The sequence below is a fragment of the Anoplolepis gracilipes genome, chromosome 4 (assembly GCF_047496725.1).
Source record: "Anoplolepis gracilipes chromosome 4, ASM4749672v1, whole genome shotgun sequence".
Taxonomy (NCBI): domain Eukaryota; kingdom Metazoa; phylum Arthropoda; class Insecta; order Hymenoptera; family Formicidae; genus Anoplolepis; species Anoplolepis gracilipes.
The window spans coordinates 5026067-5140496 of NC_132973.1; the positions used below are offsets into that span (position 1 = coordinate 5026067).

The following is a 114430-nucleotide window of genomic DNA, read 5'->3' on the forward strand; positions in this document are numbered from 1 at the left end:
AAGGAAAGATATGGAAGTGTCCCCCTCCGATTTTAATGTGCTTTGAATATGTTGGTGTCTAGATCCAAATAGGAGACATGTATTTTTTTTATACGTGCCCATACGGCTGTTAAGGGAGTGAAACACCCTCGTGAGAAAAATCGGTTTTTATATTTTTTAACAAATACCGTCGAAACGTTAAGGGATATAAAAAAGAAGTTTTCCATAAAAGTTTCATGATTTTTAGTGTACGTTAAAGTTGCATAATCAAATTTTTTAAAAAATAAAGGGCGGAGAGAGGATTTAAAAAAATATGACATTTTAGAAAAATCTGATTATGCAGTTTTAAATTACATAAAAAATTTTGACTTAGACTACAACATATTCAAAGCGCATTAAAATTGAAGGGGGACACTTTCAATACCTTTGCTTGTTAGATGCACTTTTCACGAACATTAAAATGTTTCTTTCGTCTCGAAATTAATTGGTTGACGTCAGTACTTTTCAAGTACGTCATATTATATATTACCTGTTGCAAGGCAATACAAATAGCAGTGATTAACAAGTTAGACTTTCATTCCTTCCATCGATTGTCGATGCCGAAGTAACTAATCATTATCGTTTCATGCTGGCTGCGCTTAATCATTCCTCGGCTTCGCGATCTCTCAGAGCCCTTATTTATGGGACAAAAGCATTTTTTATACATGTCGACCGACATTGCAATAAATAATTTGCTTCTGTTTAGAAAAGTACGCGTAAAAGTCGAGATGTAAATTGCATAATGAGCCTTTTCAGACTGGTGTTTTTTTTAGTGACAGCATGATTGTGACATTAACGAACTGACAAGTTTCCGAGACGACGAGGAGAGAAAGCACTGTACAGGCCAAGGGAAAGGGTGATGAGAAAAGGGGTGGCTCCGCGGGAATCGCGTACGATTTTGCATGCGATTATTATCTCCGAGGGTTTTTCATTCTTCGTCTCTCTTTCTTTCTTTTTTTTTTTTCCAGACCAGCCTGTTGCGAACGGAATTACCCAGGAATTCTATCGACAAATCCCGCGACCCTATCTCCTGTTGGCGGACATTATCATCGCGTTAGCCGTACTACACACGCGGAGGAAGAAGGAGAAAGAGAGGAGAAGCTGGTCCAGCCTGGTCCCAGACAATCCAGCGACGGTTCCTGTCCTACTGACGCTGCTTTCGGAGTGATGAAGAGAAAGAGAGAGAAAGAAGGAGGAGAAAGATAGAGATGGAGACTCGATCAGTACAAAGACCCACCAGACGGTAGTACTCGTTTCTTTCTGCTATGTGTTTATATGTGTGCGTATATATGTGTGTTGCCTTTTATCCTTCCCGGCACTTCCTTCCCACCGTCTTCTCTCCTCTGCATCATCTTCCCCTTTTTCTTCTCTTCGTCTCCTCCTCTTCTTCCTCCCTTTCATTGGCACTTCCATCACTCGAATCAAAATTTCGTTTGCGATTATCAGCTTATTCATGAAATCAAGAAAGCGGTTCCAGGTAAATGAGAGAGGGAGCAGATAAAATCGAAATAGAAAAACTTGGGATGTAATGATTTTAGCTCTTAAACTCTTGTAAGTAAAATCTAAAATCAAATCTAAAGACTTAATAAAAAATGTCTAAAGTTTGCGGCCATTCTTCTTCCAAAGTCTTGACGATCCTGACATTTACATAAGAAATTTCTTGTTTTATGTCTCTGAATACATATACTTATTTAAATACCAGCAGATATCTAACATAAGCAATAAATATTTATATCCTATATCGAGATGCGCACTAGAAAGTATTATTTATATCATTGATGCTATCCTGGGAAACATCTCGAGGGAACACGATCATGATGACGATGACAACGTCATTCAAGGACATGGGGAACGAAATCCCTCGAAGAATATCACCTCGACGAGTATGTCCGCGGTTAATTGGACGGGGGCCCGATCCGCGCGTATCATAAGACCTCAACATCGGCGAGGCGGTCCTCGCCTCATCAATCTGGGCGCTGACTAGCTAATTTCGACATGGACGGCAGACGGGGGGGATCCCAGACGTAAATCGCTATCGGGAGAGGATAAAGTCGATGGAATCGCGCGGATTAACAGCCGGCAGAATCGGCCGTCCTTGCATCGTCTAACAGATAGGCACTACGATTTCGTGACCAAGCGATTTTTTTACTTTCGAGAACTTGGATATGCAACAGCAATTATAAGATAGAATTAAAAAGTTTTTAAAATATATGTGCATAAATTGCAATAATCTATAATTATGTTAAAAGTAATATTTATTTAATATTTTTTAATATTTATTTTTTTATTTAAGTGATATTTAACTTTTTTTATTTCATTATTTATTTAATATATAATTATCTTAAAAATAATTTAATTAATTATTTATTTTTTTTTTTTTGTTATCACGATAACCAAATAATACTTCTAATTCTTATCAATGTTAAACTTTCTCTGTTAAGGGGATACCCGAAGTACCGAGCGAGTCCTAATCTAACAAAACAATATATTTACTTAGTATAAAAGTTGCAGTTTATATACATAAAATAAAATAACTTTTCCCCTCTCAGAATTGCATGAAAGAATATTTGTGAACTTTTAGAAAAAAAGTATTCCCCTGAAAACAAATGTTTTGCTGCTCGGTACTTGGGTATCCCCTTAAGAAAAAAAAAATGACAAATTCAGTAATTCTTTTTTCTCCCTTGGAATCAACCCTTATTCTTCCGTGTGTCAATGCAATCATCTTCCACGACATAAATTTGCCATGGTGGCTGTGCGGCAGAAACGACTTATCGTAGAAATCCCCACTGATTGACGCTTCTGCGAAAGTCGGAGGGGTTCGCGGCGTCGTCGGCTTTACCGAAGGACCTCACGCGTATTGTTATAATACATGCGTGCACGCACGCACGTTCGCTCGCGAGCGCGCGCATGCTGTTGCGGCATAAACGTTGGTGTACAATACGAATCGAGTTCCATTGAGACAATTGGCAATTTTCGACGCCGAATATCCGTCGGAAGCGGCGGTAGCGCCCACGGCCACTCACTTGGCAAATTGAAGTCCAGACAATAAATTGCAAACTGTCGTATGTGCTACGGTACCACACGTACGACGTTTCGTGCGTACGCGTGCGTACCTTCCTTCTCTCTCTTACTTCTCTTACCTTTGCCTTCTCTCTCCTTCTCTATGTCGACCTTTCGTTCTCCGTCTCCCTCTTGACCCCTTATCTCGCTCTTCCTCCTCTCTTTCTCTGTTGTCGACATAAGGACCGCACGCAGTAACATTACCATTCGGTCGCAGACGAATTCATTGGCTATGCCAGAGCGTCTTCCGTTCACAGGCAGAACGGTTGTCAGTCCGGTTTGACCCGACTTAGATTGTACGTGAGGAGCTGTTACGGTCGGCACTCATCAAACGATCCGCACGAATCGCGCACACCAAGCGCTTTCATGTTTTACCCCAGCAGAGAAGAGTGCAGCAATTGCACTATCACTGTCAAAAATTGCCTAAGAATTCAGACACATTTTTGTCTGATCTAAGTGTCTGAACGTAATTTGTCAGACAATCTGTCTTAATCATCAGAGTTTTTTAAGTTTTGAAGAATGTTTAAATTTTCAGACACTCCTCTGAAGATTCTGTCTGAAAATTCGGGCACAATTTTATCTGTTATTTTTTTAATTTCTTGCCAAAATGTCTGAATAATTTCAAACAATCTGTCTTAATCATCAGAGTTTTGGCAAGTTTAAAAGAATGCCTAAATTTTCAGACATTCCTCTGAAGATTTTGTTTGAAAATTCGGATAATTTTATCTGCAGTTATTTTTTTAATTTCTTGCCAAAATGTCTGAATTTTCCTCATTGACAGAATTTTCAAAAATGTCTGAATTTTTAGACATTCTTCTAAACATTCACAAATATGATTAAGACAGATTATGTGAAATTCCTCTAAATATCTAGATCTGAAAATTCAGAGAAAAATGTGACTTCTTAGACAAGTGTGTACGTACATGTATATATACAAGGTGTCCCATTTTAATTCCTCCAGTGAAATATCTCAAAAAATATGGAAAATTCGAAAAAATGTTTCAGACAAAAGTTGTATGGTTTCTAGGGGGACATAAAATGGTGCCATTAGTTTGACCTTGAAGAGTCACATGAAGGTTACGTGAAGGTCATTTTGAATTTCTTAAATGGAACACCCTATATATTTTTGCATATTTTTGTAGCTTATCTCGAGAGCTTTCCAAAACACTATGATAAAATGTTGTTTCATTAAACACTTTTCGAGTTATAAGGCTTCAAAGTTGCAATATTTTGACATAAAATACAAGATATCTCGTAAAATATATATATATATATATATATATATATATATATATACATATACATACACACACACACATTTACATATAAATCAATATTTTTAGAAAACAAAACAATAATTAAGTTGTGATTAAAATTTCGTTGTCTCATTATTTATAATTAAAATGTCATTAAAAGGATAGTAGTATTTTAAAGTATGTAATTTTCTAGCAACGTAAGGAATATATTTACAATTTTTTTTTTTTTTCGTGTCGAGTCCCTGCACTTTAAACCGATAAGATAACGTAATTAGCGCGTATCGACTGTGGACATTAATGTGCAGCGATCGACGGTGAAAACAACATCTGGCCAACATCTATTCTCGCGATTGACTCATCGATGCTTTATCAGCAATTCGAATTCCCATACTACCTGTATACTACGCGCGCGCATCATTACAGCGAGTGAAAAAAAAAAGAAAAATATTCTCACCGGCGGCCCATTAAAAATATAGGGGCGGGCATGCGATGCACATCTGCCTACCTCCATACGCAATTACGAGCGAAACTGGCATTGTATGCCGATGCGATGCATCGACTCGTCCCATGAAGAGAGATTCTGCGTGTGTCGCCTTGATTCTCCCTTTCTTTCTTCCCTTCCCCTCCCCCTCCTCTCTCTCTCTCTCTCTCTCTCTCTCTCTCTCTCTCTCTCTCTCTCTCTCTATTTATCTCTACCCTTCATGAAGTTTTATTCATCATGGCATTTAATCGCGCCGGTATGTTCCTGTAAGAGGTTCGCACGCGACATCCAAGCCATGACTACATATGCTTCGGAGTAGACTTCCGACCCTCATGTCAATGCGGTTCGCATATTTAGCGATTACATCGTCTGTGTTAGCGCATATACTTTGTAATGTTAAAAATTGAATTTTACGATGGGGTTGACAAAAGGAATGCATGGAAAGATGATTCGAATGAAATCTTCTATCTTTAGAAGGCACAAGTGGCACTTTGTTTACAGGAAAGAGGAAAGAATTCGAAAATGTTGAACCTTAAGCAACCGGTGGGAAATAGCTAGGTTAATCGTATGTCACACGTGTTTCTTTCGAAAAAAACAGCTCCGAAAGGCGTCGTAATCTCCCTTCTGAAAATTAAATATTGTTACAATATTTACGAGTAGCGGACACAAGTGCCGTGAGCTTTTAGCCTGTCGTATCGCGTAACGACTTCGTTAAAAGCGATGCGCGAGTGCTCTCATCTTGTTGAAGGAGGTCCTGACAAGACAATTTCGAAAGCGCTTTACCAAGAAAGGGTCCTCTGGTAACGCGCGGCCGGGATATTGACGTATTATACGAGATAATTCGGTGGCAGTAATACGTCACTTCCGGCAGGCAGTAATAAAGTCTGCCTTCTTCTGCTCAGGGTTGCGCTTTTCGAGCAACCTGGGCGCACTCTTTAATCGAATATTTAGATAAAGATTCGCGCTATAGGAGTGCCACATCCGGTGTAATAAACCGTATCATTATATGCAAATTATGGCATAAAAATTCATTCGACTCATGCCGACACAAATGCGACGTTTGAAATTGCAACCAAGGAATGTTTGCATCTATCAAATCAATATTACGAATTAATTCTACGTTGTAGTAAAATATGAATAAAAAATTATTACAGTTGCAATACATTACAAAGTTTTTAATTTCAATATTATATAGTATTTTTAATCATATTTAATTTCATTATATGTTATTTTAATAGTTTTTAATTATAATTATTATAATTATACGCCTAAATAAATTAAATAAATCTTTTAATTCAATTGAAAATCTTCATTTCAGACGTTCGATCTGAGTTGGCTCTTAGTTGTCTATTTTATTATTATTTATTATTTTATATAGAGCCTTGTTTTATTATTCAGAAGAATGTCAATGAAATTGATTAAAACTTTAGAAGATAATTTATGTGATGCTGAATAAAAGTCATAATGGGTGGGATTTCTAATCATTAACCGTTTAATTCTACAAATGTTCAAAAATCAAAATAAAGACATTATTTCAGTACTATTGACTAAAAGTCAAGATCACATAAATTGTCTATTTTCAAAGTTTCAGTCATTTTCATCAAAAACCAATTGCCATAAGAATCCTGCAGGGGTCTTTTAACACTCTTCTAAAAATTCGGACAGTATATGTTTGTAAAAAAAAAAAAAAACTTCAAACATTTTATCTGCAGTTATTTTTTTACAGTATAACTTGGTTTGAAGACAAAATTCTGATTCAATAAAAAAAATTAATATTAGAATTTTTATTGTCAGATCAAAATTTACTGTATTGATTGTTTATCTTCAATTATTATTTACGATCAAAAGTGTGAGACTTGATTAAAAAGGATGTTCGTGCATTCGCGAAAAAACTTTCGGGGAGAACCGAAGAGTCGCGATAAAAAGTTTTCCCACGTACTTCACGGTCTTCCTGTGCGATGATGTCGATGAACATCGAGTCACCAGGTGACACCCGGGTAACGAAAACTGTTTATAGTCGATGGGCCCGAGGAAGGTGAATCTCCGTATACTATGACCTACTTGCGCGGAGAGAGGGCAAGTAGAAAAAAAAAAAATCACTGGCAGTGAACAGATAGGTACTCTCCTTGCCGAACCGTGGGAGAGTCCTTCGGGACCATCAGGCATTGAACTTTCTTCTTCCGGCCTTTTATCTCTCTGAAGCCACAAATTCTGCGATCGCGCGCGCGTCACAAAAAAAGCGCCAGGGGAGAGATTCTTGTCCTTTATTACAACGCCTCCTTCAGAATCCAACGCAACGGTTTATACGTATATACGATAACTTTGTGTCACGAATAATGAATTTGATTCCCCTTTTAATGTCGGAAGTCGGCCAGTCGGGTATCTTATCCGGCCTCGTATGTCGTCGGAAAACTAACGCACGAATATCAGCTTACATCCCTGAATAGCCGCGAAAAAAAGTTATTCGGTGTTCGATACAAGGAATACACTTCATTCACCAAATACGTCCATTATCGAACATCCTATGTAAATGTCGCGTTATTGCGTGTGATTTGTCAGAATTGCAAAAGCAGTACAGATCTTGCGAATGTTATGTTCGCTTAATTGACGAGCAGTTTTATAGCGTTTTCAAGTTTGATAACTTTAAGAGCGATGTGACATCATAAACTCTGTCTTGAGTTACTAGGAATACTTGGATTATTAAATTAATCGATAAAATACTTTGAATAATTAATTGATTAATCAGGGCGAAATAGCATCAAATAAGATATACTTTATATTGGTTATATTATTAATATATTTTATTTATATTAAATATAATCAGATTTAAAATCCATTCTCGGACATGTTTATAGCAAATTAGATCAATTATCAGAGCAATAAACCTGCCTCAAAGCTACTCGAAAACATTATTAGGGTTAAGCAAACATGGCTCCCTCCTCGCACTCCTGCGAGTAATTTATAACAGAATATCAGAATTCCACAAAAGCTACCTAAAACTCATATTGGTCGATGCACCAATAAATACATTCTGTTAAAAGCGATATATCATGTGTCATTCAGGTAAAAAGAGACTTTCGTTTTTTCTTACATCGACATAAATTTTTTTTACTTAAAGTATGTATGTATCACTTAAAGGTTTTAAATTTTGACAGAAATACAATGATTTTTTCAAAAAGAAAAAAAGCTCTACATTCTGCCTCAGCACGTCTGGCTAGAGCTAGAAAGACGTTTCCGAGAATTTTGTTGTTTCTACGATAAATAAATAGAAACGGGCGGATACTGTCATAAAACGATTCTAGTTCCATGGATGATGTTGTACTGTTACAAGGATTCGAAGTCCTGGGGCAAAATAAAAAAAGGTTTAAGAAAGCTATTTTTATGATATAAAAATAAAATCCCCTGAAAAGTTAAAAAGGACGACTGAAATGCATAAGAAAAATGTCAGTTCCTTTAAAATATATTTATTATAGCAATGTAAGAGAGAAGGAGAAAGAGAAGAAAAGAATTTGCACTATTTTTATGCAAAAATTTTAAAATTCTTTATTGTAAATTTTTGCAGTTACAATAAAGAATAATTAATTAATAAGAGAATTGAAAGTATAATTTGATTTAACATTAATTTTATAAATAAAAAAAATATAATATAAAATTTTATATACTTAATAAAGATATATAAGATATACGTATACTTTTATATTCTTGCTTTAATTTTTTATTAAATTCATAAAGTTTCCAAATCTTGAAGTTATAATTTCAAGTCGTGCACTTTTAATTATGAGGAGAGAAAATAATTTGATGCAACAAGTAATAATGATAATACATTGTTTTATTTTTTAATTTGTGCATTTGCAATTTTCATGAATCATTAATTTTAATTTTAATTTTCTTTTTCTCTATTTAGGTACACCTCAAATGATCGAGCAATTAAAACGATCTTAAATTGTTGATGTAGTATTTTGAGCCTATGGTACGTTCGCTGTGTCTAACTTAACAATTGTTGACTCGTATTTTCTATTTATTATTCATGCTAATTCAAATGAATGGCTCATCGTCACGTGCCAAAATATGTTTTCCGTAATAACAATTATGCCAAGCGCATCCTCGCGAAGAAAGCGAAATGTTCCCCTTTCCTTCGATCCTTATCGTTTCTCGTGTGCGCGTAGTTAAGCACTGTATGACCATCTTTTTGTTCCGCCAAGGAAATGGCGAATAGGGGAAAGACGGCGAGGTCATTTATTACATTACCTGCGGAAGTCTGGGCTATTGCGTTGAAGCCTCTTGTCTTTTTAGAGAGAAGGGAATATTAGAGCGAAAGGGGGAAGCAGCGTATCCAGAAATGACAGCTCGTAAGTTATTAAATTGTCATTCGATGAGCAAGATCAAAATTCTTGCGTGAATTAAGAGTAATTTAGTATTGATTCGACATCTTCTCATTTTTAATATTTATGTGAGCTTAAAGCACAAAAGAAAGAAAAAAGAAAATAAATCCTATACAAAATAATTATTTTGTAAACAAAAATATGTTTAAGGTTATTAAAAATATATTTATGATAAAAAAGGTGGAAGAAATTTTTCACATCTACGATTATTAAAGAATATCTATAAATTGAAAGACCTTCTCTCTTATTAAAGAGACTGTTACATGATAACGAAATGATGAGACCATTATATTGGGAAGTTATCTGCACAGGCGGAAGTATGTTTCGTGGACATGTTGTTTAGTTTCCTTCTCGTAATCTACTAATACGGATGTATTTTCGGTCGAAGAAGGGGTCACACAAGACTGCCCCTGTGTCTTGGATTTGATCTCTGACGACTTCCTCGCCTCCACCCTGCGGTTATCGTACTCATGACCCGATACACCACTAATTTCATGATTATCCTTGCAGGAAACTCGATGACACCGGAAGCACATGTTGCGACGTCAGTTGGTTTAAAGAGAAACGAAGAAACGTGCGGTTCTTATTGTATATAGGCCTTTTGTTATCTCTTATATATCGCTTACTGACTGGAAAAATACGCGGAAGTAATCAAATGTATGACGAAATTTATTTTAAAACATCATTAACAATAATGACAAATATCATGGACAACAATTTAAAAAATATCTATTTTTTTTTTTTGAGAATTTAGAGGAAGAATTTTTATATATAACTTTGAGAATAATGTATGTATCAAGTTTGTTAAAAAATTTGTTGGAACATAATATGTAAAAAAAACTTGTAATATAAATTAAAAATCTTCCAAGACAGCAGTCGAGTCTAGCTAATAATAACTTATTATGCGCATATACCAGAGAGAGATGCGGAGTCCTTTTTGAGTCAAGTCTGCAAACTAACGATTCACGTTGCATTTTGCACGTTGTAGCATTTTCCCTGATAGTTATGCAAGCGGTGAACAACGTTTGCAATCGCCTAGTCAGAAGTGGAATCGTTCAAAGTTATGCTTGTGGACTTCCTGCGCCATGTGCCTGTGTCTACCACGGCGCTCGTTTAACACGCGTATATTTTATTTGCAGAGGAAGTGAAGATTTCTGTGAATACATCTGTTTGCCATGCAGGAGCATATCCTAGGCTTGGCATTTCTTTTCTTATTCTTCTGTTCGCGGGTCGATGACGCTTGCTCGATGCAAGTTGCAACATTCTTTCTTGTAAAAATTTTCACTTTCTTCTCGATACATAATGCAGTCGAGGAAGTTTAAATGAATGTCAATTTAGACTAGCCTCGTATATTCAATAATTCAAGTCCTCGAAACACGTAAAGAAAGTCGGAGTAAATATTCGAAAGATTTGGCAGTTGATAATTTGATTAAAATAATTGTGCTATTTATATATCCTTGAAAAAGAGAGGGATCATGGATTTATAACTCAAATGTTTATTAATATTGTATTTTGATAAAAGTTACGAAAATGTGTGATATAAAGAAAGTTCAATGTAACAATATTTATAATACATTTTTTTAAGAATTTGAAAACATTAATTCAAATTTAATTTTTTTTTCTCTTGCAGCTTCAAGATTAATTTTTCCAGTTCTTAATTTAAAGAATTAAAAGTTGAACTACTTTCCCAGACAGTATACGATATTATATATTATATTATATCATTAAAATATAGATTAAATATTTTATATAATATTACGACAAATGAAAAATAAATATTTGGAATAATATTTTATAAGTATTTCTCAAATATATTTGAAATATATAAAATATATAAATCTTTATGATCTGTTCAGTCTAATGATTACAAAAATATTTATAAAATACTCAAATAATTATTATAAATATTTTGTATATGTTATAAATATATTGTGTACTGTATCTAGGTTTGAATCTAACAAGGAGAAATGAGCGTAACAGTCTGTCTATCAGAAATTAATTCGCTTGTACTTAATCAAAGTAAATTATAAAAATATCTAATAACACTATAAATTTGTTATAGAGATAGAGTATCACAAAATATCTGGCAAGTGGCCAGATACCTTCAATAACGGACAAGAGGAGCTTTACAATGGCTTTATGACTCGCTCGCGTAATATTCGGCTCAGAAACTTGGAGAAGGACATAATACTGATTATATGCGCCAGGGCGTAAAGCGTAAGTTACAATTTAACGAGCAATAAAGTTTTGTGGTGCACCACATCCTGCTCACCGGGGATCACTGTACGCCAGCATTCAAACGGCTCCGCAAGATTTTAAATTGCAGCGAATGCTTATAATAGACAGCAGTATTCGGCTCGCACGCGGATGGTAACGCCTCTTGAGATGTAAAATTTTACCTTTTCATCAATGACTGCACTTGTGCTATCGCAATCATTAATCAAGAAACTAATTATGTCTCCATTAGAACCCTTTATCGGGCGAATTATTTTTATTATGATTAAAAAAGTAATGTTTTACCCTTATCATAAAAATACACACACACACACACACACACGCACACATATATATATACAGGGTGTCCCATTTTAATTCCTCCAGTCAAATATCTCGGAAACCAAGCCTGGGAGAGAAAAATGTTTCAGGCAAAAGTTGTATGGTTTCGAGGGGGCCATAAGGTGGTACCATTGGTCTGACCTTGAAGAGTCAATTGAAGGTCACGTGAAAGTCACCTCAATTTTTTTTAATTGCACCCTCTATTTTTTGTTACATATTCTTGTAGCTGACTTCGAGAGCTTTCCAAAACACTGTGATAAAATGTTTTTTCATTAAACACTTTTCGAGTTATAAGGTTTTAAAGTTGCAATATTTTGATATAAAATACAAGATATATAATCGTAAAATATTCATTTCTCGATTATCTTACCCTAGTACTTTTATGCGCAGAATAATGAAACGAATCAATTGGTGTAAAGAAAACACATAGTTATCTTTAAGAAAAAGTCTGAATTTGCAACTAGCAGTTAAACATTTTTACTTTAACACAATTACGTGTTTTAATTACGCCAATTGATTTGTCCTGTTATTCTGTGCATAAAAGTATTAGGGTAAGATAATAAAAAAATGAATATTTTACGAGATATCTTGTATTTTATGTCAAAATATTGCAACTTTGAAGCCTTATAACTCGAAAAGTGTTTAATGAAAAAACATTTTATCATAGTGTCTTGGAAAGCTCTCGAGATAAGCTACAACGATATGCAAAAAAAAAAATGGGTGTTCCACTTAAGAAATTTAAAATGACCTTCACGTGACCTTCGTGTGACTCTTCAAGGTCAAACTATTGGCACCATCTTATGTCCCCCTAGAAACCATACAACTTTTGTCTGAAATATTTTTTCGAATTTTCCATATTATTCGAGATATTTCACTGAAGGAATTGAAATGGGACATCCTGTATATATATATATATATATATATATATATATATGACAACAATAAAATGGTTTTAATGTAATTAGACTCTTGAGTGTTGTCAACTAAATTTTATAGCTTGTATTTTGTTTTCCTGTTTTTAAAAGAATTAAATAGTTTATTTTATGTAAAATTATTAATTCTTTTAATTTCATAAATTTATTAAATAAGATAGGTATATCAGATGTGAAGGAAAATGTAATTATTGTTTTTTGTCAATTTTAATCGAGATCAGTCAGAATTAATTTCTGTATTTTTTATTTAATAAAATTTCTTTAATCACGTTTATTACGTGATATGTTTTTATATACCCAAACATTATCTTCAGGCAATAACGTTGATATTGACTCGTGGCTATCGTCTCGTGTGCACGAACTCTCTCAATTATGCGTTTCTGATGTTATTTAATTGCGAAGTAATATTAATTTTATCATTAGAAAACGTGAGACTACCCAGGCTTATTAAATTATCTGTTAAAGGGTGCCATAATCAGGTCTGCATTGAAACTGCCGCGCTTTATTAAAGCCTGAGATCAGCATTAATTCCCCCGGAGAATATTAATGATACGTTGCTCGTAAAATCGTGGATATAACTGTAAACTCTTGAATTGTATAAAATTTAAATTAAATCGCCGTTTATAGGCTAAAAATACAACTGAATTACTCAAACGCTGATTTAGAACTGTTGTCGTGAAAACAGCAGTTAATCAATCGTTCACACTGATATCATCATCGATTCGATGGATATTTCGATAATCGATGAATGTAATGCACGACGGGAAGGGAAGAAAACAATTTAGGTCAGACGCTTTAGCTTTTAGCGATAACTATTTTAAATTGAAACGTCATTTGTCGACATGGGCGACATATGAAAACCATTATGAAGTAAGAAGTGGCTGTTTCCCTGAGTACGCTTACAGTGCTCGCGTCGATACAATGCCACATGTCGAGTTGCGATACGAGCGATCGTTGAAGCAAATTTACTCTAACAATAAGTGATAACTCTGCCCTGCTTTTTCAGTCAATGACGAGTTTCAATAATCATCGAAATAAGACGTCATTTTATCGCGCATTTCTCGTGGCCTTGCAGAAATACTTTCTTCTGCGTTGCAAATAGAGTTTTATGAAATGTCAAGATATTACAAGTTATAATTATTCTATCTAATTATTTGTTTATATTAATATAGACATAGTTATACATTTATAACAAATAGACAAATTATTTTGTTTTACATATCATAAATGATTATAAAAATTTTATTATATACACAAATAAAAAAAAAATAAAAAGAATTTATATAATATAAACTCTTATATACTAAACCTTATATAATAAATTAAAAATTAAATTCTCCCTCCCCCTCTCTCTCTCTAATTTAATTTAATCTAAAATTTCTTTGGAAAATAACAAAAAAAGAAAAACATTTTATAGTATATATGTATAAAAACTTTTTAATATAATTATAATACCATTTCTCATAGTATTGGTAATATTTAATGTATATATCTTGCATTTCATTGAAGAAACTTTCATGTATATAAATTAATAAATAAATGGTAATAATATAATTAATATAATTAATAAACTAAATTAATAAAATAATAATACAATTAATAAAAAAATAATAACGGTAATTTGAAAATATATCAACTGTCGAAGATACCAACTGTTGAAAAATATTTGAAGTTATTAAAACCTTTCATTATTAATAATTAGCAGTTTTAATAAACAGTAAGATTTCTCGCAATGCGTAGGGATTTAACACGATTAAATTTGTTTATACACTCCTAAAATTTGTTATTTGTTCAATTCCTAATGAGCATAAAATTATACTTGGTTAATCGATCGCGGTCGCTTAATTACACGTCGCCGATCAAGCAGAAAGTGTAAAAAAAAAGGAAAAAAAAACAAATTGTCGAGGACGGTTGCGGGTTGTTGAACCGGTGTTGGCACGCAAGTCAGGTGTATCTCGATACATACATACGCGACCAGACAACATTCTTTCGAAAACGAGCGCATAAGTAAAAGGGCCTCGGATCGGAAAAGAAGGGACGATCCGGAATGCAATTCTGGATTGTCTGCAAATCAAAAGCGTAAGGAATCGTTCCGCTTCGTTAATCACTGCCGCGAAAATGTTTCAAATGAGTTCAGGGAGAACTGTCGCGTTCTTCTCTTTTTTGCACCACGTTAAATATAATCAATCATATAATTGTAAATTTTATTGTAATATTATAAATACATATTATATATTAAATGTTATATAAAATAAATAAATATATATATATATATCTTCAGAATTTCTGTAATACTTTTTCATAATTTTTTTACTGGTAAAAATTTATTATATAAATTATTATGTAATTAAAAATTTTTTCTCTGTTTAAATGTTTTAAAATTAATAACAAAACTCATAAAACTACATTTTTAAACTTCCAAAACCTATATTACTCGATATTTAAAAAATTGAAAGGCTCTTTAAAAAAAGAAAAACATTCAAGTAATTAAAAGCCCAATGCGGATAGTAGTACATAAGTTTGAAGAAGAATTCTTTTTCTTTAAAATTAAATAATTGTGCACAGGGCACAAATTCTACTTAGTGTGATATGAAGTGTTTAGATGTAATTTCTTGTTTGAAATTTATTTTAAATATTCCTCGAACCCTCTTCAAGAATCGTAAGACTAGAAAAAAAATATGGGGGCGAAATCGCTGAATCGCGAATCGAACCCGTGTCTTTTGCTTGTCTCCCCCTCCTTCCTATCCCGAAACTACTCTTACAGATAAGCTACTCACATCCCACATAAATATCTATAAATTGGCTGTCTAATCAATTTTTCCTGTTTCCTTATTTTACCTTTCCGTATTCTTAAACTTTCTCCGACTGTTGTTCTTACACATCTCGCTTTCTTCCTTCCCTCCCATGTTCTCCATGTATCTTTCCAGTCTTTCTCTTTTATCTCTCATCTTCCTTTCGCTCCTCTTTCCCGCTTTCGTATCCTACCCTCCTCCTCTGTTTCCTCGTCTCACTCCCTCTCGCGACTCTCCATCTCTCTTCCGTCATTCCACTGTCCTTCCTTGTTCCTCCATTCTCTCCTTTGTCTTTCTCGCCGCCTCTCTTTCTGCCTCTCTCACTCTCCGACCCCTCTCTCCCTTCGTCATCTTCTCATTTCATTGAGAACGTCTGGTATGCGGGGGCTTTTTATACAGGAATGGAGTCTCCGCCGCCGCTGCTCGGCCTAATGGCCGGCAAGGAGCAACCCGGGCGGCTACCCGTAAGGACTTTCGTGAGCGCAAGGGGCCATGTCGGGATGTGTGCGTATGGCCTTCAACTTGCAACCAAGAGACTCGAGCGCATGCACAATCCCCGGGTCCGCTATCGAGAAGGAAACGAGTAAAACGTTCCCACAGAGATGTTGTCAAACTTCATCTTTTTGATTCATCGATATCGGAATCTCTGTTAACTTGACACCCCCACGAGAAATGAAATTTGGATGTGTGACATAATTAAGTGTTATTTTATTCCTAATTTGTTTTTTTTTATATATATAATCTGCACAAACTATTTCTTAAAAAATTAAAAGTCTCAGATATTTTTGTTATTTAATTTTTTGAGAATTTTATCAGCATACTTAATAATTTGTTTCGATTTTTGGAATATCTTATCTATAGAACAATTTATAAGAATAAAGAAGGTAGAACATTTATAATTATTGCATTATTACAAATTTTTATATCTTGTGTATCTATAAAATATAATCCAATCTAATATTGAAATTAAAATATAAAAAAAAAATTGTAATTTAACATTTATTCATATTAAACGATGCAGCAACAGTGGAGTTGTAGAACACAAATTGATTTGTAAAATATTTTAGCTAAATGTCAAAGTAATCTTGGAATTTAAAAAAAATTATTAGATGCAATTGAATTGTTTTTTATTCACTCTTTTAAATGTTTAATAAAGGGAATTACAGAATTTAAAAAAAATCTAATAATTAGTGCGCACGCGATCTTAATTAACCGTGTTTTGCTAGTGAGTGTTGTACGAATTAAAAAAACCAACAAAGAGTAAACGAAAGAAAAAGAAAAAGTTTAGGTAGATAATGACAGAGTAATCATGGGGGAGAACAATTTCTAATTTTATTAATTTATTATTTAAAATTATCATTGCTTATCGTAATTTATTTACGTCATTATATAAGATAATGTATGTAAACTATTTTTTTAGATTTTATTTTAAAATATTACGCATTATACTTCTGAAATATTTAATGAAATATTTATAATCAATAATTATATATATAATAATTCTATAATTATATATATAATAATAGCTTTGTTTATGTAAGATTTATAATTATTCTTTAGATTACTCATACTGACATTCTTCTACAAAAGAATTCTGAAATATAGTTTTAGTATTGTTTGATACTGTGTAGAAGTTATAGAATAAGTGACAGAATAGTTCTGACAGAAAAAATTCCTAAAAAAAGCTTTTTCTCCCGACTCGCAACTGCGGGTACCTCTTTAAAAAAGCATTTTGTAGGTATAAAATGTTGTAGTTTAGAACTTGAGTTAAATTTTTTGAGAGAAATTTTTTTATCGAGCTGCAGAGTGTCAAAAATACAAAAATTATTAGGTACCTTATGTGTTTATATATTTCTAAGAAAAAATGACTTACAATTAGTTTTTACTTCAATAATTTCTAAATTAATTTATTAATAAATAAAGCTGTTAACAAATTTTATTGCACTCATTTTTATCTATGTATTAAAAGACAAAAAAATATAAGAGTGCCTAATAATTTTTGTACTTTGACATTCTTCAGGTCGATAAAAAAATTTCTCTTGAAAAATTGAAGTCAAGTGCGATTTAAGTAAACTATAATTTTATCTACAAAATGGTTTTTTAAACTTTTCGATGATTTTTTGGTCGAATTACATAACTTTAAAGCTAAACCTGTATTTTTCAAAAAAGTTTTCAATATTCGGAGCAAAATTATCGTACAAAAGTTAAAAAAAGCATTTTGAAGCTTGAAATTTCATTCCTTTTATAATATACTATCAATAGTTTTTCAATTTCTTTTTTATTTTTTAAAAATATTTTTTAGTATTTACATACTAAAAAATAAGAAAAAATTAAGAGTACCTAATAATAAATAATAATTTTGGCCATGGTTGTATGTAGAGGTATATAGAGGGTTTTTCTCTGTTCCTTGAATTTCAAATTAATACGATTAAATGTATCTCTCTTTTCTTTACTTTAAAGCAAATCGTCAATCGTGCTTTATTAGGCGAGGGCCATTTAATCATGCATCTAATAATTTCCAAGTATTCGTAATGTTAGTGTCAAAATAGTTTGACACTAAAGTTCACAAAAGTTCGTCCAAGAATACCGAATTAAACAAAAATCCTAGCACAATTTCAGTAATTGAGTATTAAAGAGTAGAGTTTTAGCTTTAAAATCTTTTTTTAACGTTCTACGATTTATTTTCGCCGAGATATTCATTATTAAAGCAAAATCGAACTATTAACTTTGAACGTTTATAACTAGTGAAAAAAATGACAGTATAATAATCATTAAAAAAACAATTTAAAGAGAAAAGTTAGTACTTTAAAATGCTCCTACCATTTTTTCTATCATTATTCATTTTTAAAGCGTAATTGTTACTTAAAAATCAAGTAAAAATTGCATTTTTATCTTTCTTTTATTTAAATCAATGAAATTAAATTAACGAAAAAACGTTAAAATTTTCATAAACTCTACAACATTTATAAGTAAAAAGTATTCCAGTTACTCGTACAAAAGGCCGAAGTGTTAAGTTTTTTTCTGTATATTTCAAAAACTTAAATTAATGATTATTGTACAATCTTTTTAGGATCGTGTTAGGATTTTTTTTATTCTTAGGCAAACTTTTGACAAATTTGTTCAATCAACGGATATTGCTTTCTTACAATGTATTATAATTTTGTAACAAATAGAAAGAATTGAAATTCATTTAAAGATTCTAAAACTAGAAACTTCAAGCTTTGAAACGCTTTTTTATTGATCTTATTCCGATGATTTTTAATAAAGTTACAACTACTTGAAAATTGAGCTTTTTTTATATGAAAGAAAGTGGCCCTTTATTTTTCGCGTAGTGTGTATATATATATATATATATGTATAATCAGACTTTCACTATAAATTTTGCAATAAATTTATAGTGAAAGTCTGATAGTGTGCACGCGATCGTAATAAATTTTTGCGAGTATCGTAATAGTATCGTAAGAGTCCATAAAGGATTATCAGAAAACAAATAAGAGAGGAGGAAAGACGGCTTGGAAAGATGATTGCAAAGTATTCGTAAGGTGAGCAATTTATAAATTTAATTTATTTAATTTATTATTTAAAATTAATTATTCGCTTATCATTATTGTAATGATTTACTTTGCATCATTATGTAATATGATGATCATTATATAATATTGCATAAACTATTGTACGTGATTATGCATATAAACTATTCTATTAATCTTATTGCTTAAAATATTTAATATGGAAAATTTATATAATAATTTTATATAGATATAAAATACATATTTCAACAATGTTAAAAAGATTATAATTGAGATTTATAATTCTTTTGATTAAGTATAAATTTCGATTTATCATATTTTCTTCTCTAAAAGTATTTAATATTTTTTAGTTTACTTAGCAATATTTGAAATATATACAAGTTAACTAATTAGAAAATATGTTTAAACAATTACACAATTATTGTTCGGTATATTTAAATTGATCAATTGTTAGAACAAATAGTATAAAGATTAATAGCAATTAATTGACAATAAAAATATTAATAATTGATTATTGATAATAAACATATTGTAATGAAAAATGAGAGACATTTGTTTTAAGTACTTTCTTCCAAAATATATTAAAAATGGACTAATTTGATACATATTTTGTCGAATTAATTATAAGATCGTATGATTTAAAAGATGGTACTATTAATTATGGATACGTCAATAAAATCAAATTAAATGTTTAAGAATTCATTAAAAATCTTTGATTTGACAACAGCTTAGATTTTGAACAAATTATTAATTTTATTGTCGAGTTAATAAAATATGTCGCTGTTTCTATATACATAACAAAAAAGAATATTTAACATTTTATATAATTATCAAATAAAAAATTGAACGATTCAATTATTTCAACAATTGAATTGTTGCATTAAATTCTTCAATTTAACTGTGATATATAGTTAATTAAAATTATTCCTGAGGAGCTCACAGAAGTCACTCACTCACGCTTTGCTTCTTGGCAATTTACGCATTATCGATCTCTCGCGAGCGAATACTAAAAAGTAAACGACACGGAGAAAGATGCCGATGCGCCGTGCGCAGGATTTTCGCACGAGGATTCCGCGACGCGGCACGTAATGCCGATTGCACGTGCATCGCGGTTGCAAATCATGGTCCATGGTGTAAAATGCACCGCGCTGCGCGGTGCGTTTCTAATTGCGGCAGACACTTTTCACGATTTCTCACAATGAAGGCGAACAAGGAATAATAATAAAAGAGACAATTTTCTCATGGAAGACCGATTATTTTTAAGGAAGTTACAACTACTTGAAAATTGGCCTTTTTTAATATGGAAGAAAGTGGCCCTAAAATTTTTTCGCTTATTGTACAAGTATATACAGCCATTGACAAAATTATTAGGAACCCTTAAATTTTTCCTATTTCTTATTTTGTTAATAGTATATAAATACTGAAAAGATTAAAAAAATTTTAAAAACTATCGATAGCACTTTAAAGCTGAAATTTCAATTTCAATTTATAAAATGTTTCTTTAATTTTTCGTTTGCGATAATTTTTCGCCTAAGTATCGACAACATGTCTGAAAAATACAGATTTACTTTCAAAATTATGTAACTGGGTAAAAAAAATTATAGGAAAATTTAAAAGAAAGCATTTTGTAGGCAAAATGTTGTAGTTTATGGAACTTGACTTAAATTTTTCGAGAGAAATTCTTTTACCGAGTTGCAAAGTGTCAAAAATACAATAAAATTACCAATAGCAACTTTAATGCATTATCAGTATATTAAAAAATTTTTGTATTTTCCTTGTTCTGTGCTTTAAAAAAGAACATTGTTTTGTTTCTTAAAATTTTATTGTATCTTTGATACTCTGCAGCTCGGTAAAAAAATTTCTCTCGAAAAATTTAAGTCAAGTTCCATAAACTACAACATTTTGCCTACAAAATGCTTTTTTTTAAACTTTCCTACAATTTTTTTGACCGAGATACATAATTTTCAAACTAAATCTGTATTTTTCAGACATGCTGCCGATACTAGACGAAGAATTATCGTAAACGAAAAATTAAAAAAACATTTTATAGCTTGAAATTTCAGCTCGATTTGTAAAATTTTTTAATCTTTTTAGTATTTATATACTATTAACAAAATAAGAAATAGGAAAAATTTAAGGGTGCCTAATAATTTTGACCATAGCTATATATATTTATATTTTATAATATGTATTTTAAACTCGTAATTCATTTGGCTTGTCGATTGTTTACATATGAAAATAAAATTATTAAAGAAATAATTTGAAAAAATTCCTTGAATTTTAATAAAATTCAGGAGAATTTTTTAATTTGTCAAATACAAAAGAAATCTTTGAGAATTCCATATTTTTCAGAGAGTAAACTATGATTATTGCATGACTGTAACCTTTTCGAATAAAAAGACAGAAATCTTTTCAACTATTATTTCGTATCAAAAAAATAAAAAATTGTAATTTCCAAATTTTATCGCGATCTTCTTCTATATCTATTTTATACACATCTAATTTAAAATCGAAAGAGGGGGATGGAAGAGAAATTAAATGCCGATTTAAATCTCCCCTATCTTCTACGATCTCGAGATCTCTATAAGTCTCGTAAAGATGAAGTCTTGGTTGCAAATAAGGTTTGCACTTGTAACAAAGACGGCCATTGAGCCAGCGCGGGAAGCTATTAATTGCGATTGCTAAGCAAATCGCGCACCCGAGATGGTATTCGCGAAACTGTGCACGGTCATTCCTCTCCCTCTCTTTCCCTCTTTCGATTTCCGTCTGTCTTCTCATGTCCTTCGTAACGGACTGTTCTATCCTTCGCCGGCGATTCCTTTACGAGCTTCGCCAAAACATCCTGCCTGCACCGGCTAACGCCTTTTTCACGTATAAAAGGCCTGGACGACGCCGGCCTCTGTAGTACAGGGTCTATACTCGCGTTCGCACCACACAAAGCCCTGGCACCACACCATCGCACCGTCGCCGGCCGCCGGCTCACATGTAAATCACGTGTGCCACACACGAGGCGCGTGGTATTAACCGGTGGAGAAAGAGAAAGAGAGAGAGAGAGAAAGAGAGAACAAACCGACATCGGATCCGGTAGATGCGAGAAGCTCACATTCCTCGAGGGATGCGAGAGATGCGGTGTTATATAATGGCAACGAATGACATATTAATTTGCTAGCTTCACCCCAAATGTGGTGAAAATTGCAAAATAACGAAATTTAAAAATTTATTATAGCGAAGAATGTTAAGAAAAATTGTATGTATGCCACACAATTTATAAATCTGGTTTTAACAGACTAAAATTTTTATCTCTCGTATTATGAATTTTTTTTTTTTTGATTATTGAAAATAGTAATTATTTTAATTTTTCAATTTTACTATCGTTATTTTTTGTTGAATTATACTTTTTGATTGTGTAATAAATGCATGTGTAAAGTCGTTTTTAATACGATTAGTCGAAAAGCAATGTATACTAAAACTAGATAATTTAGGACTTGAAATATTAAAGATAATGGTTCGTAAAATAACATTCGCAAGAAATACAAGAAATATGAGCAATTCCACTGATTGACACATTGCATGTTAAAGGTTAATTGCATAAGTAGCATGTAAATATCATTCATATATATGTCTATAGATTTTTATTCACTGAAAAAAATTTGAAAAAAATCGCAATGCTTTTTCTAATCGATAAAAATAAAAAGAAATGTTGCAAAGTAAATAATATAAAAAAAAAAATATATATATATATATAATATATATATATAATTGCAAGAACTCCTGTAATGCTAATGATAAGTCCTCTAACTTTCGGCGGGATTCTCATAGCTCAAAAATGTGAACGAAGAAGAAGAAGAAAGAAAGAAACAAATGTTGTCACCAGTGTGATACTAGCGTGCCAGACAGATTGCGCGAAGCAGAATGCATACCAATTACGAAGATGCGTCTGCTGTAAATTGATGAGGAAGAACAACGGTTGCGACAGTGCGTACATGAATCCGCGATTGTCTAATGCGAGTCTATGGAAATCCATAAAAAAATAACATGGAACAAATTTTTTTACGTCAAAATAATTTTTTTTAATTCTTAAAATTAATCCACAATAATTTTTGCAATATTAACGACAAGCAGGAAAAATTCTAAAAACGGCAACTGTAATTTTTACTTCTTATTTTATAATAATTTTTACAAAAACGCTATTTTGTTTAATAATGCAAGGCGTTTAAATAGAAAAGTGTAATAATAAATTTATTTTGATGCAATGGATTGACGGTAGAGCAATATAAATTTTGACTAAAGAATAAACTGTATATAAATATATGTCGCATTGATAACCTTCGTGCCAAATATGCGTGGGCGTGGGAAACGGCCTGATAAGTGCACGACTTTTCGTGTGATTATCTTGGACCGCGAGTGTACCGTTCGAGGTTGTCTGGTCGGCGTAGGCGTGCAGTACCGTTTATGGCATCCTCTCTTCGTTGTAACAACCATTTGTTACTTCATTTCATCATGTCGATATTGTTCCTTTATTCATAACAAAAGGAACACCTTATATATTTTTGCATATTCTTGTAGCTTATCTCGAGAGCTTTCCAAAACACTATGATAAAATGTTTTTTCATTAAACACTTTTCGAGTTATAAGGCTTCAAAGTTGCAATATTTTGACATAAAATACAAAATATCTCGTAAAATATTCATTTTTTTATTATCTTACCCTAATACTTTTATGCACAGAATAACAGGACAAATCAATTGGCGTAATTAAAACACATAATTGTGTTAAAGTAAAAATGTCTAACTGCTAGTTGCAAATTCAGATTTTTTCTTAAAGATAACTATGTGTTTTCTTTACACCAATTGATTCGTTTCATTATTCTGCGCATAAAAGTACTAGGGTAAGATAATCGAGAAATGAATATTTTACGATTATATATCTTGTATTTTATATCAAAATATTGCAACTTTAAAACCTTATAACTCGAAAAGTGTTTAATGAAAAAACATTTTATCACAGTGTTTTGGAAAGCTCTCGAAGTCAGCTACAAGAATATGTAACAAAAAATAGAGGGTGCAATTTAAAAAAATTGAGGTGACTTTCACGTGACCTTCAATTGACTCTTCAAGGTCAGACCAATGGTACCATCTTATGGCCCCCTCGAAACCATACAACTTTTACCTGAAACATTTTTCTCTCCCAGGCTTGGTTTTCGAGATATTTGACTGGAGGAAATAAAATGGGACACCCTGTATATGTTGTTGCAATTGTATTTCGTGCCTCAATCTGATTATCAAGCAGCGATATATATTATCAAAGGCAAGAATAATTTATCCTTAACAGTATTTTAAAATATTGATAGCTCTTCAATTGAAAAAAAGATTTTTTTTCGCAAATTTAAATTGAAGAATAAAAATACAGAATCTTAAAAATTCAAGGATATAACAAGAATAATAAAAATTTATTTTTTAATTCGGAAGAAAAAGATTGAATAAATCTTTACCTTAAAATAAAGTTTTAATAATCAAAGTACTTTCATCTTCGCTTATATTAATTTTCAGAGACACGTATCTATATTTCCAATTTATACTAAAAATATACTTTAGCATAAGCGTCTATTACTTGCAAAAATATAAATTTGCATCTCGCCAGTTCAGAAAACAGAAAGTTCCATCACACGAGAGGCGATTCTTCAGCAAAAGAGAAAAATCTTGCAACATTCATTCATTCATACATCCTCGCAATTTTATTCACGAAAGTCACTATGTATCCAACACTCGATCGAATGTTCACAAACATTCGCTGTTCGCAGGCAAGCACGAACACGTGTGTTTGTTGATCGAGAAAGAATACAGAGTTCTCGGTGCGCGGGCGCAAAAGATACGGCACGTGTGTTCGATTAGCCAGCTCCTTTGTCGTATCCTGTGCAGTAATCATGCACCATCACCACCACGCACTACCACCATCCTAAGCTGTCATTCACAAGTCGAGAGAGATCAGACCACGCTGATCTCCGTTGCAAAGTATTCCAGACAGAGTCACGTCGTCATCCGGTTATGCTGTGTGCGATACACTCGCGGCGCGTGAGAGTATCATGTTTTATTTATAGCCGGCGACATGCCATCTTAACAATATTTCTTTCGGACCAATTCCAGAAAAGATAAGGTGAACAATGTCCGTTTTTTTAGTCGAAATTTTCCTAATAATACACCGCTTGTAGATGGATAAATAGCCGATGAATTGTAAAATCCCAGACAGCACAAAATATTTATAATAATTATTTAAATATTTTATAAATATATTTTTAAGATTGAATAGATTATAAATATTTACCATAAATATTCTAGTAAATATTTTAGAAATATTTACAAAATAATTACTGTAAATATTTATTTTTTACTTATCATAAATATTATAGAAAATATTTCATCTATATTTTAAAAATATATCGAAAAAAGGTTTTTATAAAATATGTATAAGATATTTCAAAAAAATATATTTTTATAAATATTTATAAGTATCATAAATATTATGTGCTGTCTAGGATATTGTTAGAAAACTCTCGTTTTCTCTCTCTCTTTTTCTCTATCTATCTTTCTCTATAACTCTAAATTACTCTTATGGATTTCCAAATTTAAATAAAAGAAACAAATAACAATAGCGTGTCTAGTCAAAAATCTTGTAAAAAGTTTCCCTGATTTTCACATTTTTTTGCTCAAAATTCCAGGTAAAAAGAATTTTTTGGAAAATTATTTTGGTGCAACTTTCTAAAATTATAAATTTATATATAAATTTTTTTATTGTACTTATTTTCTAACGCTTTGTACTCATAAAAAAAATATATAGAGCCTCTTAAATTTTAAATGCTAGATTTACAAATGTACTGAAAAAACTGAATAGCTTTTTAATTTCTTCATCAATAAAAAAAAAATATATATGCATATTTAATATTTCATTAAGATTGAATATATAAACTTAAAGATAATACATTTATAATATATTTTAAACGTATACTTTATAATTTGACAGAGTTTGCCGATTGTTTACCATATAACAGCTTGAGAAACTTGTTTTAAATTTCTTAAGTATAATAAAATTCTATTCCTGATTTCTCCAAATAGCAAAAAATCCATTTCCCATGTTTTCTAGGCACTCTGAATAAATCTTTTTAACAAATAAATTTTAATTTCTTCAAAAGAGAATGACAGCGATGGACTGCATTCTGTGAAAAGACATCATGTCTGGGACGTCAGCTTTACGACGAGAGAGCCAAGGTCGAGGCGAGCCATTCTCTCTCGGCGTTTTTATCACTATATATAATACGTGGCGTAAGGGCGCGAAATTATCATTCTGCCCTGGAGCGTTGCACGATAGGTTTGGTTCGAAATTCCGCTTGTTAAAATTTCACGTTTCGCGCATCTCTCACGCATATTTACGATTCGACATCGCTAAACACTCCCCTCGTCTATTTTTTAAAGTCGTTTCTATACACACATATATAACATACCGTCGCCAATCGCAAGTATCTCGACTTACACGAAGGGTCTTGCACGTGTATCAAAGTGTGTACTTCGCGAAGTGAAAGTATGTACTAGCCCTGACAGTCTTCTTTCTTATTTGTTGCTTGACGACAGATTTCGATTATCGATCTCTTTCGCAGATTTTTTTATCTGTCATTTATCCCTCTCTAAAAAAGGTATGTTATTATTGACATTGTCATCGCTTTTCCGCGATGCTAATTGGTTGTCTCGAGGTCTCGTTGTCAAGTGCGTTATTGCGACTTGCTTCGCGCGTGTCGTCTGCAGCTGTCAAATTTTGAAAGTTTGTAGAAAAATTATATTAAAAAAAGTTAAAAAAAAGGTTAAAGAAACCAAAAAAGAGAAAAAGAGAGACAAAAGAAAGGTACATATATTATATATGCATGTATTGTATATTGTGTGTAATTATGTGTAATTAATAGAAAAAAGAAGAGATGGAAGAAAGAAGGAGAAGGGATATAATATTAAATAAAGAGAAAGAGAGAGAAGAAAAGAAAAAGAAAGAAGGATGCTTTCTTAAAGCCAACTGTAAATATTAAAATTAAATATTTAACAATCAATTAGCATCGCGGAAAAAAACTTTAACGCTTAACTTTTAACATACACAATATAATCATACAACATAATATTAGCATAAACAAAATAAATGCCGCGCGCTTAAACTGTTTTAGTAAATATAAAAAAGTTGTTCTTAATAATCGCAAATCAATATTATTGTATGAGATTGAAATAAAGTTCGAAATCAAGATCTTTTTTCAGAAATATATTACGAATATTTATACGTTATGATCTTAATGTAGCAGAAAAATTTTTTAAATTTATCGATTATAACTAAATAAATTATAAATAAAATTACTTTAACTTTATTATAATTGTTATAAATAAACTTTGAGCTATATTTTACACGTAAGATGTCCACTCAAAACAAATTATATGTTAATTAATTTTATTAAAATCTCTGTAAAACATTATAACAATGATATAATATTATCAAGTACACTCACATTTCATCAATCAGACATTTTTTCTGTAATAACACTCTTTAACGCAAGATGAACTAAAAATATTTTCAGTTCTATTTATACAAGAGATGATTATTTTTTTATTTTTTAAACTTAACATCTATTGCAAAATAAATTTCAGTTAAAGTAAGTTACAAATTAATTTTAATTAAATTAATTTAAACACAGTGTCTTTAATATTTTCTAAATCAAAAATGACAAATTAAAATGATTATAACAATATCATTAATAGTTTTACAATAAAATGGAAGCAACAAGAAATATTTATATTCTATAATAATTACAAGGTACTAAATAATAAGTACATATTTTTTAAAATACTGTATTATTATCATAAGGTAATTATTTGTCATTTACATGTCAATTAATGGCAAAATGTTCATAATAAATAAAAAGCAAAGACCTAACAGAGATTATAGAAAAAAAATTATATTAGCTAAAATAAAAATCTCAAAAATTCAAACATAGAAGAAAAATACACATAATATATTAAAACTAAATAAAGGTATAGATATAGAAAAGCAATAGAAATGCGACCAGGAAAAGTAACAGTCCCACACGCACAATATACATATACGCTATAGCAATATTTCGTAATTAAAATTAAGCCAGAAGCGACCCAATGAATTTCTTAACTTTTCGGATTAATATAAAAATGACTCGGATCAGCAAAATAATATAATGTTTTTGCCGGACTAAAGTATCCTAAGATTTCTATGGCATCTTTTTCAGTTTTATGAAAAGAATACATTCCATTTGCATTGTGATGAGTTAAAAAGTGACTAGTAAACTAAAATATGTAAAGCTCATATAAAAAAGTCATATCAATTTTAAAGCTTAAATATTCATGTTACCATTGAATGTCCTCCTGGCATCTGGAGATCTTCTGTGATGGTGTTGTTAAATGTACTAATCACTGGGTCAGGAACATTTACCATACAATAATCATTTAGTGCATTAGACTCATTCTCGAATGAATTATGGCTGATTCTATATTTCAACACTGCATTGCGTGTTATGTGCACACCCAAAGCTATGAAAACAAATACTTATATGTAGTTTATTTATTTAAAATGATAAAGTTATGTTTAGTAATATTGTTGAAACTAATATACTTAGTTATCTTATTTACATTTATTTACTTTAATCAGAAAATATACAAAAGTGTTCTTGTGTGTGCATAATTTTAATGAAATTCATAAAAAATTTGTAAATAAGCAAATAATATATTTTTATATTTACTTTTCTACTCATCTAAATAATCTCTGAAAGGTAACTTGATACAGTTTGATGTTACATGATTATTTTTCATATTTATTTGTATGCTAAAAATATTATTGTATTATATTTATTGACTCTATGCATTACGATTTCTATTTCAGTTCTCTGCGTTTGTACCGAATTATGTTTCCTGTCAAAAAGATTTAGGATATTTGAAAATTGTAATATTGTCAATTAAAAGTAAACTTGTTAAAAGAACTATATTATCTGTACCTTGTCAAAGTTTTAAAGTTTTAATAAAAGTAATAATTAGCATTAATGTGCATATAAAAGAAATACATTTTTGAAAAATCTACGTATAACGCAATAAAGTGTACTAAATACGTACAATACTAATACGTAATAATACTAATTGTTGCCTAAACATTTTCTTACGGATTATAATTACGTCAAATTTGTTTAAAATTTGTTTGGATTAGAGAAGTATTGTTTTAATCATTAAAAGTGTGGAAAAGAACGAGATATTTTTAAAGCAACGCATATTTGCATTTTTTACTGTTTTACAGCAAGTATACCCAAGTATTATAAAATAATTAAAGAAAAGAAGAACATTCCTGTATTTTTCTTTTCTAATAAATATACAATAATTGCACTGTATATTATTTTTTACCGACAAGATTTGCAGACCCAAATGCTCGTAGAAGGGCTTGACGCATTGAAATTATGAATGAAATATTTTCTGTCAATAAATAATAAACAATAAGTAATAAATGTATGTCATTTGAGGTTAAAAGAAAGTCCTTAGACATTAATGACGTGCGTTTAGTACCTGGCTTAGCTCCATCGGGACATATTCCCTTAGCATACACTTCTAAACAGGCGTAGTTGAACCTTCGCAAACAAAGAAAGTTCCCACATTGCATCTAACTTCGCCAGTAACCTTTTCCACATTACATTTGTGTTCTGTTAAGTCCATAGATAAAATGTGATTTTGATCTAGGACCTTTTTGACTTGTACACTGCCGATTGATAAAGATGACTCGTTCATAACAAACTGTTCATCAATAGAAAGTAAAATAAAATAATAAATATTAATAATAAATAATTTTCAAAAAAGCAAAAGTACGATTAATTTATCAATTTAATTTATATTGAAAGAAAATAACAGCAAAATTAAAATAAGATAAATGTTTTAACGACATATTATTATTTTACATCATTATATTTTATTTCATACAAATCAATGATACATACTTCGCCTAATTTCCCATTTGACGTGTAGAAATACCACTGCCGAAAATAAAATAACTACTACGACCGAGGCCATTTAAAATGTTCCTCATGCTATATATTTTGTCTATTCTCGCAACTGGAGACGCACGACCTAGCTCTATTATTCCTGTTTCGCCACCTATTCCTGATAATATTATCGCTTTTTAAGCAAGAAATTAAAAGTGTTAGTAGTAATAAAGAGATCTCTGACCTGGTGCGACAAGATGGAACGGTTCCTTGGACAAATCAGGACAATCGACCAATTTTACTTTAGCATGGTGAAAATTATTTTTCAATCCATTTTCTAAAACTATTTATTACTTATTCGCGTTAAACATATTATGCTTGTTTTTAAAATAAATTTACGAGTATATTTGTTATAGATTTAACAGTAATCAGTGTGTCCGGATTAGGATAATGCAACTTTAGTATTTTAACCTTTGTTATATTGTCTGGAATATTGAAACCTATAAACAGTCGATAGCATAATGCACAACTTGTATTTACAAATCACATGATTATATTACAATATGATATTCTAAACGCACCGCATATATTACAAAGCAGAAGAAATGCAAAATTATTGTAGCGAAACATTCATAATAATAACAATAATAATGTTGTAACATAATGATATTTTAAATTTTCATGAGCCATAACAAATGGATGTACACTTGTTTAATATTAAGTAATAATTTCAAATTAATTTAAAAATTATTAATTTATATTTGTTATGTTATAAAATAAATCGTCATTGTTGATGATATTATTATGTATTTTTTTTTCTTTTAACTATTTGATTGTTTTATTTCATTTAAATAACGATAGAAAAGGTTACACGTGTTTAACAATAATAATAAATGTATAAATTGTAATTTGAAAAGCTGGCAGGACTTTGCCAAAAATTTGTGTTTAAAAAATGTTGATGTTTCATAAAAAACAAGCCTCTTTCTTTTTGCATATTTATTTTTCTGTAACTATAGTCATCTATTTTTTAAAGAGCTTTTACTTATTTATAGTTTAAGATATTATATACATATTAAACATTAATAATATGTGTTTTATCTTATAATGAAAGGTATTAATTTTGTTTATCTATTGAAGAAGATAGGAATTATTTGATATTTACTTTTAGCTTATAAAAGTATATCGCCGTATTAATGCGGAAGGAAAAAGTATATAACATACCTAAACAGATAAAATGCTACACATCGATGTGTATAATGCAAATTACACTTACTTACTGCAGAAATACGTTACAAAGTAAATGGTAATAAACACAACTGGAAATGTAGTCCTTGTTTGTTTGACTGTACGAATGTCAATAACGAAATATACTGTTAAGGACGTTCTTTATATAGCGGCAAGAACAATAAATATAAAAAAGGTTGTTGTTTTTAATCGCAAATCAATATTATTGTGTGAAATTGAAATAAAGTTTGAAATCAAGATCCTTTCTCAGAAATATATTACGAATATTCGTACGTTATGATCTTAATGTAAGTGAAAAATTTTCAAAATTTATGAATTTTAATTAATATAAATAAAATAACTTTAATTTTTTTATAATTGTTATAAATACATTAAGTAATATTTCCACAAGGTACCGACTCAAAACCATTTATATATTAAGTAATTAATTTAATTTTCTTAATTTTTATAAACTCTCCCTAGAATATTACTCGTTGTTAAGTGCATTATTGCGACTTGCTTCGCGCGTGTCGTCTGCAGCTGTCAGATTTTGACAATTTGTGTGAGCATATAAATTAAAGTAAAGTTAAAGAAAACAAAGAAGAGAAAAAGAGAGACGAAAGAAAGGTACATATATATTATATATGCATGTATTGTATATGATAAACCTATGTAAAATTTTCCCATGATATTATATGTATATTAATTATGTAATTTATATTAATTTGTAATTAATAGATTGTAATTAATAGAAAAGAGAAGAGACGGAAGAAAAAAAGGAGAAGGGATATAATATTAAATAAAGAAAAAGAAAGAAGGATGCTTTTTAAAGCCGACCGTAATAATATTAAAATTAAATATTTAACAATCAATTAACATTGCGGGAAAAAAAACTCTTAACGCTTAGCTTTAACATACACAATATAAACATAGACAAAATAAATAGCGCGCGCTTGAACTGTTTTAGTTAGATAAAAAAGCTCTCTAGTGTAAAGCAATAATAAAAAAAATAAAGACCTAAGCATAAAAGTATGTAATTATAATAATTATAGAGAAAACTCTACATCGTCGATTTTAAGATACACATCATGTTGTTATATACAACTAAATTGACATGAATTTGATACTCGTGAAGCAACGGGTTGTGGGTTGAAAATTACAAGGAAGTATCGGCACGACGGACATCAGAATGCTCGCGTTTGCGCTCGTACAGATAATGCCGCTTTTTCGCGCGGCTTTTTGCCAAAAGGATGCCTCGCCCGGTCGGGGATCAATCTTGTCCGCGGCGAGCTCAATAATCCCTTTCGGACGCTGCTACAATGTTAGCGATTTAATGGGGGTTCATTGTACCCGAATACCCGTGCCTCCCATAGTGATCGTTAATCAACAACCGGAGGGGTGAAGAACTGGAGAATTTTGGAGCACAACGTTCAGGTGTTATGGATATTAACCATTATTTAATTTAATAAAGATTATAATAATTTATAAACAAAATAATGTTGAAGGTATGTATTACGTGAAATCTTTAATATTTATCTCTTATTTTTAAATATTTTTATTTATATTATATCTCTCTCTTTAAAAGCTTAATTCAATAAAATTCTCCAATTCTTTTTAAATTACTTAAATAATTTAGAAATTTGTTTTAATGTTTTTTTTAGATTTACTTTTATAAATGTGATTTATGGTTTCTAAAATTTCATTTAAACAAAAATGATGTATAATTACACTAAATATATTTTAAAAATATTGAAATTGTATGTTAAACGCTTATTATCGATAATTAATCATTAATTACTGATAATAATCATTTCGATTCTTTGATACGTCTTTTTAGTGAATTTATTCTGAATCTTCAGTATGATTTCGAAGCAGGCATATCGTGCCCCGGCATATTTGATAATTATTCGATCCTTCGTCGGAGCTTATGAGCGGACCAGAGTGGAAACTGGACCCGTTGCGTTTAAAGAGCACGGGACACCAAAAGGATCAATTTAGAAATCAGTCGCGGCCAGTCTGGTTAAACCGGTCGCTCCTGTCCCGGTCGCAAATCCTGAATCGCTAGAAAAAAATTCGTCGCAAAAGCCACTAAACTAACCGCTTGACGCGCTACTACTAACGATAACATGATTCTCGAGTCATCCGTAATCGCAGAAGAGCGATTAGGACGAACGTGTGTTGATCTCTTCTGCAAGCACATCTTTATCCCACGTGTTTCTCACAAACTTGCTGCCCGTTAATCCTTTTTCGCTGCTTTTTGTCAGATTCTTATCAAGGAATCGAGATGATTATTAAACTTATTATCAGTAATCAGTAATTAATGACATACAATTTCAAATATTTTAAAAATATATTTTGCATAATTATATTATTTTTGTTTAAATAAAATATCAGAAACCTTAAATCATATTTACGAAAGTAAATTTTAAAAAAATAATACTATTATCGTGCATTTTGCGTGCAATCAAATTTCAATGGTCTCTATTAAAAAAGTCATTACAAATTTCACGATATTATAATAGAACATTTGAATCGATAATGCATCGAAATTGTTTTATTTTTAATTTAATTTAATTTATTTAATCTATTTGGCACGAGAAGAAACGCTCTAGTACAGACTCTGTTAATATAAGAATTAACATCGCAATCAATATACAATCAGTCGGAATACAGATAATTAATAGAAAGTAAAATTACAGCTTAAATATTTAATATAAATCATGTATTTTATTATCATATTTGACTTTAATTTCACTTAAGTTGTAATTTTATGTTAATTATCTTATCCGATTGATTTATTTTATTTTGGTATCTATTCTACTAATCAATCTATATCTAGAGGATTCTTTTCTTCTAAATAGATTAAATAAATAAAAAAATATATGATATTTGATGTACTCTAAATGTAATATTCTTTAAACTAAATTTACCATAAATGCGACTTTAAAAAAAAACATGAAAAAATGCTTGCTAAAGAAAAATGAAAAAAAAATTACTTGAAATTTGTTTGAAAACCAATATCAATACCAAAAGAAGAAGGTACCTCGCGTATTTTCGTAAAGGTGATATATTCTCGAAAACTCGATAGCACCGCAATATCGATACTTTGCTTTCGGCATTAAATATATTTTCGAGCGGACGAAGCGCGATATCGGGCATCCGACACCGAGTGAGTAATGGTATCGATAAGTGGCGCGAACGTGGCGAGGGGTTCTCCTGCGGGTTATCGATCGGTACGTCGCAAGGTCGCCGCGTCGACAATTAATTTAATTGCGAAATCGCCCCCCCCCCTCCTTACCTCCCCTCGTCGGGATGTGCCCCGAATCGGCAACGGCCGATTGTTGTTTCGGTGCGGCCGCGATACATCCGACGCATCTGCAGGAATTCAACGACGTGGGGGGGCGCGCGAACGCTTCGGAATCCTGAGCAGTGTGAACGAGCCCGAAGGGCGTCGAAGACCCGCGGATCCCGAGGAAAAAGGGATCGCCATGAAAAATCCCGTCCCATTTTCAGCGCGAGCGGAAAGCGGGTTCGGAGGATTTAAAACTTCGAGAAGAATAACCGGCATCTTTTTTTCTTTTTTTTGCGACGTATAATATAAATATTCTCTCCTAAGAAATATTTTATAAATTCGTAAACATAAATGTGTATAAAGAGATGTATTTATATTTAAAATAAGTATAATAATATATATAATCTAATAACTTTATCATTATATTGTACAATATTGATTATTATTATATTTTAAATTTATCTTTAGATAAATAAAATTTAATAATCTTATTTTTTTTTAGAATAATACTCGAAATATTTTATTTTAGAATAGTTATTTTTTTATTTTTAATGTTTCATTTTGTGAAGTATTTTTAAAATAAATATTCAGTATAAATTGGATTTTTTTATTGCCAAATATTTTCTATTTATTAATTCGATTTAGCAATATAATAAATGATTGGTATAGGAATATATTCAACAATTTTTTATGCATAATTTCTAATACCTCTTTTTTGTAAATTTGAAACTCGTAGAATCATCCGATAAGAGATACCAAATGCGGCCATATTTTTTTCGTTATTTCTCTTTATTCTTTGCTGCGGTATTTCTCGGACTTCTTTCGATCGCATGTCTAACGTCTCGACGAGCCCATTTGTGCCAAGTTCAGTCCGCAGTGGTTCGTATTCATTCATTTTGCCGATATTTTGATGTTTTGGGGTGAAGAACGCGAAGGCGGAGAGCAGAAAATGGAGAGGAATCCGATAATCTCTTTAACAGGGTGTCACGTAGGTTCTGCAGTTACGCGGCAAGTTTTTTCGTTTATCACGTACGAATCGGAGGTTTTCTTCCTTCCAGTCCGACCGTGGGATCAAACAGGATTTCACAGACCAAGTGCGGTAACCGAATACACTTCGTTCCGAAATCTTCAAACGCCTGGAGAGAGTTATTTTTTTTTTTTTTTTCTTTGGACCCGAGAGTGGTATTTTTCCCAATCGATTTGTGAGAATCCATTTTGGCTCGACAGACTAAGCTAAAACTATTGCTAATCGTATATTGTTCAAATATCTGCATTTTCGAATGAGATGTTCGAATTTCTTTTAATTCACTTCATATTGTTTCATAAAATGGATTAGATTTCATTTTTTTTTATTAAAAAAAATTTTTAAGAATTTCTTTTTAATTTGCAATTTTTCTTCCAATTAAGAAATAAAATTCTCAGCACATAATATTTATAAAATATATATGAAATATTTATAATAATTATTTAAACAGTTTATACATTTTTTTGTAATCTTCGTTTGAACAAATTACAAACTATTATAAATATCCTAGCAGATATTTGAGAAATATTTACAAAATATTATTACAAATATATTTATTTTTATATTTTTGCCTTAAATATTATATAAAATATTTAATCTATATTTTAATAATGTCTTGAATACAGTTTTTATAATTTTTTCTTTAATGACCAAAATATTTATATAATATTTTTAAAAAATTAACAAAAAAATTTATAAATATCGTATTCAAAATTATGTACAAAAAGTTGTTGAATATATTTTCTATCAATCATCTATGATATATTGTTGAATCAAAGCTAATAGAAGATAAAATCTTTGCAACAAAGAGATCCAAACGTGCAATTTATACTAAAATTTTAAATAATTCATAAAATAAAATATTCTAAAATAAAATATTTATTCTAAAAAAATAAAAAAAAAATTTTAAATATAATAATGCTGTCTTGCTTATTACATCTTGGACAGCTAAAATAGAGAGCGAGAAAGAGTATTTCTAACTTTTCTCTTAACTTTACCTAGTTGTTAGAATAGAGCCATGCTGTCACGGCATGAATGATTTCTCACGCTCGACGGTGTTTCATAGCGGCCTGTTTCCTCTTCGCTGGTTGCGTATGACAAATAACGCTATCGCTCCTCGTACTCGGGAACGTAAGAACTACATACGGTGTTACTACTACGCAACGGGTGATTGTCACCTGGTCGCTCGAGGCGTCTTATCGCGCGCACGACGCGTTTCCTTTATCGCCCAAGCAGGCAGGTAAGACTGAGTGCGCGTATCTTATATTACGACCGTGCAAACTGATGTTTGTATCATAGCGATGACCAATAATCATAAATCAGCGATAGCGCGTATGCACAACGGAAAGCAGAAGAAAGGGAAATAGGTCGCGTATACAATTACGATCAGATATGTTTAGGCCTTTAAAAACGTGCTGGGTTTTTAAAATGATAGTGACAATTTAATAAGTCAATTGATATTTTTTTTAACGATAAAAAAAGGAGATAAATAGATATATGCATTATTACGTAATTTATGAAATTTTTAAAGATTCCGCAAAAAGAATTTTGAGAAGGATTTCTAATTAATATAAAAATAGTTATTATTATCGTTGCCGCATATTTAAAAGATATAGAACCGGTCTGTAAATTTCTTTTTGATTATGCCACCAAATGCAAATTATTTTTTACACGTGAATAATATTCAAAGGAATAATATCGTTAAATATCAATTTCAAATTTTTTTGAACTTCTTTATGAGAGATTTTTAAAAATTCTATAAATTATTATTATGAAATATTATTAAATTTTGTAGAGCCATAATATTTTCACATAATCTTATTTTATTTTCCTTTTCACATTCATTAAAAGATTCAATACTTTTCATTGATCCCAAATCAATTAATTGAGTTAATAATACGACGTGCTTAATGAAAATGATTAATTATCGCGGTGAATAATGAGAGCCACTTGCTCGAGGAAGAATATTTTTACACGGTGCACGACGCCTTTTAATCCAGACACACCGTGAAGTATGTAAAGACGGCAATACATTCCTTGAAAACCTTGAATATGTTTACTCATGGACCAGGTCACTGTCTCAATACTATGCCCGCCATTCAACTAGAAATTCTCAACCTTCCTGGGAATCTTCAGGTAGATACGAAAGAAACCTGACTGAAGTGCAACGTGTGTGTCTCCATGATTTTCTTTAAGAATATACGGATTTTCGAGCGATACTTGCCGACAATACCCTCAAAGTGCTTAAAAGGCTCGAGAGACGAACAAATGGTTTAACAATAAGCTCTAACGGTTTCTGAGAAATTTGGTGCAACCAAATGCAAAATAAATCTAGTAATAGAAATCGAGTGATTAAATCAATTCTGGGAATTTTTATTAATTTTTTAATAGACTGAAAAATATCTAGCTATTTAAAAAAGAAGATTACATCCAAATATGAAGAAAAGTATGTCATAGATGAACATTGAGTGTTGGATTGTGTTAATAACCACAATCACAGAAACTAATGTTCCACTTATCCCGCATTTATACAAATAAACTTAATTAATGACTTTCTTTCGTAATTATAGTACAAAACCGTTTTCTTTTTTTTTTTTTCAATAATCATTTTGTATCATACTTAATGTACTGCTCACGTAACTTTCTCTCGTACTTGGTGATGTAATCTTATTTTCTATTACACAGCCAGATGTTCTTTTTATATCAATCAGTCTATTAAACAATTAATTAAAAATCTCAGGATTAATATAATCACGTACGTAATATAAAATATTAATATATAATATAAAAATAAAATATAAATATGTAATATAAAAATTCGCACCATGTGTTCACGGATAAGGAATGGCAATAAAAATGGAGGATAGTAAAGAGGAGGGAGAGAGGGCCACCGCGAAATGGCGGCAATCTCCGATGTCACAGAGAGGGTCGCCCTCTTGAAGAAGAAAAGAGCTCTGGCCACAGCTCGTGTTTCAGTTTTCGGTTTTCTGAGAAATATTTTCATGCCTTCTCCTCTCGCACCCGCGGAGGATTTCTTTATTCCTCGCTCGCTTCTTTCATATTTTCATTCTTTCTCTAGTCTTTCCTGCCCTATCGACGTAGATTCGGTCCGCATTTACAGGGGTGAATGCAATGTATACCACCATCGTTTGTGAGACCGGAAAGGAAAGCTATCCAATGACTGAGAATCTTCAATACGATAGGTTTGACTGGAGAAAAATACTTTCATGCTTATCGACTATGAATTACAAGTGTTTTTAAGCCATGTGTGTGTGTGTGTGTGTGTGTATGTACTTTTAAAAGCACACTCTTGGATTTATTGCCGTGAAATCATGTTAGAAGAGGGGATCTAAAAATGAGAAAACGTTCTCATTCGAGGAGACTCGAGAGGAAAATAAAGTTTGTAGCAAAGAAACTCTTGTGCGCTTAGGGAATATATTTTCTTGAGGATTTCTAATAAAAGTGTTATTGTAATAGTCAATCTTAATCCTTGCAGTGTAATATGTAAAACAAACATATGTGGCATTTTTATTCATATAAACATGAGTATGTCTTGTGTGTTCAATCTTAAAGTGGTAAAAATATTTCTAAAAGTTTATGAACATACTTATTTTCCAGTTTCTAGAATAAATATCTGTACTTCATTAAAAAAAATAAATAAGATGTAATAATTTAATTACCGAAGATTAATCAAAAATTGAGTAATTGAGTTTGATTTTAAAAATTGTAACTTTATAATAAATGCATATAAAAAATAATTCTAAGATTTTCTAGTATAAATAATATAATGTAATCTAGTATAAATAATATAAAAAAATGAAGCAACTCCAAAGCTTTAAAAAAGTACAGCAACTCCAAATTCTTCAAAAAATGTAATTATTCGAGCACATAAAAATGAGTGATTTTCAATAAGAAGCAAATATTACAAAATCAACTCAGGTAAAACATAAAATCACGATAATATTAAAATAATATCAAAGTGACAATAATATATGATTATAACTAAAAATTCACTTTTTAATCATTTTCCGGAGAAAATCGCAAAAAATATATATTTTGATTTTGATGCAAAAATAATGTAGTTATGAAAAAGGTCCAATAAAATAATATCGCACACAATGCGAATCGACGCCTGAATTCTGAAGAGAATTACTTATTTTAGAAAAAATTCGAGAGCAAAATGCAAGCATCGAATTACATTATATGTGATATTATTTTATTGAAACTTTTTCACGAATATACATTATTTTTGTACTAACATAAAAATGTATTTTTTTGCGAAAATTGATGTCTGAATGTGTATCTGTTTTTATTTAAAATTATTACAATAAAATATAATATATATTTATAATATATTATAATATACATACATTTAAGTATTAATTTAGAATAAAATAATAATATTCGTATTTACAATGATTTATATGAAAATTTATATTATATTAAAATTTTCACTTTTCATAAAATAAAGGCTATTGATGATATGTCATTATAGCATCACAGAAATGAACTTATTGTTAATGCTGTTCACAAAAAAAAAAAAAAAAAAAAAGTGGTCTCGGTCGTTTTACCGTACAAAAGATTTCCACAATCATTTTTTAGAATGGAATAAAGAATATCCTGTAAAGTTTTGAAGAATTCCAGGAATGAATAGAACTTCGGACACGAAATACTTATGTTTGTATTGTTAAGGAAAGGGTTAAACATCCTTTCTCTCTTTTATTTTATATTGAAGTCAAGCAAATTACAATCGCTTGACTTTCAAACTTTTGATTCATTTCGACCTTATTTAGTAGTATTTTTTATGACCTAAAGAACATGTCAAAGAGAAAATTATCTATCTAATAACTTTTTTAATATACAAAAATACACCGATTCTTTCTTTTACATGAATCGTGAACTTGATTACAATTTTTGTTAAAATTTCGTCAAGGAAAGTGTGATTAATTAAAAACATCCTTTGGAGGCAACTCGAGATGTTTTCGGACACAATATCTCGCCAAAATATATAAAATTCTTACTTGTCAGTTCTTAATCTTTGCACCTCGTTAAATAATAAGCTTGCCTGTACAGACGATGCCGAATTGAATTCCGTTCCGCGAAGGGCACCGAGATGCTTTTCATGATCGTTTCTTTTATCGTTTCGGGGAGAGGGTGGAAGAGTCTCACACATACGTACATATAAATATAGCCACATTATATCCGCGGGATATTAAATCTATGTTAGAGAGCGGCGTAAAAAACCAAAGAGGCGAGAGGAGAAATAACGCGGGAAACATCCGGAGAGGTCTTTTTGGAGGAAACTTTGAGTGATCTCTCGTGAATTTTTCAAATCGTACATATTGATCTCACGGCACTTATCATCATTAATGACCGGCAATTAGCGATAATTGTTGGCGTTGCAAAGATGTATGTACAGGAAAGATAAAATATCGAAAAGTATTCAATTTCTGTTCGTTTATACATGTTCAAAACGAGGGAGAAATGATAGAAAGGAAATTATAACTCTTTTCGCTCTTTTTTTCTTATTTTATCTATTTTTTAATTGTATGATTGTTTTAAAATGCGAGATGTTGGTTTCTTTTTAGAAAAATATAAAATTGTGATTGCACACACCTTGCATTAACAATAAGTAAATATTTCTATCATTATTCATTTAAAATATTATTAATTTATTTATAATATAAATATATTAATATTATAAATATTATATATATATATATATATATATAATCATAAAAAATTCTACATATTCTAACATATAATTAAATATATAAAAATAAATATATACAAATTATATATATTTATATACAATATATATATATATATATATATATATATATATATATATATATATATATATATATATATATATTGTATATATATAATTTGTATACATTTATATATATTTATTTTTATATATTTAATTTAGGTGAAAAAGTGTATCTATTACACTACAAAATAAGTTTAAATGAGCAAAAGAAAAAAAATGAAATAAAGTTACACTTGCGTTAAAAACCGCGAAATGATTGACGGAAATAATGCACGTGTCACATTACGAAATGTCGCTTCAATTAAATGTCAAAGTGGCGACATCTCCAGATGATTCTACAAAACTTGAAGCAACTTGTCCTAGAATGCGTTCGGAAATTTTGCTCATAGAAGTAGAGTAGCATTTAATTGACCAATCAGAATAAAGAAATCTTTGCTTCTGATTGGTCAATTAAACGCTACTTTATTCTACGTATTAGGATTTTTGAACAGACACGCTGAAAACATAAACTCTCGCGCGTCGTACGTTTTATGGTGCTAACATAACCTAGGTTCTCGAATTTGTGTGATTTTTGCTGTACAAATTAATTTAAGAAATTGCATAGATTTTACAATTTAATTATCGTATATATAACATACGAATTAAAGCCACAAAATGTCGGAGCGTAAAGTTTTAAATGTAAGTATAAAATTTAAGACGGATAATATTTATGATGTATCTCTATATTTATTTTTATTATTTGAATCAATCTATATCTTTCCTGTATTTTAGAAATACTACCCGCCAGATTTTGATCCGTCGAAAATCCCGCGTATGAAATTGGCGAGAAATCGCCAATACACTGTGCGATTAATGGCACCGTTTAATATGCGCTGCAAAACATGTGGTGAATATATCTACAAGGGCAAGAAATTTAATGCGCGTAAAGAGGACGTCGAAGGTGACGATTATTTGGGCATACGCATCTACAGGTTCTATATTAAGTGCACTCGCTGTCTGCAAGAGATATCTTTCAAAACAGATCCTAAGAACACAGACTATGAAATCGAAGCAGGTGCCACGAGAAATTTCATGGCACTGAAACTGGCTGAGGAACAAGCGCAAAGAGAAGAGGACGAGGAAAAGGAAGAAGAAGCGACCAATCCAATGAAGCTTTTGGAAAAGAGAACGCTCCAGTCTAAACAGGAACTAGAGCTGTTAGAATCTTTAGAAGAATTGAAGGATTTAAACCGTAGGCAACAGACCATAGATTACGACCAAATGTTGGAACAATATGATATGGAAAAAGCTGCTAGACAGAGGACAGAAAAAGAGCAAGAAGAATTGGACGAACAGTATATCAAGTCTATATTTGGTAAAAGAACTGGGACTGTTGTGGAAGAGAAAATTGAAGAAGTAAAGGAAGAAGAAAATATTGAACCTGTTAGAAAAATGCTTAAAACAGAAGAAACAGATGACAAGGAAAGAGTGAGTTTTATTCTATTTAATAAAATTTATTTACTTTTATTTTCAGGAAGAGAATTAATGAAGAAAAAATTGTATATATTAAAACTGATGATTGTAATAATTTGTTGTTTACAGGAAAACTCTGAACATTTTTCAAAATCTACAAAAGTATCATTGTGGTCGGAAAATATGGCAACATTGTCTAACAAAAAGAATTTAATCAAGAAAAGTAATATTGGTATAAAGATAAACGTAAAGGCAACACAAAATAAAACGTCCGGAAACACTATTCTCGCTGATTCGCAATTGGACGAAATACCTAACAAGATGAGTACCTCAAATACAACAGATATAGTCTCTAAATCAACTAATAGTAATAGTTTATCATTATTAGGTGCATATTCAGGTAGTAGTGATAGTGATTAAAAAAGAATATAGAGCAATGTATAAAATATATATTTTTTACATGTTTATTTTTTTTTATTTCACAAAAATGTTGATATCTAAAATAAACGGTATCTACAAACAGCGCATTTATGAATACGTTTAAACATCTCGAAATATATGAATTACTATAAAATATATATGTAATTAGATAAAATTTTTAATTTATATATAATATTTCAAATATGTTCTTATATGTCCATTAGACATGTATATATGCACATGTAAATAATTTGTTAAATCTAATGTGACTTGCAGGTTGATATTGATGTGTTGATGATTACAGAGTTTCTTATAGGATGCCAAAGGTTCTAGTCCTAAAACATAAAGGATTAAATTATCAGAAATAAAAAAGGCTTGAAAGTTGGTCTGTTTAACAAGGCTAGGCACTCTGTAAGAAACTCTGTTGTCAAGTTATATGAACATATGTAATGTAGCAGGGAGTACCTAGCCTACTAAAACAGACCATATTAACACACTCGAGATGAAGAAAAGTTGCAAGAATTTTTAAAACTGTTTATATAAAATAATTAACAGAAATCTATCTTGAGTGTATTAATGTGTGATGTCTACTAATAAGTATTTCTATGACACAACGAATAATTTATTAAAAATAATGGAGAATAAAGTTTTGATATTAGCATAATTTATTAGATTACTAAATCAAGAATCATTTGTCAAAATGCAAATAAATAATAAAAATAAAATAAATTAATTTATTAACAAAATTTTCAAGAATTCAAAAAAAATTACTAATGTATATTATTATTATTTCAATCGTTATAATTATTATGTAATCCGAGGAACACTTTTTAATTCAAAATAATTATTGTTTAGGACTATATATAATTATTGTGTGGACTGTTTAAATGACCTTCTATTAAAAAATTTAGACTGTAATACATGAGTTGATAAATTATAACATTATGTCATGCGAATAATTGGATTATAACATTGGTGAGATGTGTTATGAAAAAATTGTTTTGAGAAACGACTATAGCGACGACGACGTAACTTCCTGCTACCATCCTCTTCATTATCACAATTTACAAGAGAATCAACGATTCTGTAAAAAGCAATCTGTATTTTTCTCGAATGAGTTATGCCTATGAAACCTATTTAAACCAATAGTAGGCTCGCCGAAGGCTTCTAGGACTGAAGAATCCATCAGCCAACTATAGAGAGACTCCCGAATGGGAACTTGATCATCTTTAACGTGATGGATTACATCATGTTTAAATTTGTCATTAGTTTCACGTTGACATTGCTCGCAAACGAAAGCTTCTTCCTTGTCAGAGAAAACTTGCCAATCGTCGAGATAAAATTCGTGCGGCGGAAGAAACCGATTTTTTATAGGTGAAGTGTAATGACACCGATGATGCGATGATTCTGATCTTTTGCATGAACACGAATCGATAAGACGGAACGATGGCATGGATGCTTTGAGTAACGCTCGCTTCGACTCGCAAGAAAAAGCACGTGGCAGTTTGTCGTCGATGATATCTGGCCGAGGTTTACCATCCGAATATTTTCTAATGACATACCGATTGCTATTGTTCTTCTCTCGCAAGCTCACTTCCAGCTGAGCGATACGATGCTCCAGCCGCGTGCGTTGTGCCTGTGCTCGATCCTGCTGATCCTCCAGCAGCTTAACCAGCTTCTCCAGTCGCATTACTTGCATCTGCTTGCCCTCCAACGTAGTGTACAGTTCTTGGATCGCTTCAGTCTTCGCCGCGATCTGCTTATTGATCTAGAAGAAAAGTTATCAGTGCAATTAAACTGCAAGAAATATAATTCATAAGAAAACTAATGCGTCAAATCAGGAAACGTCATGAAATCAAATAATCAGAAAGACCAAGAAAATACAAATCATAAGAAATATATGTATATGGATTAAATGTGGATTAAAAGAGAATTTATTCTAAAAAAAATTGATAGAATGACAAGTGAATGTGACTCATGTTACTTGATCAATATCTTCATAGTTTTCATTAGCAAGATTATCCGCATTCGCCTGCTTTCCCTTCAGGAGGCTCAACAGCTCGTCTCTGGCTTTGAGGAATTTGCTTTGCTCTCGCATTACCCGATCGCGTTGCTCCAGTTCCAGCTGCTTCTGAGTCAGAGTGGTTTCCAGTTCCTGGTTCTGCTGCATAGCCTCCGCCAGACTATTCCGCAAATCACTGATCTGCTGCTGAAGTTCGATCGTATCAAATCCCGTTTTGCCATCCTCTTTCGACTTTGCATACAGATGACGCTGAATTTCGGCTAACTGATTTTCCAACACTTCGTTCCTTTCTTGCCTGCATATTCATATAACAGAGATTAAGAATCTCACTTGCAAACTCAAAAAACATTGAGTTGTAAATACATTTTTTAATTTAAAAATAAGGCGACAAGTTATCACCTGTCATAAGACCAATCTAACTGCATTATATCGTATAAAATACGAAACAAATAATTATTTTGACGTTATATATATTCTATAATTTATATATTTTAAACGAAGGTATTTTAATCATGCACTCCGTTGTTCTAATGCTAGCTTACGTGAATCTGGCGATCTTTTGCAGCTGTGCATGCTCCAACATCAGATTTTGGAGATCATTGGTCTTGGCTATAAGTTCGGCGGCCAGTTTATCCTTCGTCTCATCTTCGCTATCGCTCTGTGAATGAATAAAAAGAACAAATAATTAAAACTAATTTCGAGGACTAAGATTTAGCAGAGAATAAGTAAAATAAAGGCGGTCTAAGGAATCGAATCGAACGGTTCTCAGTTCTTATATGAGCAGAGGTCCCGAAAGTAGTGCAAACTAACGGCCGCCTGATGCAACACAGTGATAATCTCCTGCTTCTCCCTCTCGAGTTGCTCGATCTTTTCCCTTTGCTGTTCCAATTCGGCTCGGGCGGCTGTTAAATCGTTATACAGGCAAATTTCGTTCTCCGTGTGATTGTTATCTAAAATATAATAGAAATATTATTTGAACCTAAAAAGCAAAAGTCGCGAAATTTTGTCGATATTTGGAAATTGTTAAATTTATTCACCTGTCACAGCTATATTATTGCTTTTTTCACTCGCAAGATCGCAAAGCAACTGACTTTTCTCTTCGAGATGTTTGCAACGTTCTTCGATCTCTGTTAAAGCGTTTTCAGCTTGTAATCTACAATGAATATAATTAAAGTTAATTTTAATATTTTTTAAATAAAATGTATCGTGTTGAAAAAGGGAAAGAAAGGGAGTATATAAAATTTTATATATAATTTGTAAATATAATGTTATTTTATTCTATTAAAGTAATATTAATTATATAATTCTTACAGTTGTTTGAAAATAATATTGAGTGATATGAAAAAACTAGTAACTAATGTTAAAGGCGGAACTTTAATTACTCACCTTTTCTTTCTTTCTTCGTTCATTTCCTCATCGATTGCTCTGCACTTTTCTGATAATTCCTTAATGATAGCGTTTGCTTCAGCTTCCTTGTGAACCATTCTTTGTTTGAGTTCCAGCATTCTAAAGTAGGTAAAAACAAATATAGATTAGAAAGAATTGATTGCGCTCTTATTATATATAAAGCAATTTTATATTATCTCAAAATATGTATGATTTTAAAGATATGAGTTATGTATAATTTTAATTGTCCTTAAGTATATACATAATTATGTATTAAATATATACACATATTATGTATATATAAATATAGAATATAATAAAATAATTTTTTATTTGTTTAATTTTTTTCGGCTCTTAAATTTCTTAAAGATAAGAATAGAATTGATTAAAACGACTAAATGATTTAACCGTGACTCGAAGGTGTCGCGTTGCTTCTCCATCTTCGCTATGAAATCTTCGCTGCTCTTCATCGTTTTGTTCATATCCTTCATTCTTAGTTCTATTGTCTGATCCTTCTGCTTTAATTGAGCCTCCAAGGACTTGACGCTGCTCTGCAATTGCTGCGACTTTGACTCCTCGTTAGTCACATGCGCTTCCAGTTCGCGATTCTTCGTACGTACTTTTTGCATCTGCAATTCTATCATTCGCATTCTTTCCTTGCCTTGGCTCGTCCTGTCACGTTCCGCCTTCAGCTCCTGCAAAGCGACGCTCAGCTGCTCCTGCAGATCCTTGAGATTGACATTCGGTTGCTCCTTCTTCACACGTCCGATATAATTGTCGTATTCCACGCGCAAACTCGAAGCTGTCGCCGCGAATTCGGTGATAAAGTCCTTCTGAGCCGTTCTCAGCTCGTCCAGTTGCGTCTTCAGCTCCTCGTTGCTTCGTGCGAGGATCGTTTGTTGCATCTCCGCCTGCGAGTAATCCACTAAAATCGACTCGTCCTTGCCTATCTCGCCCTGCTCTCGAGGCGATTCTGTCAGCCAGGACTTAACGACGGACGCGAATGACAAGCTCCTGTCTAAGGCACGTTGACAGAGCTCTTGAGAGCGGTGACAGAGATCCTGCAGCTGATTTTGCAGTAGCGACACGCCGATCACCATCGACTCATCTATGCAAATCTGCTCCCATTGTCCGTAATCAGGCAAGTTTGTTTCGATTGGTATAGGTAGACTTTGCTTAGGACATTCTACTTGAGATGACTTTGGCTCCTCGACTTTGCCGGGATCCTTACCACCGGCTGAGATTATCTTCTCCCGTAGATTCGATATCTCGTCGTACAGATCTTGCGTGATTTTCTGGAAACGGAGCGGAAAAGAATTTAATTTTGTTCTTCTTTATTACAATCTTCACTTTGCCCAGAGCTTCAAGTCTGATATATTGAAAAAAATTATCCAAGAATTCACAATAAATCTATAACAATACACTATGCAAAAAAATTAAAGAGCCTCTTTCTTACACATAAAAAAGGCCAATTTTCAAGTAGTTACAACTTCCTTAAAAATAATCGGAATAAGATCAATAAAAAAGCGTTTCAAAACTTCAAGTTTCTAGTTTTAGAATCTTTAAATAAATTTCACTTCTTTCTATATACCACTTTATGGATCACCTGTATTTTAACAGTATTATCATGAACAGACTGTAGCATGCACGTAAATATTGAAATAAAAACACTATCCGCATATAAGGCATAAATTAATAGGTCCGTAAACAACTTTCCCCAAATTAATAAAAATTGAAAAAGAAAAAAGTTATTTATTACGCTCTTTCGAAGTAAAAAAAAAATATTTGGAAATAAGAGATATGATTCCCAAATGTTTTAACTTTCTAAAATTTAGCTTTTAAGAATAAAAATTATTCTATAAAAAAGAGAGAAGAGGGAAATATAGAGAATGCAACTACGAAATAATATACACTACGCAAAAAATTAAAGGGCCACTTTCTTCTATATAAAAAAATGCATTACTTTTCAAGTAATTGCAACTTCCTTAAAAATAATTGGAATAAGATCAATAAAAAAGCGCGTTTCAAAGCTTCAAGTTTCTAGTTTTTAGAATCTAGTTAAATGAATTTCAATTCTTTCTATTCGTTACAAAATTACATTGTAAGAAAGCAACGTTCGTCGATTGAACAAATTTTTCAAAAGTTTGTCCAAGAATACCGAATTAAAAAAAAAATCCCAACACGATTTCATTAATTGTATGTTAAAGAGCAGAGTTTTAGCTTTAATTTCTTTTTTTAACGAATGTTCTATGATTTTTTTTGCCGAGATATTTATTATTAAAGCAAAATCGAGCTATTGACTTTGAACGTTTATAACTAGTGAAAAAATGATCGTACAATAATCATTAAAAAAACAATTTAAAAAGAAAAGTTAGCACCTTAAAATGCTCCTACCATTTTTTCAATCATTATTCATTTTTAAAGCTTAATTGTTACTTAGAAATCAGGTAAAAATTGCACTTTTATCTTTTTTTATTTAAATTACTAAAAGTTAATGAAAAAACGCTAAAATTTTCATAAACTCTACAACATTTGCAAGTAAAAAGCATTCCAGTTACTCGTACAAAAGACTGAATAAATGTTAAGTTTTTTTCTGTACATTTCAAAAACTTAAATTATTCTTGGACAAACTTTTGAAAAATGTATTCAATTGAACGGACGTCGCTTTCTTACAATGTAATTTTGTAACAAATAGAAAGAATTGAAATTTATTTAAAGAGTCTAAAACTAGAAACTGCAAGCTTTGAAACGCTTTTTTATTGATCTTAGTCCGATTATTTTTAAGGAAGTTGCAATTACTTCAAAATTAGCATTTTTTTTATATAGAAGAAAGTGGCCCTTTAATTTTTTGCGTAGGTTAAAAAATATTTATATTGCGAAATTTTATTAAAAACGAGATATTCGTTAATTTTAGAAAATTTTAGTTTAATATTAAGATTCTAATAAACTGACACTTTAGCCGCAGATAATGTATTATCTAATGTGTAATTTTCTGTTTGAAACATGTTAAACAATATTTCATCCGTTTTACTCGCGTGTAATACGTTTACGCATGATCACGTCAAAAGATTTTTGTTAGAGGATAAAAAAGAACGTTCTGATAAACGAAATAAGCAGCTGATTTTTTTTGATTTGGTATTCTTGGACAAATTTTTAAAAAATTTGTTCAATCGACGGACGTCGCTTTCTTACAATGTAATTTTGTGACGAATAGAAAGAATGGAAATTCATTCAAAGATTCTAAAACTAGAAACTTCAAACTTTGAAACGCTTTTTCATTTATCTTATTCCGATTATTTTTAATTGGAAATTGCAACTACTTGAAAATTGGCCTTTTTTATATGAGAGAAAGTGGCCCTTTAATTTTTTGGCATAAACGAAAATATATCGGTTTACCTGCTTCTCGGCGAGTGTTTTTTTTAAGTTTGTGTATCGTATCTTTTTTGAGCTATATTGAATTTCCATCTGTCGTTTTTCCACGGTAATTGTATTCGTTGGTTTTCTATTAGATGACAGCATATTCAGAGTCATGCTTGGTCGACGAGCGGAGTTATTATTAGAGTTAATCCCGCTAGATTCTTCACACATTGGTGAATCGCCCTGCAAAATAATAATGAGTTTGACGCGTATTGTAAAATAAAACATAAAATAAAATATTGGAAAGATATTACAAATTATTATAAATAATTAACAAATTAATTATTATTGAATATTAATATTAATGATTACAATCGATTTAAACGGTGCGCTGAGAGTAGCAAATATATATAGTCTTCCTTCATTAAGCGTAAAATAATTTAGCAACTATTTGGTAAGGTATTGTAATATTAACGTACTTGCATAGCATTTCGCCCAACCTGGGTTGTTGGAATTCTACTCTTATAAATTTTATTTCCAGTATTTAATGTTGCAGACTTTCTTGAACTATTAGATGATGGGGGCCGATCTTCTTTTTCTATAAAATATAATATAAATATATACACTTTTTTTTTACTAAAAATACATTACATAATTTTACAATGAAGAAGTTGTAAGTTTGCTTATCTTAGCATTCTACATTTTTTGTTCTCTTTTCTTTTCTTTTTCAAATCGTAGAAGTATTAGCTTATCCTTTTAAATATAAGCAGTATAAAAATATATATAAACTTAAAAAGAAAATATATCTATAAATGCAATGTGAAGGATGCACCCTGAATGAATCTATAATAGCATTATTTCTTTGATCTAACCTTCATGAATAATATAATTATTTATAAAATAATATTGTTTCCAATTAATACTAATGTTTTAATGTTTCTATGTTTTAATAGATTGTTCAGTTAAAATAATTTTTGTATTATTCCAGAAGATAATAAAATATTTTAAAATTTCTTTTTTAATAGGTATATAAAGAGCAATGTTAATTTATGTAATAAAATATATGTAATTTATACAAACAAACAAAAATAAATTTAAATTCGCACTAGCATTTCTGTTGGTGTTCTAAGGTTAAATAATATGATGTTTCCATTTTATACCGCTAGTAGAAATAGATAATATAAAAAAATTTCAAATCTCTATGTTATCAGTTTAGATGCAACATATAACCTGAAGGATTTATTGTGACCGCTTCGCTCAGCATTTTCTGGCTATTTTTCACGATAATGTGGCGCGATCAGTGACAGCTGGATTTACGAATAGATCTGTGCGACTTTCGAGAGAGCAAAAATAGTTTCAATTTCGTAGTTTTGTTGATTAGGTAGAGCGAAACGAGCGAGCGTTGACGTTGATTCGTGTGAGACAGTCGACGATTTATAGCTGTTTCGAATTTGAGATGAATTTTATGTTAAATGTATTTACACTATGTCTTTTTCAAAGTTAAAATACGAGACTGCAATAAAATTAATTAAAAATTCTTTAACAAACATGCGTCAGTTTCAAGAGTAGCGTTTGAAACTTTATACATACTGTTTTTTTTATATTTTATATTTTTATTTTAATTTGTATTTATATTTTACCTTATATTTTATATATATTTTTATTTTATTTTAAATTTTATTAAATAAATTATATTTTATATTATTTCAGAATTAATCAAAATTATTAAATTATTTTTAATTTGATTTAATGCGTAAAATAAAAGTTCTTGCAACAATTTGATATGGTATTTTACGCATTAAATCAAATTAAACATAATTTAATAATTTCGATTAATTCTTAAATAAAATAAAATATAAAATATTTAATAAAATTTAAAATAAAATTTTTACAGAAAAGAATAATTATCAATAAATATAATTTTTAATTTGGGTAAAAATTTAGCCAATTTCTTTTAGACAAATAGAATTTGAAAAAGTTTGTACAACAAACAGAAATGTAAAGAAAAAACTTACTTCTTTCTTTATAAAGTAACTTAAAAAACAAATGTAAGAAAAAAGCAGTATTTATTCTGGCTTTATTTAGCAAACATTGTATAATCTTTGCAGAAAGATAAATTAGTATTTTTAACGCTGCAAAAAAATACTTCCGACGAAGGAAACGGGCTTTTCCATGACGCACGTGCGCTTTCATTAAGCATTCGTTAGAGCTTCCTGGAAAATGCATGTCTGTGGAGCTGGTTGTATTATGATGGACAAGCGGCGCCACACTAATTGCCAAAAACTGCGCGAAGAGTTTCATCGCATTCGAACAAATAAACCAATTCAACAAAGTGAACAAGGTCAAGTTAATTAGTCAGTTTAATTCAGTTTTTTTATAGATCGCAATAATATAGACCAGCTGTTGATGTATTTTGTAGAAATATCATGAGCTTACGATTCATTTCATAATATCACGCAATTAGCAGTTTTATACATTTGAGAATAATAAAGCGAAAGAGTGCTTATCAAACATGTTGAAAAGATTATTGAAAAAAAACCGAGTCTTTTTAGATAAAGATTAAAAAGTAATAATTAGATTTTTATACTCAAAATATAAGCTAGAGTTTTTGCTTTAATTTTTTAGATGCATCAAAGTTCAAATGAAAAATAATTTTTAATAGGGATTATCATATTCCGTCAATTGTAAATAAATCCATATATTGCAATCTATTGTATAAAATTTTATTTTTTATTTTTTTTATAAACAATTCTGCATATCAGGATAAGTGATCACAGAAATCGTGACAGACCTTTTTTTCTTTTTTTGTGTTATAAGATTTACTTATGTTTTTGTAAGTTGTTTATATATTATATTAGAGAGTGAGAGAGAGAGAGAGAGAGAGAGAGAGAGAGAGAGGAGAGAAAGAGAGAGAGAAATATTAATAAATATATCTTTCCAAAATCTTTTTAATATCATTTTAATAAGAGAAGATATACGAAAGTGTCCGTCTTCAATTATTTATTTCCTAACAGCTGTTAAAAGGATAACACTTTTTTGAAAAAAAAATTGATTTTTATATTTCTAAGCAAATACTGTCGAATCGGTAGAAGATGTAAAAAAGTTTCAAATAAAAGTTTTAGTAAATATGCATAAAAGCGAATAGCCATCAGAATAAACATGATCGTACAGGAATCCTTCAAATAATAATGTAAATAAAAATTTTTTCTATGTCAAATAGATCAGTAAGACTTAACAAAGTTCACTGTTCGTATAAAACTTAGGAACAGCATTAAAATTATGAAACTGCAATTTGTTATATCTCCTAAACCAATGTCGTCCCCCATTTACTTCTTGCGAGAAATTACTCAGATCACCTCCCCCTACAATATATTTAACAATAAGTAGAAATAAAATCGGTGATGTGTAACCTTTTATGTATATTTACTAAAGCTTTTAATGTGTTTTATGATAGTGCAATTAGATTTTTTTGAAAATGTCATTTTTCGAAATTTTCCTTTCTTCGAATTTTCGAAAAATCTAATTATATTGTCATAAAGTATATTCATTAAAAATCGTGAAATTTTCATTTGAACCTTTTTTTTTATATCTTCTAGCGTTTCGATATTCAGAAATATAAAAACTGATGTTTTTTCTTTTAAGAGAATATTTCATTCTTTTAACAATCGTTAAGAAATAAATAAAAAAATATGTGTGTCTTTTATTTTGACTTAGAGTGCAATGCTCAACAAGTACACGGACACTTTTATACCTTCCCTTGTAATTTACATTGTTCCGATTTTGACATTTGAATATTCTTGAGATGCTTGCAATCGTCTCACACGCACGATTACCGCGGGCGAAACTCTTTTGGAGTACGCGCTGCGCATGCCCATATAGTGGCGTTGATATTAACGCGCTTGCAAGAGTTAGAATTGTCAGTCAGCCGGAGGTCGGCGGCGGTGACGGAACGTGTTTTGTATATGTGCGTGTGCATGTTTCTCTGTCACGTCGCAGAGCGCACGTGACTCATACGGATCGGAAAAAAAAGTGTACCCGAGCGCGTATCCCAAGTGCGAGCAACGTTGCGGTAAGTATATTATTTGTTTATTTTGTATCTATTCTTGATACAATAATCAAAAATTCACAGCCCCCTAGTGCTCACAACCGTGCATCAAGACCGATTTTTTTGTATTTAAAATAAATAATGTTTAATTATCAGATATCGGATACATATATAGGATAACAGAATATAACACTTCTATTTACATTAAATAGAATTTATATTGTATTTCTCGAAATGTCATTTTTATAAGATAATTTACATTACAGATAAAATTAATATTAAAGTAAGTTGCTTAAAAAATACAAATAATAAATAAAAGAAGGGAAAAGAATAAAAAAATGAAAGCAAAATTTTAGTGAATGATAAAATACATATCTTGCGTAATATGCGCGAATATATTATTGTACTGAAATTATTGTGACGTACTTAATTTAATGAAGGGTGATAATAAATGTAGTTGCACGTATTCTGATTGAAATATTTGTTGGCGTTTCTATTCGATCGGCTTATCGACTAGTCGAGCGTGCTGAATGCTTCTCTCATGCACGACTAGGCATCTTATTCGAACGTATTGTCAAATCGTTCGTAGGGACAGATAAGGATAGCGGAAAGCAGAAAAAGAGACGAGGCTGCGTCCGCAATGCAACATGGATAGGTTGGATGAAAAACGATCGAACAGCAGTGATTCCTGTGCCAGCAAGCGGCTGCAGAAGTACATTTTCGCTTCTTATGTGGATGCTGTCGGAGAATACGTGTCGTGCCGGATCTTTTTTGCGAATCAGCGAGCTGAGAATCTGCTATTCCGGCAAATTGTGAATTAACGTTTGTGTTTCGGCGTCGCTTTTAACGATGGCTTTTAACATAAAATTATTATATTAATCTTATGTTAAATTATTATAATAATTTTATGTTAAATTATTGTAATAATTTTATGTTAAAAGCCATCGTTAAAAGCGACGCCAAAACACGACTGTTAATCCATCGCAATTTGCCGGAATAGAGCAGATTTTCGACTCACTGATTCGCAAATGTAATTTAACGTATATAGAGAACATTCTCATTTTGTCGTCCTTTTACTCGAATTATTAATAATTATGAATAATTATTATGAGTAGCTGTCAGAGTTAAATAGTTGAATGATTATCAAATCATCGTAATATCGAATCAAATTGTTAGTCTATTATACATTAACAATTAATTATTTCATGATTATGTTAATTCGAATTATATAATATATTTTAAATTATATTTTTTAATCAATTCAAGACAAAGCGTTGATTGCGCAGGCTTAAATTCCAGATTGCATTAATTTCGAAAAGAGATGAAAATGCATAAAAATACTTTGATCTCTTTTCGAAATTAATGCAATCTGGAATTTAAGCCTTCGCAATCAACGCTTTGTCTTGAATTGATTAAAAAATATAATTTAAAATATATTATATAATTCGAATTAACATAATCATGAAATAATTAATTGTTAATGTATAATAGACTAACAATTTGATTCGATATTACGGTGATTTGATAATCATTCATATAAGTATTATATATATTCAAAATGTTAAATTTTAACATAAAGATATAATTAATCAACGCTTGAAATAATCATGACATAATCATGAAATAATCAATAATCATATATTAAAAAATATATTAATATATATCATTAAAAAATATACATTATGAAAATGTTGCAAATTTTATTTTTATATTTTGTAATTTATATCATGTTGCATTTAAAATATGCAAATTTTATTAGGATTTTTTATTAAAATTTAAATTAAATGTAATTTTTTGTTATCATTCAGAATTGTTTATATTATATATTATTATGTAAAATTATCTTTATGCGAAAAGAGATAATGTAATATATTTGAAGATACATTAAAAGGTAATTTAATACTTTTTTATATATTCTAATTTTATTTTATTTTCATTATTCAAGATTTATGAAAGGTTATATAAATGTTAATTTATCAAAATAAAATTATGTCAAGATATAATAAAAATTTTTGAAGAATTATTATTATATATATGTCGCGACATAATTTTAATTTAGTAGATGAGTTTTAATTCTACAATACTATCAATAATTAGTAATGGCATTTCACTTTTTAATAGCACTTTAATATCATAAAATAAAAAATCACTAGCTGCTGAATTAAAATTGCGTAGCGACATGATAATAATTCTCGATGAATTAAAATTGTCTAGACATGAAAATAATTCTAAATTTTTATTCTGTCTCAACATAATTTTAATCTATTAATAAAAATCGCATTTTTCTTAAGACAATTATTTTTTGAAACTTTTATATTAAATGGAATATTTTTTATATTATTAAAAAAGTAAAACAACGTGTTATACATTAATATAACGAGTATTAATGAATTAATAATTTGATTCGTTTTTACGAGAATTTAATAATTATTTAACTGTTTAATTCTGACCACTATTTATAATAAATGATAATTATTAATTAAGCAAGGAAGATGTGTGCGTTCTCTAAAAATTTTTGAATTATATTTGCTTAACCAAAAATTTCGCGCATTGAATCGGTCAATTATTGATGCATCAACGAACATTTTGATGTGAAATAACGTCAATGACGGCATTTATTCAGCGCGACTACTATTTCAAATGAAACATATCAATACTTTATTCGGAAGCTCCCATCGAATAGATATTTCAAATTTTTTTATAGAATACTTACACACTGGTCGGTGTGATGTATGATTCACAAAAAAAGTCAGCTTTTATGTATATGTTTGGAGAGAACAGCTTTTATATTCTTTTGTATGAAAAAAACAATAATTCGTCTCAATTGGGAGTATTAATAAAAGTGATATGTATGAAATACATGCGTTTGATATATGTGCGTGTGTTTGTATTAGTTGTTTGAAGAATAACATATGATTATGTATATATTGTATATATATGTATATATATATATATATATATATATATATATAATTAGTTAATAATTATGTATATAATTTATTTATTAATTTTTGTCTTATTTAATATCAATATTAAAAATATAATACATATAATATAATATAATTAATAATATAATATAAAAATTTAAAAAGATATAATCAATTTATTCAAAGTATTTTAAGTTTCATCAGATGTGCATCTGCATTCATTTGTACAGTTTTAAATATGTTAAAATGATGGATTTTTTACACCATCATAGAGGCGCGTTAGGTTTCCCATAGTAGACCTTCGCCTCTGGCTCTACTACTTTTCATGTTATACTGTATCTGTATAGTATAACGTTTCATTTTATTCGTCATCAGAATCTGTAGAAGCTTCGACATAAAATATATTATTTAATTATCAAGAATAGGTATCAAATCCAAATATTAAGCATAGGCAAAAAACCAGAAGGCCGTTAATACATGTGAACAAAAGCATTTTGTTTATATTAACATATAAACAAAATATTTAATTGATGATTTAAATAATATATTTTATGTTATTTTACCCAAAAATTCATTTTACCCTCCTTTACTGTGACGTTTAACAAACATATATCGTAGAAAAAAGTATTTTGTCAAGTCATAACTTGATTGGAATGTAATTTTCTTCGGAAAGTATTTAGTAGAGTGAAATTTGTTTTACACTTACACGCAAAAAAATTAAAAGGCCTACCTACTTTCTTCCATATAAAAAAAAACCAATTTTTGTAGTTGGAACTTTCTTAAAAATAATTGGAATAAGATCGACAAAAAAGCGTTTCAAAGCTTGAAGTTTCTAGTCTTGAAGTTTTAGAGTCTTTAAATGAATTTCAATTCTTTCTATTTGTTACATAATTACATTGTAAGAAAGCGACCGTCGATTGAACAAATTTTTGAAAAGTTTGTCCAAGAATACCAAATTTATAAAAATCTTAGCACGATTACACTAATTCGATGTTAAAGAGCAGAGCTTTAGCTTCAATTTCTTTTTTTAACGAATGTTCTATAATTTTTTTTTCGCCGAGATATTTATTATTAAAGCAAAATCGAGCTATTAACTTGGAACGCTTATATAACTACTGAAAAAAATGATTGTATAATAATCATTAATTTAAGTTTTTGAAATGTACAAAAAAAACTTAACACTTCGACCTTTTGTATAAGTAAGTGGAATGCTTTTTACTTGTAAATGTTGTAGATTTCATGAAAATTTTAGCGTTTTTTCGTTAACTTTCATTGATTTAAATAAAAAAAGATAAAAATGCAATTTTTACTTAATTTTTAAGTAATAATTACTATTTAAAAATGAATAATAATTGAAAAAAGATAGGAACATTTTAAAGTGCTAACTTTTCTCTTTAAATTGCTTTTTTAATGATTATTGTACGACCATTTTTTCACTAGTTATAGGCGTTCAAAATCAATAACTCGATTTTCCTGTAATAATGAATATCTCGGCGAAGACAAATTATAGAACATTTGTTAAAAAAATAAATTAAAACTAAAACTTTGCTCTTTAACATCCAATTAATGAAATTGTGTTAGGATTTTTTTTTAATTTGGTATTCTTGGACAAACTTTTGGAAAATTTGTTCAATAGACGGACATTGTTTTCTTATAATGTAATTTTTTTGAGAATAGAAATAATTAAAATTTAAAGATTCTAAAACTAGAAACTTGAAGCTTTCAAATGTTTTTCTATTATTCTTATTCTGATTGTTTTTAAGGAAATTGCAACTACTCGAAAATTGGCCTTTTTTATGGAAGAAAGTGGTCCTTTAATTTTTTTTCGTAACGTAGGGGAACGTGGGGTAGAACGGCCAACGTAAGCATTGAGCAAGTTTTCAACATATTAAAAAAAAATAAATCGATCTTTTTTTTACTAAAAATATTCTTTGGAAAATCCACTATAAGAAAAAACACAAGTTTATTATAAAATAATAGTTTAAATAGACGAGATTATTGATTTAGTAAAAGCCTAGATTTTCGTAATATGCTTTTCATGCGGGATATAATGAACTACCTTCAAAACTTGTCTATTTCATTAACATTGATGTCTAAAATTTCTTAAAAGTTGTATATTATAATATTATATATAGAACATAAGAATATAGATTTGTATTTTTAAATGATAACTATAAATTAATAAATAAAAACAATTCTTTTGTTTTAGTAAATATTTTTCTCTTTAAAACATGGAAAAATATCCTTTAATGTAATAATTTTTGGTATTAATTTTGAAAGACAGAATCTATGTATACTCTCTTTCTTTCTCTAGTATAAAAATAAAAAGTACAACATTTCGTGGGCTAATATTTCATTAAGCCTCAAAACGTATTTATTTACTTTTGATCATATAAAAAATTATAATTAATCAATATTTACATAGATACAGTATGAAATTAATAAGAAAAGATCATTTTAAAACATAAATGTATTTACGGTAATAAAAAATAGAATTTTATCATTGTTTACCTTATGTAAATATATCGAAGGATTACAACTCAGTCGCGGAGAGCACAGCAAGTACATTAAATAATTTATAACAACTTTCAACTAAAAATATTGCGACCACTGATAACAGCACGCAGAAAGAGACACCTAATAGCAATAATTACAACATATTTCATGACATGGTAGCATCTCTGTAAAAAGATATCGACTCTGCACCATTGTACTCCGCGGTGCCGTTCTACCCCACGTTCCCCTATATAAAATCTCCGGATTGCGATTGTCTGTAAAGATACATTTAGGGAAATAGGAAAAACTATTTCAAGAGAGACTGGATAGAGGGTGGATATAATATATGCGGAGATATATCTTTCGCCGAAATTATTAGGGATTACAGTACCTGGCTGCCGTTAAAGATTAAATCGTCTATTTGACGAAAGCATGAATACGTCTTTTCGTTTCGTAAGCGCTCCATCTCGCGATGTCGACCCTCGTAATATCGCCAAGACGGTCCTTGCCATTCATCGCGCTCGTCGCTTTTTCTTCCAAAGTTCCAAACCGACATATTGACGTCACTCCCTGGCAATCCGTCGTTCCTCGGAGTTGCGCTTTCCTCGATGTAAATCCCACCCCTAGTTCGATCACTCTTCGTCCCGTCATTCCTCTTACGTTACGCCGTTTATTCATTCAACAACCTCATTTAACTCGATAATGATCAGCTTTGATAGGAAACCGAATACAAACGTACTGTGTAAATTTAGATGAACTTGTCTCTTTCTCTTTGTTCATACACACATTAATTAATTCATTAGTTAATTTGCAAGTGTGCGAAACATGTAATAAATGGCTCTGTAGAATCATGCATTTTATTACAGTATCTAAATACGCTTTTTATCGAAGAGTTCGAAATATATTGTAATTACAATACACCACTTAAACCGATTATTTTTCTAAATTGATATAAAAATATCGTATATATGAATTGGTATAAAATATAGGGATAGCACACGAAATAATAAACATTAAATTAAAAACAATAAAAAAATATTTTATTATTAAGATTTTATTTGCTTTTGCTGAAACAAAGTTCTAACGGCGAAGTATATACTACTCATAGATAAAAATTTAATAATGTGCATTTAGGAAATTTATGTAAACGGGTAATAAATAATTTTAATAATTATAAAATAAAACTGAATTGCACGGCGCAAATATTGATCAATTTGCAAGAACCTAATTGATGATTGTATGTCCACATTAATACGATGAATAAACACAGATTTTAATAAATAGATTCATTATTCCATTTGATTAGTTTTTCAATGATTGACAATATAAATCCCTTAATGCAGAGACAGAAATTGAGGCATTTTGTAAATTAAATACGATATTTACATGTGTGCATATACGCGTATATGTATATGTTAATAAATCTTATAAAGTCATTTAAATGTATTTATTTAATAATTCAGAACATTATTAAATTAATAATTAAATTTATTGTTACCTTATATAAATATATATAAATAATTTAAAACGTTACTTATATTGATTAATGCTTTTGAAAAAAAATGAGAAAAAGAGAGAAAAGGAAATAATATAACGTTAATTAATCATAATTTTATTTCATATTTTTAATTCTGTTTTATGTCCAATGTAATTCAAAATTTTCTTGCGAATAAATTAGAAATGTAATATGTAATAACATAATTTCAACGATAGTGTCATTCAAGAAATTCGTAATCACAGATCAGTTCTCTCTTGATAGATATTGTTTGAGTTTTTGTTGGTACACGGTAAGCGAGGATACAACGAACAGGCAGAACGCCAAGTAGAGTGAAATGCCATGCCCTATATACACCAGCTTGGCGCAATATATTTAGGCACTTGGGATTTATGGTTAACCAGCTTATTAAAGACCAATGATGCTCATGGATCGATGTGTCGCATGGTGTACAAGCATCGTGTTTCTTGTCTCGCGCATCGTTACGTGCTTGTCTACTCTGGTACGTGTACGTAAATTTGTGTACTGGTTATCTATTGTAAAGAAGATATGATTAAATAAAAAGTTAGTAATAATAATTTTTTTTTATCAAATTATTGTAATTGCAAGACTTTATGAAATTGAAATTATCGTTCGTTTCAATTATTCTGGGCGTAATGCAATGCATAATTAGGTATTTCGCCAAGTCTCATTTTCATATATTTCATATATTTATTAATATTTTTTAATCATTAACACATATATGCGTATTTATTTAATAATTAATAATTTTGATGAGAGATGTAAGTATTTCTGATGTTTTACGGTAATTATTTTATTTTAGAAGAAAAAAGATTAGTCGATTTTTATATTAATTATTATTTTTTTAATAATATTAGTAAATTATTATTTTTAAAACAATTTTATTCTAATATATAACATCATTTGCATAATAATTATTTGATTTAATTATTTTTTATTTAATATTTTAACTTTCCTCAATTTTTCACTTTAATAGTAAATATTTTATCGGAGATAATAAGAAAAATCGATTATTTAAAAAATACAATTTTTTAAACTACTTATTTACTTCAGAGACATCCTGTGTTTTATCTTTACCACTATTTTGGATGCACGATCGTTCAATGAACCGAGAATAATTTTACACATTTGTTTTGGCACCAGATCTTACCCCAGGGTCGGTGAATGACTCAGTTGGTGCATTTTCTGCAGCGTGTTGTATCGAGTACGTGATTACCAGGGCGACAATGATGTTTTTTTACATTTTTCGTCAAGAGTCCTCGATTTTTTCGATTAAATTTTTTTAGATAACTGTGTCTTTCCACATAAATCATCAAAAAATTAAAGAAATTTTTTGCTTTATCAAGTGTAAAATGAAAAAATTATCTTTTATATGATTAAGTTAAAGATTAAATCACTTCACGCGTCGGAACGAAATGATATTTCACAGGATCAGATCGAATCGAAAATTGGGACGATCGGTTTCCAATTCTACGTTTCTTCGTCCTTTCATCCGATGACTTCGACTTCGGCGAGTTTCCAATTAACTCTCTCCGAGTGACTTCCTTTCAAGACATGTTAAATTTAAGAAATTAATTTTTTTTCAGATGTAAAATAAAAAATCAGTTTAGTTTTTACATTTTTGTGTATCGTCTATCACGTATTCCGTTATTCTAGAATATCGAGAATTACAATATTTTTCAACTAATCACATAATTATGCAACGTTTGCAATGAGTTTTCAAATAATCACCCGTCGTTCTTTCAATCATCTTGACAGGAATACGTTAAATTCGTGCGTCAGGATATTTTTCGCTTTGCTTAAATTTTAATTAAAATGCATAATATGGGAAATAAACGACGAACGTGAAGATGTGCAATAGACTTTTAAACGTGAAGAAGATCACGAATTGTTGGTTGTTATACCCGAAATTAATTTGCATTTTAATTAAATGTTTAAATGCTTTAAACGTTTTTAGTCATTTCACGTTTCTTCAGTTTTCGATTGAAATTTAATTTTTTGTCCATTTTGTCCATTTAACGCCAATAATTATTTAGCCCATAAATCATAATGGATATAAAAGACGAAACAATAGTAGTCCGTCAATTTAAACTCTTTGACAGTCTTAAATAAAAATATTTAAATATAAAATAAAAATATCCTTTCAATTATATTTATTGATTTGCAAGTATTAGGGGTGATTTAAAATAAAAATATTTGTTTTTACTATGTATAGTTATATTGTTGTTTATATTAATATACACGAGGATTTTTAGAAATTTAAAACTCTTATCGTAATAAGTTCGTAATAGTTTTATGCAATATTTTTTGTTTACAGAAGATGCATAATATTGGGATCGCATACTACGCTGCTTTGTTACTGCTTGTTGCAGTAACAAGCACGAATTCGACAAAATGCCCCCGAATCATAGAGGGTACTACTATGTCACGCTCCAACGCCGAAGGCAAATATCACTTTTTCATGACGCTCTTCAACAGGACCGAAGTTGTTTACGCCTATATGCCAAATACCCGGTATAGTGGTAAGTACATACACATAGTTGTGAACAATTATGAATAGAACTGCGAAATTTCGGTATAACTTTAATGAATCTGTAATTGTTTTTATTTGAAAAATGGAAAAATATATTTGACGTGGTATTTAATTGCGATTGTCTTGCAGAGAAAATATCAATTGTCGTAAATTATATATTTATATATTATACTATTTGGATGTATGAATTGCGGAAATGCCCGACTGAGAAGTTATCAAAGTTGCATCGAAATCAAGCACAACTTTAATCGTTAATTTCGCATTAATGTTCTTCGCTGTTTACGTGATACTTGAATGTTACCGAACTTTGAATAAGTTTTGCACAACGTGAGAAATGTAGTACAATATAAATCTCTTACTGCTTGATACATAAATCATACTCATATATTTTAGATACAATTACTGATTATATCTGCTAAAATTTTTTATTTAAAATAAAATTGTAATTTGGAAAAGGCATAAGTAATTAATAATTATATTTAGAAGAATAATTATATAAAACTATTACTTATAACTGTAAATACGAGAATTTCCAAAGTATGACATTTCTTGTTTCTACATATTTTTTTGTACGTAACCCGCATACATTATTCGGATTCTCAAATATCCAAGAACTTAACCTGGATAAGATATTCTGTATTATATAGAAGTCACTACTGTAGTGTTTCCATTGAAATATTCGATACTGGCAGAATTTTTATGATACACGAATGCTTGCTGATAAATTCTGAAACTCTAAATATGTCAGATATTAATCAATCATACTTTTTGAAAGAGATTTTGAAAGAGATTTTACGATGTTAAAGTAGAAAAGAATATGTGTGATTTTATCAATGTGTAAAAGATAAATCAATATGTATATGAATTTTGATACGATAATTGAAAAGTAGATTCATTTGAAATATAAAAAAATTTTTAAATATAAAGAAAACTAAAAAAAAACTTTTAAATTAAAGAAAAATATTAAAAATTTTTTTGAAAATAATAAAAAATTCAAATCTGACTCGGATAATAAAGTAAAAAAAGAGTGTGATTTTTATCAATGCAAAAGAAATAAATATATATGAATTTTAATAGAATAATAGAAAAGTAGATTTATTCAAAATTATAATATAAAAAATTATTAATAGTTATAAAAATTAATTTAAATATTTCTTTAATATTAAGTTCTCCAAGTTGAAGGATAAAATAGATTTCGCGATCATGCATTCACATTAACATCGAGGAATTGAAGCGTCATCGGCGTCTCAATTACCATTTAGATAATCGCGCATCAGCTTTGAAATTCGATGCACGAGCACGCTGATTTCCTCGAGCAGCTCTATTCCTTTAACGGTAATTATGGTAATTAACAAAGAAGAGAGAGAGAGAGAGAGAGAGACCATAGATCTTTAAATGTCGTGGAGAGACGGGTTTCTGCGCGTCTTCCGACCAGCAGAAACCGCGCTACGGATTGAAAGACCGGGCGAAGATTCGGGAAACGAGGCTGGAAAGATCGAAAAGGTCATTTTCGCCTCGAAAGTCGAGATAAATGCCACGTGCACGACCCAGCCAAGTAATAGTGAACTTTGACCGATTAGCTTTGTGACAGTTTTACACGGCTGCGGTTTGATAATCGTCTCCTTCGTCTCCTTCGAAAACTGCGCAGGTTATTACACGAGATCTGTCACTATAGAATTTTGTTGACGACAGATTCTGAGGAATTTCAAGAGGTTTCTTTTCCTTTCATCGAAAATATTTGATTAATATTTTTCAAAATATCTTAGCAATTTTATCTATTTTTCTATTACCTCTTTAGAGTCTATAATTTATTATATTTTCTTTTATAAATTATATTCAATATGAGTTAAATTTATGTAAAATTTTGAAAGTTCTTTGAAATCTTTTAACTTTAAATATTTTATTATAACTAATTACTATCAATTATGATAATATTTACTATATACGTGTGTCTAAAAAATATACAAACATATATAGAAAGCACTCTGTACATATGACAAAGTATATATTTATTCTTACCTAAAATCATCATTTTTTATTTTGTTACGTTATTTTGAGATGCCGGCACATTTTTCAAGCTCGACTGCACAGCTATTCTTACAGCTTTTTCGCATCTTTTATATCAAGTATCATTAACTCGGGTGACATAATATCGTTAGATGGATCGATTACCGTAGTCTCAGGTCTCTCCTATCTCGACAGATTGAAGTAGATACCCCCCGCCCCTTGATATGACCTCTTGTACTTTAGCGAGAAATCTTTCCAAATAAAACCGTCCAATTAGAACTTTACGATGGAATATAGCAGAGATTTATGTACGTCGCATCGATATACCCGATGGTTTAAAGAGGAAACTTATAAGAGACCTATAAAGTATAATTGCTCAATGTATAAGATTAATTAACTATTTAATTTTCCCGTAAAACTCAGTTTTCGTTATTTACAGATATTATTCTAATATAAACTCTTTTTTTATTAATTAGAGTATGAAATTTAACAATATTTTTATGTATTTTATTTATATTAATTGCTCTCACTTTGCCACCCTCTCCCTCTCTCTCTCTCTCTCTCTCTCTCTCTTTTTCTTTAATATTTATAAAATAATAATATAAAATATATAATAATATATATAATAATACATATATAATAATAAAAATATATATATTGTAATAATATAATAATATATTTACTAAAGTAAAACTATTCCTTATTTCTAGCAATTATATATTTTTATTAAAATTTCCTTATTAAGAATTTTTATTTATTTAAATATTTTTTTGTTTATCATAAAACACACGTTACATACGAAGTTGGCCCCTTATTATAAAAAAATTTAAAAAAATGATTAGAGTTCTGATTGCCTTAAGAGTTCTACAATTCTCTATTGATTTTAGAAATAATTCCGTCGTTTAAAGCATCGAAAGTAGCACTTGAAGATAAGGGGATGGACGGGGGGCAACTTCGCGATATAATTTTTTTATTATTAACTTTAGAACTTTAGTTATTAAGGATAATTGTTAGAACTCTTTGAGGAGCCACCAGAACTCTCAATAGAATTATCGATTTCCGACAAAAATGTTCAGCCCTATAAGACTTTGAATATTCGTCTTATCAAAGTGAAACATTTTTTTCTATTGCTAAATAGCTCTTATGTTATTTTCGGCATATAAAACGTATAAGACACAAAATATATTAGAATTAAATCAATCCTGTGTCAATATAGTATCCGCTACGAAAACGTCTGCATTTATCTGATCGACGACCCAAGCGTAGTAAAGTTTCGCTCTCTCTTTTCTCATTCTCTCGCTCGATCTTTTCGCGAAACTTAACGCTTCGTGCGGCTCCACTAACGCATGCAAATCTCGCGGGCCCGGTGAATTAATGCGTTACGTAACGCTGGCGGGATGCCAGGTGTGAGAGACCGCCGTTGCAGATCGTGCTGCAGATTTAACGCAAACGCGCGGACTCAATGGCCGGCCTGATAAAATTCTATTAAATCGTGTCGACCGGAGGAGACGCCGGCCTCGCTCGCCCCAGGGGTTAAATTCTGAAGAAGAGGCGGCCGTCTGGGAAAATTATCGCGCCGTTACCGTAACGGAGAGTGTCACGAAACAATGTGGTGAGAGATAGTTAAGATAGCTGGTATAATCTACGTATACATTAACGTTAATTATAAATCTCTTGTCCTTTGTTCTTTGCCTATAAAGTGGTTAAAGCTGGATGCTTTACCCTTTATGTGTGTAGATTATTATCATTCAGTTTTAAAAATTTTTCCTCAATAAAGATATCGAGAGGTATTCGATTGTTGAATAATTGATTTTTATGGAAAACTTGTATGATTATTCAATATATGTATAAGTTCGAAATGAAAAATTGTAACTGTCACAATATTAGTTAACGCTAATTGTAATTTTCAAAGTGTATTTTTCCATCTCGCGTAGTTGGTTGTTAGGAAAGATCAATGAATCACTAAGCGCAAGAATAAATGGAAGCTGTCGGTGCAACTGACGCTGAAAATTGCTTGTAACATTAATTAAATTTAAACAGTTAAATTTTCATATTTTTATACTGAATCCTTAACAACACGATTTAAATAACGTTGACTAGTTTAGTTAGGAGTACTTAATTATATACGATCGACAACTAATAATAAAAATCTCTTATACTGATGTTTTATCGATTCCTTTTTTATTCCATTTTCTTATTTTATTACGTATTTATTTATTACTGTAATGTGAAAAATACATTTTATATATAAGTAAAATAAAAATAAATTTCAATTTTTCTAATAATACATATAACAAGACAGTATGATATTTATAAATATATGTAAAATATTTATAATAATTATTTGAATATTTTATAAATATTTATTAAAATATTTTATATATATTTTTGTAATCTTAAATGGAACAGATCACACACATAAAGATTTTTCATAATATCCCAGTTTAAGAAATATTTACAAAAATATGACTTATACAAACATTTATTTTCTTACTTATACAATTATAAAAATTATGTAAAATATTTAATCTAAGTTTTAATAATATATTGAATATAGTGTTTATAATTTGAAATATTGTTTTATTCATAACAATATTTCAAAAAAATAAATAGTAAAAATATTTATAAATATTAATCATAAATTTCGTCTGCGAAGGCCTTATTATCCGTATATTTGAGGATTTTTCTTCCTAAAGCCAACCGACGATCCATATAAGTAGATAAGTAGATAACGCAGTCTGGTCAGACACATTTCCGTAGAAACGACCGCACTTTATTAAGCTCTTTTCCCACTACTTTATCCGAACAAATGAGCCCAAAAATGAATGTAGCGAAATCGCCGGAATACGTTTGCAAAATTTTCATCCATGAGTTAGGCCAGGAGTTATAATTTTGAACTCGATCAGCTGACGCGGTCATTTTACCTTGTCATCTCAGCCACTCTGCCTTGTCAAACTCATCGCCAACCCATTGTCGCCGGAAGCTAACGCCGGAAATTAGTCGTCGTCTCGCCTCGCGATTATTCGCGTGGAATTTCAGCCACGCAGCCACGGAGAGAGATGGCGATGGTTTTACGCACGCGCCCGTTCATGTTATTATTTGAGATTGATTAATAATTCATCCCCTGTTGCCGTTGTGTTGTATTATCGTTGAGGTAGTATTATTCGCGCGCCGGCAAACCCTATTGTCTGACTTTACATGCAATCCGCTTTGTCGTGAATGGAAAGTTGAGCTTTCAGTGAACGAATTTAACTTTGTGAATCGAATCATAGGTATGTACTGCTGTCACGAATGCGCGGATACGAAATACAAATCGAATCCAATTTGACTCTTGTCAATTTCAAATTGAAAAAAGAAGAGAAGCTTCGATATATCCGGTAAAATCGAGTGATTTTAAACCTGTCGGATACTTGGAACTGATATCGATAGACGAAAAGAAGTCTCGAATAAATGCGTTTAATAAGAATCATCGTAATAAAAAAAAATCAGACTTATATAAATTACAAAAAAAAAAATAAATCTATGAATTTCTTTAGGAAAAATTGCTATAATTTTTTCATAGATTTTTGATTTATATTTCCGATGCGACACATCGAGAATACTGTTCGGACATTCTCGAACGTCGGGAGTCACGTTATGTCAGAAACGCGATATCCCGACGAAGGTCTCAGTTAACTGCGTTTTTGCCGTTAATTCTTCTAATTCAGGGTTATGGGAATAATCATGCAAGAGGTGAACAGAAGCGTCGTGACTCATCGTCATCTGACGTAATAAATTTGAGCTTCGATAAATACCAGTAAATATAGGATATTTGATTGGGTGCTTTTTAAATTTAATTAATCATATTAATATAATATATGGTACTGCCTGTAGATAATATGTTAAAAATAATAATTATTTTTTGTTAAAATCTCATATTATAAATATTCATAGTATAAAAGCGTGTATATTTTTGTAAAAAATACATATCTTTAATTTTTATCTATGAATGAACGTATCTATTAAAAAAAAATCAACTCTCTATAAATTGGTTTAAAAAACTACACATTTCAAATTATTTGATCAAACATCTACCTTAAAAAATGGTGTGTGTGTATGTGTGTGTAATTTATTATTAATCATTAAATTGCCTTAAAAAATTTTGTTAAAATTCACATAACATGTAAATCTCTTTATAATCTGTGTATATAAAAAGATACATAGTTCAAGAAGACTTGTAACACCAGAAATCATACGGCTTCAAACAGCTGAGTATTACATGCTACCTATTGTATAGAGAATAATCGCGAATGTACATAGATATTACCTTGCAACTAGATTATTTTACAATGCATTCAAATGTTTTATTTAACTATTTACATAACTCTTGTGTCATTTTCATCATTTAATATATTCCTCATTTAAAGAAATAATTTAATCTAATTTTTCTATGTTAGATATTGATTGTAATTAACATCATATAATTGTAATTATTGTTAATATTAAATACGTACGTAATATGTCAAGATAATTTGATATTAAATATATATAATAAATATTTAATAATTTAATAATATTAAATTTATCATAATAACGATACATTTATCGAGAACTAATTTTATTAATGAGATACTAAAATCTAAATTATATATTATTTAAATAAGGTCGCGTGAAATGTAGCACACTTATATATGTTGAAGAAAATTTCGTAATGGAGAAAGAAATACACGAATTCCCTTGAACACAGCACCGGATTCACGGGTCGTGTTTAATCCATGCTATAAATAGAAAGTCGGTAACCGAGTTGATACATATTTCTATTGCGAGATCACGAATATTCTTGCGATACATAGAAAATCTATAAGTCAATATTTATACATATAGTTCTTTTATCATCACAATAGCAAAAATTATTATTAATTATGTTAATAACTTTTGTCATTATGATTATATTGACTTTTTATAAGAAGAAGAAAATTTTGTAGGAAAAATTTATAGATATAACGCGATGGTTTTGGAAAAAATTATTTATAGTATACTGACTTTCTCGCAAAGTGCATTATTCTGTTTTCGAAAATTAAATCAATATTTCTGATGCGTCGAAAAATAACTATGGCATTCCTCCATCGAATTTATTTGTTTTTTATACCTATGCAAAAGTTTTCCCTCGATCGCTTAAAATTTCCTTCCTAGAGGGAAAAGTATAGAATTTCTCACTTGCAATTAATTATGAACTTTGCGCGAATAAAATGAAAGTTTCTCGTATCTTAATTTTAATCAAACTATTATAAAAATTTTTTAATAGACGCTTCATTGCGCAAAAATTATGATGAATGTAATTTCCTTTTAATTATGGCAATGTAAGGAACATTATAAGTTTAAAAACCAAAAAAAATTGATAAAATTTAATTGATACACTTCAATAATAACTATTTTATATGTATGTATACATGGTATACAATGTACATATATTAATTTTTAAAATAAAATAATGGTAACATATATTTTAATAAGAAAATATATTAAAATAACTAAATATGTTTAAATATTATTTATGTTTAAAGTCAATTGCTTTTAGATTGTAATTAAATACAAATAAAAAATTTTAAAATCTGAAAATTTAATAATAATGTTTGAAAAACAGTTTTATTATTTTTTGTACACAAAAACAACTTATGAATTTTTTAAATATATTTCAGTTGCATGTATTAAAACATATTTTATCAATGCAAATTAATAATATCGAACTGTTCAGTAATAGAAAATATGTATATCGTTATATATCGCGAATTTTATTTAATTATTATTTTATTGAATTTTATATAAAAGGATAAATTGCATATAAAAGCATTTTATTATATTCCATTATGCTTAAAATATTATTTTTTTTTATGTATAATTATTACGGATTAAACTACAAACAATTGATTATTATAAACAATATTGCATATATTAAATTAAGATATCTTGCAATGATTATATAAAACGAGATGTGAAATATAAACATATTAAAAAGAGATCATTGATTATTGCAGTGGTTCTACAGGCCAGTAGTTCCGATACGCTGCCTCGGAAGTTCACGAGATTCCTCATATCCGTCGAGCCCGAAAATGCGAATGAGACGGCCGATGCCGGGGCGTTCGATCTTCAGGATGATACAATGACAAAATTTGCGGATAATTGCGCAAACGCCGTCGTGGAAACGTCTAAAGTTCAGAAAGAAAAAATAAGTGTCGTTTGGACTAGTCCTATTGAAGGTAGCGGTTGTATACTCATCAGGTGAAGCAATACTTTTATTAACATAATGTACAAAACAATTATATAAAAAATGTGTACAAAATAATATCTATTCTGAGATATCTATTCTATTAACACTAATTACATAGTATAATAGATAATATTAATTTATTATAAATGCATAAATTTAATATATATTTACGTACTTTAAATTTATGCATTATATATATACATATATATTATATATATAAAGTAATAATACGTGGTTCCGAAATGAATTAAATACGAATATTTTTGTAGAGAAATAAAAAAGAGAATATTTATTTCGTGATATTTGTAAAAAAAGAATTTTTCTAATGAATGTGAAATATGTGCATATTTGAAATGTGTAATTGAATATCTATTTAAATATGTTTAATTAAAATACTTTTAACTAAAATATATCTATATAATATCACATTTTTTATTTATATATATTTAAAGTTATAAATATAATATGCAATGCAGAGAATATTGTATTAAAGAATTTTATTTAAAAAACTTAGGAAAGATAAAAAATATACTTGTTGCAATATTTATTTTTCAAATTTATATATAATATTTACTCGGTAAATATCGTAAAACAAGATAAAATAATAATGTTTCTCCTTCAGAGTTTAATACAACATATAAATGCTTGCATATTATGAAATATGTATTGTGCAACATTGTATTATTTGTAAATCTATATATATTATTATACTGTATATATATATATATATATATATATATATATATATATATAATACTGTATATAATGCAATGATATTGTAATTTTATTTACGTAATTTTTTATTTATTTTATTTTATTGGTTTATCTAACAATAAGATATCTCTCTTTTTCTCTCTCTCTCTCTCTCTCTCTCTCTCTTTTACAAAAATTATTTATATTTTTTCTCTTGTTTTATTATTTTTTATTTATTACTTAACAATTCAACAATTGTTTATTTATTAACGATAATATACTCTTGCAAATTATTTATTTTTTGTTCTGTTTTTATTTCTATTGCAGAGCGACGGTGCTGGAGACACCAGGTACATGGTACATGGATGATTCAAATTTAGTCCTTACTATGTGTCAAGACTCAAAAGCGGAAGCCGACAATCAGGGTCAGGTTCTTGCAAAATGTTGCGCCTGTGATGAAGCCAAATATGAAGTAACCTTTGAGGGATCATGGTCGCGCCATACTCATCCTAAAGTAATTAAAACAGAAAATTAATTACGAATAAATAATTAAATAATTTTTAGCTTGAGTAAAAAATAAATTACTTGCTTTAAACCGCCCCCCCCCCCTCTCTGCCCCTATCATCGTTGAATAAAGTCTTGTCTGTCAAATAATTTTGTGCTAATTTGACCCTGTAGTCCAGATTTTGTTGCTCAAATCGTTTGGCAGGACTAGTATCTGAGTTAATTAAAAAAGTTTGCACATAAGTTAATTAAAAAAATTTTATTTTTCCCATATTTTTTAATGCTAAAATAATCTGTAGACAACCTATCAGAAACAAGAAGAGGCTATTTTAAAATTCAGTTCCTTATATATATATTCCGATGATACATTGTTTATGAACTAATTATATAAATATTTTCATTTTACAACGAGCAAGAAATTTAGTCTCTTCAAATTCTATCTTCTTATTAAACTATTATTTCTTCTTACAGGACTTCCCAAGTAAAGGCTGGCTAATTCGATTTTCTGACGTCATTGGTGCATCGCATACTGGCGATTACAGGTTTTGGCAATACAGTAGCAATGGCGTACCACACACACAGTCACACGCACATATAGCTAGTACTGGGCTGCGACAGGTGGCTGAGGCTGGTACAACGCGAAAATTGGAATCCGAATTGAAAGACCAGGTAAGAGAGATGGGAAATATCTAAGCTTAACACTTAGATGAAAGCTATGCAAAATCTTTTTAATCCATCTTATCATTTTCTGAAAGTTCGAAGGTTTGGAATATTAAGCACTTAAACTCATTCGTTTTTTTATTCTCTTTTATGTATCATAATTCAATCAATATATTTTTCAAAATATGATAATGAGATATACACATAAAGTTAAAAGTATTATTTTCATTAAAATAAGAAATATAATTGTAAATTAACTGAATTATAAATATATTATTTAGAAAATATAAAATGAAGAAATAAGTATTATATAGACTTAGAAATATTTCAGAAATTTTAAAACTCTAAAAGAGAAAGACATTTCCATAAATATATATTCATTAAAAATTGTATAAAAATAATTATAATATAAGTATTCAATGTAAATGATCACTAATAGAGTTTTTATGCGTTTATTGCTTGTAGAGCGAACATATCAGAACTATAATAAAAGCAAGAGGCATCGCTTATCCTAACGTGACGGGTAGGACCTTCGCAGTCTTTCGTGTTGATAACAAGCATCATCTAATGTCCTTGGTTTCAAAAATCGGTAAAATTCTTTTATTATTTAGAAAGAATTATTGAATTATAGACTTATTAAATTTTAAAGTAAAAATGCTACTTTGTTATTTCCTTCAATAAGACTTAAATTAAGAAATAATTCCTTACTTCTTATTGATAAACAATGTCTTTTAGATCCTTCTCCTGATTGGATTGTTGGTGTCTCCGGCCTTGAACTATGCCTACCTAATTGTTCTTGGATAATTCACAAGGAATTAAATTTATACCCTTACGATGCCGGTACTGATGATGGTATCACATATTTAGTAAGCAAATATGTGTACATTTTTATTTTTAATCGTTTAACTTCAGATTAACATTTCTTTCCGATATTTTTATGAACAAAAAATTGATTTAAAACGCAAAAAATTCGCAGACGGAGTATGGTTGATCTGAAAAATATCCTACATATCTATCCATCACGATTTAATCAATGATAACAGTATTGCAATCTTTTTTTCCCTAGGTCATCTTGTCCCTTAAAATATTTCAGTATGCTATGTACAATTTGTGTATCAGATCTCAATTTATTTTCTTTCCAACGTTTTTCGTGTTACGTAAATTTGAATAATTCGACGAGATGACCGATAATAATTTTGCGACTTCGCGGATAGTTACATAGGATGTAATAAATTTTCCAATTTCACTGAACGAGTGCAAATTGCACACGTTCGAAACAAGGAAAAATTTTATAACCTGTCAAACACCAAAGGAGCGTAGAATAATCTCTAGACGTGTGGGGGAGTGATCCTATCACAATAGCCATCTTGATGCTGGCAGGCTGGAATCGCTGACGCCGTTGAATTTTACGCTTCCTTGGCACTCTTTCGACGAGTGAGAATTAGCTCGTTTTGTTTGACCTCTTCTTTTGACCTTTTAAAAAATTCCGTGTTTACACGTTATTTGAAAGAAGTTTTTAATTTAGACAAATTTAATTATTATCCTCACACTGTATATCGTGTCTTGCAAAATACAAAAAAGAAACACAAGAAATAATAATAGCGAATTCGATTAGATGGAAAGTGTATTTGCAAATTATCGTATATATTTTATGGCAAACAATTATAATTACTTTGTTAGATTTTTTATTTGTTTTCAATTACTTTGTTTGAATTATTAGTCAGCAGATTCACCGACGGAGCCACAGGAACCCATTCGACGGATCACGTCGACGTATCCAAATGATTCGAGATCACCTTTTTACGACCCTTCTGGTCTAGATATGAAACCCCTTGCGAAGCTCTACTTGAACAGACAGAGATTGTACGAGAAGACCTGCGATGACGGGGGGAGTGATACGCAGGCTGATGCAGGTGCAGTGCCTTCAAATACAAGAGGTAGCAAGTGTCGCTTGTTAACAAAAGGCATTTTTATTTTTCAAACGTGTTGGTGGAGAATTTATGACAAAGATTAATTATATCCCTCGAGAAAATTTCATAAACCATTAGCGTGCAGCCCACAATATTCTCAGCGATATAATAGAATTTTTAAACATATGGAATTTTAAACGTTATTTGTAAGCACCGTGAGATTTCGCACAATTGAATAATTAAGACATCAAAGCAACCTTTATCATGAATCTCCACGTTGCGTGCAGCTCCGCATAATTTATCTGTTATTATTTCCTAAATTGTTTGCAAAAACCTTTAAACGGAATAATGGTTTGTATAAACAGTTGTTTGTGTAAAAGACGTTTTTGTTTCTATGTGAGTTCGTCTATATTTACATTTTATAATATACTATTAGCTATTTCCATACCATTGCATGATTTTACTTTATATATGTATTATAGGCAAGGCATTTATATTGTGTAAATCTTTGTTTGTACAATTAATTACTAATCTTCTTGTTTTATAAGTTTTGTTGCGACATTTAAATGTATCGATTTATACAAAATTTCTGAGAAAAATAATCAATCATTTCGTATATTTAGAGGCTTGCAAAGTGACGGAATGGAATGAATGGGACCCGTGCCCTGTCACCTGTGGCAGAGGCAAGCAACTGAGACAACGTCATTATATCAATCAAGCCATTGCGTACTCGAATAAATGTAACATATCCCAAACAGAACGAAAATTCTGTTACGGACCAGCCTGGTAATAAATGCAATAGCGTAATCATTACATCTAAATTAAGAACTAATCTATCAATTTTCTCAATTTTCTTTTTTAAAGTATAGATTGCACGAATTTTATTTTTCATATTTCTCTCAAAAAGCTCTTATCTTTTTCTTATTTATTAAAAGTGTCAGCATTTTTATTTATTTTTTTAATTTAAATTTTTAAATCTTTTTTCTTAAAAAAAGATCTTGTACCTTTTCTATATTATATTCTCATGTAATTAAAGAAATTCTCCTACTTTCTCATTCATTAAAAGTATCATCACTTTTATTTATTTTTTTAGTATTATTGTGACAAGGTTTTAAACTATATTTGAATATGTACTGCGCAAAAAAATTAAAGGGCAATTTTTTTTACATAAAAAAGGCAAATTTTCAAGTAGTTGTAACATCCTTAAAAATAATCGGAATAAAATCAATAAAAAAGCGTTTCAAACCTTGAAATTTCTAATTTTAGAATCTTTAAATGAATTTCAATTCTTTCTATTCGTTACAAAATTATATTGTAAGAAACCGACGTCCGTCGATTGAACAAATTTTTCAAAAGTTTGTCCAAGAAAACCGAATTAAAAAACCATCCTAGCACGATTTCATTAATTGGATATTTTATATTAAAGAGCAGGGTTTTAACTTTAATTTCTTTTTTTAACGTATGTTCTATAATTTTTTTTTCGCCAATATATTTATTATTAAAGCAAAATCAAGCTATTGACTTTGAACTCTTATTATAACAAATAAAAAAATGATTGTATAATAATCATTAATTTAAGTTTTTGAAATGTACAGAAAAAACTTAACACTTCGGCCTTTTGTATAAGTAAATGGAATGCTTTTTACTTGTAAATGTTGTAGATTTCATGAAAATTTTAGCGTTTTTTTGTTAACTTTCATTGATTTAAATAAAAAAAGATAAAAGTGCAATTTTTACTTGATTTTTAAGTAACAATTACGCTTTAAAAATAAATAATGATTGAAAAAACGATAGGAGAATTTTAAAGTGCTAATTATTCTCTTTAAATTGCTTTTTTAATGATTATTGTACGATCATTTTTTCACTAGTTATAAGCGTTCAAAGTCAATAACTCGATTTTGCTTTATTAATAATGAATATCTCGGTTCAAAAAAAAATCATAGAACATTCGTTAAAAAAAGAAATTCAAGCTAAAACTCTGCTCTTTAACATCTAATTAATGAAATCGTGCTAAGATTCTTTTAATTTGGTATTCTTGAACAAACTTTTCAAAAATTTATTCAATCAACAGTCATCGCTTATCTTACAATTTAATTTCGTAACGAATAGGAAGAATTGAAATTCATTTAAAGATTTTAAAACTATAGAAACTTGAAGCTTTGAAACGCTTTTTTATTGATTATTTTGAAGGAAGTTGCAACTACTTGAAAATTGGCCCTTTTTATATGGAAGAAAATGGCTCTTTAGTTTTTTTGCATAATGTATAATAGAGAGCGTAGCTGACAATAACTCGTATTTTACCCTTGTAAAATAATGATTTTTTTTCGCCAGCACCAGTAGCGGTCTTTACAACGTTCTATTAAACAGCGATAAGTGCGAGTTATCGTCATGGAGTCCGTGGACCGCATGCTCAGCTACCTGCGGCAAGAGCGTCAAAACGCGATCCAGGATTTTCCGGCAGAAGAAATTTCGAAAAGAATGCATGGCTGTGCCGAATGGACCGAAATTACAGCAGTCGGTTGATTGCGAGAAAAAGCCTTGCGAAGGCGAAGACATGGAAGAGGTAAGGGAACTGAATCACTTGAACGTCGATGATGAGGAGGAAAACTATGCCGATGAGAAAGTAGACAGGAACGAAGAGATACTCCAGAAATGGCTGCAGGTACGAAAAGATTCAGAGCTGATCATGAGGGCTGATAGGAATGAATTTCACCGACGAAACTGATTGAAATAAATATTTGATTTTGTGAATGTGTGAATGTGAATTAAATCCGCTATTATGACAATTGGTAATTAAAAGTAAAATATGACTTTTGATTCTAGAACACTAAAGTACTCATATATATACATATACATATATCAATATCAAATTTTTATCATTCTATAAAAATCTCTGATATTAATTTTTCTTTAATAAAAACTTTTTATCGTTTATCAAAAATTTGTAATCTTTTAATATTAATTTTAATAGTATAAAACTTAATATTATTATTTCAAAAAACTTAAATCTTTATGTGTCTTAAGATTTAATCTAGAATTATATTTACTAATCCAAGAAAAAAATAATTGAAAAATTTCAATTTATTTCGAGGATTAAATTCGTTAATTGTCAAATAATTTATTGTTTCATTAGAATAATTGTCGTTCAATTTATATGTAAATGACTGGGTTTATTTTGTTAGTAAAGTTGAACCTGATCTCTCTCTAAACTGCGTTTAATTGATATTCATTTCCTGTATTGCATTCGAATGTAAAATACGTTCTGCCAATTTGAATCAGGTTCGTCGACAAGTTTGTTCGTGCTACAACTAACTAACGTATTCTATCTAATAAAATAGATATCAAGCGAACGTCGTTTCTCTACGAAATACAGACAGAGTAAACGATTCGCTCGACATGTATTAAAATAAATTTATCAGCTTTGCTAAGTATTAAATCATCAAACACAGCCAGAGCAGCGATATAGCATCGCACGAGTAATTGATACCTGCACCATTTCTCGTAGATCCATCCATGGCACCGGCATCTTCACGTAAGTCACATGATATCACAAGAAAAGAAATTTACATTTCAAGCGGAAAATTTCATCATAATTTTCATAGAACGTCATTAAATTATGTAAGAAATAATAACACATAAAGTACTTTAAACATGCATTAAAAGATACAAATATATTGCGCGTGTGTGATAAATTAATTATTTATTATATATTTTTATATTAATATATTAATTTTTATATTTTTTATATTTTAAATATACAATATAATATTTTCAAAGGCACGATTTGCTTTTTTATAACACAACAGTTTTATGGATATTCAAACAGTCAACTTGTGCTCTTAAAAAATGAAGAGATATAAGTATGTAAAAATCATTGCTTATCAGTTATTATTTTCTCACAAAATACATTGCCATATCTTAACAAATTGATATAACGTGTTATAATAATATTAATAGCAATCGCTAACTATCATTTTATCAGTCATATATTTATACTACTTTACATATAATACATATGTAATTATCATATAACGAATATTACACTCATGTGCCATATTAAATCAGTTATGGAATTGCAAGCGTAACATCGCTGATAAGTAAATCACAATTGATATAAAGATTGACAATATATAAGCAAGGATGCAGAAGCAAAATTTAAATTCATAAAATTATTTAAATACATTTTTAATTTTTTACTCTCTTAATGTATGTATATCACATTCAGACAGCTAATTCTTGAAGAAACGTAATTCTGTGATTCATATAAAAATCTGCGCGTTTGAAAAATTGTTCAATCACACAGAACTAACGAGAGAAAGATAATTTCACTTTTATATACAATTCTTTTGATATTAACTTTCTTCTGGAGCTAGAAAAATGAATTGAAATATATAAAAGACACATAATCGTTCATTACCTGTTGTATATGGATCTGAACTAGTTTCGTAGATACCCGCATAATTCGAATATAACGCTGGCACTCATATTAATCAATTAATTTTTTAAACGCGTGAGAATTTATGTTTTATTACTCTACATTCATAATCCAAGTACGTGTATCATACTCATATAATATATATCTCTATATATGTAGATATCCATGTATATTATGGATGTCTACATATACAGAGATACGTATTATATGAATACGATACGAGTACTTGGATTATTAATGCAGAGTAATAAAACATAAATTCTCACGTGTTTAAAAAATTTATATAAATATGAAAAAATTTTTTTATTAAATTTTGTAATTTCTCTTACAATTTAGTTTGCCACAATATGTAACATAAAATCAAATAAAAATAAAAAAAATAAATAAGCTAACAATAAGTATTATAAAGTATAAAAAATATAAATAAAAATTAAGTAAAAAAGGCACGAGCTCAATGATAAATAAATTCAAATAAAAGAAAAAAGATCAATAACGAACTCACCGTAGATTCTAATGCGCGTGTATGTATTAAATAGAAATAATTACACAATTTTTTTTCAATTGTGTTATTTTTAAGAATAGAGAAAGAATTATTATTTTTATCTTTTCATGTTACAGCGTCAACTTTTTCTTGTCAACGATACGTGTGATTGATTTTTTGTACATTTTCGCTACCCTATGGACCGCCATTTTAAAATTTCAAGAAAACCCGAATGCTAGTGGAAGTAGACAGATATAATTACAATTTGAACTTGAAACAAAAATAAAAAGAATGTTTTGACAAGAAATTTATAACTATTGTTCCACAAATTAAAAAAATTTGTTTTCATTTTTCGTAACTTGCACCGCCATATATTGTGTTTACTATTTTGAATTTTTAAAAAGCCAGACTGCTAATGAAAGTAGATGTGTAAAGCTACAATTTAAGCCTAGGAAGAAATTTTTTTGTTAGCCCGAATTAGGTAGGGTATAAATATACATATAATAAAGAATATAGAAGGAGAAGAAGAAAAAAAGAAGAAGAGAAGGAGGAAAAGAAAGATAACAAAAGGAGGAGATACTTATAGAGTCAAATATTATGTCCAATATTTTAAATTTTTCGCTAATTGAAATGTAAGTGCAATGGAATTATATTGGATTTTATTTTTTAAAAAAGTACTTCAAATATTCAAATATACAAATTGACTAGCAGAAACAATTCGATCAATATCAAATGGAGATAGGTAACTGTCGATTATAATAAATCATCCCTCGAATGGAAAGACAAAAGAGAGAGTCAATAAATTCGACACCCGGAGAATTGGCAAGAATATATTTAGCGATATCTGTATGACATCCATAAGTTTGGAAAGAGCGTTTTTCAGCAATATATTATAACGCGAAAACGTAATTGTTTAGTTACAGAAAATGTTGTTGTACAAAAATAGAAAAAAAACATATGCATTAAAAAATTATATAAATAAATGTGATATAATATCATATATAATTATAATATATTAAGAATTTTAGAAAAGTTTTTTGTAAAATGACAACATAAAATTTACGTAAAGCAATTTATAGAAATTTTTATATAATTATATACACACATCTATTTAGCCACATAATTGAACAACATATTTAATATATTGCAAAATGTTTTACAAAATAAAAAATTAATTATTTAAATGCACATATATGTTTCTATATATATATATATATATATATATATTATAAAATATTTAAGTTGTTTAAATAATAAAAAATAAACAAAAAAATAATAAATAAAGAATTACTTAGTTAATATACTTAATTAATCTAGGTTTATACTATATTTTTTACACTTCACAGTATTTAGCTTATTTATTTCTTTAATGTCTATATATCTATTCTATGTTCTATTCCAACAAACTAAATTGTAGAAAATTATAAAATTTAATAAAAGCATTATTTTCATTTTTATATTTTATAAATTTATTTTATACTAACGTCAATACGGTACTCATGTCAATATACTTGAATTACACGTGGAACCAGATTTATTATATGTAACAAGTAACAAGTAAACAGGTGCCCGAGTATTCTGAGTTTTAGTTTTTTCACGTTGATTAATCAAATTCTAATTTACATTAATCGCAGAAATGTCCTGACGATCTGTACACGGAGTGGTCACCGTGGCAACCGTGCACTTCCACCTGTGGGCCCAGTTACAAAGTGCGAAGTAGAACGTACAAAGACATGTACGGTTTAAATAAGGATGACGACCTCAACCGTGAAGAATGCAAGATGGACCAGACGTCGTGTGTATCCGAACTTCCAACTTGTGACTTCTCGAAAGACGAAGCAGAAAGTACATAAAATGTTTACTCTTAACTTTTAACATTTATTCTTATTGTTAGTTTTGCTCTTTTTCAAAAAAATATAAAAAATTATATGATCATACGAACAACTAAAAAGCTCTGAAATATTGGCTCTCCTTAATTCAAAAACTTTATATGAAATAGCTGAAAAAAATGTGAAAATATTTTTCTCGAAGTTTTTAAAGCAGTAAATCATTATTCAATCTCATTATTAAAGTATATCTTATCTTCGAGCATTATTAGAATTGTACATCTCACTGTTTTATTATCTCCATATCATATAATAACGAAATCGTTATTGTTTATAGAGATCTGCAGCGAACCTATGGAAAAGGGACATTGCAGTTTGCATATATGGCGAGTCTATTTTGACAAACAAAGAGGCAGCTGCCGCTTCTTCAGCTATTCCGGATGCGACGGTAACAGAAATAATTTCGCGACCGAGCAGGATTGCAATAACGTTTGCGGACAGTTCCAAAGTAAGTTAATTTGATTATTCAATACCGCGCGTTCACGTATTAATAAAAAGAGCATATCATAATAATGTCATTAATTATGGAATTCCCCAACAACACACAATATTTATGATAAATATTTATGGAAATATATTTTTTTGAAATATTCTATAAATATTTTATACATATTTTATAAAAATCTTTATTCGACATATTTTTCAAGTATAGATGAAATATTTTATGTAATATTTATGATAAGTAAAAAATAAATATTTATAGTAGTTATTTTGTTAATATTTCTCAAATATTTGCTAGGATATTTAGGGTAAATATTTATCATCTATTCAATCTAAAATATCTTAAAAATATTTTTAAAATATTTTAATAAATATTTATAAAATATTTAAACAATTATTATAAATATTTTGTAAATATTTTATAAGTATTTTGTACTGTCTATACACGTGCACTAAATTGAAATTTCCTACCAATTGCTATCTGCAAAATAAGCAACTTTCGCAATCAGATTTGTAACTTACATTACAAGCTATACATATCTCTCGCGTGTGTAATCTTAATATCAATTATAATATATTGATGATTTTTTTTTAATTGACGAAAGAAAATTTAAACGATCGAATTAAAAGAGAGCGCTTTCCTTCATAAATAATCATTTGTCATACTCTCTCTGCACACGCTTACTAATCAATTCAGGAGAATTGAAGGCGAATATATCAGCAATCATGAAAAACCTTAAGGTGTCCCTTAGCAGCGTCCTCAGCTATCATATTCCCGTTCAGCAGCAGCGCAGTTCAAAAGCGAAGAGAGCGCAACACGGTGATAATTTGTCTTATGCAAAAATTATTCGACATTCCTTTAATAAATATATTATAAGCTCTTACAGAAAATGGTTTTAAGAGAATTTTAAAAAAAATCACTGTAATTAAGATAAATGGAATGCACGAATATTTCTGCCTCGTTGAAGCTCATCTTGCGTTGTTCTCTTTTTTTTACAGAAAAAGAAGATTTTAAAGGCATTCAAGCAGGCAGTCAGATAATGGAATCGAGTGAGAATAAAGTAGACTGTCAGGTCACTGAATGGAGTAAATGGTCGCGTTGTGAAAACTGCCGTGGATACAGCATCAGCACCAGGGAGACGGTATTATTATAAGCTTTTATTCGCATTTATACTTATCAATACTTACCGTATATAAAATAAAAATAATAATGCTTCAACGAGTATTAATTATTGACCAATTAGAGACCATTAAGTCTCGACAATGTATTCTTGATTTAAATTATAATATATGTATATTGGACTTTGTATTGAATTAATTTTAAAGCAAATAAGATGATATACACTACGCAAAAAAATTAAAGGGCCAGTTTTTTCAATATAAAAAAGGCCAATTTTCAAGTAATTCCAACTTTCTTAAAAATAATCGGAAAAAGATCAATAAAAAAGCCTTTCAAAGCTTGAAGTTTCAAGTTTTAGACTCTTTAAATGAATTTCAGTTTTTTTTTTTACAAAACTTTTTTTACGAAATAACATTTTAAGAAAGCGACGTCCGTCGATTGAACAAATTTTTCAAAAGTTTGTCCAAGAATACCGAATTAAACAAAAAATCCTAAGACGATTTTATATTAATTGTATGTTAAAGAGCAGAGTTTTAGCTTTAATTTCTTTTTTTAACGAATGTTCTATGATTTTTTTTTGAACCAAGATATTCATTATTAATAAAGCAAAATCGAGTTATTGACTTTGAACGCTTATAACTAGTGAAAAAATGATCGTACAATAATCATTAAAAAAGCAATTTAAAGAGAATAATTAGCACTTTAAAATTCTCCTATCGTTTTTTCAATCATTATTTACTTTTAAAGCGTAATTGTTACTTAAAAATCAAGTAAAAATTGCACTTTTATCTTTTTTTATTTAAATCAATGAAAGTTAACGAAAAAACGCTAAAATTTTCATGAAATCTACAACATTTACAAGTAAAAAGCATTCCACTTACTTATACAAAAGGCCGAAGTGTTAAGTTTTTTCTATACATTTCAAAAACTTAAATTAATGATTGTTATACAATCATTTTTTTATTTGTTATAATAAGAGTTCAAAGTCAATAGTTCGATTTTGCTTTAATAATAAATATCTCGGCGAAAAAAATTATAGAATATACGTTAAAAAAATAAATTAAAGCCAAAACTCTGCTCTTTAACACCCAATTAATGAAATCGTGCTATGACTTTTTTTTAATTCGGTATTTTTAGACAAACTTTTGAAAAATTTGTTCAATCGACGGACGTCGTTTTCGTACAATGTTATTTTGTAACAAAGTTTTGTAAAAAAAAAACTGAAATTCTAAATAATTTAAAAATTCTAAAGATTCTAAAACTAGAAATTTTAAGCTTTGAAACACTTTTTTATTGATCTTATTCCGATTATTTTTAAGGAAGTTGCAACTGCTTGAAAATTGGCTTTTTTTTTATATGGAAGAAAGTGACACTTTCATTTTTTTACGTAGTGTATATCTCATGGATTTCATCGCATATAATTAATTATCTTATGAGCAGGTTCCACCCCAAGGTGGGGGTAAAAGCTGTCCAAAAAAACTTATCCGAAAAAAGAAATGCCGTAAGATTCCGCCATGCTGTGAGTATTAGTATTTTTATAATTTTTTTATGATGTATTTTATCATTGATATATGTACAGAGACGTAAAAACATATACTAAATTATTCATGAAATTATTTTAAAATAGGCGAGGAAACAGACTTTTTAGATCTAGCTTTTCTGCTCTTATCTTAAAGCTAATATAATTATTAAATAAAAAATAAATTTTATTAGCTTATTTTATAATAGGTAAACTTTGTTTTTGTAGCCTTACAAGGTGATGGAACGGGTCGCCGATTTCATCGAGACAAAAATATTGAACCGAATGAGAGTAAGTTTTATATCGCTTCAAATAAAATATTTAATATATTTTGGAAATTTATGAATTTATAATTATTAATTTTCGTAATTACTTTAATATAAAACAATACATTTATTTGCTAAATATTTAGTACCTAAACCAGAGTAATATAATCGACATTAAAACGAATATAAAAATAACTGGTCAAGTAATTAAGGCACTATTGGCAATTACCCAGACGGCACACAATATTTATTTAGAACACAACATTTATGATAAATATTTATAAATATTATGATTCATATTTATAAATATGAAAATATATTTTTTTGAAATAGTACATAAATATTTTATATATACTTTATAAAAATTTTTTATTCGACATATTTTTAAAATATAGATAATATAATAGATATTTTATATAATATTAATAATAAGTAAAAGATAAATATTTATAATAATTAATTTATAAATATTTCTCAAATATTTGCTAGGATATTTATGGTAAATATTTATGATCTATTCAATCTAAAATATCTTAAAAATATTTATAAAATACTTTAATAAATATTTGTAAAATATTTAAATAATTATTATAAATATTTTGTAAATATTTTATAAATATTTTGTGCTGTCTGGGTAAGCAATTTGATTTGCCCGATAAAATGTAAATTTTGGAAAGAATAATCGAATTAATTTTGTTTTTATTAATAATTATCACTCGCTTCGCATAAAGTTTCAGTAAATTGCAAAGTGACACCGTGGTCGAGATGGTCGAAATGCAGTGCAACTTGTGGCGAGGCGTTTCGAAGTAGGGTCAGAAGTGTAATGGTACCACCACGTGGATCCTGGGCCAAACTCTGTCCGGCTTTGGCAGAATTCAAAAAATGCCGCACGATAGATTGTCCGTAGTAACGAGCGCTCGCACCCACTTGCATTCTATCATTATTCTATATCGATAGGCATATTACGATTTTCACGGTGCATCGCTGTTTCGAATGTTGAACTTACATGACTTTGTTCGTTAGACTGATCACTAGGGTGACACTCCTTAAATATTATAATGTAATTAAAATCTCCAAGCGTGTGCAAGAGAGCTACAAATATATATTCGTAACAAAGTTATCGGGAAATAAGAATATAACACTGGATGACAGCAATATATCCTAAAAATTCGCGCATTTTTGCCGTTTGAAAAATGAAAATATTAACAAAGATAATGATAAAAATTGAGGAAACAATAGATAAAAGTAAACATAAATACAATAAAAACAATAGACAAAGTCAGTGTACTAAAATATTAAAATTATGAATATTTTAAATTTTAGGAGAATATTTTATCTCAAAACCTATCATTTTCTCAACTGCGTTTATAATCATATTAAATATCATTTTGCGCGATAAATAAATAACAGAAAATTTGAATTTTTTTTTCTTTCGAAGTAAAATATTTATTACGCAAAATAAAAAACACAAAATTGACAATGATTTGTATAAAACAAGAGATTTAATCATTATAGATATTACGAAATATATATCTGAGGTGTGTATAGTGTAATTTTACAACAATTTGAACCAACAATTTGAATATTTAGCTGTAGTACTTAAGAGAGGTATTGATTTTTTTTTACACTAAGCAAAAAAATTAAAGGGCCACTTTCTTCCATATAAGAAAGGCCAGTTTTCAAGTAGTTGCAACTTTCTTAAAAATAATCGGAATGAGATCAATAAAAATGCGTTTTAAAACTTAAAGTTTCTAGTTTTAGAATCTTTAAATAAATTTCAATTCTTTTTATTCGTTACAAAATTCCATTGTAAGAAAGCGACTTCCGTCGATTGAACACGTTTTTCAAAAGTTTGTCTAAAAATACCGAATTAAAAAAGAAATCATAGCACGATTTCATTAATTGGGTGTTAAAGAACAGAGTTTTAGCTTTAATTAATTTTTTTAACGTATATTCTATGATTTTTTTCGCCGAGATATTTATTATTAAAACAAAATCGAGCTATTGACTTTGAACGCTTATAACTAGTGAAAAAATGATTGTGATTGACAATAATCATTAAAAAAGCAGTTTAAAGAACAAAATTAGCACTGTAAAATGCTTTTATCGTTTTTTCGATCATTAAACATTTTTAAAGCGTAAATTGTTACTTAAAAATCAAGTAAAAATTGCTTTTTTATTTTTTTTAATTTAAATCAATGAAAGTTAACGAAAAAACGCTAAAAATTTTCATGAACTCTCCAACATTTACAAGTAAAAAGCATTCCAGTTACTCGTACAAAAGGCCGAAGTGTTAAGTTTTTTCCTGCACATTTCGAAAACTTAAATTAAGATTTTAAAACTAGAAACTTCAATTATTTTTAAGAAAGTTGAAATTATTTGAAAATTGGGCTTTTTTATATGGAAGAAAGTAGCTCTTTTAATTTTTTTGCGTAGTGTATAAAAAATAATGCTTTTGTATAAAAAAGACTAAGTAAAAGAAAAAAACAGACTTATATAAATTTATTTTTACATCACATAATTAGGTTTCCGTTTTCTGTCCTCCAGTGTAATTTACTACGCACAAGAAAATTGTGCCATTTGCATATCATTTGCGATTCATCGTGTGTTGATGTTGAATTACTCACTAGTATATTTAATACAATTTTACTTAACACGTGACATTATTTTCCGATGATATTAAGTTAAGGCAAAGTGGATTTGCATTCCAATTGCGTCAGTTGTACTTAGAAAAGAGAAAATATTAGGATTTTTGCAATTATTATATTCTCGTAAAATATTAATGAATACTCATACTTTTCGTGACAAATGAAGGCAAATCATTACTTATGTCATTTGATACTTAAATACCTACTTAACCGCAGCAAAAGGATCAAAGCTGTAAAATAATATATATATAGCGCAGTAACATTACGTCAAATAAGAGATAAATTATCCCTTTTTAGCGCGAATAGTATTATAAAACACGATAGAACATAAAAAAGACCAATTGTAACAATAACATTTATAACATTTATTTGTAATACGTATGTATATTGTTATGACCGCATTTATATCATGCATTGCAGATCTCAATGTAAGACCAAAGTTTGTAATAGTTTCAGTTAAAATGATGGAGAACCCCCATATTTTAAAATATAATATAAAGTAAAATGCGCTGTAGACATATCAGTAGATAGTAAGCTATTTGTTTAGTGCGTATAATGGAAAGTTTTCTTAACATAAACTTCTCTTTATTGACAATAATCGTAGATAAATGGTATAGAAAAAAACCTATTTAAATGTTAGTCTCTCTTTTGTAAAAATTATAATATATTCATAATAAAGTTAATCACACTATATAAATATACTTATAATACAAAAGTATATACATTAGATTTTATTCTTTATATGTATACAGAATTTATTTTTTTCTCACTCTGACAATTATAAGGAGTTATTACCTAATTCATCAAACAATAAATTTTACAGATTAGAACTTTGATTAATTTTACTAGTCACTTCTTTATCATCTACAGAATTGTCTTTATTTTTACTTAACATGGGACTTATCAAGAGTAAGACAACACTTTTCTTTGATTGCATTCGTTGAATACTGCCATGATTTTTTACCGCATCCTCTATAACACTTTGTGTTTTATCCTACAATATAAAATATATATAAAATAATTTTTTCAAATCCATTTTGGATAATATATAATTTGCCAGAAAACTCAAGGCAGAATTTTATTTATAATTTTATTTAAAGAAGTAAAACATATATACATAATATATATAAAATATATGTCAGAATATATATTACACACTTGACATATCAAATTATATATAAAAATAGAATTATAAATAAAATGAGAAATAGAATTAGAAATAAAATTCTGTTTTAACTTTTCTGTTTTAAAAAATAGAAAAGTATAAAGAGTCTAAAGTATAGCGCTATTACATTTTCTTTTACATTTTTCTAGAATATAAAAGATTATCCTTCATCGTCTGTATGTAAATAAAAATTTAGATATTGGGAAAAAGGAAATACTCTGTGCATTTTGATTTAACTTATTCAAGTTATTTCATCATGTAAATTAATTCCTCTGCCAACAGAGACAACTAAAGAACTCACCTCACTGACACCATCCAAGGTGATGACGATCTTAACCTTGTGCCCCTTTTTCAACAATTTCACCACATTTTTCGTCTTCGTTGACAGATCGTTCTCAGCGATTTTCGCAGATATATAAAGCAGTTTAGTGGATTTCTGCTTGTCATTATTCTCGACACTCTTCTCGGCTTCCTCGAGTATGCCAGAGCTGCTCATCAACTTGTAGACAGGTCGTTGCGTCTTACTGTCAAGGTCGCTGACCTTGACAAGGGTGAACTTGCGACGTTTCGCCAGACGTTGAGCATCCTCCAGAACGGTCACCGTGATCGAGTTGTCCGGGGACAGCAACGTGATCTTCGGCACCGGCACCGTCTTCGATCTCTCCTTCTTGGCAGTCGCGACGTCGTCCTCATCGACAATCGATTTCTTGCTAAACGCCCGAAGTTCACCTGTCACGCGACACTTGCCAAAGTCCTGAGCGACCCTTCGTAGAGTCGTCAACAACCTGGAAGTAGCCATAACCATAACTCCCCTGGCAAACATAACCTCTAACTTTCACGTGTCTAACCTCTCGTACACGTATTCACACGTTGTTTATGCAAGCGTTTATAAACGATATTTATATTCGATATTCATGGTATTTTTATCGTCTAACTTTTACATATTATTAGTAAAAAAGAAAAAAAAATATATATATATATTTGTGATGAGTTGACGTTTATAAGCAAAGTGTAAGTTTGATTGATTGAGCAATATGTTTGGGAGCAAAAATATTTTGAAAGAAACGCAAATAAACCGGGATGAAGAAGTCTCCCCTGTTGTTTCGAGGGATAATGTGGTTTTGAAAGTCTTTCTGTTAATTACTTGCATCAAGATCCTCTTGATACCTACATAGTATGTAGTCTTTTAGTTTCACACATTAATATAATTAATATTATTGGAGTATAATTACTGTTTACAATTATTTTTCAAATTTGCAGTCATTCCACTGATTTTGAAGTACATCGTAACTGGCTGGCCATCACGTACAGTCTACCTGTTAAAGAATGGTACACGAATAAACAGTCTCCATGGACTCTTGACTATCCGCCCTTGTTTGCATGGTTTGAATATTGCCTTAGTCAATTGGCTGTCTTTTTCGATCCAGAGATGGTTAAAGTGGAGAATTTAAATTATGCGTCATCAGCTACTGTGCATTTCCAAAGAGCAACTGTCATATTTACAGATCTGATACTTGCATATGGAGTGAGAGAGTAAGTATATTTGTGAACAAAAATTTGTAATAGATAAAATAAAACAATATCTCGATGAAAAAAATAATTTAGCTAAAGATACAGCTTTTTAAAATAAAAATCGAAAAAATTATCTTTAGCAAAGTTTACTAACACATATGTTCTCTTAAAAGAAAAAGATTTTCTTGAAAGGATTCAATTTTAAAGAATTTCGTATCAAATTTATCTAATCTAAATAATTATTTTCTTGTAGAATAAGCGGGACATTTTGCAAGTCTTTGAATGGTTATGCAGTTTTCGTGTTTCTCTCACTGTGCAACATGGGACTACTGATAGTCGACCATATACATTTTCAATACAATGGCTTTTTACTTGGAATTTTATTGATATCAATGTCAAAAGTTTCAAAGATTGGAAAAGAGGTAATAAATTTTACAGAATACTTTGGAATTTATTTATGGTAAAAAGCAGTTTATTTCTAGATGTCAGTATTACAAGGTGCCATGTGGTTTATCATTTTACTTAATTTAAAACATTTATACGTGTACATAGCACCAGCATACATTATCTGGTTGCTAAAATCATATTGTCTAAATAGTGGAAAATTCTTTAAACGATTATGTACACTTGGATTTATTGTTCTGGCTGTTTTAACAGCATCCTTTGGTCCCTTTGTAACTCAATTACCACAGGTAATATTTTTATAGCTATTCTATAAATAATCTATTTCTTTCTCTCTTCTCTTTTATTTAACACTTTAAATTTTGATATTTTTTTATCAGGTAATTTCTCGTTTATTTCCATTTAAAAGAGGATTGGTACATTCATACTGGGCTGCAAATGGTTGGGCTTTATATATTGGTGCAGAAAAAGTACTCTCTGTGATATGGAAACACTTAGGATGGTTAAAAGATACTAAATCTGCAGTAATGACAGGTGGTTTAGTGCAAGAGCAGAGTTTCCTTATATTACCTACTCCAACTCCTCTTGTTACATTTCTTTTGACTTTTTTGGCAATACTTGTAAGTATACATATATTTATAAAAATTTATATAAATTTTATAATTTATATAAAATTAGTTTTTTTACAAATGTCTTACACATCTTAAATTCTGTACATTTTCTCCATCTTTTCTAATTTCATATGTTTCAAATATTTAAAAAAATATAAATGTACATTAAATAATTAATAAATTATATGATTGCAGCCTGCATTATGGTGCCTGCTTTGTAAAGAGTCCTACGTGAACTCGAAGAATTTTATTAGGTGTATTGTATTATGTGCTTTAAGCTCATTCATGTTTGGTTGGCATGTGCACGAAAAAGCCATATTAACCGCGGTTATGCCTTTATGGTAAGTATTAAATTCACAATAGAGATTGTTTCATTATTTTATATAAAATGTTCTTTGTTTATTACGGCTTGGAGTAATGAAATAATATAACTTTTAGTGTTCTCGCAGCAATAAATAAAGAAGATGCACGGATATTTATAATTTTAAGCAGTGCTGGACATACTGCTCTTTTGCCACTGCTATATCCCAATAACTTATTTTCATTAAAATTACTATTATTGTTGACATATATGCTTTCATCGATTTTAGTTTTAACTAAACAACATCTTAGACCTCTATTGCGATTACATGAATGGTTATACATAATACCACTGCCGTTAATTACATTTTATGAAGTGGTACTGCATAAATTATTATTCAGTGACAAATTACCATTTTTACCATTAGCATTTACTTCTATATACTGTGCAATTGGTATAACTTATTGCTGGATATTGTATTATTATATATATCTGCAGAATAATGCATGTACTGATAATAGAATAGAAAGTAATTTAAGATGTCAAAGATTAAAGGCCAAACAATCTTAATAAATATATAATTTTAACAATTCTATAATCACTATAATTTTGTATATATATGTATATATATATATATATATATATATGAAAGAGTTGAGCTGATAATATTATCAGTCCATATTAAAATGCATCCAACAAATTGCTATAAATTAAAAGCATTTGTTACTTCATACGTTTAATATTTTTGTTACAAGGATAATAAAAAAAAGAAAACAATTTCTTACAGATATCTTTTTTATTGCAATTAAAAATCACACAAAATGTACAAGTATAGTATATAAATTAATATAATAGTATTACATAATAGTAACTATATAAATATAATAATATTAATAAAAATATTGTATAAAATCATTATACAGGGTGTCCGGTAATTACCGCCTGACCTCTTTAGGGCAGATAGAGTAATTACCAGACACCCTGTATATTTTTATTGTCGATGAGGTATATTTATTTATCGTCGCAGTGACAGAGACAGAGAATAAAATTCACGGTTGACAAAATCTGCAGTATCGATCATTGACATGTATCTGTCGATTACCATCTGACAATTGGCGACGTAATTGCAGAGGCTTCCGCGAGAGGGCGGTGCTCCTCGCCTAGATCAGTTCCCACGCGAGTGCGCATCAGATATCAGATGTTCGCGAAGTAGCGTTGTTGACGCGTGCGAGAGGCATAGTGTTTTGGATGTCGTTGTCATACACGACGGCGGCAGGCATGTCCAGCGCGTTGACGGTTTCTTTGTTGCTCGTCGTCGCACTGGCAGACTCGGGTCATTCCACGCGACGCACAGTGAGTACGAATTTCATTCCATCCGAGGTCGTAAAAGGACGAAAAGGATCGGTCGCGTCCGCGATCAATAAAATGTGTCGATAGGAAAGACGATTGCGTGATTCATCAGGCGACTTTGGACTCTCTTTCAGAGGCGTGTTTGAGACCTTGAGGCCATTGTATGCGGCCTTTGTATGCTCGTGTTATTGACAGCGATTCGAAAGGGATACCTATGTTCTTTGTTTATATAACCTTATATGTTATATTACCTCCATTTTTTCGATCAACGCTCCGAGATTTGGATCGTACGTTCGTATCGTCGCACATAAAAGCTTATTATGATTTCGTTCATTAATAAACAGGTGGATTTCATTGATAAATTGGCTGCTCGCGTAATGGCTGATCAGATAAGTGCCAACCAAGTGCGACCTAAATCGCTCGAGATCTAAGGGCACGGTCGATCATAATGCACGGTGCATAAAATATGAGAACTTGTAATGCGGGTTAAAATGGGAGTTATTTTCAAAGTTTTTTAAATTTTATATCGCAAATGATCTTTACATATAAACTCGGTATATAAACATAATATTTAATGATACAGTTTCCGTTATCTTATCCAACGTTTGCTTTCTTAAGTATGTGTATAATAACTTTGTTTTTTTACACAGATCACTCATACAATAATTACATATTATTATCCTTAGAGATATTGATGATTAAAAATATATATTAGTACCAAAATAATAATATTAATGAAAAGAATAATAAATTTCATCTAAATTGTAAATAATGACGTTAATCGTTGTTATTAATTACGTTTATAAATTGTTAAAATATATTTATTGCATTTATTAAGATATTAGTAATTGTGTGTCAATATGTTACTATATCTACCGTCTTAAATTTCTAATAAACTTGAGTATTGATCCGAAGAGTGAATTAATAAATAAATATAAAGCAACACGAAACGCGCTTGAAAATGGAATCGAAAATCCATTAAATTAAGAATATGAGATTCGTGAATTCTAAAAGGAGCAAAAATGAAATTTACATACGTCACTCGCATACGTAATCTACTATAATTATCTTTAATCGTGAAAAAAGATTTTATCGGTGTATTACGTCAAACGGTCTTTCCACTTTCTCGATTTTTTTTATTTTTTTTTTTTTTTTTTTCGAAATGAAAAAATACAATGCAATTTATTTCACGTTTTGCTTGTCAAAGATTAACATCGCGTAATAAATGTGTGTGTAAGCGTATCGCGGAGGAACTATGCAAGGCCGTCGACCACGCAATCCGGCACTAATCTGGGTCATCCATCCGTTAAGCGTCGTCTATAATCGCCGTACATCTGCGACGATTTATTAAAATATACTCGATTTATTCTGTATCAGTTACGATCGAGGCTGAATCCAGATTGCGACGAGACGTGCCGAGGGCGAAACGTGACGACGCTACACTTGAGTGCCGATGGACCAAACGACACGTTGCATTACTTGTGGGATTTCATTGGCAATCCGTCCGTACTGTTGGCACTTACGCCTCCGTCCACCTCCCTCGACATCAGCTGGAAGGATTATCTCGCGAGGCGAGGGAACTCGTTCAATTTTTCGGAGAAGCCCACCTACTCCTTCGGCGTAATAATAAATAAGGTAATTCTCTCCTGCACTTCCCGGTATCTGACAATTCGACAATGAGTAGTCGATTTGGTCGAGAGCAAAGTATACATTCCGCCAAGTGACAAATTATAAAACGTATTAGGAAATAGATGAAATTAAAGAAGGGAATTGTTTATTTCCGCGCTTAAACGCTAAATTAATTCTGGGCTTCTCTGAGTTAAAGTTGATTCGATCTGATAAAATATAGATAATAAAACGATTAATGCATAATTATGTTGATAAAATGTAGATTCTTATTAATAATAAGTAATAAATAAAATATTATTATTTAAATAATAATAATAATATTATATAAATAATAATATTTAAATAATAATAAATATTTTTTAAATAATAGGTTATTATTTATTATTAATAAGAATCTACATTTTGTCATCAAACCTTACGAATCAAAAATTTTGTCGACATAATTATTCATTAATCGGTTTTATTATCTTACCTAATATTTTATCAGATCGAATCAACTTTAACTCAGAGGAGTCCAGAATTAATTTAGCGTTTTAGCGTGGAAATAAAAAATTCCTTTCTTTAATTTCATCTATTTCTTAATGCGTTTTTTATCATTTATTATTTAAATAATAATAAATAATAAAATATTATTTATTATCTAATTTCTATATATTAATAAATATTTTATAGAATATTTAATTCTACATTTAATTCTAAATTAAATATAGAAATGCATTAATATAAATACACCGAGACATACAGACGTACGTATGTCTGGGATGTAAAAATAGTACGTTAACAATACTTGTTACTACGAGATTTACGTTCCTCTCAAACTGGAGCATAAATCCATGTGAGTGACGTATAAATCCACTCATCGCATTCTCCTTCGCCGAGTGCGGAGGATACATTTGCGGCTTCTTAATTAAACTATGCTCTTGAATGTCTCACTTTTGTGAAACACTTCCTTAGGTCGAGTGTCTTCTCTCTCTATATTTTCTCCCTTCTAAGAGCACACGTATCTCTCGGTACGATTTTGTTATATTAAAATCTGTTTTAATATCGCGTAATAAAGTAGAGAACATGAATACTTTATTAAATTTAAATTAAGTTAACTTAAATTTCTAATATAATTTGCAATGTATTATGATACCAGAATATCTTCATTTTTCGTTCAATAAATTAATTCTGGTACTACTATTAACATATGAAATAAATTTTAAATGGGCGAGATTAATCCTTTGCATTGTAAAATACATAATCGACGATTGAAAATTGGTTCACGTTATTCGATCGATGGGATTAATAGTCGCATATAAAACAGAATGTCCATAGCAATGAGCAAATAAATTTCTGCACGATCGAACAAATGCATTTGTCGGAAATTTTAAGCGCGATACATCAATATCAACAAGATTTTGGTTAAATTCAGTTAATTTTATTTACTTTAATGTGCAGTCTCGCGTGCGTGCGAGAATTGCGATTATATTTATCTACCTTTAATTGCGCACTGTCGAATAATCCGATATTTTGCCTATTATTTATTTATTAGATAGTAGATTATGCGAATAGTTGAATATTAATTCTACAGTAACTTACATTATATTGTGTTGCAGATTATCGAATTTAATGATGTAAATGATACGGCATTGATTGACACTGCCGACGAAGCTAATACAAACATTTTGCATCTCGAGTATTTCAACTGGCAGCGCGTGTCCTTAACGCAAAACAGCGAATTCGTCTACCTGGATATGGAGGGTAACTCTTATAACGATACAGCTAAGAATATCAGCAGATATGGGAGTATAAAGCTTTCGGTAAAGTATTTTGCAGCATTGAAGAGAAAATATCGGTAGTATGTAGCAAAAAAGCATGCATTAATAAAACCATCAGCTATAGTTCAATTATTAATTCTCGAATGAGAAGAACAGAGTCGATTTTAAACCTAAACTGATAAATATATATTTGGCTTTCTTATCTTTTCTTTACAAAGCGCTTGCATCTTTGTCCTAAAACGCTATAAGCGTTTTAATAGTTTTCTTTGCTTTTCAGCTCCGAGGATTCTGCACTCTCGATCACTCGGATATAGTGCCTCATATGTTGCACACGGAGAATTCTACGCAGATAGACATCATCCTGGATCACATGCAGACCAACGAAACGTTTTCCAACAGTAGATTCGCTATTGAATTACTTGTGGTTGGTGGGGGTGATCCTGAAATACTAATGTTTGTTGATCCGAAAAAGAGTCTGGATGACGAGCATACACCTGGTATATTCGAGGTAATAAATCATAATTTACTATTTAAATCAATTTATTGCTTTTTCGCTTTTTTTATGATGGAAAATTTTATTTAACATTTTTTATTATGATTTTTTCAGATTGTTGAAGTTAGGACACCGCCCTATAGAGAAGTGAACAGCGGACAGTTAAACGGTGGAGCGTATTTGCAATGGCGACCGGTGTCGTACGATAGCGCATCACGCGATGTAACCAGTTCTACAGAAACAATGCAATACTCACCGAAGAAAGTATCTAATTATGAGAGCGCTGTTAAAAATTCGATGCTCTATTGTTATTATGGGAACGTGACGAATCTTCTTTTACAAAAGTTAACAATTTCTTTGGGTTCAAGAGGAGATGGTTTCTACAAGAAGACGAATTATTTGACATGGTAAGTTTTTTTTATTAATTCTCGGAATTTTATTCTAAAAATTCTATAACGAGTTCTACAAAAATGAAGGAATTTATAGAACCTCTTTTTGAGAGGTAAAACATTAATTTGTTTTAATCTATATTGCAGGACTTTTATGGTCGGTTATGGTACACCACCTGAGGAGAGATTCTCTTCTCTAGTCATTATGATTATCTCGATTGGCCTTGGCCTTCCTCTGTTCATTATGGTCATCACCGGCTTGTATCTTTGCATTCGTAGAATGCCGAAGCGACATGACAACGTTTATTTAAGTCGATGAGCTCGACGCGCGTGCCATGTTATAGTTTTTGTGTACGTTGCGCATTTAGGTACATCGCTATACTCGTATGTACCACCACTGTTTTATACAAAGAGATATTGCTATATATATTTATATGCGACATATATATATATATATATATATATTTTTACACGAACTGTTAGCTCGAATCTAACATCAGTGTGATATAGATAAGCATGAGTGATAATCTGTTCTCTCACAACTTATTTAGCATTAAGCGAGGCATTAGTGTGGTTGTTTAGTTCTTTATTTTAATATCTTAGGATAATAAATGTATGTGAGGGATATAAATATCGCGCGTGTTGACACTCGGATGCCGAACAAATATTTAGAATCAACCACATTTATTTCTCTGAATATGCTCTGAGAGGACAGTGTGTTTATGCAACGAAACATTGAACTTTTCTAGACAATTTGTAATTGAATACCGTGTGCATGGTGTGTGTATGTGTATGTATGTATGTGTGTGCGCGCGTGCATGATTTATGAAATATATATCTTACAATAAGTAGGTACTCTACATTTTATGTGGTCCCTTTATGACTTTCCCACCTTTATCATCATCAAAGTAAAATATGATAATATCTCGCTGTATATATTTCATTTCATGTATATTCGCATGTTTTTATATTTTCATAACGCGCGAAACATTTATGAAATTTGATATATATATTCTCTCTTAATTTACATTCAACTTATGCGCGCTTCCTTATTCATACTATCTTTCATTCTTATATTTAAATATGCAGATGTAATATGCTCTTTTATCTCAGTATCATATATAAAACAAACATGACAACTCATTAGTGCGAAAATCTTGGGAAGAGAAAGTAAAGTTTAAAAAATATTTTCAATTTGCCAAAAGGAAGGAGCTAGTTGCGCGTGAAGAAGAATTTCGATTGACAGACAAGAACACGTGCGTACGATGACGCGACACGGTAATCCTAGTGGACGGGCTTACCGAATAGCCCGTGGGTATGATCAGAGAATATTGTAGAGGAAGAGTGCGAGCGAATGTTTTCAGGCAACGATAGTAAGAAAAGTGGCGCGGTATGGTACCGTGTTCCCTCTGCTGTCGCGGGGATGACGACGATGCCGTGGTGGAGGGGTAGGTTTTCATTGATCCGCCCCGTGCTACGGAACCGCACCACGCAAGCACTTACAAGCCCTGAACGGAGCATTGATCTCGCTCCGTCTCGGTGATACTTTGCTTACGTCGCTTCACCGCAAGGGCGAAGGCTCGTTTGTCCAAGAGGGAAATCGCGTTTCGTGCCCCTCGGTAGCGTACGAATAGTCTTCGGGCTGTGTCGCGTTGTCAGCCGCAAACGACGACGACGACGACTTTACAGGGCGGTCGGCGAAGGTGGCGGCGGGGGTAGCTCGCGTAACGGATCGCGAATGGGGTATAGGGTATAGAGGGTGTAAAACGGGGCGTCCCGTGACTAGTTGCCGCCGAGTCCGCTGCGCGAAAGACTGGCGCGTGGCGATGCAGTAAGATTCGCGTTGGCTCGTCACCACGACAGTCGGTATCGAGAAGAGAATATCGCTTTCGCGGTGCCCCCGAAGACGCATTGCCGAGGGAGAGAAGGAACACCTCGAGGGAAAAACAGAAAGTTAAAAGAGTGGTGGACTCGTCGAGAGCGTCGACGAGAGAGAAACTCGCGCGTGAGCGGAGGTCTCGGCCTGGCGTTTACCAACGAACGACCCTTTGTGCCGGCTGCGTTGCTCCGAGGGAGAGACGTCGGGTCGCCGAGGAGGGAAAAGAGCGAAGGAGGGTTGAACGAGGAAGCGAGGTAGTGGGAGAAGCAGCGAAGGAGGACACAGCGTTCGAGAGAGAGAGAGAGAGAGAGAGAGAGAGAGATCGCTGAGGGTGGATCGGAGCGAGAGGGACGGGGGGAACGGATCGTTCGCGCGCGCGCGTGCGATCGTATATACGTGTATATATATATATGTATACGTGAGTGCATGCTCGCGCGCGCGCGCGTGTGTGTACGAGTGTGCAGCGAGTGAGAGTCGAAAGAACAAAGGGAGTGGAAAAGAAGGAGCCGCCGGTCCTTCTCACTGTAGACAGAGCTCGCGATAAGGGCGCGAGAACGGCGACAAGTGGTAGCGCCAAGTGGTATCCCCCTAATCGGATCGCAAGGAGAGTAGCCCCGCGTCAACACGGGCGACGCGGCGGTCGGACACGAACGCGTCGACGGGCCTGTCCCCGAGGAAGGGACCGTCGCGCGCAACGCGATCAATTTTCGTTGCGGCGCGCGGGCGGCTAGTAGGACCGTAGAACGGACGCGAGACGAAATGACGGGACAACCGAGGTACCGATAACCGGCCGGATAATGTTGTCGCAGAGCAAGTTTTACGCTCTCTTTATCCACTACACTTTCGTGTAGCGCGACACGGGGCGGGTCCTTGCCGCTGCGGTCAAGAATAGCGTAGGAGGCGAAGAAGGAGAAGGAGGAAGACGATAGTGAAGGAGGCCACGGAGAGAACGGAAGGAAGAGACAGAAAAGAAAAGATTGTCCGGACGCAAAGGGCGCCTCGTACAACCGCGTAGCTGCCATCGACGCTCGAAGCAGGCGAGGAGGAAAGAAAGAAAAAGAAGAAAAAAAAAAGCGGGATTTCAAGTGGAAGAAACAGACACACGGGCCGGTACACACGTACGCACGTATACGTGGTGTGTTGTATGCACATGCAGGGGAAAAGACCATCGCGCGACGCGAAATCCGAGTAGAATCGCTGCCACGTCGTCGGTCGTTCTTCTTCTGCATCGTCGATGTGAAAAAAAAAAAAAAAAAAAAAAAAAAAGTGTATCTCAGTGTGTTGTCGCACGGTGCTACCCTCGGTTGTGCTACCCTTATCTCGAGGCTGAACGAGCAAGGCCCGCGGAGGTACCCCAGAACCCGCCCCCCTCTCTCCCTTCGACGTCGCAGTGCCTCTCTTCTCTCCATATCGCTACGTCACGCTTCTCTTTTACGTTCGCAGCGGTGACCATCTACGTTGGAGAGTGTTCGACCTCCTCAACCAGTAAGTGTCACGAGTGTAATGTCATACGTGTGTATTTACGCGGACGACACGGCAGCATGTGGAAAAAAATGGTCGAGAAATTCTTTTTCTCTAGATGTTTTCTCAAACTTTTCTCAAGTTTATTTAAGCAGTTATATATAGTTGACGGATCTTTTGTCAGAAAAGAAATTTTCTTACCGATGCGGGAGAAACTTGATTTATCCTTTCATATGAAAATATTCCACGCGTTTGGAAAACTCGCCGTCTCCTCTCAAATCAAATCATACGACTTGTTCGCCTCAAAGTGTGTTGTATATATGTCTGATCTGACGCGTGATAGGGTTACAGAGAGATGGCTCTCGATACAAAGATGCGAGGAAATTTGTAGAATTATGTTGAGAGATGTACGAGAAATGCGTACGAACTTTTCATTAACTCTGACATTTTAGAAATCAGTTATAATATTGTAATTTTTATATCAAAGTGCCCCATTTCCTTTTCGGTCAATTGTCGTAGCAATTACTAGTTGGTGCTACTTGTGTATGAAATACGCAAAGAAATTTTATTTTACATATTTAACAAAATTTGAGATACATATATCGGTTACAACATGATGGACTGTTTGACATTCATGGTAGACCAGGGGCGTAGCTACTTTAAATATAGCACAAGTAAGGTGCGGAGGTGAATACGTGGGCGCACATTATAATCATACATATTAATAAGATAATGATTGCTATAATGTGTGGCTAATGATATATTCGTCGTGCATTTAAAGTATACAGCAGATAAACAGTTTGACATGTGGTGTCGAGAAAAATATAAAAATCAAATATCAACTTTTTACCATTTTTTAAAGCTAGTTTTATTCGCATCATTTAGAGAAATGTCGCGAGTAGCCCTTCATCCGAGTGAGAAAGTGACAGTCCTGACAGAGATTCGAACACTCTTATCATTATTCCTGTCTCGTTCAGCAAATGGACTGGATGTCGCGAAAAAAACCACGAGATATCAACATTACATAATGTTGCAGTACGAGAGAATTTCTAGCGAAAGAGATCATATGTATATGACAGGCGGTGCGATGATTCAAGTGAAGCGAGTCAATCGCGGGCCAGGCAGACACGTCCGACCAGTCGTTGATTCGACTACTTGGAGTGGCGATGCAGCGCTTGGAGTTGCATCGGGCTGCACGTTTTTATGCATGTCGTCGTTTACGATCGGCGATAACGAGGCCTCGATTACGAGGCGCGATAGGACGGCAATCGAATCGCCAAGGTGTGTGCTACACACCTGTGTGTTGTCCCGTACATATGTATATATATATATATATATATATATATATATATATATATATATATATATATTATTGTATATCGTGCACGTTAGTAGCGTGACGCGCGGCTCTGCCGCGACGGCTGCCATTCTCGATATATCGATCGACGCTACCGCGGTTCGGAGATCGGTCGCGACGATGGTGATCAGCGCGAAGACTGTCCAGGATCGTATTCGTATACAGAGAGCTTGTGGGTTTGGTTTTTAGCTTGCTCGTACGTTGTCGAAGAACGATATCAATCAATAACGAACGTCTAGGAAAGCCTTCTTACATCTTTGGCTGGCAAAACTAGCAAACTATAATCCATATTCGCAAGGTAAAAGTAACAAGTATGATATAAGAGGTCTGTGTTCTGTTTATAGACGCGCTTTTTTATAGTCTTTCCCGAGGAATAAATATATATGTATATACATACATACTTAAGAAACAAATATATATATATATATATATATATATATATATATATATATATATATATATATATACGTATTAGAAAGAGAAAGAGGAAGAAAAAGAGAAATAATAATATACACTTTTATAAATAAGTATTATGTAAATAATCTGTGTTATATATCATGTTTTGCGTCAAAATATTTTTTTAATAAGCCAGAACTTAATATTACACTTGGAGAACATTCAGAACTTATAATATTCAGGATAATGGACATCATACTTGCACTATAAACTTGATATTTCAAGGATGACGCGTTTAAGAAATCTTGAATATCACTGTGATTTCGATAAATCATTTTCACATTCTCTTACATTTTAATCAACGACTCTTGCTTAGATATATTGAATTCTGATTAGCATAAATTAATGAATAAATCTAAAAGAAAAAGATAGATAAAAAGAGAGGGAGAGAGGCAAAAATTGAAAATATTAGAACGTGAAAAAAATTTTAGATTGTTATCTCAGAGGGTATTAATATTCCAAGAATTAATGATCTAAAATTTGGAAAATTTCAACTGGATCTTGGATAAAACAGCGTGATTTGCATAAGAACGACCAGACTGATTAACACCGTTGTATTAATCGATTACGTCGCGATTTACGGCAATGATTGTGACATGTCTGGCAACTCTGGTGACCTTCCTCCGTGCGAAAATTGTCGGTCAATACGAGCTGCACGATCCGCTTAAGAGCGGTGCGATGGTATCGATCACCGCGTCGTGCACGACGACGCCTCGGAGGACTTTCTCCCGCGAGGAAGCGTGCCACTCGCGTCGTATACTATAACGTAAGCCGTTTATTCTCTGGAGCAGCATAACCGAGTAGCTTGCCCATCACTTTCGCTGCCACTAACATCGCTTGAGCACGAGCACGAGTTTCACGATCTCGATCGTTGCTATTCAGACGTATCGAAAAAAAAAAAAAAAAAAAAGCACGCGTTAAACGATTTATATGTCGCTAGTTGCGCATGTGATTTTTTTTCAAGGCCATCTCTATAATTACATATACATATTGGCTGCTTAAAGCTCTACGCGCAGCGAAAAGAGGATTTTTTCTTATCAATTTTATTAATGATGAATTAGTTGCGAAGACGATTGATGTATGAAATATATCGTGACAGATAATATTCTCTGGTGATAAAATTTGTTTAAAGGAAACAATTATATTTCAAATCGATGAAAAAATTCATAATCGAGATATCCCGTGCAACTTTTTTACCTTCAAAGTCAATCGGCGAAAATTCTGAATCGAAATGGATTTAACTCATAATCATGGACCGCGATAATGAACGGTTTTTTTTTTTTATTTCGCAGCATACTTGAACTTGCAGCAGCTCGATTCGCTGCGTAATCGTGCGTGAGCAGACGTAACTTACGTCATCGTCCATTGAAGGCGACACAGGGCCGTACGCGCGCGTCACCATCGGCTCTGCTTTGTGTAACACATAACACGGCACGGATATTCCTCTATTGACGTAACTCGCGCGCCGAGAGGGGCGAATTCCTCCGAGAGGCGGATTCCGCGCATACTCGCGCGCTCCGCTCGCGATTCCGCGAGTACGTAAGATGCGCCGCGAGAATAATTGATAGGTACCGCGCGCAGGACACCGTCTTCTTTCTGAAATCTCTTAAAGTTTGATAAATCATCCCTCGGCATAAATAAACGATCGATAGGGCGTAATGTCAAGGGTCGCGTCACATGCTTTCGCGCGATCGCCGATCCGTGCTAAAATAAGAAGTTAGTTCCGCGTTAAGCAGCACGCTTCGTGAAAAGGGGAGTTACGAGGGATGTAAATACGCGCTCCCTTCTTTGAACATTGCATTGGATATATAGCATGAAGAGTATTCGATAAGGAGCCCGAGTATAAAACTTTTTGCGCGATTATATAAAACTGTCCACTGATATTTTATCAGCTGATATTATTTTTATTCCTCTTATCGCTATTTAGTTTAGAAAAAATGGAATAATTGATCTCTCTATATATCGTTGTTTATAAAATTATATCATATTTTCTCTTCTTTACATTTTATTCTAATTCTATATCCTTTATATTTATTAGCAGTTGTTTTAAATATAATATTTTTTTTATTTCTGTCTTTGTGTACACATTTACATCAGAATTTTTTTTATTAAAAACATAACAAGAAAGAAATATTTTGTATAATTTACGAATAATCAAATCATTTAGGAAATTATTGAGCAATTATTTAGAAAATTTATTTCCCGTTAGAACAAGGATGAAAAAAGGGAATTTACTTTTCCGCTCAGGATTAAAACGCCCCTAATTTTTAATGGCCGATGGTAGATAGGCTTTTGAAAGTGCGCGCGCGCACAGAAAAAAGGGTGAAAGAGCGAGAGGGGAAGGGGTGGGTTTTGTGGGGCGAACGAACGCAACAGGTGCGCTACGCTTCCCTTCATCCGCGTCGTCCTCGAGTACAAGTGTACTCAGACTCGAGTACAAGCGCACCCGAAGTAAAGTTCCTTGGAATTTCGTGGACGTCAATAATCCTCTGTCCCCCAGGAACGCTTTGTTCCAACCAATTCAAGACGAACTTTATCTGTGTGTCTTCCTATCCCATTAGTAGCGAACTATTTATAGAGAATACAATGCGTGTCAAGATGTCAAGATATATTCTCACCTCTCCGCTCGGGCATTCTATGAGTGGTGTAAATTATTTTCACAAGACTTGTTTCTGTTCACTACGGGCATTATTAATATGGTATGGTTTAAAAATGATGTGTCATAGAAATATTTCTCGGTATAAATATAATAGATATTATCTCTCTTTTTTTCTCATTCTCTTTTTCTCTCTCTTTCTTTTACTTCTTTATCCATAAAATATTTTATATATATATATATATGTAAGTCTTTATAACCGATTACTTTTGTGTGTAAAAAAAAATTAAATTATTACACGTGTACAAAATATATTAAATTGTATTAATATACTGTAATGTAAAGATCTTACAATCCATTTCCACTTGATTCTTAAATAATAAATAAAAAAATATAACATTGAAATTAATTCTTTAAATTAAAGAATTATTTTATGAGAATTCTCTACTTTCTAATTTACATATATGTATATATATATATATAAAAAGAAAGAGATAGAAGGAAATTTAAATTTTAATATTTTTTACACATAAAAGAGTTATCTCACAGGATAATTCGCTAATTTAAAAAATTAAGTATAATGAATTATAAATAAAATCTCCACATTACAATTTTATATTTTGTATGATATTTTGTATAAAAAGATTTCAATTTTTTTATGTATACAAAAGTAATCGGTTTTAAAGGGTCTTACACACACGCACATAGAAAGAAAAAGAAAAAAACGAAGAAAAAAAAATAAGTTACATAAATTAAAATATAATAATATACAGATTGCTTTTTGAATCACAAAATTCATCGTTATCTGACAATTTAAAGTGACATTATTGAGGTATTTCTCACAATTATATTGTTATTTATGATAGCAATTAATCTGCAACACACACACAATGGCACACTCACATTTTTATATCATAATTCTTTATTATTCATGAGAAACTTCTCGCTCTTTCTGTTGAATACAAAATATTGTATATAACAGTAGATAAGGAATCTTGTGCCACTTAATAGAATAATTTACGTGCACATCTTATAACAACGTTATACTGCGAAAGATTAATCTTTAATCAGTTTCTACGCAAGTAAAAAGATTGTAAAAACTTTTTATTAAGTTAAAATTCAAAAAGCTAATCATTTCACTCGCTTATTAATTGATTATCTCACGAAAGAGTTTAATCTTCAAATTTATAACAATGACATATTTCTTGCCGCAGATTTTTCCATAGGTCAACACTTTTCTTATATATATATATATATATATATATATATATATATATATATATATATACAGTTATATTTTTCGAAAGCAATTACGGCCATATATCTCGAGTGACGAATATGAATTTTGCGGGTGAGAGGGTTGAAGCGCGCGGGAATCTTTGGCGATGGGGTGAATTCTTGGAAGCGCAACGCTGGGCTGAACCAGCCGTCAAGAAAGTCAAGCGGGCAGGCAAGCGGGCAATCGATCGATTGCCCTCGCACGAACGCATGGCCCTGTTCCGCGCGCTATACTTTGCGTCGCGGTATACTTGGTCTTTTGTGGGTCGCGCCAGTGCAGAATGTCGCGCGAGCGCAACAATGTTATCCACAACGGATGATCGTTTTTATTGCTGGCACGTACGTACGGGTTTACTGCATTTCGTTCCCCCGAGATATATATCCCCGTTATGGATTACTACGCGTTCTCATACATTCACGTGCCCACATATATGGCGGAAATATACTCTTTTCCCTTGCTGTGAAATTATTATTTTTTTTTTATTATTAAATTTTAGTAGGGTCTGAAAAAAAATAAAAATTAATCGTAATTATATCGTACGATGAAAATTTGATACCGCTTTCGTCTGTTTGTCTGACCATAAATAGCTATGACTACTCGGCGACCGTAATTGCTTGACATATATGATGCTTGAATGTAAATATATGTTACCACGGAATCGACATAAAATATATATTCCTAGAAAATATATGAGTATTCCCTTATTGTTATTATATTCTGCAAATAATGCACGCAGCGTGGTTGTTTGAACTGTAGGGAAAATATTAGAGGTTTATCTGCATATATTTATTCGAATTCTTTATCAAATTATTAAAATTCTTTATAAAATTTATATACTTTGGTCTGTTTATTATTGGTTAATTGAGTATTTATTTGACTAATTGGACTCTATTTCTGTGATACTTGAAGAGTCATTAATATTGGAAAAACATTGTAATTAAATTGATTTATTATTTGAGATGAAATATTTTGAGTTAGTTTGCGAGTTGCATTATTCACATTCATTAAACACATTTTTGGATTGGATTTATTTCGGTTTTTCCTACATATTGATTTTCTCCTCGCTTGTTGAATCAAGTTTATTTCATCGAAATCGTGAGTCAGAGGAATCGTTTGGACGGTCTAAAAAAAAGGACACACCCAGTCAACACTATCACTGTCACCACGTGAAGTAATTTTCCTTCGTTGCCTTTTTTCTGATCGATTAATTTTTTCAACCATCTTCTCAATTACATAGAAAGTAGTAAAATGTCAAAATACACGCGCGCACATACACACACACACACACACACACAATTAAAAATTATTTTATGAAATTACGCAAGAAATTCACCGGCAAAGACTATTGTCTGCCCGAGTATCATGGCGTATCGCATAAATGATTTCCTCGCTAATAAATACGTGGACGTCTCTCATTAAGGGAAAGTAAAAGTAGCACGATAACTCATTTCTCATTCAGGGCATTCTTCGCGCGATTACTTGAAGCCCATGCGGCAATGCAAGTCTTGGAAGTTTGATATTTACATAAGTGAATCATTGATTGTATGAGAATGATTTGCCTTTCTTTTTATTGAATCTTTATTCTAACGAAAGCCATGAACCGCGTTTCTGCAGAATTACGTAAATGAGAAACCTTGAAAACTTGCGTTGCTACAAACAAAGGTATTTGTCTCATGAAAATCTATACGTATGTATATTTACGCGAAATATTATTACATGTGTTTTATCATAGATGATAATTACTGATATTTCAATATAAAAAAATCTTAAAATATAAGAGACAATTATAAGTGTGAGTAATTTACTTTAAATTCGAATACCTTGATAAGAAAAAGAGACGCGATACACTTGACCCATAACATTTTTTTGATATGCAGTATTTTAATAGAAATTTTCTATGTCAAATAATTCGAAATATTATAACGTAAATTTAAATTATTCGCAAAACTTGAAACAAAAATCTTCCTTACGGTTTCAATTTCTCTCAAGCTATATCGAGAGATCCCATCGTCTTGCGCCAACAATATAATACATAAATAGAATATAATATACATATAATATACATATATAAATATATACAACAATTTTGGAATACAGCGAATATATTAATTTTCAAAATTTATTCTTTCCTTCAGATCTGATTTATGTTGGATAAATTTCTTTTAGATACCTTTATCGCGCATAATTGAAGAAAATATTAAATTGTGAAGGCTTAAGGAAAAAATAAATTTGATTAATCTAATATACTTAGAATTTATATATATATAAATTCTACCCAGAATTTTATTGTATAATACTTAAACATTAATAAAAATCACTGTTATAGTTTTAATTAAGGTTGCTTGATTAACGCATTCATTAATCAAATTGTTTTATCTATCTATTAGTATATATATATATATATATATATATATATATATATATATATATATATAAATACTAATATATATATATATATATAAAATAATCTACTAGTGAATAAAACAACTTGATTAGCGAATGCGTTAATCAAATAACATCTTAATCAACTAAAACTTATAACAGTGATTTTTAAATTCCATAAATTTAAATCAGAAAATATTTAAACTGCGATATTTCAAATATTAAAAATTAAAGACACGAAGAATGTTTTCGTTAGTTCCAATGGATTTTTCGTATAGCAGCGAGATGCTATTGTTACGTATCTATGCTACAGATATCGCATCAATTCAAGCGAGCAAATAGACTTGCCTAATTTATCGTGAGCATCTAACTCCCTCTATCCACATCTGATTATTTCTCTTTCTCTTCCCCTCTCTCTCTCTCTCTCTCTCTCTCTCTCTCTCTCGAGTTTTACGATGTAGAACCCTATTCTCTTCCTGAGATTAGTTTAGAAGTTTTCGACGACTTTTATAATTGCGTGACGCACGCACCCTGTCTCCGCGTTGTGTCCTTTACATTTTTTTCGTTTTCGACTCGGTGTTTTTTTCCCGATCGTCTCTCCCTGGCATTGGGGAAGCCTCGGTTACGACGACGACGACGGCGTCAGCGGTCGTCGTCATGACAACGTTTTTCCGCAACGTACCCGGCCTGGTTTGTGACGTCACGCGACGTCGGCGTCGGCGTCGCCCCACCAACCAGCCCCCGTCGCCAGCAACTGGAAGGGTTTTCTCCATGGGGGTAGTTTCCGGTGGCGCCACCAGGCAGGGTCCATGAATATGGCGATGCGATTACGCATATCTACCAGGCTGTGACGATGCTCGTTCGCCCATCGTCGAATCTCTTGGTACCAAGAAAAAGATGGCTCCGATCGATCGTCGGCGCGATATAATTTTGCAGAATTTCTTAGCGTTCGCGAGAGACAACGGTTCACCCAATCAAAATCCTACCTTTCTCCCTATATACGTATGTCTTATATATATTCAGGGAGTAGATCGTGATACTTTTCCAAAGGTAACCAAGGATTCGTTAAAGGACGTGTCGATATATGACGTCTAAAAAAATTGACAAATATTTCTCAATTTTATTCCACGTGGGGCCTCGTGACGTTGTTTGAAGTTTCTTGGAATTATACATCTTGCATGCCAAATGCAAACATCGCGATTCAAAATTTAAAACTTCCTTTTATTAATGGGTTGTTCTCGATGCAATAAATTAAAGACAATTCCGGTTTTCGATTCGATTCTTCTCGAGGAAAGAAGTTTCAAACATAATTGTGTGTCGAATACAAACAACTTTGATGGAGAACTATATTTATGTATTATATTCTTGGCGCAAAACGATGGCGTCTCTCGATATAGCTTGAGACCAATTGAAACCGTAACGAAGATTTTTGCTCCAAGTATGATAATAATTTAAATTTACGTTATAATATTTCTATTGAAATACTGCACATGGAAAAAATATATATTATAGGTCAAATGTATCATGTCCCCTTCTCTTGTCTCTCTTTCTCGCCGAGGTATTCGAATTTAAGGTAAATGCTCGCAAAATGTTCCCCTCTTTACTGCAGAGGATTCTATAGTCAAGTGCATCAATCCGCCCGGTGCGGATGCACTCCGCTGCCGCGCTGCTTATCCGAGTCGCGTTCGTTCAGTGCATCCGCAGCGGGCAAGTTACTGCAATCGATACAAGAGCTCTCCGAATGAGGTCCACACTCGCGGAAAAATATTGCGTGTCAATAATTTGATTGGATAATTTCAAACTAATTAACGATGTCTAACTTAAGTAAACATTTTCCTCTTGCAATACATTTTTCTTTCGTATGATATTTTTAAAAACTCATTCTTTTATCAAATATTTCAAAATGAAATAGCCCTGATTTTAAACACAATTTACAATATATGTATAAATGTTTTCTATATATAAAATTGCAAGAACATCGAAAAATAGCCATTTGTGAAATATTTAATTAAATACGAATTTTATATATGTATATATATATATATATATATATTTATTTATTGAATAATTTTTAAAAACCAAGATTGATATTATGCAAAAAGGGAATCAAAGTTGATTAAATTGATAACTGAAGCCTGCGACGAACCGTGTCTCATTTCCGCGTTCACGTCGGAATTGACATGGATCGTGTATCGTTATGTACGACTGACGTCACAAATGTATGCACTGTGGCTATTTATTGATTCGCAATCCAAATGGCCGAACGACGCACGGAAAAGTGCTTCGGCATAGTGCTCCTGGTTTCCGTTCGGTATTAATTCATTTGCAATCGTTAATCAAATCCCATAAACCACCGTCCGAATAAGCTGCCGAATTGCATCTCTTGATATTGCGATCGTAGCGAATTTGCACGAGTTCTCAGTTATTTTGCATAATCTCGGACTTGTGAGAAATGTAAATATAATATGAAAATGAAACCCGCCGATGCATCTTTCTCTTTTTATAGCAAATATAAGTACATTCTTAATTAACAACAACATATTTTTCGGTATCATTTATCTGTTATTATTTCCTTTTATTTCATATTTGATATTCCGTTATGCTTGGCATTTATAACTTATTTCTTGTATTCCTTCACTTTTTCTCTTTTTCTTCCTCTTTTCCTTATGTCTATTTTAATTAAAATTTTCTATTTATTTATGTATACTGTTTTCAACAACTGATAATGCTAATCATATTTAGCTTTTCTCTTATTACACGTATGCACATTTTCTATTTAATTCGAATGAAAAATAAAAATGTAAAAGGAAGAAAACGTTACCTCAAGCAAATTCAAAGGTATTATAAATAAAAAACGAAACAGAGAATGCATTTGCATTAGCAAATACAAAGGTTGGAGAGAAATGAGAGAGAAGGAGAGAGAGAAAGAGAGAGAGATAAACGGGAAAAGAGTAATTTTTTCAGAAAAATTACTTGTTAAACCGGTGTAGCCGTTTCCGTTACCGCGTATAATTTCTCGATGAAGGCCGATTTGTCGCAGATATAGTTGACCTCGTTTCTTCTTGCTTCGCACGCTGGCAGAGTGCCGCTTTTTATTGCAATTCTATATCCGTGAAATACAACTCACGATCAACCGCATATTCAATACGTAATAGGAGAAATCGGCTAATTATTTCGCGGCTTTCTGTATAACTTCTCTTAATGATTAATTACAGAGCTTTTCTACGCTATGGCATTATCTCGTATTCCGCGTATGTAAACGAAAGGCGTACAAGTCAAGGCGGTTGGAAAAAAATTTTATATTATTTTAACGATTTCTTCTCGAGCACAAACGTACACTTTTCCGTTATAAAATTGCATAAAATTTTGATGTAAATGGAATATCTTTCTTTTTTTATAAAAGATTATTTATTTTAGATACAAGACTGATAAAACAGAAGAGAATGGGAACGATTAATTATCTTTAACGAAAGAATATTTCGAAAAGTTTCTAGTTATAATTTTGTTTTTGTCGGTTTAAAAAATTTTTCATAATTTCATAATTTATCAGAGAAAAAATATCCCCGTGTAATAATGGAGCTATTATTATTGTGTTCTCTTGAACAAGGCTCAACATTTTTTTTATTATAAAAGTATTTATTTGTAGATTGTTAGATACAAGAATGATAAAACATAAGAGAATGGGAACGATTAATTATCTTCAGCTAGAGAATATTTCGGACAGTTCAATTATAATTTTGAAACGTTTTGTCTGTTTTAAAAATTTTTCATAATCTCATAATTTGAGAAAAATATCCCTGTGTAATAATGGAGCTGTTATTATTATGTTCTCTTGAACATAATAATAACAGCTCAATTCTCAACATTTTTTTTCCAAGCAAGCAAAATCACATATGTCTCGAATACGACTGCGCAAAAATTTACATGAAATCTAAAGCCGTCGTGTGGAAAAAGAAATACGCATTAAATGATTCAAAACACGCGATTCGCGTCGACCGTCTCGTGACGTTGTCGTAACCCATCGATTTCCCTTGTATCTCTTGCCAGTTTGTTATCATTGTAAACAAAAAAGAAAGGAAACCTACAGAACAAAATCGAATAATAAAACATAATATACGCTCGTATTAAAGATAGTTTACTAGTTTGCTGCTGCTGCTGCTGCTGGGTATTCATATTGAAATGGAAAATTAGCTTGCAAGAATATTGAAATAGAAGTCGTGTTGCTATCCGACTCTCTTACTTTATTCTCTTCTTTTTGCCTCAGTTAGAAACAAGATGTAGGTTTGTTCTACTTTTGCGAGTCATTCTATACAAAGACACGCTATCGTCTGCTGAGGATAGTCGAATGTGTGGTTAATGTAACGAGGCGAAAGAAAAATCCTTTCCATCCATACTCACTCTCGCAATTATATAGGATATAAGTGGATTAGTAATCAAATTAAAAACACTGTCCATTTTGCGAGTTGTGAAATTGTGACATTAAATCTTCTTGATTAATTTTATAGGAACATAATTTGAACGTGCTTTATTTTGTGTGAGAAACGTAGCGCATGAATAAAATCTAGATTTAAATGTTTACTTAAGCCGTTTCTAATGATTAAGTTATGCTATACGTTCCCATGGTTCCGTTTATATCACTCATTTACAACGCAAGAGTTTCGATAAAAAGATTGTACATAATAAGTATAAGAAATAGGAATAGAGATCAAGTATCGTAAAGCTTAAAAAAAAATATATTTGAGAAAATTAATGATTTTTTATTTCTCTTTCTTGATAAAAAATTCGTCGCTCAAATAATAATAAAAGGAAGAAGAGAAGAGAGATGTGATATTTATATTATAATTATTTCAATCTTTCTTGATTCTTGATATCTCTATAGAAACGTTTGCGACTTGTGAACATTATATTTTTAACAAATACAAAGATTAAAAGTATATTGAAACGATTAAGAAGAAAAAATCATACTCGCACTGCAGTTATCAAAGTACAAGTTCGTACAAATTTCTAGAAATTCTGAAATGTGTTTACAATAAGTTTTTCGATTTTTTAAATAAATTTTAATTATTTTCAACTAGCTCTTACTTATCATCTTTATAATAGAGTTTAGA

The 114430-nt window shown here is 30.8% G+C and overlaps 7 protein-coding genes across 15 annotated transcripts; 4 read left to right on the forward strand and 3 right to left on the reverse strand.

Moving 5' to 3' along the window:
- Window positions 1-28074: 28074 nt before the first annotated feature.
- LOC140664937 (uncharacterized) lies at window positions 28075-31368 on the reverse strand. 6 transcript variants are annotated; one of them, XM_072890572.1, is made up of 7 exons: window positions 31293-31368; window positions 30260-30515; window positions 30031-30193; window positions 29606-29830; window positions 29447-29515; window positions 28410-28588; window positions 28075-28345 (listed from the first exon to the last, which is right to left on the reverse strand). In XM_072890572.1, exons 4-7 carry the CDS (start codon window positions 29697-29699, stop codon window positions 28187-28189), a joined length of 501 nt encoding a protein of 166 aa, XP_072746673.1. In that variant the 5' UTR covers window positions 29700-29830; window positions 30031-30193; window positions 30260-30515; window positions 31293-31368; the 3' UTR covers window positions 28075-28186. The 6 variants fall into 6 exon arrangements, with proteins under 6 accessions (XP_072746673.1, XP_072746674.1, XP_072746671.1 ...); XM_072890573.1 differs by having other exon boundaries at window positions 30031-30187; window positions 31237-31367; XM_072890570.1 differs by having other exon boundaries at window positions 31237-31367.
- A 10438-nt stretch (window positions 31369-41806) lies between these two features.
- Window positions 41807-43814, forward strand: LOC140665002 (splicing factor YJU2). Its single transcript, XM_072890635.1, has 3 exons — window positions 41807-42006; window positions 42100-42795; window positions 42910-43814. The coding sequence occupies exons 1-3, from the start codon at window positions 41983-41985 to the stop codon at window positions 43198-43200; spliced, it is 1011 nt and encodes a 336-aa protein (XP_072746736.1). The 5' UTR covers window positions 41807-41982; the 3' UTR covers window positions 43201-43814.
- Window positions 43815-44275: 461 nt separating this feature from the next.
- LOC140664486 (uncharacterized) lies at window positions 44276-60085 on the reverse strand. Its single transcript, XM_072889630.1, has 10 exons — window positions 59875-60085; window positions 50446-50564; window positions 50006-50209; window positions 47018-47904; window positions 46610-46729; window positions 46261-46376; window positions 46034-46173; window positions 45766-45881; window positions 45185-45518; window positions 44276-44968 (listed from the first exon to the last, which is right to left on the reverse strand). The coding sequence occupies exons 1-10, from the start codon at window positions 60083-60085 to the stop codon at window positions 44276-44278; spliced, it is 2940 nt and encodes a 979-aa protein (XP_072745731.1).
- On the forward strand, window positions 53893-87096 carry LOC140664678 (spondin-1). 4 transcript variants are annotated; one of them, XM_072890016.1, is made up of 17 exons: window positions 53893-54035; window positions 63268-63472; window positions 71505-71748; window positions 72758-72944; window positions 73406-73603; window positions 74060-74183; window positions 74330-74460; window positions 75315-75531; window positions 76128-76290; window positions 77836-78166; window positions 82055-82265; window positions 82584-82754; window positions 83445-83567; window positions 83747-83889; window positions 85308-85386; window positions 85615-85677; window positions 86384-87096. In XM_072890016.1, exons 2-17 carry the CDS (start codon window positions 63271-63273, stop codon window positions 86557-86559), a joined length of 2763 nt encoding a protein of 920 aa, XP_072746117.1. In that variant the 5' UTR covers window positions 53893-54035; window positions 63268-63270; the 3' UTR covers window positions 86560-87096. The 4 variants fall into 4 exon arrangements, with proteins under 4 accessions (XP_072746117.1, XP_072746119.1, XP_072746118.1 ...); XM_072890018.1 differs by having other exon boundaries at window positions 77836-78067; XM_072890017.1 differs by having other exon boundaries at window positions 75315-75507.
- A 1880-nt stretch (window positions 87097-88976) lies between these two features.
- Window positions 88977-90836, reverse strand: LOC140664680 (uncharacterized). Its single transcript, XM_072890021.1, has 3 exons — window positions 90698-90836; window positions 89767-90250; window positions 88977-89294 (listed from the first exon to the last, which is right to left on the reverse strand). The coding sequence occupies exons 1-3, from the start codon at window positions 90748-90750 to the stop codon at window positions 89118-89120; spliced, it is 714 nt and encodes a 237-aa protein (XP_072746122.1). The 5' UTR covers window positions 90751-90836; the 3' UTR covers window positions 88977-89117.
- Window positions 90244-92882, forward strand: Xit (ALG6/ALG8 family glucosyltransferase xit). Its single transcript, XM_072890020.1, has 7 exons — window positions 90244-90639; window positions 90726-90998; window positions 91231-91399; window positions 91460-91669; window positions 91760-91999; window positions 92186-92331; window positions 92429-92882. Exons 1-7 carry the CDS (start codon window positions 90500-90502, stop codon window positions 92859-92861), a joined length of 1611 nt encoding a protein of 536 aa, XP_072746121.1. The 5' UTR covers window positions 90244-90499; the 3' UTR covers window positions 92862-92882.
- Window positions 92883-93469: 587 nt separating this feature from the next.
- LOC140664437 (glycosylated lysosomal membrane protein) lies at window positions 93470-101280 on the forward strand. The gene is made up of 6 exons (XM_072889560.1): window positions 93470-93644; window positions 95019-95276; window positions 96869-97072; window positions 97308-97538; window positions 97638-97930; window positions 98060-101280. The coding sequence occupies exons 1-6, from the start codon at window positions 93540-93542 to the stop codon at window positions 98229-98231; spliced, it is 1263 nt and encodes a 420-aa protein (XP_072745661.1). The 5' UTR covers window positions 93470-93539; the 3' UTR covers window positions 98232-101280.
- The last annotated feature ends 13150 nt before the right edge of the window (window positions 101281-114430 follow it).

Excerpts from the sequence above, each read along its gene's own strand:
- LOC140664937 (XM_072890572.1), bottom strand. The coding sequence starts at position 29,699 with ATGCAATGTGGGAACTTTCTTTGTTTGCGAAGGTTCAACTACGCCTGT. Across the intron at positions 29,516-29,605 it reads TCCCGATGGAGCTAAGCCAG|AAAATATTTCATTCATAATT; the intron begins GTACTAAACGCA and ends ATTTATTGACAG. Across the intron at positions 28,346-28,409 it reads TGCCAGGAGGACATTCAATG|TTTACTAGTCACTTTTTAAC; the intron begins GTAACATGAATA and ends TACATATTTTAG.
- LOC140664437 (XM_072889560.1), top strand. The coding sequence starts at position 93,540 with ATGTCGTTGTCATACACGACGGCGGCAGGCATGTCCAGCGCGTTGACG. Across the intron at positions 93,645-95,018 it reads GTCATTCCACGCGACGCACA|TTACGATCGAGGCTGAATCC; the intron begins GTGAGTACGAAT and ends ATTCTGTATCAG. Across the intron at positions 97,073-97,307 it reads ATGGGAGTATAAAGCTTTCG|CTCCGAGGATTCTGCACTCT; the intron begins GTAAAGTATTTT and ends TTTGCTTTTCAG.
- LOC140664486 (XM_072889630.1), bottom strand. The coding sequence starts at position 60,085 with ATGACGGGACGAAGAGTGATCGAACTAGGGGTGGGATTTACATCGAGG. Across the intron at positions 50,565-59,874 it reads CGCTTACGAAACGAAAAGAC|AAAAAGAAGATCGGCCCCCA; the intron begins GTATTCATGCTT and ends TATATTTTATAG. Across the intron at positions 47,905-50,005 it reads AAACACTCGCCGAGAAGCAG|AAAATCACGCAAGATCTGTA; the intron begins GTAAACCGATAT and ends CTCCGTTTCCAG.
- Xit (XM_072890020.1), top strand. The coding sequence starts at position 90,500 with ATGTTTGGGAGCAAAAATATTTTGAAAGAAACGCAAATAAACCGGGAT. Across the intron at positions 91,400-91,459 it reads TTTCAAAGATTGGAAAAGAG|ATGTCAGTATTACAAGGTGC; the intron begins GTAATAAATTTT and ends GTTTATTTCTAG. Across the intron at positions 92,332-92,428 it reads ACCGCGGTTATGCCTTTATG|TGTTCTCGCAGCAATAAATA; the intron begins GTAAGTATTAAA and ends TATAACTTTTAG.
- LOC140664680 (XM_072890021.1), bottom strand. The coding sequence starts at position 90,750 with ATGTACTTCAAAATCAGTGGAATGACTGCAAATTTGAAAAATAATTGT. Across the intron at positions 90,251-90,697 it reads TTGAAAAATAATTGTAAACA|GTTGTTGACGACTCTACGAA; the intron begins GTAATTATACTC and ends GGCTACTTCCAG. Across the intron at positions 89,295-89,766 it reads CCTTGGATGGTGTCAGTGAG|GATAAAACACAAAGTGTTAT; the intron begins GTGAGTTCTTTA and ends TTTATATTGTAG.
- LOC140665002 (XM_072890635.1), top strand. The coding sequence starts at position 41,983 with ATGTCGGAGCGTAAAGTTTTAAAT. Across the intron at positions 42,007-42,099 it reads CGGAGCGTAAAGTTTTAAAT|AAATACTACCCGCCAGATTT; the intron begins GTAAGTATAAAA and ends CCTGTATTTTAG. Across the intron at positions 42,796-42,909 it reads AAACAGATGACAAGGAAAGA|GAAAACTCTGAACATTTTTC; the intron begins GTGAGTTTTATT and ends TGTTGTTTACAG.
- LOC140664678 (XM_072890016.1), top strand. The coding sequence starts at position 63,271 with ATGCATAATATTGGGATCGCATACTACGCTGCTTTGTTACTGCTTGTT. Across the intron at positions 82,755-83,444 it reads CGTTTGCGGACAGTTCCAAA|GAGAATTGAAGGCGAATATA; the intron begins GTAAGTTAATTT and ends TAATCAATTCAG. Across the intron at positions 85,387-85,614 it reads CCGTAAGATTCCGCCATGCT|CCTTACAAGGTGATGGAACG; the intron begins GTGAGTATTAGT and ends TTGTTTTTGTAG.